This window comes from Sphaeramia orbicularis, chromosome 13, assembly GCF_902148855.1.
Source record: "Sphaeramia orbicularis chromosome 13, fSphaOr1.1, whole genome shotgun sequence".
Classification (NCBI taxonomy): Eukaryota; Metazoa; Chordata; class Actinopteri; order Kurtiformes; family Apogonidae; genus Sphaeramia; species Sphaeramia orbicularis.
This window is the reverse complement of record NC_043969.1, coordinates 35,443,135-35,565,030: the sequence shown is the minus strand read 5'-3', so window position 1 is coordinate 35,565,030 and position 121,896 is coordinate 35,443,135. Positions and strand designations below refer to the sequence as shown.

At 39.2% G+C, this 121,896-nt stretch overlaps 1 protein-coding gene and 1 non-coding gene across 2 annotated transcripts; one reads left to right on the top strand and one right to left on the bottom strand.

Annotated features, from left to right (window-relative positions):
* Positions 1-542: 542 nt before the first annotated feature.
* LOC115432007 (protocadherin-16-like) lies at positions 543-107,813 on the top strand. Its single transcript, XM_030152765.1, has 21 exons — positions 543-958; positions 9,523-11,343; positions 85,009-85,197; positions 85,883-86,114; positions 87,134-87,370; positions 88,209-89,237; positions 90,148-90,335; positions 92,093-92,189; positions 92,333-92,490; positions 94,094-94,940; positions 97,807-98,046; positions 98,618-98,743; positions 98,840-99,049; positions 99,200-100,066; positions 100,160-100,273; positions 100,354-100,565; positions 100,865-101,016; positions 101,557-101,687; positions 102,393-102,679; positions 102,793-102,934; positions 103,504-107,813. The coding sequence occupies exons 2-21, from the start codon at positions 9,544-9,546 to the stop codon at positions 106,098-106,100; spliced, it is 9,855 nt and encodes a 3,284-aa protein (XP_030008625.1). The 5' UTR covers positions 543-958; positions 9,523-9,543; the 3' UTR covers positions 106,101-107,813.
* On the bottom strand, positions 49,150-49,222 carry trnaa-agc (transfer RNA alanine (anticodon AGC)). Its single transcript has one exon. It is a non-coding gene; the product is annotated as a tRNA-Ala (tRNA).
* Positions 107,814-121,896: the final 14,083 nt, after the last annotated feature.

Here is a 121,896-nt window from a genome sequence, read left to right as displayed (position 1 = left end):
ACGTCAAAATTATGAGATTAAATAGTTGAAATTATGAGATAAAAAGCCATTTTGCTTCATCCTGCTCCTTTTCGAATGGTTTACTTAGTTTTTTTTTTTTTTTAATCTTTTGTTGTTTGATTTTATTGCAATATTTGAATCAAACAAACAAACAAACACTGTTATGAGATAAAAAGTCATAATTAAAGTCAAAATTATGAGATAAATAGTCGAAATTATGCTCACGTGGCCAGGGGCAACAATTCTGATCTGGGATCTGTACCTTGGCACAACACCGGCGACCCACTGAAAACAGCTTCGCGACCCATTATTGGGTTGCGACCCACCGGTTGAGAAGCACTGCTTTACAGGTGTAATTATTCCGCGAACATGTCCCTGATTTTCAGTTCCCCTTTGCATAGGATGGTGGCACCAAAGTTCAGCAATAACCTGCGTGCATGTCCGCAGTCAGTGTGTCTCCTTGTGGCAGCCACAGCAGCAGCAGCTCTCACAGAGAAGCAGGAGGTTTGCGCTCCGTCACGTGTTAAATAAATTAGATTTGCAGAGGGAGGCCCCTTGCGCGGCTCCACACTGTTTGGTTTCAGTCAGCGTGCTGCAGCAGTGTGTGTCCGCCACCAGATAGACAGACAGGGGATGCCGAGAAGTTGATAACGACCACTGAAGGAAAGGCAGCAGCAAAGTTTACACAAGATCTAGTTTTCAATTCTGCTCCAAGAAATAAAAAAGAAGCCAAAAAAACAAAAAAAAAACAAGATAAAGACAGGAGTTTACCACAAGACTATCCGTGCGTAACGGAGCGGACGTCTACAACCACTGGCAGAGGATCAAGTTGTTGAATTCCTGACATGGAATTAACTTCCACTTTGGACTTTATCTTCATAGAGGAATACTGAGAGGAATCTGGATATCTGGAAACTAAATCTGTCTTCTCGGAAACACAGGAGAGAAACGGATGAATGTAAGTAAACGCATCATCACAGCATCTTACGCACGGATCTCCTCCACATGAAAGAAGTAACTAATGCAACAAACAGCCTCTCAGCGCACTTTATCACACTTCTGTTTCCAATCCGCGTTACGTCGGGAACATTTCACAACTTTACGAAGTGTCTACAAACACACACACGGAATACTTCTTACTTTCAGGATTGGATTCATGTAACGCGTGGACTGAAGACGTTTGGTTCCGTTTTTCCCGGTTTCCAGCTGTTTGATGCTGAGATTTACAAGTAGTATTACCGAGCACATTTGCGCATCTTTCACTTCAAACACTCATTCATTGTAAATTCAACAAGTATCCATATAGAAAAACACATCTCCAGATTATCTCCACACCCTTTTGTTTATCTTTATCTTGAACTAAACGCAGTGCGCTTTGACATGTTGGCATTACGCATCTGTGTTGTTACAAACTCTGAATACCTTTCCCAGGGAGTACTGCAGAACACCCCCAGGTTGCGCGCAATTCTTGAAAAGCAGCCAAATATTTTAACAACATGTCATGTAGCACTTTTTTTTTCTTTTTCTTTTTTAATCCCTCTCCAAGACATTCCTTGCGCACTGGTCAGTCTATAGAGTTATTGTACTGTCCTTCTAGTGCCACGGACGCCACTGCGCTTTTGTTGCCTACCGTTTTGCCCCCACTTGGACACACATACCAAATGATTACCCACATGTCGGCACAGTTATTGTGTTGGCTGACTTGTGTTCATTGACCGTGAATAGGTGTTCCTTTTTCCTCAATTAATAAATTAATTAAGCCTCGACTGGGTTCCATCACCGCGCACTTCAGTCTGTGAGTGTGATGGTTGCCATGGCGCAAGGAGTAATTATGCAGTTTAACTACCCCCCCCTCCCCTTCCCCAGTCTGAACACACTCCACACACTCACACACAAAAAGACGTCTGCAGACTCCTCCCTTCTTTTATTTTTCAACAGTCATCACTATGAGAAGTACTCTGGTTTCATTTTTTTTTTTTTTTTTTTTTTTTTTTTTAGGAGTTGTCATTCTGTGCCAAAGATAAGACTGTTATGATAACATGATGCAGAAAACTGACCAAACTATGAGGTTGCTCGAAATGTTTTTTTTTTTTTTTTTTTTTTTTTATTTCCTCTTATCCACACATCCATTCATCCACCCACCTGATCATCAACTTTGTAGACTTTTTTTTTCCATTTAGAATGTACTTTTAACCCATAAAGACCCAAGCGACCAAAAGCATCTACTGTTCTAAACTGTTTAATACCTGTTGATCCACTAATCCTATCGATACATGTAAATTACTAGTGTAAAATACAGTTTATCGTCTTTTCATGGTCATCAGATATATCCCATTTGGACGTTCAGATGCTCCGTAGTTACCATGGAAACACCATCATCTTCTACAACACTGACCCACCAGTAAAACCCATGGAGTTGCATCAATGACAGTGGATGGACAAACTTGGTTTATTTTCTTCAGATTTCCTTGTTTTTGATGTGAGAAATCTCAAGTGTAATCTAGGCTTTTATGAAGATTTTCATCAACAAGTTAAATAATGGAAAATACCTGATTTTAACTGAGAAAATTCAAAATATAGAGGGTAATACAGTCTACTCTCGTTATACCGCCAACTTCCGTTCACTGCCAAATTGGCGGTATAGCGAAAATGGCGTTACAATGGGTTGCATCCATAATGTGCATGTCTTTACTATATGATGTCTATGCTGCCTCCGTTAACCCGTTCTAATTGCGTTTCTAAATAAATCTTGATTCTGTTATGTTGTAAGGGATCATTTAAAGTGGGGGAAAATTTTAAGCATTATTATACCGTGTCGGGAAATGACACCCCATCATCTTGAGGCTTTGGCTTAATCCCACGTCCTCTTCCCGACATCCTGACCTACTGAGTGTTCTGCGATAAATGAACGGTGGCCGTTCCGTAGACCTACTCGTAGTTTATCGCGATCAGCATCTGGCGCGTTTGTTTCAGTGCATTGTTAAAATTTATGTGTACTCGATGGCAATCACGCTGGCGGTATAACGGTCGGGAAATCAATGGTATAAGTGTTGTTTGTGCATGGAACTGGGCTGGCGGATGGCGATAGGCGGAAATGGCGGTAGCTAATGGAATAATGCATTGGGGATTTTTGTGCAATGGTTTTGGTCGGCGGTGAGTGAAAATGGCGGTATAACGGCGGGCGGTTTAACGAGAGTAGACTGTATTGCAATAACTGGTGATAAATGATTTAAGAAAGTTTAAACAGAGAGAAAAATTCATTTGGGAACTGACACAAAAGTAGCTCTAGGTCTATATGAGTTAAATTAGGTACATTTTAACCGAAACCAAAGAAGTGTGCTCAGTTAAAAATTGTGCATTCAGTCACTTATTCAAGTATTAATAATAAAGCTGACAAAACAATGGCAACATTTGGACCATTTGGACGTTCAGAGGCTCCGTAGTGAATGTGGAAACACCGTCATCTTCTACAACATTGATTCACCTGTAAAACCCATGGAGTTGGATCAATGACAGTGGATGGACACACTTGGTTTATGTTGTTAAAAAGTCACTTCTTCTTCAGTTTTCCTTGTTTTTGATGTAAGAAACCTCAATTGTAATCTAAGCTTTTATGAAGATTTTCATCAACAAGTTAAATAATGGAAAATACCTGATTTTAACTGAAAAAAATCAAAATATACAGGGTAATATTGCAATAACTGGTGATAAATGATTTAAGAAAGTTTAAATAGAGAGAAAAATTCATTTGGGAACTGACACAAAAGTTGCTCTAGGTCTATATGAGTTAAATTAGGTACATTTTAACTGAAACCAAAGAAGTGTGCTCAGTTAAAAATTGTGCATTCAGTCACTTATTCAAGTATTAATAATAAAGCTGACCAAACAGTCAGAACATTTGAACCATTTGGACGTTCAGAGGCTCCATAGTGAATGTGGAAACACCGTCATCTTCTACAACATTGATTCACCAGTAAAACCCATGGAGTTGGATCAATGACAGTGGATGGAAACACTTGTTTTATGTTTAGTTATTGATATCTTCGCTGAAGAAGTCACTTTGTCCTCACCTTTTCTCTGTTTTGATCTAATAACCTTTGAATTTTCCGTGAGTTTTCATAATCCGTGTATCATTCGTTCTTTTCATATTCAATTAAGAATCTACAATCGGAAAACGAAAAAGTGACTCTGTATTTCATTATTCATGTACAAATTAAAAATCAAAAATCAAAAAAGGAGTTGTTGTCATTGTTTCAACTGAATACACAAATTAAAAATTGGAAATAAGCAAATGAACCAAATGTCGGGTTTCATGTTGACATTTTTGATATCTGATTTGATGTGACCCGGAAGTTACCAACTTCGTATGATCATAAAAATACTAACGTGACACCCCCGTCCCCCACACTTTCTTTCTTTCTTTATTATTCTTTTTTATTCTTTTTTTTTTCAGTTGTCACGTTGTCCTCCACTTTTTCTACCAAACTGGTTCCAGGGCTGGTTCGGAGCCAGTGCCTGACTTAGCACTGGTTTTTTGTGTTTCCACCGCCTGAGCACCCACCAAACCAGTTCCAAAGTGGTTCCAAACAGATTCCAGGCAAGCAACTTCGAGCTGGGCTAAACCGGGGCCAGACTAAGAACCGATGACACGACCCCCCCCCCCCCCCCGTGTCGTCTATGACTGTAGAATACTAGCAAACTCATGATTATCTAGCTCAACACAAAAAGACGGCAATAACTTCCGGGTCATACCAAATCGGATATCAAAAATGTCAACATTAAACCCGACATTTGGTCCATTTGCTTATTTCCAATTTTTAATTTGTGCGTGCAATCGAAATAATGAAAAACAACTCATTTTTTGATTTTTGATTTGTACATTAATAATGAAATAAGGAGTAATTTTTTTGTTTTCCGATTGTGGATTCTCAATTGAGTATGAAAAGAACGAATGATACATGGATTTTTCATGAATATCTTAATTAAATATAGGCCATTAAGTGAAAAATGCAAATTACAGATGATAATATTATAATAAATGATGATAAATCACTTAAGAAAGGTTGAATAAAGACAAAAATTCATTTGGGAACTGCCAGAAAAGTAATACTGGGTCTTTAAGGGTTAATTTGCACCATATTATGTTCAAATGTATATCTTAGTGACAAACATGAATGAACATAAAGGCAGCACTGATGGCTAAAACTATTGTTTGGACCTCCACGGCTTTTATAACAGTCCAAGGATTAGCTCATAAACCCCTGGTGCAGTGCATGAAGTAATCATTTCACTGGTCGTGTCTTTGTAACTTGCATATGCTGTTGATGAAGCAGGAATTGCAGACCCCTAAAAAAAGGAGTGAAAAACACAGGACATGTTTCTCCCAGGACAGCCACAACAACAACACCACCACTACACAGAAATGTTTTTAAACTCTTGCATTTGTGAAAATCGTCGTGCGGTTTTACTCATCTCCTCGCAGTGTCGTCATCAGTAAAATAAGTCAAGCGTACACATCAGTCGTGTCTATTGAGAATGTCGTGCCAGCGTTCTGTCACCTCAGGGGGGGTTGTTTTCTCATTTTGGGCCCAGACGCTGTCACTTAAAACAAATCATCTACAAAACATTGATTTTTCTGAAGTCTCCTTGAAAAGATTTGCAAATCTCAATCCGTCTGTCTCAGAATCGTGCACATGCAACGTCTCACATGCAAAATGAACTTTAACCTCGGTTGTGGTAATACTGTAAAAACAGTCCTCGCACCCCTGCTACTGTAACCTGATGCACATGTGTTTTTAATGATGCAACCACTAGTACTCCAAATGCAATATCAGATGGTGTCATCTTCAAAGACATAAGGTGTTTTTTTAAAATCTAGAACATCTTACACAAACAGCTGAACTAAGTCATGCTGCTCTTGCTATGGGAAAGAGATGATCCCTCTTGTTATGGACTCCAAAAACCTTCATCACATCGGGAAAAAAAAAAAAAAAAAAAAAGAGACAGTGTGTTTTCCCTATATTGTGTTTGTTACGATCAGGAAGTGCATGTGTGCCTGAGGCCTGTGATAGCTTTTCCTGGCCGTTTTTTTTTTTTTTTTTTCGTGTGTTCCACTGAAGTTTCAAAGGATAATGCAGGGCGCAGAAATGCAGCACTTGTGAGAGGCATGTCTGGCAAACATTCAGAGCTTTTCAGTTTGCTTTGTGCTAAGCCTGTCATCTTGATGTCCAGTCAATCTGAAGTTCTGTCTGTGGTTTCCTTTATGGCCCCTGTGAGCCTCAGTCAGCCTGGCGTGTTCTCAAAAACCACATAATTTTTCTCGAAGTTAACTGGAATCATGACACGGAATTAGAAACCTATTTTATGTTGTCTGTCTCTAAAGTCGTCCCTCTTGGCTTTTTAGGTGGTGAGAGTCATTTAGTTGTCTTAATTAAACTGCTGCAGCTGAAGCACTGCAATTCTGCATTTGGGAGCATTTTGTGTACGATTTGGGATATGTTTCAGCCAATATTTGGGCTCTATTTCTGCAGGGATCAGGTTAGATTATGAAAACAATGAATCACATCACTGGAGGGTATCTAATATAATCCTAAATCTATACCTTAAGTGATGAAATTGATGATGACTTGGCCAGTATCAGCGTGACTTTCAGGAGAATCTCTTGCTATACACATTTATAAATAATATTCACATTTCATGAAGCGTTTGGTACCTTTTATGATGTGTAGGGAGGGAGGCAGTAGTATTTGCTCAAATGCATTCTCTTTAATAGACTTTGCCAAATGCCTCCCTGTCTTGTAGTGAAGTACATAAAACAGAAAAAAAATCACAGAAAGAGGAAAAGAGAAAAATAAATAAGATAATGTATTTTTTTTAGTCATTATGAAAAATGAGTATCTGAGGTATCCTGGCAAGCATAATCTAGACCACAGAGCAGAAGTAGAAATGCTGCCCATGTCTTCCAAGCATTCACTGCTGGCAGGAATATGATGCTTGCACCAATGTTCGCAGAATGAGGCTGATATTCACTGTATTCAAACCCAGTTTTCATTCTGCATGGAAATCCAAGAAACCTTGGATTTAGTTGGTTGGTTTAGTTTAGAGGATTCAAAAGAAACTGGGTCAACGCTATTGTTATTGCTAACAGTCAGGTGTTCATGATTTGCTAGACACACATGCCAGAGGGAAAAAAAAAAAAAAAACCTGTTGTTGAAAGTACATAGGGGTTAATCCCTCAGTTGTTATATAATTTTAACAAAACTTCTTACAAAGGTTCAATGCATAGACAGAGCCACTCACCATGATCTAGGACACTGATGCAAGGAAAACATCTGAATCCAAGCCACAATGGGATTGGCGTACTAAATGCAATAGCTTTCAAGAATCAGCAGCTATTCTGAACTGTTTTTTCCGGATTGCTTTGCCTAAGGCTATAAGTACGAAAATGAACTTGTTACCTTTTTTATCCTGACTGCTAACTGGCTGCTAACTTTGAGTTAAAACAGGCACGGAACAGGCCTACAAGGGTGGGTTTTGGCTTTAAACTGCAGAAATACTTCTTAAACTTCATAGAGATTCTTTTTTTAACCGTATGCCTTTCTTAACCTGGTATTGTGCAATTAGCCTACCCGACTGCATCTGCTATATCCATTAGCCCGCTCTGCTCTGCAGAGGTCCTCAACTGTAGCTCAACCAGAGAGTGCATTATTTCAGTTGTGGCATTTGGACAAAGATTCTGGCCTTGAAAAGTTATCCTTTGTGCTTTGGAGAAGGCTTTGTAAAAGTGCATCCCCAGTGTTACAGTGTAAATCAATAGTGAGACTTAAAAGTTCAAGTGCTGTCAAGATTTTCAGACTGTCACGGATGTGCTGTTGTTTTTGCCAAGAAAAGCACACACACAGAGTAACCCCGAATATGGTATTTAATAGTGAATTTGTAATGCTTGCCTTTAGGATCATGTCAGTTGGAATTAATATGATCCCTCTGCAAGTAAAAGAAATTAGGAGTAAATGCAGCAAATTGAGCTGGAGTTTATTTTAATCTTTAAAGCTATTAAATCATCTTGTACTAGTTACACCCATTTGCTCTATTAACAACACTATCATTCATTTCATATCTCAGACTAAGTGATTCTCAGAGTGGCTAACTTCAAATGAAACCAATTCATGATGTTAGCGTTTTTAGTGTTACAGGCTCTGAATCACAGCAGACTGAAATTAGCCCCAGAATCCTATGTGCTTATGGCCATCTTCCAACAGACCTCAATTACAATGCTGCAGAGCCAAAAAAAGGGAACGAGGTAGACTGCATGGAGCCCTTCAACTCTGCTGTACTACTCTGTCACTCAAACACACTGTCACCACCACGGCTGAGACGGACCACCACACCGTGTTCAGGGACAAACGGGAAGCATTCAGCGCACATACACTCGTGCTCGCACGCATTTACAGATGTTTTGGGAAAGCCTCTTTGCAGGTATTAGTTAAACCACTGGAGGGAGCCTTGAGAAGCTACAGTAGATTCACTAGAAACTCAACCCCACAGATTATAACACAGGGTAGGATACATTTCCTTAACTAAATTTACTCTGCGAACAAGTCATAATAGTTGTGAATTACACGCAGTGAGACAGGACCACAGATAATTGGAAGTCGTTCTCTTTTTGTAATAAAAAAGACACAATAATTTCCTGTGTGCCAGACATTTGGTGGTTTTGGATTATTCAGCAGATGGTGACAAGTCTTGTTGAACAATTTCCACATTGCTTCACAATGTCTCTCATTCTCAATTACAGATCATTTTCAGCGGTGCGGGTACACTGCCAGAGTGTGCATATTGTTAATGCAGGAATTTTAACACTCACGCCTCTTGAACATTTCCATATTTAAATTTTTTTCCCTTTGATTTTAATGTTCTAGTTCTTAATTCTCGTAGTTTCTGAAAGATAGATATGATTGCTTGGGGAGAATTCAATATTTTACTGCTTTTTTTTTTTTTTTCCCTCTTTTTTTTTTCCAGAAAGTGTTTTAAAAATGATCACCCCACGAAAGCCGAAAGTGGTAACCCATAAATATTAAATCCAAGAACTGCGACTCCCGCTCAGACATGAGAGTGTTCCGCTGTGGTTAACACACTGGGTAGCCTGGCAAAAGCGAGACTGGCACCTTTTTAATTAAGGTTGAGTAGTGACAGCCAAAGACTCCCCATCTGAGGCACTATACTGTGGACTGTGGTTTTGATGTTTCTTTTGCAAAGGGGAACTTTTTGGTATGTAGGTGGAACAAGGTGTTGACTTATTTGGTGAGGTAAAAACTGTAGGAAAATGTCCCATTCAGGACATATTGTATGTGCTGTGGTTGGGAACAGAGCCCATAATACATACGGGAAAGTGTTTTTAGGCATTTACTTATTTTTCTTGTAGTAAGTTACTCTGTTTTTCAATGCAGAAATAATACACCTTTTTAGTTTCTGCTGTTGTCAGGTTTTGATATTGCTCAACTTTTCCTCTTTCTGCCTCTCCAGGTTTAAAGTAAAAGAGCCAAAATGAAGACAGCTGCCAAGGGTTTTGGGAAGTCTATAATGGACCCTTTGCATCGTGATGGTTGGTGGAGCAGAGGGATCATGCTGATGGTGTACGTGGCCTTGGAGCTTGTCGCTGTCCATTCGCCGATGGTCTTGGGAACCCTTGAGCTACAGCTAGATGAAGAACAACCCGCGGGTACAATTGTTGGGGACATCAGTGCGGGACTTCCTCCTGGCATCACGGCGTCCTTATACTTTATCTCAGACCATGAGGGTACAGGAGTAGGCAGCGATTTGGACATAGATGAGAGTACAGGCATTATTAAAACCGCCAAAGTCCTGGACAGGGAAGTTAGGGATCGCTATAACTTCATCGCAGTCACAATGACAGGCGTGACGGTGGAGGTGACCATCAAGGTGAATGATATAAATGACCACGCCCCTACTTTCCAGAGAAGACGGACAACCTTTAAAATCCCAGAACAGACAGCCATCGGCACCAGGTTTCCTATTGAGCCAGCTGTTGATGCTGATAAAGGCCAGCTTACGACACAGGGGTACCTTATCAAGGATGGAAATGTTGGTCAGGCTTTCACCTTGGAGACAAGGAGGGGAAGCAATGAGGTTCTCTATCTGGACTTGGTAGTCAATGCCATTCTAGACAGAGAGAAAAGGTCCACCTATACTTTATCTTTGGAGGCCTTCGATGGTGGTTCTCCTAAAAGGACCGATCAGATGACTTTAGATATTACAATACAAGACATTAACGACAACGCTCCTGTGTTTAACCAGAGCCGCTACCATGCGATAATATCTGAAAACCTCCAGCCTGGAAGCAACATTCTACAGGTTTTTGCCACAGATGCTGATGAAGGCGATAATGGTGTGGTGTTGTACGAGATCAACAGGAGACAAAGTGACCCGGACCGGTATTTTGTCGTCGACTCTCGCACTGGTATCATCACCCTCAACAAGCCTCTGGACTTTGAAATGAGAAGAGTTCATGAGCTGGTGGTCCAGGCACAAGACAACGCAACCCAACCAGAGGTGACCAACGCCTTCGTCACCATCCATGTCCGAGACTACAATGACAATCAGCCCACCATGACCATCATCTTCCTTAGCGAGGACGGATCTCCCAGAATATCAGAGGGGGCGCAGCCAGGCCAGTATGTTGCAAGAATCTCCGTCACTGACCCAGACTATGGAGAGTACGCCAATGTTAATGTGTCACTCGAGGGAGGAGATGGGAAGTTTGCCTTGACAACTAAAGACAGTATCATCTATCTAATCTGTGTGGACCAGATTCTGGACAGGGAGGAGAGAGACACCTATGAGCTTAGGGTGATGGCGACAGATTCAGGTACACCGCCTCTCAGAGCCGAGTCTTCCTTCGTCATCCAAGTTACAGACGTCAATGATAATCCTCCTCTGTTCGATCAGCCAGTTTATAGACAAGTCATTCCTGAAGTTGTGTTTCCGGGGAGCTTTGTGTTACAGGTGACAGCTCGAGACAAAGACCAGGGCCCCAATGGAGACATTAACTACAGCATCCTGCAAGACAAAGGTGCTTACTCCAGCTGGTTCAGTATAGACTCAGTAACGGGGATTATCACCACTCTTTCTCAGCTGGATTATGAAAAGAACCCCTATCCTAGTATAACTGTTGTGGCCGCAGATAGAGGAAAACCACCGCTATCGTCAACGGCGGTGGTGAATATTGTACTTCAGGATATAAATGACAATGAACCTGTTTTTGAGAAGAACTTCTACAATGTATCCATCAAGGAGAATACTGCTCCAGGAACATGCATCTTGGAGGTAGGATGTTTTTTTTTCCCTCTGGTAAACAAACTCCCACACTTGGCCACTGGACTCTTTATTTCTGTGTCAAACTCACCTTGGGGCAATAGAGAATAGCGCAGCAAATGGAAATTTATTAGATATGGAAGAAATATTGTTAGACTGATTCCTTTCATTCCGCTATGAAGCATTATTTTTTAACAGTAAAGCTGTTTAAATTGGACAGCTTTAGTAAGGATTTACCTGTGGTTTCAGGCCAAGATGATTGTCTCTTTGGCTGTCCTCCCCTTCACCTCTCAAAAGGTTTCCAGGGTAACAGAGGCGGTGTTAAGTCCTCCGTCAGCCCAGGCACAAAGGGGTTTTTCACATATTCACAGGCAGAGACAAATTCAGGGCTTTATCCAAAGAAATAGATGTCACTTCACTCTCAAAAGGCACCTTAATTAGGCTAGTTGAGCGTGAGAAAAAATGGCCATAGACAACAAGATGAATTAAAGTTCAGACAAATTACAGCACCCCCAGTGACTGCAGACCAGTTTCATTAAAACATATTGTTTTCTTAAGTTGTTTTTGGCCCTCATACTAAGAAGGCAGAACTTACAAAAAGACATCTCATCTCTTGTTTGAGTTATCTAAGCTATTTCTCAAATCAACAGGTATACAGACTAGTACAAAGTCTATTTCACAAGGGTCTGCAGTCGTGTTGCATGGCTTAAGAACTTGGATACAGTGTATATTTCAGATTGAGGGCCTAGCAGACGGGATCTTGGCCCAGGATTTGGCCTTGGGAGAGGGAGGGGTGAAGGCGGCCTCACTGCGACTCCTGGCTTGAATGCAGAAATAGAAGCTATGAGGGTTTCTTGTGGGAGGTCCCCTAATTATAAATCACACTAACCACAAGGATAAGGAGAAAGTGGAATGTATTTAAATTGATTATTGAATTTCAAAAGCGGACCAAAAAATAATTTTAAAAATGTATTTTTTGGACAACTTAAAGGTCTAAGATCACTCTTTCCAGTATAAGTAAGAGCTGGTTTGAAGTTCTCCGAAAATGTCTGAGAATTCTATTTTGTTTTCTCTCTCACGATGAGAGAAAACAAAAAAACAAAACTTTCGACATCAGAGTCAAGAGCTTTACTACCTGCTCTCAGACAGCTCTCAGACTACAACATGTTTGATCAGTGGTCTCGCATAGTCCAAGTGTGAAGTAGTTCTTCAAAGACCCTGTTCTTTGGTCTCTCCTGGGCTGGGCTGGATGCTGCAGACATGAGCTTGGCGGGCCATGTGAGAACAGACTGCTCTTACTCAGGGTGCCAGTTCTACATCCAAACATCTCAGCAAGATATCTGATGGCGGCCTTTTTTCTCTGCATATTAAATTCCCTATGTCCCCTTTTTCCATACACAATTCTGTCCAAAAAACATAACAATAATGGTATTGTGATCATTAATTCAGATGTTTGAAGTGGCTGAGTATTTTTCCCCTGCAGGTCACCAGCACAGCGGTCCTTGATTATTCTAATGTAGTCTGGCTCCGCAGTGCTGTGACAATGATATTGTGTCATGTTTCTCTTATACATCATTTGGTTTATGGGGGATTTTATAAGTAGACGTGTAGAGAGAAATGCATAACTAAAAATAAGCATTTAAGCCTATTAACAGCAATCAGTCTTGCAAGATCTACTGCACAGAAAATAGGCCATCCTTAAGAAGGGAAATCAAATATGACATGAAAAACAGCATTTAAGAAACCACAACCCTAAGTCTGTTCCACGTTATTAGTCTTCAAACAGTGCCCAGTGCTGCAGTATTTCTGGATAGTGTAGAAGTCAAATACAACTGTTAGACCAAGGATCCGTAAAGAAAGAACCACAACACCGTTAAAATACACATATCTGATACATAATGGATTCAAGTTATGTTCACTTACACCATTATCCAGCAGTTTATACTGTGCATCTACTCAAGACTTAATTTTAAACTGTATGCCGTAAGTGTAAGTTTTATAACAAATGTGTGAAGTTAGTTCATAATGATAGGGAACAAGATGCAAAAATCATTATTCATGCCATAAGGGATAAACATCACCAATTTTTGCACTTCTTGTCCATGCTTCCATAGTTATTTTGGCCTTCTTTTTCCCCTCTATGTTTTTTCACTTACAAAGTAATGACGCTCTCCAGTAGGTTATGTCAGAATCTTGCTTTGGGGAATAATTTACACCTCATATCACAGTGGTTTTCTTTTGGTTCTAAGTGTGTCTCGGCCGAGAATTGTCCCTGTGTCTGTTTTTGGGGGGTCATTCTGGCTCCAGTAGAAAGGGGAGAGGGGGTCTCCAGGCAGCTAAGGGGGAAATGAGGCCTGACAAGTGCTGGCATGAGTGGCGGAGGTGACACAAGCAGGGGGGCTTCCTCGTCTGTCCGTTGGTCGGTCCCTCTCCAAATTCTTATCTGATCTCACTTCATTTCCCATTAACTGGGTGTGAGGATAGGCCAGACATAATTTTCAAACCCGACACCCTTGTGTTCATGACAGAAAATACGTCTTGTCATCGTCGCGCCCTAACCCCCCACCCCCCCCCCCCCCACCCCCTTAGCAACACGAGACCAACACTGATTACTGTGAGAGAAGAAGCAAACATTTTAACTGTTTTTGAAGCTGAAACTCAAACCTTTGACTCTTTAGCTGCCCAAAGTGCTTCCTGCGATGTGAGGGATATTTATTTTGAAAGAACATTGCTGATATTGTGTCGAAGTGTTATGCTTTGTGTAAGGTTTCTATTCACTACATACTTTATTATTAGCCAAAAAAAAAAATGTTGTTTGGATAACTATAGTTGCAGAGTAATTTTAAAGGCAGTATAATATAAAAGACCACTCAAACATGTTCATTATTTCACTGAAATTTTTAAAAGCAGACCTAGTTGAAAGAGGTACCTCTGTGAAGTGGCAGTGTGAATTATTTCTCCATTCCTTGCCAACATAAAAGCAGCCTGCCCATTGGGAAAAAGAGTACTCATAATTGCCCTGGAGAGAATGGATGTAAGAATGTGTGTCTTTCATACAAGTGTCTTATAGTTTACACTGTGTTTTTGTACTGGCTACCCTATTGTAAGCATCACAATAGCACTAAAAAACTGAATACAACGCCTTAAGCCACATTAATGATGTCTGAATCAGGTTTTACTGAAATATAGGTACGGGAGTAGTGTAAAATAATCATAATGCTTGCTGTAGATATGGTACGGCTAAATCATCTGTTGTTTGCTTAATAAAAAATGCTGCTTTTGTTTAGTCTTCGGTAGGACTGTAGAAATCCTGGATTACTGAAATACATCTTCTCACAAACAATACCTACTGTAGATTCCCTGTAGAATAAACTCTCTATTACAAATATCCTCCAACAGTACATCGGATCAACACAAGTGGCATGTGGGATTTGGAGCAGAAATGAATTTTTCATCTTTAGATAGTGTTGTGGATAGGTGCCTATCTTAGACGCAGAAAACACACAGTAACAATTGCAGTTTGGTAAAATAATATGTTGTGCTATATTGAGCCAGCAGTTTGTCTAGAGGAAGAAACACAAGGTTGCAATTTTTAAGATTGCAGCACGGTCTGATTTTATCTTTTAACATTTTGTTGCACTCTGCTCTTAGCTCAAACATTTCTCTTTTCAACGCTTCAGCTGCAGTACTTATATGTAGATCACATTTCACATAACCACAGCAATTCTCAGTGAGATGCATAAAATTGCTCATTTGACTTCCATGCAGAACTTCTGCAAGACGGTTAAACAAAATGCACTGAAGTAGAAATAAAAGGACACCTGATTGCTCACTCATTCTTGTCACCACTTTTCTTTTTATCCATGTAACTACAGAATATCCAGATGTGTCATGTACTTTTCGGGTAGAAACATGACTATGGAGAAGAGCAAAATTGCAGTTTTGAACTGGTATTTTGGTACACAAGCCATGTAATCAATTCTCACCAGACATTTTTCTGGGGAAGGTTTGTGACAAACGAAATGTTCACTTGTCTGTTTTAATACCAGACTGGTTTGTCTCCCCGTGAGATCGGTTTAGCCCGAGGAGAGCTGACTCTGCCTTTGGTCTCTGTTTCTTTTTCCCCTCTGCTAACTACCGAGCTTCGCTGTGGCCCTTGCGGTATAACAGTATTTTCAGGCACTGGTAAAATTGCAGGAAACTGGATGTGCTACTTAATGTGTTCGTGAATGTAAAACTTCCTTGAACACTTACTCCTGGGCCTAGCAGTGGCATTGAAGCGAACATAAACACTGATGTACATCTGGATGGAGCGTGGGTGTTCAGGTCAGAGTTGCTGTGCTTGAGACAGCTGAGTGCATTTTATTGTACTCAGACGTCCATCAGCAAATCCACTGCCTCTGTCTTTCCACCAGCACAGAGGAGCAAGTTGTGGTGAAAAGTTTATGGTTGAATACAGAAGCTGGGAGGAAATACTGTTCATTAGAGGAAACCGAAGCTGTGGGTGTCTTGACACTTATAAAGGAAAAATGCTAAAATTTGCACCCATAAAGTAAATATTGTGGTTATTTTTGGTTATTCTAATGTTGCACTAAATTAATTGTTTAGAATGTAGCTTGCAAAGACAGTTAATAGATTTTACAGCCATTGCCTGATCAAGATTTTTCAAACATGTGTTAAAGGAAGAACCACAAGTCAGTTATATTTGGCACAGAATATATTGTGGGTGGTTGTCTGATGGTTGGCTGCTGAGTGGTAAAGACCTAAAGATGACTGTAAAGGGTCAGTGCACACTCTGGATTGTGCTGAGTGTTTGGCCGTGAAGCAAAAGTTGTGAAAGATACAAGTCTGCTGTAAGGGTTTCCTGCCCACATCTGGCAAGGAAGGAAGATGGGGCTTATAAGGCTCTCTTGCGAGACACGAAATTTCATTAGTGCAGTCTGTCTGCCAGACTGTCTGCTGCAGGTGAGCTGGACTTTTCTGCAGTGCTTCAAAAGCTTCTATGGAAGGGTGTGAGTAGAATGAAAGAAGGTAAAGGGAGAGAATGAAAACAGTTGCGATCTCTCCAGAGGGACAGTCAGCCTCTGGGCAGCTGTGACAGAACTCCGACTCAGCAGCTGGATCCAGCTGTTGATTCCTCTATAATCTATCCTCTCACTCTGAGGGGTGGGAGCTCCCTCTTTCTTCCTGTCTCTTTATGTCTGTTTGCCTGTCTTTCTTTAGTCTTTCTCCTCGTCTACCCAGACTTCCTATCTCTTCCTGCTTCCTTTTCCCACAGTGCGGTGTCCCTCTGTGATCTAATTACACCTCTTCACTTCCCCCTGTTTCCCTCTGGGGTGGTGACATGTGGACAAAAGCAGGTGAGAGCCGCACATCTGCTCGCTCGTGGATGCTCAGGGCTCCCTGGAGTGATATGAACACAGTGCCTTGTAGGTCCCAGCCAGATCAGGCCGAGGCTTATCCAATTTGATGATGCATGAAAGAATTGGGTGTAAATTACCAGCAGAGTGAAGTCAGTCTGCAGGTGTGTGTGCCTTCACAGTCGTCACATTCTCAGAAAATTGCATTTGGGCTCAACATGAGAACTTTTGTCTGACCCTAGTAAATAGAGATAATTATTCACTTTGCTTTGCTCCTCCTTGGAGACAACTGAATGGGGAACAGAGTAAGCTGAGGGACTCGCTGTGACGTGGGCTGCCAGACCTTCTGTCATCACAGCCCGTGGTCCCCTTGCACATGTGCAGAGCACTTGGCATTTCTGAACAAGCTGGGCATCAGGAGGCATCATCTGCTCGTGATATTCATTCTGTTCCAAAGCAAATCTGTGCTAAATCATCCATCTATTCCCCTGCTGTCCATCAGACACCAGACTGCAAAGCAGACGCTGTGTGACAGATTGCCAGGTAGCAAAAATCAGTCACCAGGAAATAAGATCCCAAACATACAGCAATAATATTTCTTGATGTGATTATGAGGTGAATGTACATATATATTTATATGTAATGGTATTGTAGGCACTTCTGCCAACATGTTGTATTTTACATTCATGACAAAACTACGTTTTCCTAGAAAAGCACACTCTATATATACACAGCCCCAAAATATCTTAACCACTGAGCAAATTGTCTCCACATCCAGAAGTTGACTGTTACAAAGAATGCATCGCTTTCTACTGCCAGCAACCTCAGCCCCCTTTTGCTCCAGCCTCTGTGCTGCACCGAGTGCCAGTTGAAATAACGACTAAAAAGAATGTTACCAATCCCAAAAAACTCATTTTGGAGAAGTGGAGAATTCAGTTAGAGGGCATGTGGTCAGCTCATCCTATTTCTGCTCTCAATTAAGTGAGTTTGACCAGGTCTGATTAGAGCTGGGAATGTGTTTGAGCACGAAGGAATTAGCTGATGTCTCAACTCCGTGTGTGAGGTAGAAGTGAAAGTAGTGTCTCAGGAAAGGGGGAAAATCCTAAACTACAAACATAGCCAGAAAAAAAGGTTCCAGAGCCAAGGCTATCTCTCTGTGTGGTCAGGAACATGTCGGACCTTTGCTGACACTGTTAAAGAAAGGATGTTTTGCAGATGCTTGTTAACAGTAGTGACTCTGAAAACTCTGAGCTCCTGTTTGCACCTCAGTCGGTGCTTTGAGTTGGGATCTGAAACCTTTTCCGTGCTGTGCTGAAAATGAACTCATAATTGGTAGAACTAATGCTACCTGTATTCCCCCTATCTTTGTTGAAGTAGATTAAAATTTTTCTTCCTTGTTCTTGCTAATATACACTTGTGTTGTTTTATATATTGTGAGAAATGTAACAGACTAGATGAAGAAAAGTTTTTTCCTCGAAGCAAGATTTCATACCAATTGATATTTTGATTCTGGAAGCCAAGATTTTATTAATGAAGTTGATCATTTTAAAAAACCAACACCAATTTTGATCATTAGTGGGAGTAACTGAAGAAGTAGAAGTGCCAGATACTTGCTGAGTTATCCTTTTCAATCCTTGTAAGACAGGGAAAAACATAGCAGGAGGGAGAGAGCGACAAACCACACAGAGAAGAAGGATTGTGGGGAGAGATGCTCCACTTTTACATTGTGGTTAGCAGACATTGTCTGTCTCGACTTCAGACAGAAAGGCACCCAGGCCTGCTCTAACCAGACTGCCAGTCTGTGTGTACTGGTGCTCCATGGTGGTCCACCCTCACACTGCTGGTTGCATATCTTGAAGCCTAAGCCACATCGACCAGAATGTGTGTTGACATCTGTTATGCCTTATCTGTTCTAAGGTAATGCATCCACCCTGCACATTTGTCGTAATAAGAAGACAACTGCTCAGCTTAACACTGGCTTCTCGTTAGTGCTAGGATGTGATTTGAAGATTTAGCCAGGGAACTAATTACCATAAGGCCGTCTACTTCATCAATAAGGCTAATTTGGTCTGGTGCTGCAAAGTTTATATTGAGAGTGGTGTGCTGCTTCTTTTAACCGGGCCTGTTGAAAGGCCAAATCTTTGTTTAGATTGTTGTGTATAGCCTGGTGCTGTGAGGAGCCAGAGGCAGCTTGGGGAGCAGTGGGACTCTGCTGTAATTAGGGAGTGCTGGTATGCAGGAGTGCAGGACTCAGGATGTGTGATGTGGTATCAGAGTAGGCGAACAAAACCCAATGATTGGGGAGTGTGTATGTGCATATCTTAGACAAGGTTTTAGAGTGGAAGAACTGGTCTTGTCATTGCCCTGAGTTCTTCCCAAATTGATTTGTAATACAATTTGTCCTGCTCTGGGACACAAAGCAAGGACAAAGAAGTTTGAGGAGAAGTTAACTTTTTATTGCAGATATCATTTTGGTCGCCCATGCTTAAATTTGTACTGTATCAGTGCATTATACCACTATTTCCATTGTAGCGTATGCTGATGGATAGACATGAATTCAATCTAGTTCAGTCGAGAGAAAACCAAATATTGAGGTGCAGCACCTTGGAATGTCAAATAAAAAGGACTGACCTTACATTTCTGTGTTTTTACTGTGAGTATCCTGTGTGCACTGTACAGAGTCTCGCTTTAAGGCTTTCAGACTGGGCTGATCACCCTCAGAGGATCTAGAGAAAAATACTTCACGGTTAAGTGCCCAGAAAAAGTGCTTATTGTCTGCAGTGGACTCTGCAAAGTCAACTCACAACTTAAATCAATGTTGACAACAAGCTGGTCAGAGCAGCAGCCAGGATGATGGAGAAACAAGTTGTTGATGCTTTCAACAAGCCAATGCATCATTGCTAGGGCTAAGAGCATCCAGACATCTGGTTTCAGAAGTGTAGAAGCTGCCTCTAGTCAAACACGACTCTGTCTTTATTAAATGTACCGGATATAGAGTGTTATTTCAATAGATCCTTAATGGAACTACAAATGTATGAAATCTCAGGTGCATTTCTGTTTGGTGTAAAATGCTGTATCATTTCCTTTTCAAACATCTGTTCCATTGGTCAATCTTTTCTCTACCCTTTAACCCAGTTGTTCCCAACCTTTTTTGGCTCATGACCCCATTTTAACATCCCAAATTTCTGGTGACCCCAGACATTCAAAATGGAGACATTTTTTTTTTACGCTAAAATTAATTTGTTTCTGATCATGTAGTAGTTTGCTATCCTATGTTGCAAACAAATGTTAATTTTAGACGACATTTAGTCAATATAATGTATATTATTATGGACGGAGGCAGAAAAGCCAGGTGTAGATTACTGCTCAAAGTGAGAATTTTATTTTCCTTGGTCAGGATATGTACAGTCAGTCCAGCTTGGATTTGCAAGGCTGACAATTAATACTGAACAAACAATAACTCAAACTCTGAATTATGAAAGAGCTGCAGCATCTGAAACTGACCACAATGAACATTTGAAAGATAAACATAAAATATAAACACAGTGCTTCAGTTTCAGCTTCACAGTTTGTCATGTCTTTTATGGATTGGGATTGTCTAGATTAGAAAGTTGTTTTTTTTTTTTCAATCAATTAGCCTACTAGAAATTCTAGGTGACCCCACATAGGGTCCTGACCCCAAGGTTGAAAAACCCTGCTTTAACCTATGTGTTCATCAGTGCTACTAACATAATCTTATAAATTTGCACACTTGAACTGAATTCTGGGAGTTTTGGGCATGTGTAGTGTACATTAAGTCAGACATTATGCTTCTTACACTCTTGTACAGTATGAAGACAATGTCGATTCAGGTATAAAAAAGTGCAGGGAAATGACAGCATGCAAGGCAGGTAAGTTACCTGTGTTTCTTCATGTCTCTTTTTATTGCCTGAAGGACTTCAGTCATTTGTAGCTGTTGTGAAACTGACTTCTGCATTGTATGTTCAGTCCTCCGCTACATGTATGTATAACATGTATGGGAGTTAATTTTTCAGAAAGTGTCTGGAGTATAAGTGATGTCCCGATCTGGATTTTTTTGCGTCTCCGATCTGATTTTTTGGGGGATTAGTTTTGCTGATACTGATCCAATACCGATCCAATACAGACTTTTGACAGTGAAATTTTGATATAAATTTGGAGTCATTATTTATAGATTATAGTGCTATTATTTTACTGTAGATCACAGTTGGGCTGAATGTGGAACCGGAACTAAAATAAAAATGGCACCTTTGACTTTTAATAACTTTAGTGTAGTTTTTGCACTTTACAAATTCATACTGCGGGACAAATTAGAACCTTATGTTGGCCACTGCTGTAGCACGTCTATGGACAGGTCCGTCCAGGTATTATGGGGGGTGTGTTTGGTTCTGTGTGTTAGTGATGTCAAGCGGGTTACTTTTGGGTCAGGTTGGGTCGTGTCAAATAATTCCACAAAAGCCCCGTGGGTTGAAAAAAACCCAACTCGCGCATCACAACTGGACCTCATAATGAGTACAAGCGCAGAGTTTCTCGAAGCCTCCTGATGTTGTGCAGCTTTTCCCTACCTTCGGATACTTTAATTTGAGGGAGCAGGACGTGTGTTTACTCCCGCCCCAGAACTGGGTCCGGATTGGCCCGATCTCGTGACTAAATCCAATCCGATTAGATCTTCTAAAAAATGCCAGATCGGCAGCCAAAACCGATCTATTGATTGGATCGGGACATCCCTATGGAGTACATGTTTGAAAAGAACCTTACTCAATTTTTAGGGTTCTACACAATGATGGTTTGGTTTAATCCATGACAAGCATGTCAGGGTCGCCTACTACCAGTGATGATAAACCTTTGCAGCAGTAATGACACATGTAGGACTTGTATCATCATCGTCATGCATGTCTCTTGTAAGTTATACAGGAACGTAAGTAGCTCAGAGTCAGTAGTGTTGAAAAGTCAGTGAAAGTAACTGAGGGCAGATTTTACTTACTTTGAATGTTTCTGATGGACACTATTTTAACAGACCACACTTCTCTCACTAGTCCCATCCACTGGGAACCAGAACTGTCACACTTTCAATCACAGCTCTAATGACAAGTGCAAATATATGGACAGTTATAGTCTCCTGACTGTCATCGGCCAGCACTGGGAATACAGGATGGTGGCAGTTTCATCATCAACAATAGCTTTGATTAAAAATAAATGCTCTTTTGCATTTGGGAGAAGCCACTCAGTGACATTTAAAGTTGATTTTGACAGCATCTGAAACGCCTCCTGGGCAACATCCAAAAGATGTGTGGTCTTCAAAGCAAATGGAATGTTTGAATAAGACAGTTGGGATACAGTGTCTTATTTAACTTATTGTGCTTCAGGCTAGACAGAAACCATATGATCAGTTTATGGTAGTGCTTCGATGTAAAAATTACTAAAGTATTTGAAGGCATTTCAGATTTTACATTAGGATTCAGATGAATTCCACAAATGTGACCTTCAGTGCTGTGCATACCACAGAGAAAGCACACTCATTACTATGCCTGAAATAATGGCAAGAAAATGCAACAAAAAGCATTGCGAGGTGCAATTAGAATTTTTTAATATTTAGCACTTCTACAACAGGGAGTAATATTTAAGTGAAAAATCATCCACAACGTGTTAGGAAAAGACCAGAAAATAACCAGGCTTATTTTCTGGCTTTAAATCTCATTTTCAGTCAGCGCTCTTCCCTTGTCACTATTCCTGTCATCACTGCTGCTGCAGCATTTTTTATTTATGGACTCTTCTTCCATGTTTTCATTACCTCAAGCATACTAATTCTACACTATAACAGGATTTTGATGCATTTTTCTTCTTTATCACCTCTTGAGATTATCATCCTCTTCAAACTAAAATGAAATGCCTATAAAATGTTTGGTATAGTAACCAGAAGAATATTTTCTTCAGAACAAAACTTATATTCTTTTTTTTCCTCTGCTTGCATATTTCTGAATGGAGGTCTTTCTCTGGGCCTCTTTCCCTCCTGCAGTTCTGTAAATGACTTGTAAACAGGCTGTTTAAGTGTGAAGTCACCCTATGCCCTGTTGCTTCCGCTCTTTATTCATCACACATACACATTAGAAAGAAGTATGGAGAATGTTTTTTCTGAAGAGCTGGGGGAAGGGTTCTACTGCTATTATGGGCCTATAGGCTGAATTTCTTCAGAAATAAAAGGGAAACAGTTTGGAAAGTAATTCTTCGATGAAAACTTTGTGGTTCAAGGCCTATTTGTTTTTTTTTAAAACTACTCATTATGCAAATTTTGTAGCTTGTTAAAGAAGTAAGAAACAAATCTATAAAGATGCTGCATGGAAAGCTGAGATGAAAAAGAAAAAAACAACAACAAGAGGATGGACCGATATTCCTCTGAAAACTCACTGAACAAAGTGGAAAATGATTGAAACAAATGGGGAAAGCAGAGCAGGAAGAGTGAGAAAGAAAGCAGATGCTGAGGAGGGAAAAGGAGGCGATTTACCTCATGCAGTGTGCGTGCAAAAGTGGTGTATAGATGAAACTGAAGTGGTTGTTTGTTACCATGGCGATACTGGGAAACGAGGGAGGGTGAAGAGGATAAACAAGAAACCCCATCGATTTCATGGGCCAATCATCACCCGAAGTACCTGTTTTTTCGTTGTAAGAGGGTTGGAGTATTTATGTGCTAGGACAGTCCCTAAATGAACTGTGAAGGAGGTGAAGTCATGAAACACTGGACATTCAGCTTCTCCTCAGCTCACAGTTCTTTGACTTTTGTTTTTTTTTTTTTGTTTCTGGAAGGCAATGCTGAGAGTTGAGTTTGTCCTTTTTCCAGAGTTCATCACTGTTTCTTTTTGGACAGGCTCACTGTCTCAGCTATCACACAACATTATCAACACATCCTAGAGGCCTGGGGAACATGTAGCAGGGTCTGAGGATGTTTGTTTGGAGATAGAAACATCATGATCTCTTGGCTGGAGAAGGTACATTTATCCTGATGTATAAACACTGAATATAAACCGAGCTATCAGATGAATCTATACTGTATATCAACTGAGGTTTTCATTTGGAGGGGAGAATGGAAGGGGGTTAGTGGAGAGCTGAATATGTTTATTCAACATGTTCACCCTTCTAAACCCCCCACCACCACCACCACTATTGCATGTTGTGAGTGGCTGGGCCTCTGCATCTGTCATGAAGGACAGACAAGGGGGAGAGTTCACAAGGCCTCCTCTCTCTCAAACTCCAGCTTCACTCAGACGTCTTTGTCCCTGCTTTTTGTCTCGCTGCAGGGACTTCCTTCGCCCCCCCCGTCCCTCCGAGCTCTCCTGGGCTCCAATAACAGATCGGGGGCATCCTAATGAAGTGCCAGCGTGATTAGATTCAATTTGCCCAGCGTTTTCCACATGGGAGGCAAACGCTATCAGTCTTGAAAACACTTCCCTCCAGAAACAGACTTATCCCACACCTACATCCCTCTTTTTGCCTAAAGCGTCCAGACTCTTTCGAACATTCTGCATTTATCTCCCACTATTTAGCCGTCAGGAGAAACCAAAACAAACCTGTTATCTCTTAGAGTAAGTCAGTGTGGGCACTGCTGACCACAGTGGGAATACAAAAGCTGTTTTAATTTCAGTGATGGGAGAAATCTACATTTTATTGAAATAGAAAAAAAAGTAAAAAAAAAAAGAAAACTCCCATCTGGACATTATAATTGATGGCATGTAGTTGCATAACAGAGGTATAAAGTTGTTGTAAGATACCGAAGCTTCACCTTATTTGTCAAAATTAAGTTCTGGTGTTGGGTCGGGTTTCTGACATGAAATCTCTAGGAGATGATAATTTAAAACATACTACAGTGTAGGAAACGGTTTCCCTTTACTAAGCACATTTTAACCACATTTACTTTTGGTGGGAGCACTGAAATGTTTGCTAACGTCACATGCATGAGTGAAAAATAGGGTTGCACCGATAGACTTTTTCAGTTCAGATGCCGATACCGATGCTGCGGCCTTGTGTATTGGTGGGGACTCTCTCTGGGGGGTGGGGGGGTGGGCAGTGACTGCTGTTGTACATCAATCACAACAGTATAAATCAGTCAGCACATACCCCTAGGGGTGGGGGGGCATATCATCCGCCCCCCCCCGCCCCCGCTGGTTGCAAATCTGTGGATGTGGGCGTGAGTCGGGGGGGCAGGTAGTTAGTGATAAGGTGAGGGGAGCTCACTTTCACTTTCTTCAGAGCCACGTCCTCCACATACAGGGGTTGGACAAAATAATGGAAACACCTTAAAAAATCAACAAAATATAATTTAATATGGTGTAGGTCCGCCTTTTGCGGCAATTACAGCCTCAATTCTCCGAGGTATTGATTCATACAACTTGTGAATTGTTTCCAAAGGAATTTTAAGCCATTCTTCAGTTAGAATACCCTCCAACTCTTGTAGAGACGATGGCGGTGGAAATCGACGTCTTACTTGAATCTCTAAAACTGACCATAAATGCTCAATAATGTTGAGGTCTGGGGACTGTGCCGGCCATACGAGATGCTCAACTTCATTAGAATGTTCCTCATGCCATTCTTTAACAATTCTAGCTGTATGGATTAGGGCATTATCATCTTGAGGTGAAGGTGTTTCCATTATTTTGTCCAACCCCTGTACAGGTTTGACATGTTGCTTTTAGAATTACATTTGGCATGCATGACGTAGCCTGTGTTGCAAAAATTTAAAGGGGAAGGATCGGTCTTACGGATCGGTTGCTTTTACCGCTCCCTGATCCAGCTAAAATGTTGATATCAGGGCCGATATTTGATCCCAATATCCGATCGGTGCAACCATAGTGAAAAAGGTTAAAAGTAATTTTTTTTTACAACAGTTACATTAACCCTTTCATGCATACTGTTCACTCCAGTGGACAGCTATTCTACAGCTGTCCACTTGTATATTCATGGGTTTTATTGTTTTAGTTCCATATCAGCCAACACAGTGGACACTTATGCATCATTCCTTATAATGCAATTCATACCATTACTGTAAATATGCTTTTTCTTAATAAACCTGATCTGCTGGAATATGTTTCAGTGTAAATCAATTGCTAATTATTATTAGACTGTAATTAACAGTTTTCTTAATGAAAAAGGTTTGTTTTTTGCATATTATCTCCATGAAGTGAGTAATAACTAGTATTAGAGTATGTTAAAATGTGAGAAAACATCAGATTAGCTGCATGAAAAATGTTTTTCATAGTTTTCACACAGTATATCACTTTCTGATGATGGGTCTTTTACTTCAAAAACTAAACGCATGGTATCCAGCTGAGTGAACATTTTTGCAACTCCATGAAAAATAGGGTCATAAAAAATGTTCTATTGCAATGTTTTTTTCATACCTAAAGAGGAATAAACACACTCAGAAAAAAAATCTCGACTAAGGTTCTCATAATTAATGCATGAAAGGGTTAACCCCTAAAGACCCAGGGCTACTTTTATGTCAGTTCCCAAATGACATTTTCTCTATAGCTAACCTTTTTAAGTGATTTATCACCATTTATTTATAATATTATCTTTTGTATTTTGTATTTTATCTGTATAAATCAGGTATTTTCCAATATTTAATTCACTGATCATGTAGATATATCATCATAAAAGCTCAGATTAAAGTTGAGGGTTATTTTATAATAAACAGAAAACTGCAGAAAAAAATGACTTTTTCAGTAAAATATATAATTAACTAAACATAAAACAAGTGTGTCCATCCACTGTCACTTATTAAAACTACATGGGTTTTACTAGTGAATCAGTGTTGTAGATGATGACGGTGTTTCCACATTCATCAAATGGGTCATGTCTGATGACCATAAAAAGATGACAAACTGTATTTTACGCCAATTATTTACATGTATTGATTAGTGGATCAGAAGTTATTAAACATTTTAGATCAGTAGACGCTTTTGCTCGTTGATGGATGTTTGGGTCTTTATGGGTTAAACTGAAACAATTACATTAAAATGTTTTGTACTTTGTCATTCAGTTGGACCTAAGTCGGAAGAACCCGGCTCATATGCATGTTCCTTTTTACAACAATGATAAAATGTAAAGAAAAATTGTGTTTGTGGGATGGGTTGAAAGAGATGAACAGTTTGCTTGCCAATGCGTTCTTTTCCCAGTTAGAAAAGGTGGGAAAAAGCTGCAGGATTTGGCCAGTGACTCTGCAGCAGGGGAACAGTTCATCAGGATGAAGCCAAAACACACAAGCTGAAAAGAGTTTTTACCATATAGGAGAAGAGGCTTCCGTTATAGCAAATCTATACCCAGTGGGATGTGAACACATCCCTTGGCTTAATTGACCCAATTCTTCTGTGTGTGTTTCTGATTAAGATGAAGTCATAAATTGGCCTGCTAATGATATTAAATTACTAGGCAACTACTTAAAGATGGAGGCATGCTGAAAGAAATTAGGTTATGTCGAAGGAAGGTAACAGAACAGTTGGAGCTAATTGGGTTGTTCATGCACATTCTTGTGTCTGTTAGCAGCCATGAAAGGAAGGGTGACCATAAACTTTACATGTAATATTTCATTTTTATGTAGTTTTTTTTTTTTTTTTAATGTATGACTTTTGATTGTTCTGTCACTATCGATTGTAAGTTTTTTTTATTAGGTGTTGATAATGTCTTGTCTTGTCAGAAACTGTATGTTATGCTGCTTTTCTTGGCCAGGTCACTCTTGAAAAGGAGATTTGCAATCACAATGAGACTTTTTTTTTTTTTAAGCTGGTTAAATAAAGGAAATATATAGTCTTTTCTCTATAGCACTTTGAGATTCTGTTGAATGAAAAATGCTTCATAAATGCAACTTATTATTATTACAGGGTGGGGAAGCAAAATTTACAATGAACATTTAGTTGTTTTTTCTCAGCAGGCACTACGTCAATTGTTTTGAAACCAAACATATATTGATGTCATAATCATACCTAACACTATTATCCATACCTTTTCAGAAACTTTTGCCCATATGAGTAATCAGGAAAGCAAACGTCAAAGAGTGTGTGATTTGCTGAATGCACTCGTCACACCAAAGGAGATTTCAAAAATAGTTGGAGTGTCCATAAAGACTGTTTATAATGGAAAGAAGAGAATGACTATGAGCAAAACTATTACGAGAAAGTCTGGAAGATACTATTAAAGAAGAATGGGAGAAGTTGTCACCCGAATATTTGAGGAACACTTGCGCAAGTTTCAGGAAGTGTGTGAAGGCAGTTATTGAGAAAGAAGGAGGACACATAGAATAAAAACATTTTCTATTATGTCAATTTTCTTGTGGCAAATAAATTCTCATGACTTTCAATAAACTAATTGGTCATACACTGTCTTTCAATCCCTGCCTCAAAATATTGTAAATTTTGCTTCCCCACCCTGTATTATTATGTTTTTTTTTAATTAACTTTCTTTTTTGGATGCAATTTCACAGGCAACAGCATGACAGTGCAATGCAATAAAGAGGACTTCCATTCTTTAATTTTTTCTTTTTATCCCTTGCACAATCCCACTCTTCCCAAAAGAAGATAATTCTTTCATCCAATATTGATATGTGAACAGTACAGAATACAGATGACAATTACCTAAATAAGAAAAATAAGTAAATAAAATAAAATATTCATTCATGCATTCATTTTCTGAACCAGTTTTATCCTCACTAGGGTCAGGGGGGTCACCAGTTGGTTTACAGGTTTACTCATCACTACAAGATGTATAATACAACGGTTTGCATTTTGCATATATCTAAAATAAAATAGAATTTAAAAATTAGAAAAAAAAAAGGGGGGGGGGGGGGGCTCAATCATCACAACATGATTATTATTATTACTATAAACTGTGTGTTTCTTTTAATTTTACTTTTACATGTATTCCTCAAATGCCACTCACCCATCAATTGTTCTTGTCCACTCCCCATTAGTTTGTATAGTACAGACCTTAGAGTAAACTTTTCTTGCAAAAACAAAACAAAAAAACTTTAGAAAACTGGATTGAATAAAGCGTGTAGTAAGATGACGCCTCAGTGAATAAATGCATGACATACAGTATCACATAGATCTTATAGATGAGGAGATTTGCAAGAAAAAGAGATGAATGATGAGCTTGAGAAATGAGATTCAGTTATACTCTGCGTTCCAGATTTATCACTGAAACATTATCTCATGTCACTCAGCTCCAGTGGCTTTTTTAGAGACTGGGGTTAGTGCTGTGAATCTGCAGGAATTTGATCAGTCATCATCCTAATGTTGGTTGTGCTCTGTGTGAATGTGGAATGATCTTTACGTCACACACCATGATTATGGGAATAATTAAATGAGGGAATTTTAAAGCAAGTACTCCCAAAACTTGTCCCAGTTGGTGATTTGTGTAGCCATGACAGCTGCTGCAGCCCAGATCTTGATTCAACTCTTACATCATTTTTTATTTCCTAAAGAGCCTGTTCATATCTAAAAAAAAAAAAAAAAAAAAAAAAGTTTCTCCAGTTGAAGCAGTAGAGCTCTGCTAATGCCCTTTTGAAGCTTTTGCCTTTAAAAGCCTCATCTGACATATTATAAACCAAATTAAAGTGGGTAAGTCTTTTGCTTTAAGTGAATTAACATCTCTGAAAGTGATTTACGAAACTATACAGTGCATTTGTAAGTTTTTGTTATCGTTATAAGCGGCCAGTCTTTCCCTTTCATTTATATGCAATGCTTAAATCAATTTGCACCCTCTTGAAGCTTTCTTAAGTTGTACAATCCATCACAGTTTGCATGAAGTTGGCTGCAATTATTGTTAAAATCACACTACTGCAATGCTTTTTAAGTGCTGGACCGTGTTACCTCAATAGCGAAATTTATGCAGACTTTCATGAGCTCTCCTAAGTGGTAAAAACCTGTATTAATTTTGATACAATCTCTGCTTTTCTGCAACTTTTATTGCTTCCCCTTCTGTAAAGTTCATCACTTGCTTTACAGTATATAATAAGCCTCATTAAAATGATCCCAGTGGTGCTCGCTCTTCTGTTCAAAGGGGTGAATGCAGAACTTGGTGTGGTCTCCCTGAGGCTTGGGTGGTATGGTGAAATGGATTAACAGTGTGACGTCAGAGTGCTCTGACTGGAAAGAGCAGCATTATAAGCTCACATAATTGTGTTCACGCTGGACAGTAGGTTAGTTTCCAGTCCGTACTTAAGCCTGCGAATCTTCAGATGTGGGCACTGAAGAAGCCAGTGGAAATGAACACCGTGGCAGTGGTGTGTGTTATGGATGACAGAAAGGAAATTGCGTGCTCATATAGCACCAGATTAAATCACGGTTTTCGAATCGCTTCCAGTTTTACAAAGAGGGGGTTTATTATGTAAGTCGCTAACCTTGTTTTCCTCTTTTTTTTGTTTTTACCTCTTTAGATTTGCAACAACAAAGAAAAGAGGGGAAACCGTATGTTCCAAAGCAGTGTCAGACTAGATTGATGGATCAACTATTTCCCCATATTCGAGCTATTCTGCTAAGTAAATTATTCAAATGAATTCAAGTCAGTAAGGACAGCTCACAGAATACTGGCTTTCTGAGGTACAGAGCTCATTTAGTTATGGTTGTTACCAGAGTAATGGGTAAGTAGTGGAAATGAGTGGAAAGTAGGTTGGATTCATAAAAAATGGTCTTTGGTCTTTATCTTTTGCCAAAGACCTTCTTGACTGTGTTATTAAAGAGAAAAAAGAAAACTTCGTCTTAAGTGTTTAAGTAATATGACCAGTTTGAGACCTTAATAATTGTGGTCATGCCCTCATTTCTGTTCCTGCAAAGACCATGAGACAAAAAGGTTTTATCTGCCTTCCAGAGCTTATAGTCAGTGTTTGTCCCAATCAAAAGTTGTGCTGGTGACCGGCCACGATCTCAGTTTCATTTACAACCTCTCCATAAAGTGGTGTTAATCCTCACTGCAATGTTTCTTTTAACCCAGAGTGCTAATGTGAAGCGAGAGTCTGTTTAGGAGACCGGTCTAGACCCTTTTGACTCTGTGAGCTTGCTGTTGCCAGGCTATAAAAAATGGCGGAGGAGTTGCTACAATGTGCTTGTATAGAATGGCTTATGGCACAAACACGGCACTGTCGCGGGACAGCTGCTTTATGATGGTAAACTCCTTTCCTGAAAGTTGCGGACCTCCTGCTTACTCTCCAGGATAACCACATTGTACGTGAATTGACTTGACATGTTGGATTAGCTGGTTAAATTCAGTGATCCTTTACCTCAAAAGTACAATCCTGACATTTAGGGCATTCGAATACCAACAAAGACTGTTCAATCTTTCTCAGGCTTTCTTTTCTTGTTTTTTCTTGGCACAGCGCGAGGAAGATAGCAACCCGCATGTTAATTATGTCCCACATGGTTGGAAAAGGTTACATGCAGAGATTAAGTCAAGAGTTGATGGATACAAACATGAAAAACTAGACAGTTATTTTGGCTAACAATAGCGTTGTTGTAAATATAGAAACTGTGAATAGCTTTTGTGCATAAGGGTTAAAACACTTACTCTATATTCCACATAGATGCTGCCAAACCATTGACAGGGAGTTCTTGCCATCTTGGCAAAGGTCTACGCAAATATGGCAGAAAAAGGAAGGGGGGGAAAGCAAGTGAAAATCAAAATCCAAACCAGAAACCAAGTCATGTAGGTTTGTTTTTTCATTTTCCTCTGTCATGCATACTGACTGAAACACATCTCAGCACCATGGAAGAATAAGACAGTGGTAGAGAGATAGACAGAGACGGCAAAAGTGGAGGGTTAAAAAAAGAGAAAGAAATGTTTGAGTAGGGGAGAAGAAAAAAAAGAGAAAGCGAGAAAATGGAATAAAAATAGGCTCATGATGGAGCTGGTGTCTCGATGAGGCAGCCCACTAACCTCAGAGGCGCCACACTCCCTGGCTTATCCCAACCCAGTGAAAAGGAGGGGCCACACCACAGAGCCTTTTGACTGCCAAGGCTCCAGCAGCAGGCAGACTCCGCTTCTTTCTGTCTGGTTGTTTGAGGTGGGAGGGGGGCAGGCATCTACAGACTGGATGAGAGGTAACCCCTCGTGCCTCAGTACAGGAGAAATGATGAGCTCCCAGCTAGATATCGCATCAGACCTGCAGGTTTTTTTCTCTCATGTGTGTGACTTCAGTGACGCTTCTGTTGATCTAGAGAAGTTACTGACCCAGTGTGGGAGCCGGTTGCTACTGAGTCAGAAGCCTGACATTTGAACTGCCCAGGCGAAATGACTGTGCTCCAGTGTAGGTCACATCAATCGCAACAAGTTGGGGGCCAGTAGAGCAGACGTGAACCTGGCAGGAGGTCAGTGGTCTGAGAATGAGATTCCACGTTTGTACTACCACTTCCTGTCGTCCTCTTCTGCTGTTTTGTAGGATGCTGCTCCGTAGCACGCAATTTGAGAAATCATAAGAAATTCTGAAGCAGCAAGGACATTTTGTAGTCCTTTTTTGATTTCTCTCTCTTTGGACTCGGTGCTGCATTTGAAAACATGCAAATCTCATCTATCAGGAAGTCTACGCTGTCATCTGGGAAATATTGACAGATAAGGAGAGGAAGGGAACTAGACAGCTGAACATGCTCATTCATCTAGAGAATACTCACTGAGAAAAAAGTATTTTCATATATCATAAATTTTACATATTAAGAGGATTAGGGGCCCGGACACATATTTTTCCACTCTTATTTTAACAAAGTAACATCTGGATTGTATTAGGTGTTTTTTCCAGAAATGCATTGTGCTTCTTTCGATTTGTTACTTCACCGTCAGATCCAGTCTACTGTACATACATGTGAACAAAAAGCTGTTTTGTTTTCTTTTTGCACCTCCCCTGCATAAAACAAGTACAAGCTGTGTAATTAGAGGGCCAAGAATTGTAACCTATATTTTTCGAGACCACAAAGGTTTGTAATTTGCTGAATGGTCACATTGCTTAGTTATTCTATATCAGTGATTTGTAAGCTGAGTCTTCCTCTTGTTGCCGAAGTATTGCAAGATTACAGACTGATTTCATGGGAATAGTGTTTTTTTTTATTCCTCTGGAAATATTAAAGTCAAGTGGATAATATTATGTTGATATATACGATGAGTCTGCGATAGGGTCAAAACATGGTATTCGAAATCTCTGACGGGACATTTTAGAGACAATTTGACAGATTAGAGTTACTAAATGACCCACATTTTTACTTTTAAATTCATTTTTGCTTTAGTTGGACCATAAGGGATTATCCAAAACAAGGAGCTACTTTATATTGAAATAAATGTTGGAATGGCAATCAATTAAACTTAGCTCTCTGATGGGACATTACTGTGTTTTGACCCAACAGGGTGTCTTCTACTTTGGCTTTGGCAGAACAATTCATCCAGGTCCACACTTGTTCATATGTAACTAGGGGTGTGTATTGGCAAGAATCTGGCGATACGATACACATCACAATACTAGGATCACGATACGATATATCAAGATATAGCATGATAGTGTTAAAAAGGTGATTTTTTATTGGTTTTGTTTCTATTTAAAAAGATTATTTCCTGGAAGAATTGAATTACACCAGAAATATGCACAAATACTAAACACATTTTTATTTGATCAGAACAGGATCTAATGCTATATCACAAAATATTCCTGTGTTAAAACTTAAATTGTGTTTTACAGACATTACAGACTAAGATCCTGCTCAAATGTTCATATTCTATTAGTTCATAACTAATATCATAACATTATTTTTGTGCAATCCCAACAAAGGAACTAACATCATTTAATAAAAGAGTGTTAAATAATAATAAATAAAATATAAACAAACAAGAAAACCAAAAAACTAAATTGAACCTCCACAATATCTGCATTTGAAAAAATACCTAAAAATATCGATACAGTACTTTTTAATATCGATACAGTATTGTAAAATGAAATATCGCGATATATCGCAGAGCCGATATTTTCTTACACTCCTATATGTAACCCAATAAAAAAGACCGAAACAGTGCTTCAAATAATCTCCGCAATGCTTCAACTATATTGAGTTTTTTATTTGTCTCTGAAAAAGTATAATCTCTAAAAGCTTTAAATGCCATTTTTCAACATTAATTGTTTTTTCTATTAAACGTGTCATTACGGAACCATTTGGAGCAAATTAAGTTTCTTTTCTGCCCTTGTCTCACCAGAGTTTTTTTTTTTTTTTTTTAATTTATTGTGGTCCTTGATAACACTCCTGGGAGAGTGTAGAGTTATAGCTTTATTCAAAACCGCCTGCTTTGCACTCTAAGACCTTTTCATCTGGTAGCAATCTCTCTGTGCACGGTGTCAGCCACCAAAAAGCCCAATCCATCAGCCAATGTCATGTGTGGCAACAAAATGTGAAAAGGAGTGTAAACGCAAAGAGCCATAATGTTCTTTTAACATGGAAAATACCAGTTTAATAAACTTAATCTATGTGTAATTGCTTTTTGGAAGCAAGAAAAATAAGGAAATTCTCCTTATTTATTTTAAGATGAACACTTAGCATTAAACAAAACACATTTTCTCTTTTTAAAGTTGCTGCCTGCTCATTGCTCTTAAAATAACAGTGAGATTACAGTTAAATGTGATGATTTCATTCACACACAACAGATTGGTTTTAATTTATGTTGCTTTCATGTTTCATGAGACTGTCACCGCAGTGCGTTTGGGTTTTGATGTGGAAAATGAGCTGCAGATTGCATAAAGTCCAACACAAACACAGAAAATAGGTGCTGTGTGCATGCAATGTAAGTGATTGTTGCCAGATTATACGCACCATATGTATTCCTTCAGGAGTGTAGACCGCATTTCCTTTTTTATGAATTCCTCCCAAAGTCATCACATTGCAGAGTGATATTCACCTACACCGGCTAACTAGTTCCATACTTCTCAGTTCAGATTGTCTTGAGCCTGTTGAGACAGCAGGTCAAAGAAGGACAGGCCAGCCTTTAGCTTTCTCCTACACATAAAACAAATCATATCCGCTCAACTTTAAGGAATAAGACCTGGGATAAATGGTAATATTAACTGTCTGTCTAAACAGATGAAAAGCCGTTCAGGAGCTTGCAGCCTTCTTACTCCTGCCTAGAGCATCGGGCACATGGTCAACGCTGCCGTTTGTCCCTTTATGAAGGTCAATGAAGGGCTGCGTTACGGGATTACGGGGTTGCAGGATGTCTGCCCTCACTAGACTCAGGAAAGGAAATGAGAGGTGTCTAAATAAAGCCAGTTAAAATGAGTCAGGCAAAAAAAGTGAATGGGCCTATCACTCCATTCACTTATGGCAAGAGAACAGATGGAATTGCATATGTAAAAGATAATGTTGGGATACAAAGTGAAAGAGAAGATTGAAGACAACAAGAAGGAAAAAGACAGAGGGAGACAAGAAGAAAATCTTGAATATCCCCGCTGTTGGAAACTGAAGCCGGCTCACAGTTTCTGGGTATTATTGAGTATCTCCTGTGGAGTACTGAAGGCTGCAGGGCGAAAGTGAACCTCTCATAAAGATAATACTAAAGACAAACCTTTAGCAAAACAGACAAATGGAAATTATTCTAATTTTTTTCATATTACTTTGTGGAACTTGCATTGATTAAGGTTAAATAAATCTTTTAACCAGTTTCAGTTACAGTCCAGTTTCATTAATGCTTGAAAAGTCAAGCAATGAACATAAAAAAATCTAAAGTAAAACACACTTCCTATGTAAAATATGATAGAGGATGATCATTTTTTGTAGGACACTTTTTTTAAATCTTATTTTTCAGTTTCCTGTCTCTGTGTATTGACACAGAAAACTCAGAAGAAGTTAAGTTGACTGCACTTTAAGCCAATAAAACTTATTGACCCCACAGTCCTTTTTGTTTTGCCATTTACATAACTGTGAGTCGTTTTACCAGGGTGAAGTGAGGCCCAGCAAGTAGCCAGCAGTAAGCAGCTGCTTCTCATCTTTCTCTACAAGCATGTGTGTTATGGCTTCGCTCTGATTGGGTATCACATAACCCCCTTGTATCTCCTGAGCCCTTTGAGACTGCGCTATAGGCGCTGCCGCTTTCATTATTGCACCGTAGAGATCTCAGTGTTTTCAGAAAAAGGATAGGATACTTGTTAATTATATGTAACATGTTGTTCTATAAAATAGGCTTGTGTATTAGGTGACATTTATACAACTGAATGGTGCATACCCTTTTTAAGTAAGGCGCATACTTGTTGCAGGAAGAAAAACCTTCATGGAACAGCAGGTACAATGTCTGCACATGGCTGCTCTTTGGCAGTCATTTGTTTACTGTTCAGAGTCAAGTAATAATAAAACTGTGTTTGTATAATTTACTTTATCCATGGCTGAATTTAAGAAAAATTGTCCATGAAATTCAAATTTAATTGAAGAGCCTGGGGGAGATAAAGGTTTGTGAACTCTGTTAAGTGCACCCTAACTACACAGCAAATGTTCAACCACCATTCAGCATTACAACTCCATTTTCAGTGATCCAAACGCACTTAGAGATTTTCTCGCTCTTTCCCTGTAGTCAGGGGTCACTTGGTCAGATTCAGACATAAGCCTGGTCTCCTGCCAGACTCGAGCTTATGTGTTCTTCTGTTGAGCAAGCTTGCCTTCTCCACGGCTCCTCCACTTCCCGCATCCTGCCTGACGATCCTTAGGTTGTTTGTGAAATGGAAGGAGAGCAGGACTCCTCTGGGAGGTAACAGAGAGGGGAAGGTCTGTCACCCCCTCACCTCTGTGTTCCTGCAGAGTCCCATGTGACTCCGTCAACACTGGGCTTGCTCTCCTGCTCTTTAGGTTTCTTGTGTGCATTTGTCTGAGAGAGAGAGAGAGTTCTTTGCATTTGTGTGTTAAGGGTGGGCCTTTCTGCTTTTTGGCATTAGCAGTGCATGTCACATTGAGTTAGTCCAGCAGTCTGCTGAAGCCTGGCTAGACTGGAGAACAATATTTTTTCAAGATTGCCCCGCAGTGCCAGTAGCCAAAAACGGAGGGATGCTGCTGTCTGAGCTTCTGCACATTCCTGTCTTTATTCTGCTCAGTCATTGTACTGTATCCTCGTAGAAGGTTAAAATCTACATTTTATCCCATTTGTAATTACACATCATCTATGCCAGACTGGTAGTATCATTCCTCTTTATGCAGTGAGCAGCAGTGAGGTATGCATACAGTTATTCTTATCTGCAGGATGCACAAAGCAGAGCGCAGGAATACTGTGGAGTCTGATTCAAGGGCGGGTGGGAGGGTGTCTTGGTAAGATATGATATTTTTTTCAACACTAAATTTCTGTGGTATTAATTGTAATTGGTTTCAGTTGTGTTTTGTGCAGTTTCTCATATTCCATGCCACTAGAGTTTACCTCCCTATCCTGAAGCTCAATTACCTTTCCTTGTTCCTTGAGCTCATCAGATAGAGAGGCAGATTTTCTTTTCTGGGAAAAATTAAGGATCCATTTATAACAATAAACTAAACATTTTCTTGGACAAGGCATGAGGCAATGCTTCACTAGAGGGAAATTAGACTCCCTAATTTGTTCTCAGCAAAGATCGGGGACGACCCAAATTTCTTGCCAAGGCATCGAATCCATAGCACGGAAACTAAGGACTACAATTTTAGTTGCTGGCATGAATGAGTGCTTGTTTTTTTCTGAGGTGAAGGTATACCCAATCCCTTTTCCCATAATATGAAATCTAATCCACACCCAATTTTTTTCCCTTTTATTTTCAAAGTAGTAAGAAAGAAAATGTTGTGGGCAATCATGTACACCTCTAGTGGCCTACTGATTCGTGTTGGCTGTGTGGTTTCTCTAGGCAGCTGTCTGAGGCCAGAATTGCACAATACCCAGGTGGGGGTATCCATGACCAGGACCAAGCGAGAGTGGTACCCTTCAGTTGCCAGCTTTAGCACGAATTCCATCAACACCGGCATGTCTTCTGTCAGCTGCACTAATCTGAAGCTGACAGTTGTATAAATAGGGCAGTTAAATGGTAGATCTCCCTTTTGTTGACAACGTCCGTGGGACCCCCAGTTAGTCGTGCAGTTGTTCCTCTGATTGAGAACAAATGCATCCTTCATCACTGCTGTCATCGAAATCAAGATTCCACATGAATGATGGACTCACAGAAAACATTATTACAAATGTTAAATCAATTGATTTCATTAGAAATGTTCATTTTCATGCTGAACTTATTATAACACTGCTGTATAAACAGAATTCGGCGCAGGAGCTCGTCTCTTGCAGCTGTTTTTAATTGATTTTTGAGAACAGTGAGTTGTATGACTTCAACTTCAGTAAGGGTGACAGGAGAAGCTTGACCGGCAAAAGAAATACACCTAATGTGAAAGACTTGGACATGAAATAACCCTGGAATAGCCAGTGTAAAAGTCAAATGTGGTGTTCTTTTCATGTGTCGTCTTAGATCATCAGGGTGGGCTGGGACAGAGTTTAGGGTTCATACAATGGTCAAAACAGGCTTTGCGATCTCACACTGTCTGGAATATTGGTAAATCAAAAGACTTGCTAACTCTCCAAAAATGTTTTTTAGGAGTCTTAATTGATTTAGTATAAATACAACACTGAAAAGGACTTTCTCCAAGTGTTCTGCCTCAGCTGCTCTTAACCACGTCTGGTCTGATCTGTTTTATCCATTAGTCCAGAAGGAGGCCCACAGCTTTCCGTCTGAAGGGATATGTAGTGTATGGTCTATTGGCACATAACATCACACAGAACTGAAGCGTAGGTTTCAAAACATAAACCACTAAAAGCCTGACAGACTGAGGCTATATATTCTGTAAGTCAGAGGAAATAAAGAACACAGGTGCACCTAAATGTCACTGTTATACCACCTTGTCTGGCAAAGCTTACAACACAAACCGCAGTAATCAGTAAGCCAAAAAGAAAAAAAAACAAAAAAAAACAACAACCTAATATTAATAATGAAAAAAATATGTTGCTTAAAAAGGTATTAAACTATATGAGCATCTTTTAAAAATATGAATTCTCAAATGGGTGATGAACATCTTCTAAAATGTGAATTTTCAGCCGGGTGACCATTTGGGAACTCCATTGACATACGGCTGTGGTTTTAAGCAAGGCCATGCAGAGCATTTGTTCAGAGCAGAGGAAGTCACTGTGCTGTAAGAGAGGATGGCAAACATATTGACTGACCCAAAGGGATGCCTGGATGTCCAAATGACTCTACCAGAAAAATGGGGGTAGACAGAGGTCAAAAAAGCTGGAGTAAAACTGATTAGATCTTTGAAACAAGCTTGGATCTGTGAATTTATTGACTTTTCGCAGCTGCACTACTGGCGACGATACAGTGGCTATTTAGAGAGCGGGTTTTTGTTCTTTCGTCCTTTTGTCCGGAGTCGGTGCCATGAAGCATGACGCTTGCTGCAGTGTATTTATGCGACTGTTGATTGTTGGCTTTGTTGGTTTGTGTATGGGTGGTTTGTTATTTCCGTTGCCTCCTCCATTCTTTCCAGAACTCCGTCCTCTGTCCTTGCTCTGGCAGTGCACATTGTTGTGTCGCTTGTGGTGTCAAGTAGCAGGTCCACCAGAGTCATCCAGAAGCCAGGCCTGGAACCGTGAGAAAAGACTGCTGTGTGATTGGATTAGCTTTTGAGCGCCACGTTGGTTAATTAATGAAAATGACCCGGGAACAGAGAGTGAAGCCATTGTCTGCACAGTGACAGAGTCCTTGCCCATCAACAGTATCCTTAACAGGATTTCACAAAGTACGCCAGGCGTTCTTAATTTGTTGGCTTAGACAACTACAGAAGTGCCTTGGCAGCTGAGGTGTTGTTTCACTTTGCTTTGCAGTTGAAGAAATTCTAACAGTAGTGTTTCAGTTCAGATTCATGTAATGAATGACTGAATTAACCTGATTTATATTAATATTAGCAAATCACTCCTTTATTTTCTTGTCATTCACGTTTGTTTTTTTTGTTTTTTTTACCACCACATCCGAAGTTCTGTCCAGTGATTTAACCCTCATTTCCATTTAGTCAGCCAGCAGCTCACACCTGTGGATTATGGCACTGTTTCATGCATTCATTGCACATGTGAACAGTAGCTATGGTTCACTTGATGATGTGTGAGTCCTTCCCTCTTTCCATCATCCTTTCACTCCTCTTTCTTTAACTTTCTATTGAAGGGGGGATGTAAATGTGGGCTGGTATTATGAGGGTGATGACCCCGCGGGGTCTTCTGAGAGGTTCAGCAGAACCAATGTGACCAGATTACTTTGCATTCCACACTGCTGAATGGCTCTCTCTGGAAACTATTACCTGGAATTACCTCAAATCAAAGACTTCTTCCTATTATCTCAGCAGGATCAGTCAAAGCAGACGGCTCCGTGGGCTGCCAATGAAGATGTTAAAATAACATTGCGTATCAGTTCCCTTGACAACCACATTATGTTTGCACCCAAATTAGTCAACCTGCTGCTGTTTGATTCATTTTGATTAGAATTAATTTGAGGCAGTAAATTCAACACAGTAAATTCCTAAGCATACGTTTCTGAACAGTGTTCCTCCACATACAGGCTCTCTGTCACCCACACTTGTTCTTTCCCCTCAGCCTCTTATTTCAATCAATGCTAACACCTACTAACACTAACTAAATGCTTCCAATGGCACATGTCAATGAAGATGCACCTGAGACAGTGGTGTGCTTTGTATCTGCAGCTTGTGCACGCCATGGTGAGTCTTGTGCACCCAATGGACTTAACAAAAGTACTATTATATGACTGGAAAGTTTATTTTAGTCCTCAGGCACTAGACCAAACACTGCTTTGACTGGTATAATGGCTTGGGAATAGCAAGAAGATCCTTATGCTGTATCTTTGTGGTCACTAACTTAACAAATGCATATTAATTTAACCCTAAAAGGACCTAAACAGTCACCAGCGACCAAAAGCATCTACTGATCTAAAACGTTTAATTGCTTTTGAACCACTATTCATTCATTCATTTTCTGAACCCGCTTTATCCTCACTAGGGTCACGGGGGTCGCTTGGAGCCTATCCCAGCTACATAGGGGCGAAGGCGGGGTACACCCTGGACAAGTCGCCAGTTCATCGCAGGGCTGAACATATAGAGACAAACAATCACTCTCACATTCACACCTATGGGCAATTTAGATTAACCAATTAACCTATTAGTGCATGTCTTTGGATGGTGGGAGGAAGCCGGAGTACCCGGAGAGAACCCACGCAGACACGGGGAGAACACACAGAAAGGTCCCACCCCCCGTCGACTGGTGTTGGAATCGAACCCAGGACCTTCTTGCTGTGAGGCATGAGTGCTAACCACTACACCACCGTGTCGCCCTTTAAAAAGATAGCTCAGTGTAATTTACCAGAACAGGAAGTGTTTTTATTTTGGTGAGGCGTAATGATTTTCTTTAAACCTTTGAACCACTAATCATATTGATATGTTTAAATAATTTGGGTAAAATGTAGATGATCTATTTTTTAGAGGCATCACATGTTTGTTTTTTGGATGTTCAGAGGCTCAGTAGTGAACATGGAAATGGCGCAACAATAGCCCCTTTCACACAGCACTTCTGTTACAGGAATATTTCACCTTTATTGCGGAACAACGTTTGTGTAAACAAAATGGTGGGATCATTTGGTCCTACCTCTGTCACGGCTCCGTAACACCTCTAGAGGTAGTAACAGAAAGGTGGAATCATGATTCCCGGAAAACTATGTAAAAGGAACACCTTTTGTTCCGCAACCAAGGTGTGATGTTTTGATGACGTATCCCCCCGCGCTGAAGGGATTTAAAAATGAGCATGGTAAGCAAGCATATCAACGTGAACAGAAAGATGCCGAACTGGGTTTTCACTTTGGGTGGAGGACTCTATCCATGCTAACATTTTTGGAATGGTGAAAGGCCGACTCTGGAGAGGTTAGCAACACTGCTATGCTCGAGGTATTTCCGACGCACAATTCATACATCACACTATACACTGCGTTGCATCCCCGCCCCTTTGATTCCAGAACGCAGGTCCGCTGTGAAAAAATTCAGCCTGTCTCACCTCTGTTACTCCTTTGGCTTGGCTGTGGAAATCGTCAATGATGGCAAAAAGGTGGAAGCACTACCTCAGCTTTTTTCCAGGATCTCTGTGTTAAAGTGGCTAGTGTTTCACAAATAACAGCCATGCCATTTGACAAATGACAGTGGTTGTAGATGGTCATTTATGTTCAGTTAACAATATATTTTGCCTTCTTTCTTTCAGTTTTTCCTTTTTTGATGTAAAAACCTTTGAATTTACTCTAAGCCTTTATGAACGTGTATATATAAAGGGTGGGGAAGCAAAATTTACAATCAACATTTAGTTGTTTTTCTCAGCAGGCACTACGTCAATTGTTTTGAAACCAAACATATATTGATATCGTAATCATACCTAACACTATTATCCATACCTTTTCAGAAACTTTTGCCCATATGAGTAATCAGGAAAGCAAACGTCAAAGAGTGTGTGATTTGCTGAATGCACTCGTCACACCAAAGGAGATTTCAAAAATAGTTGGAGTGTCCATAAAGACTGTTTATAATGGAAAGAAGAGAATGACTATGAGCAAAACTATTACGAGAAAGTCTGGAAGATACTATTAAAGAAGAATGGGAGAAGATGTCACCTGAGGAACACTTGCGCAAGTTTCAGGAAGTGTGTGAAGGCAGTTATTGAGAAGGAAGGAGGACACATAGAATAAAAACATTTTCTATTATGTAAATTTTCTTGTGGCAAATAAATTCTCATGACTTTCAGTAAACTAATTGGTCATACACTGTCTTTCAATCCCTGCCTCAAAATATTGTAAATTTTGCTTCCCCACCCTGTATATAATCAGCAAAGTAAATACAGGAAAATACCTAAATTTCACTGAAAAATGCAAAATGCAGGGGAAAATATATGATAAATGGTGATAAATCACCTATGAAAGGTTAAACATGGAGGTTGGTATAAAAATAGTTCTAGATCTTTAAGGCTTAACCATGTACTATAAACTGGCAGAAGTAAGAATTCAGAGTACATAGTGAAAATGACATAAACTCTCTTTCCTTAAGCTTCTTGAATCAATAGACTTCATACCGGAAAGCCTTACATAAGGGGTTTACTCCTAAATGTTAGCATGGTCTCTGTGTATAAGACTTCTAATGGCTCTAAATTTGTATTCATGTATTTCATGTTCCTCTTTGATGTTTCTAAATCTCATCTAAAATTTGGTAAAGCATGAAAAGCACCTCTTTCTTCTCCATGCTTTTCCACCAAGGCCTTTTGTTATTCTTCTCCCCCCACAAGTGGCCATGGTTTCAAGTTTCTCAATGGCTTTAAGAGATTTAGAATCACAGGGTTTTCAAAGCATTCACGGCAATAAACTGCACGTGTTTTTTGCATATGGGATTTGGTTTGGTCATTTCATTGGCTGTGGCCTCAAAATTAATTCACTTCAATTTCTAGAAATCGATGCATTTGTTTGCTTTTTGCTGTTGGGAACAAAAATGAAAACTTAAGTAGGGGAACTGCAAGCGGATAGAGGAACGGCTTTACTGTGTTGTGATCACGGAGCAGTGCAATTTACACAATGACAAATAAAAGTAATTAGTTCCCCTTCTTGATTTAATTTGGGCTACTCTGGGGGCCTTTCACTGCATTTGCTTTGGGCTTGGTGTCGAGTCCACAGCTACATATAGTTGTGCTTCTCGCTTTAGGAAAGTGAAGAACAGGCCAAAGACAAATGATCTACTCGCTCTATACAAACGTGGATCCTGGGAAGCCTGCCCATACAAGTGCATTTTTTGTTCTCTGGGTGCAAAAAGGTTTTTATACGATGTTTGCGTGTGTGTGAAGGATTTAAATTTGATGGCGGGGTGTGTGTGTTTCCAATCGTAAAACCTAAATTTTACCTTTTGAGAGAAAATTCTAACAATATGTGGGAAAATCAGCATCTTGCTTCCATTGTTTGGTCCTCTTTATCTGACTTTACAATAAGTCTGCATAAAAACAGGACTAGTCTTTAATTTCCCCTTTGATTAGATTGGCAAGGAGTTCTATTCCTTTTCTGGTTTCCCTCCAGTAGACTTCTGTGATAGAAAAAGTCCTAATCCCCAAAGTAAAGGGGTCTGTTGTGGGGAAACTCTTATGAGAACATATGGTCCCAAAGTGTGTGGTTCCAGGGTTGTGCCTGGGGCCTTTTAACCGGATCACCAGAGCACAGCGGACTTTCTTACATGCGTCATAATTTGCATAAGTTCATAGTTAAAGTAGAGTTGAGTTTGATGAGATCAGCACTTTGGTTGTTTCCATGACACAGGACAGTGGAAAGGAGTTTCTCTTCCCATACGCTTCGGTATGAATATTAAACTTAGACAAGGTGTGAAAACATTCATTTTTTACTACAGGATCTCTGCTGTCTGTGTCCAACACTATCAAGATGGAAGTAGTAAATAGGTTTATTCCCCTGTTGGCCATTCTTAACTCACACCACACTTTGGGTGGGAATAACATACAGAGCTCAGCGATGACCCATCATTGAAAAATGTTTGACATAAAAATGTGAAAGAAAGAAACGACCCTAGAGTCCAGAGGATTGTGGCTTTACATTTAAGGGCATGAACTTGACATTCAGAGATAGTACAAGGAAAACTAGATGTGGATTAAAAGCGGTAATATAGCTGTTAGGGTCTGTGCATAATCAAACGTCTAATGTAAGAATTGTGGGTAATTAGTGACTCATGCTCCTCCACATTCACAGAGGTGCATTAGTATAGACAGATTTGCTTTTAAAGCACCTACGCAGATTGTGTCAGCATTAAAAGGTGTGAATGAAGGGTGAAATTGACGAGTTGGATTGTGCTGCTCTATGAAAAACCTTCAAAAAGCTGAAAACGTACCCATAAGAAAATTATAAGGGCTACAATGAGGGTGTATAGCCATTGACCTGTGTCAGCGGCGTTTTGTATTACTGTGGCACATAGTCTTTGTGATAATAATACAGGTTACAGCAGTAACACTTTGGTCACCATGTCAATTTCTTTTCTTTACCCATGGCAGTAGGTTTGATTTTGACATTGATGGGGACGCAAAAGTGCTCCAAGGCAGCACTCCTGAAAGTTGATATTTCTTTGCATTTGCAATCATAATTTCACGTCATGTGGAGCTGATCAAACAAGCAAACAATCATAGTCAGAAAAAAAATTCAGTAATTGACATGTTCATAATGCATATCTGAATATCCAAGGACAATACAAGAATATAATGCAATGTTATTCTCATGATTAACATGTCCATTATTATTTAACCGCACCTGTGAATTTACAGCTTCTCCTCCTCTACCTCCTCTTGCCTCTCTACTGTCTGTCACCTGACAAAAATATGTTGATGCATGACATATGAACAGATTATGGGATACAGTGATCATAGAGTTTGATGGTACAGTTATTGTCTAAGCAAAAAAAGGTTTTTAGTTTCAATTATTACATGTAATTTATTCCCCAAAATATGGATAAAATCATATCTAGAATCACATTTAGAATCTGAGGTTTTGTTGTATTTTCTCCACAAATTTTCTTTATGTGTGTTTTTTAAACAGTAGCTCTTCCATAGAAATGCATTAAAATAATAAGTAAAGGAACTTTTAAAAAGTGTTTGGTATTAAGTAGTGTCTTTTATTCAATATCTGTGTTGAGCCTCTACAGTTCTGTACCCTTGAACTAACTTACACTTTGACTCCTAAAGAAGTGTCTGAAGTCCAGTCTTCTTTTCTTTGACATCCTTTACATCCTAATTACTGAGCACACACGCACGGGCATGCGCACGCATGCAAACAGACACATGTACAAATGTACATGTAAATGACACCACTAATATTAAAATCCGTCTTGCTGATGCGACCCAGGTAGAACAAATCCAAACATATTGAAAACTTACATTGGCGGTCCAACTAGCAGGTTCCTTTTACAAGTAGATGGAGTGATAGTGGGGACGGCCAATCACATGTATGGTAGCAAAACCAAAGAGCCAATCGGAGAGTGACATTTACGTTAGAGGCGGGACTTGTAGCAGAGACCGACTATTAACCCTTTGAGTGCCATAATCATTGGCTAAACACTACGGACAGCAGTTGGATTGATAGTGACTACACAGTGGTGGATGGATATTGGTAGGGACGTGTCCCTAGCCTCCCTACGAAATTCTACGCCCTTGCCTAACCCTAACCCTAACTTGTCCTGTCCTCCGTGACATTTTCAGGCCTAAACAAGTTGAATTCACTTTGAAAGGCAGGAACAGCTGCCATGGGTAAAGAAATGAAATTGACATGGTGGCTAAAGTGTTAATGCTGTAACCTGGCAATTTTGTGGAAAACAAGAATGGATGCCCATTGTCCCCTCCCATGACCTTTGATTGGATTTAAATCCCACCACTACTTTGCACAAACCAGTTTTAACTTGGATGGCACAATTGGCCCCTGCTCACTCATGCATGACAACCTGGGTCTGTAAATTTGGACAAATATCCACCAATCCCCTACCTACCGACGTCCATAAAAGAAAATTCCAAAAATTATCAAATCCAATACTGGGGGTCATTTTCCAAAATGTATAGTTTTTTTTTTTTTTTATACAGCCTGTATATTAGAAGTGTCACAGTCTAAAATATGAATATGGGAAACATCTTTGAAATATGTATAATGTAGATGCCAAGTAAGCATAAAAGGACCTTAAATAGTGCAACTATACACAATTCAATACTTGTAGAAAGAAGGATATAGTTATAGTAGGCTTAATAATGACAAAATAATTTTATCTCAGTTTGTTTTTGTTTGATTTGTGCAGGAACTAAATCATAGATATGCACTGCAATGATTATGTTATTCCCCTGCTTCTGTTTATGTAAAGAAAAACACTTCTCAGCAGGGCTTAAGAGTCTGAGCTATGAATCTGAAGGATCAAAGTGAATTTGATGCCGTTTGTTCCCACTGATGTGTCAAAGTCACTCCAGGATAAACAATTGTCGCAGTTAATGTGCCTTGTTCACTGAATTCTAAATAGAGCAAACCTAAATATTGCCGGTGAATGTAAACTATATCTATGTATGATCACTGACTTGGTACCCTCCATGCTGTCTGATGTAGAAAATCCTAAAATAAATACATGTACCCACTGTGTATCTGCTGTATATCCAACATGTGCCGTGCTGTGCTGTTATAGATGTGACAGATACTACATGTTCTAGACTGAGGTCACTTTTCTTAGCGTGGCCTCGGGGTTACCTCCTCCATTTGCTATTTTAACATCAACTATTAGCGAGACGAAACATCAGCCCACACCTAAATTATGACCTGGTGAAACATTTCGTACTCTGTTTTTCTTATTGAATCCAGGGTAAACATAGATCTGAGTCACTACGTATGCAGTTTTGTGCTTTTACTGGAGTGAAAGGTAAACTCTCACCAAATGAAATATTACATCATAGATACAAGAGGCAAATAGTGTGTCTTTGCCGAGTTCACTCAACAATAAATTGACAAATTCGAGCATATAATAGTCTTAGCGCATGAATTTAGTTGGTGCTGTGTGGCTGTACACATTTTTAAGTTGCAGCAGCTTTCTTTTTTATCAAATGTGATCTTTTCTAATTGAAATAACTTTTTTTTTCTGCAAATATAGTTATTTTCTTCCTGTGATGAAGTGGGTCTTATAAAAATCCTCAATCTTTTGGTAGAAAAGTGAAATTTTCCAGTTTTTCATCCAAGGTTACAAGATATTTCTTTAATCCTTTGATTACATCCAGATCCTTGAATGAATGAATGAATGAATAAGCAAAAAATGTAAAAGTTTCTTTTCCTTCTGGTTACTTAAAAGTATTCAGTGAAGATGTGCAAAATACATCAGTGGGGATAACACATTCGATTAATGTAGAAATTAACTTAAGAGTCGCTTTTCAGAAGTTCTGAAGTTTCTCAAGGTCACATATACTAACTAGAAAAGCACTCAGAGAGCGCACACCTCCGCCAAGGCAGATCAGCCCCCCGATCACCACTAAAATTTAATCATTTGTTCCTTGTGCCAGTATCAACATTTCCTGAAAATTTCATCAAAATCCGTCCATAGCTTTTTTGAGTTACCTTGCTAACAGACAGATGGATAAACAGACAAACCCAGATGAAAACATTACCTCCGCTGTTCCTTGGTGGAGGTATTTAATAATAATGGATTACATTTCTATAGCGCTTTCTAAGGCACTCAAAGCGCTTTACATTATTGATCAATATTCATTCACTCTTACACTCTGGTGGTGATAAACAGCCCCTCCGACTACCACCACCAAACATTCATACACCAGTGTGAGTGACACTGGAGGCAAGGTGGGTGAAGTGTCTTGCCCAATGACACATGACTAGGACAAAGAGGGATTTGAACTGCCAACCCTTTGGTTAGTGGACAACCCACTCTACCTCCTGAGCCATGGCTGCCCAATTAAATACAGGGTGGGGAAGCAAAATTTACAATATTTTGAGGCAGGGATTGAAAGACAGTGTATGACCAATTAGTTTATTGAAAGTCATGAGAATTTATTTGCCACAAGAAAATTTACATAATAGAAAATGTTTTTATTCTATGTGTCCTCCTTCCTTCTCAATAACTGCCTTCACACGCTTCCTGAAACTTGCGCAAGTGTTCCTCAAATATTCAGGTGACAGCTTCTCCCATTCTTCTTTAATAGTATCTTCCAGACTTTCTCATAATAGTTTTGCTCATAGTCATTCTCTTCTTTACATTATAAAGAGTCTTTATGGACACTCCAACTATTTTTGAAATCTCCTTTGGTGTGACGAGTGCATTCAGCAAATCACACACTCTTTGACGTTTGCTTTCCTGATTACTCATATGGGCAAAAGTTTCTGAAAAGGTATGGATAATAGTGTTAGGTATGATTATGACATCAATATATGTTTGGTTTCAAAACAATTGACGTAGGGCCTGCTGAGAAAAAACAACTAAATGTTCATTGTAAATTTTGCTTCCCCACCCTGTAAAACATCCATTTCTCTGTTTAATACAAATATTAAGAATGTTAGGATTAACTTGTGTAATTTTACATTGATGACATGTTCTAAATAAGTAGGTTTGATTTATTACATGTAGTAATACTTTAAAGCACGGGTGTCAAACTCCGGTCCTCGAGGGCCGGTATCCTGCATGTTTTAGATATTTCCCTCTTCCATCACACCTGGTTCAATTAATAATCAGCTCATCATCATGCTCTGCAGAAGCCTGATAATGATAGAATGGCTTCCTGGTGTGATGGAAGAGGGAAATATCTAAAACATGCAGGATACCAACCCTTGAGGACCAGAGTTTGACACCCCCTGCTTTAAAGGATTCACTGGAGAATGCGGGCATCGATCCCACTACCTCTCGCATGCTAAGCGAGCGCTCTACCATTTGAGCTAATTCCCCTCTGTGTATACAGGAAATTTGCCTAAGTAAAATTTACTCAAATTGAAGAAAATTTTACTCTACTCAAATAACATTTGGTCCCTCTGTAAAAGGAGTAAAAGTTACTCTTTGGGTGGAAATCTCCAAACTCAATATAGAGACCAATTTATTCGTTTTGAGGAAAATACTTTTGACTCTGGAAAAAATGCTCTAATTTTTCCTATGCACAGTAACAGTCTGAACCTGCTGTTAATAGTTTGCGTTCCGTTTGGCGCATAGTCATCGTCTGACATGTTTGCATACTGTTTTCATGCGCTGTGTTTCTTGTGCAGTCCATCTTCGATACACTAGTGATAAAAGGCCACACACTCAGATCCACACTGCTTTGCTTCTTCAGCACAGTTCCTCAACTCCTCCATGTCCGTTGCTAATATTCTCATTAGGGTCAATGAAATGGCCGTCTCACATGTTTTCACAGCCGGTGTGTGACATCATCACATCTCAAAAGCACCTCATAAACACATAGTCCTCGTCTGAGCTCGGGTCTGGGAAAGCTTATAGCCACCTCTCCGCCCTCCCGGTCATTGTCTGTGGGGTGACAGTGATCTAAGAGACCGTGAATGACGAACAGAAAAAAAAAAAAAAACATTTGAGAAGATTAGAAAATTTGCATGTATATAACTCCTTTGATGTTTCTGTTCTTTGCTAACATCAGCATGAATTGCCTATCAGCTCTGAGGTGATCAGACTGGACACTGTGAATGTGGAGAAGTTACATTAATACTGCGATTTCTGGAATGTCTACAAACACTACAAGAGGTGTTTTACTGTAGTTCTAATCAGGTGCAAGATCTTAGGTCAATTTGAAATAATCAGACTGAGGATTTCAAGTGTGTGAAGTGTGTTTCCTAACATTATTGTCCTTTAAACCTTTACGCATGGGCCACACAAGGTGCAGAACAAAAAATAAAATACCTCTAAAGCTGAGGCTTTGATCATTAAGGTGAATGTTTGGCAAGAAATAACAGTTTCACCACCACAAAGCTGTACAGTGGAGCTCAGAGGCAGTCATCCACCAGCCTTTGACAGCTTGTTGGCACGCTGAATTATTGTGTGGACATGCTGCAAAGGAGTACTGATATCGCCTATTAATTATTGAGAACTAATTCAAGCTTTTTCACAGAGTTGAGATTTTTGGGTCAGAATGAGCACATGTAAAAGTAGAAAAGCACTCTAAGAATGCAGACCTCCGCCAAGGCAGATCAGTCTCTCAGTCTCCCCACCCACCCACCCCCAGCCTGATCACCACCAAAATTTAATCATTTGTTCCTTGTGCCAGTATCAACATTTCCAAAAAATTTCATCAAAATCCTTCCATAACCTTTTGAGTTATCTTGCTAGCAGACAAACAAACAACCCCCCCCATCACTTTTTGAGTTATCTTGCTAACAGACAGACAAAAAACCACCCCCCCATCACTACGAAAATTGTATCATTTGTTCCTTGTGCCAGTATCAACATTTCCTAAAAAAAAAAATTAATCAAAATCCTTCCAAAACTTTTTGACTTATCTTGCTAACAAACAAACAAGCAAAAACTTCCCACCCCCCCATCACTTTTTGAGTGATCTTGCGAACAGATACACAAAAAAACAACCCCCCCAATCACCACCAAAATTTTATCAGTTGTTCCTTGTGCCAGTATCAACATTTCCTAAAAATTTCATCAAAATCCTTCCATAACTTTTTGAGTTGTCTTGCTAACAAACAAACAAACAAACAAACAAAAACTTCCCACCCCCTCATCACTTTTTGAGTTATCTTGCAAACAGATACACAAAAAACACCCCTCCACCCCGATCACCACCAAAATTCAATCAGTTGTTCCTTGTGCCAGTATCAATATTTCCAAAAAATCTCATCAAAATCCTTCCAGAACTTTTTGAGTTATCTTGCTAACAGACAAACAAACAAAAAATCTGCCCCTGTCCCCCCCGATCACTTTTTGAATGATCTTGCTAACAGACAAACAGACATACTCTGATGAAAACATAACCTGCACTGTTCCTTGGCGGATGAAATGAACAAATGAATAGACAGACACAGACTACTATAGAACTAGAAAAGCACTCGGAGAGCTCAGACAACCGCCAAGATAGATCAGTCCCCCCCCCCCCAATCACAACCAAAATTTAATCATTTATTACTTGTGCCAGTATCAACATTTCCTGAAAATTTCATCCAAATCCATTCATAACTTTTTGAGTTATCTTGCTAACAGACAGATAGACAAACACCGATGAAAACATAACCTCCGCCGTTACACTTGGCAGAGGTAATAAAGTTGGTTTCTTTATCACCTCATCTTAAACCTATTGCCTCTGATGGATTTCAGAAGACTGCAGCAACAGATACTGTAATGTGCAGGAAAAGATCATCCAGTTCAACCTCGACTATGTAACTCGTATTCGCACTTTGACTAGTTACAAGCCTTTGCCCCCTGAAATTAGATGTAATCCCTTTAAGGAGTGGTTGATCTGCTTATCGTTTCGCTACACTCAGAGCCAGTTTCTCCCCCAAAGAATCTATCATGTGACATCTGAATTTTTAACCCATCAAATGAGCTTAAGTTATACTAGTGCTGCAAAGTTTCAGGAGATCCCATGATTTACCAATAATCCACAGTCCCTATTTGCCATTGGCTTTCTAGATTACAATATGTTTTCTTTGTGCCATTTTCCTTTTCTGCTATTAACACTGAAGCAGCCTCCGTAGCCTTTGCTTTGCTTTATGAAAGCCACATCTAATCCCTCATTACCCCACATTCAGGCGTTTATTGAAATGTTTTCAAGCCTTGTATGTGGTCCTTCTGGATTAGTGGATTCAGCATAACACAAATGAGAAATTCCAATGCATCCGTACAACAATACATGCAAATGGATAATTCCTCTTTTAGTATGGCTTTTCAATGACCTGTGTTATCTCAGGTTTTTTTTTTTTTTTTGTGGTCTGCCATGTGTCATCATGCTGATCTATGAAAGCCAGAGCTCCTTGCAGCAGCTCCGGTTTAAGATACTTTTGTTAGATGCTGCAACTGTTTGCAGTTGAAGGGAATAGGCGCTAGTGTGCTGATGTAATCTGTTAAAGGGAAGGAAAACATTGTATAGTTGTTGCTGAATGAGCCGTGGAAGGCCTCAGCCGAGGAGGAAACAGAGAACTGGGGTTAGGAGGATTAGTGTTTTTTTTTTTTTCAGTCTTCAGCTTTACTTTTCCACACCTTCTACTCACAGTTTTTGCCCTTTATCTTTATCTTTTTTTTTTTTTTTATATAAAATGGTGCTAAATTTGTTTCTGGCCTCATTGCACAAAGCTCCCCTCTTAACACCTTTCAGATATATATTCTTGAGGCACATTAAAAAGTGAATGTAAAGGTAAAAAATAAGTACATAAGATCAAAAGTAGATCCATTTGCAGTGTATTTTTATGGCCAACAGAAAGACACATTTGAATGGTGAAAGAAGAACCTCAGACTTAAGCTATAAGCATGTGGTCACATAATGATTATGGATTGTCTTGAGTGGTGTTGGAGTTTTTTAATGTGGTTTTTTATTCCGATCGTGCTTTCAATAAAGAGAGGACATCAGCAGTTTTTCAAACCATAATACAGTTCAAACCATAATTTTTCTACGCTGCCAGTAAAGCAGTACAAATACAATATGACCTGCAGAGTCTGGGTGAATTGTTGTGGTTTTCTTTGTCACATACCAAATGTGACGAATTTTTACTGAAAACTAAAACGGGGAGGGAGAATCATGAAAGAAGACTCGAGACTATAGTTTTCAGAGGGTGTTCTACAACATGTGATCTTTCACATGGGATTAACTGTAATGTTTTCATGAAGACTGTTGTGTCATAAGGCAGGGTTAATCAGCACTGCGGGGGTGCCATGTACTCCATCTGCACATTTGATCTCCTACTGTTATGCTCAACTGGGCCACATTTATCTTCTCCTGCAAATCAGCGCTTCGCTTCTAGAGAAATTCTCACTTTCATTTCACAGTACTGAAGGCATCAATACTAAAATAATACTCCCTAAAGATTTTTTTTCATTTTTTTTCCCACAAACCAGGGGTTTGACTATTTAATGGCACAGGAAAAATCATTAAAATTCTAAGCCAGAACAATTTTGCATCAAAACTTCAATAAAAGATCTGAATACTTTTGCAAAGGCTCATTCTAAAGAAATAATAATGGGTTCAACATCATTTGGAGCCTGCTGCTTCGATCTCTCCCTTTGGATAGTCTATCGTACAGCGTTCAAGTACAAAGGTGCCAAAGGGTTTATATCCTTGTAATTCAAAGATTAAAAAAAAAGAAAAAAAAAATCAACAAATTTTTGTAGATGTAAGTGTATTACTGACAAAAGCAGTAATAGCCCACTCATGGAGAAACATCGGAACACCAAGAGTAGGTAGAAGGTTGTCTGAGCTATGTACAACTCAGCCTTTAGAGAAAAATACTTATACAATAAAACATCAACAATATAATTTTCATCAGATCTGGGTTCCTTTCATTGCGTACATAATAAGAACAGACACGACACATATGACGGAAGTATAACATGTAAACAGTAGCCGTCTGCAGTATTCAAGTCAACAGAAATGTCCTTTTTTAATGAGTTATTTTATTTATCTAAAATAAAATAGAATATGACTTACTAGCCTGATCACCAACCAAGAAATTAAACAAATACAGGTGGGGGTGGAAATGGGATTGTTTTGATTTAAAGAATATAATATAATATAATATAATATAATAGAATAGAATAGAATAGAATAGAATAGAATAGAATAGAATAGAATAGAATAGAATTGAATTGAGTAGACAATACACACATATACAATGAAACTGGGTAGAGCTAACCTTCATAAGTGCCACAAAATAAAAGGATGAATAGCAATAAATAAGACATCTGATAAAAACAAACAATCAATAAAAACGAACATCCAAGAAAATCAGCGAGTCACTAAACACATTCATTAAAATCCACAGTTCAGACTCTTTGCACACACATACTTATATTGCACAGTATTACAGTGTTTGTTCAACACATGTAATTGTGCTTTCTTGTTATGTGTGAAAATAATAAAAAGAATGTTGGTAAAAAAAAAAAAGGTACAAATGGTGCAAACGACTCATCTGGATTTAACAGAGCAAATAGGTAAGAGCCTTCCACAGGATAATACCTCCAGTGATGAATATATTTCAGATGGAGATAAATTCTTTAACCCTAACTGATGCTAGGTGTAGCTTCTCATTTCTTGAAAAGCTGTAAATTTGTTGAGAACATAAACATTAGACTTTCAGTGGAAAAAGTAATGTACTCTAATGAGTCCAGATTGAACCTGTTCCAGCCTAATGGATGCATCATGGTGAGCAGAGAAGTGGATGAAGTGATTACCCATCATGCCTAGTGCTTATAATACAAGCCTGTTTTGATCTTAGGTTGATTCAGTTGATCAGGTGCAGGTTGAGCAACGCTATGTGTCCATGAAATGATGCCAGCTGCTACCTGAATATATCGAATGACCAGGTTTCTCTATTAATGGATCATAGCTGTGTGGTTCAGGCAACATGAGACATCATTTTCACACATGGGTCGGCCACCACAAAGTCCAGACCTAACCATCGCAAAGACCACTTTACACAGCGGTCTGACTTTCCCATCATCACAACAAAATCTTGGTAAAAAACAATGCGACTCTGGATGAAAATAAGTGTTGTGACACTTATTGTGACATTGCATAAGTACTATGTGGCATAAACAATGCCACAGCGAGTGCATCCTATAATCAAATCTAAAGGTGGTCCAACGAAATGCGGTGTGTGATTTATTCATTTATTTACTTGTTTTTTTGGATGGAACAGTTGATTCATATGATGTTAACATTACAGACACTCATCCCCATCCGAGGTGTTTGGTTGGTGCTGTTACTCATGGTACAAAAGTGGAGATGAAAAGTCACAAATAAAATGATATAGAGGCTTTAATGCTAGTAAAAAAAAAAGAAGAAAAGAAAGAATAACCTACATTCAGAAAGCCAAACAGCAAGTATATGAAAAAATTTGGAGACCCTTCATTAACTACGTCAAAGAGTTAGACCTAATAGGCAATTCAGTCACCTGTTAGCATTATAGCAGTGGTTTCCAACCTTTTTTGGCTTGTGACCCCATTATAACATCACAAATCTCTGGTGACCCCAGACATTCAAAACTGAGACATTTTTCTCTTGGAGATGTCTTAGCGGGGCCAGGTGGGTGAAGAAATCGTTCCATTCTCTGTTTGGTCCGGTTTCGTCTGTGTTCGGGCAGGTTGAAGTGTAGTAACGCATGTGGTCATATGATCGGGTCAATCAAGATATGCCCTCTCAGGTATTATATCCTGCATTTTATTTGAACTTGACTTTCATTAGGAAAAGTGCATGGTGTTTTAATTAGAATGAAATATATATTGAATAAAATTAAAAAATATATTTTTATTAGTAATTTACTTGCTTTTTTTTTTTTTTATCAATTACTAGAAATGACAGGCAACCCCATATGAATTCCAGGTGACCCCACATGGGGTCCCAACCCCAAGGTTGAAAAACACTGCATGATATGCATTGCAGTTCCTGGTTTTATATGGACAAGTACACTTGTATACCCTGGACTCGGAGGATTCCAGTGGATTCTGATTTTTGTTTAGTTGAACTACCACTGTCAAAAAAGAGAAGCTCTGTTTGATGTTTTGTATGCTGTTATTATTATAATTTTTAATTAATTTATTTGTTTTGTTTTTGTTTTTAATTAAATGGTATGGTAAAGGAGGGTAAATTGTGACTGAAGTGAATGCTGTGCTTTCATGATTATAAACCTCAATAAAAATATTCTGGAAAAAAAAAAAATAAATCAGACACTTTTTTCTTGCATCACAGATAAAAAAAAAAACATATTTTATTTCATCTAAACAAAATCTCCCTCTGCTGTTTATTTTCATTGGGTTGTTTATTTAGTTAATTTTTCAGCACTTCTTTCGTCTGGTGTCTTAGAGCTGCTCTAGCAGTCACACCAGTACATACAGACCCTGAAACCAGTGACCCCTGGGCAACCTTGCTGTGTTCATCTTTTCTCCTCTCCCATTTCAGAAACAGAAACTTAAGACACAGGTCCATGTGCTTTTCCAGACAGCATATCCTCCCTATGGTAATTCTTGAGTTGCTTCGTATCTTGCATCATTTAACAGCATATACTGTACCTGTCTTTGATCTGGTCAAGGTCTATGTCATTCCTCCCACTTAGTTCTATATATACTGAAGTATTACTGTTCTTATCTCTAAATGAGGATACACCTCAGCTTCGACACACTTGAAATATACTGACAGTTTTATGCTGAAGAGCAGGCTTCTCAGAAGTACAAAGCAGCTTCTTCCATGCTCAGGCCGTTTTTCATCTAACAGGTGTCTGAATCTGTTCACATTTATGCCTTTAATAGAAATACCACATATATATGAGGGCTAATCTGCAGGCGAAAGAGCGCACACCTGTACCAGGGAAATAAATTTGATCATATTTAGCTCCGGGGTGTGTTATAGGAACTAAAGGAGGAACACAAAGTCCATGAATGTCAGGGAGAATGTTTTCAAGCTGTAAAAATAACTATCACAGAAGCTGCAAGAGAGAAGCCACATCCTCTTTCTTCACAATCCCATGTTTGCTCAAATGGAAGTCTGGTTTGTGTATGGAGAGAGTCTGCTGTCTCAGTAAATAGCAGCAAGCGGGTTCTCTATCAGGAGAGATCTGAAAAAGTGTTTTTAATGTTCTTAGTAAGTTCTTTGCACATTGTGGTGGAATAAATTGATATAACATGGGGCTGTAAAAGTAAACATTAGCTTTTTTTTTGTTAAAGATAAAAATAACACTTACTGTTGGATGTAACTTCAATTCATTTAAAGAAATGAAAGGTCTTTTCCTCTTCTTTTCTGTGCTTCCTTTCACAGACACTGACACTTTTACCATCTTCTTCTCTTTTTTAGCCAGACAGATGAAGAAGAATCACGACCTTTGACAGTTGGTGTGTCTGTCAGGTCGAGCAAGCTTTACACCCTGCAAAGCATTCCAAAGTTATCCATAAATCTCCCCTAAGAAATCAAACTTTGATTTATTTTCTGCCATTGTCACAGGGGTCTGGAGTCAAAGCGCTCAACAGAGAGTCACAAAGGTTACCACTCCAGGTCTCCCAGCAGGATATGATACATTAACCCATTCAGTTCCTGTGTAATGTCATCTAACGCTGCTATAATGGGATCATTTGTTTAACGATTATGTTCGTGTTTGAAAGACTAATATGCAAGACTTTGAAAAGTTTGGTCAGCTGAACAATAGAATTTGCCAAACACCAGACCTGATGCAGAGTAATAGGTTTCTTAACGGCACATTAAGAAGAAGAATCTTTATTATTTGAAGTCAAAAAAAACTACATTAACATGCAAGATTTCAAAAAAAGTTCATTAAAGTGATTGTGTGACGGTGTATAACTCACTGGTGAAAAAAGCCCTGATGAAGACCAGAGGTAGCAATGCGCTGGCTGTATTTTAAATGATTGCCATGGAGTAATAAAGGCATTTTATTTTTACACAAATCCTTGGAATATTTTTTGAAATCTTGCATGTTAATGTGGATTTTTTTTTTTTTTTTTTTTTTTACTCCAAATAGTAAGACACACCACAAGTTTCAAAACAGCACCTGTGGATAATCACCAAGAAGACCCAGCAGCACTTCCACTTTGTTGGTTAAGAATCTTTATTTGTTAGTATATACAGTCGCGGAAAGAATTATTAGACCACCCTTTGTTCTTTAATTTCTTGTTCATTTTAATGTCTGGTACAACTAAAGGTGCATTTGTTTGGACAAATATACAGGGTGGGGAAGCAAAATTTACAATATTTTGAGGCAGGGATTGAAAGACAGTGTATGACCAATTAGTTTATTGGAAGTCATGAGAATTTAAATCTTCAAATCATATTTTACTGCATTTCTAACAGTCTTTTTGTCTACCTCAAGTTCAATTGCCATTTTTCTCATGGATTTGGTTGGATCCTTTAGGATTTTGGATTTGAGAACTTTAATTAAAGCTTTGGTACGTTTTTTGTTGCTTCCTCCACTTCCAGACTTTCTCGTAATAGTTTTGCTCATAGTCATTCTCTTCTTTACATTATAAACAGTCTTTATGGACACTCCAACTATTTTTGAAATCTCCTTTGGTGTGACGAGTGCATTCAGCAAATCACACACTCTTTGACGTTTGCTTTCCTGATTACTCATATGGGCAAAAGTTTCTGAAAAGGTATGGATAATAGTGTTAGGTATGATTATGACATCATTATATGTTTGGTTTCAAAACAATTGACGTAGTGCCTGCTGAGAAACAACAACTAAATGTTCATTGTAAATTTTGCTTCCCCACCCTGTAATGATAACAAAAATAGCTCATAATAGTTTAATTTCAGAACTGATATCAATCCATTTTTCATGGTTTTCTTGATAATAACCAAAATCACCTCAGTTCTTACATCAATATCTATGGCATTGTACTGACAAAAACAGTGCTTTTAGGCATTCCATGTTTTCTTTTCTGTCTGTTTTAGTTACATGATTCACACAGGAGTAAGTACTTGATTGCATAACCATTGTTTTTGATGACTTTTGTTGGTCTAATCGTTTTTTTTTTTCCCGTGACTGGATTTTACATGTGGATGCACAACACGCACTGACACTGACCCTCTGCTTTTAGCCACTCATACCACACACTGCAGACTAGAAGCAGTGGCAGCAAGGTAAGTCACCTGGGGATTAAGAGAACATCAGCTTACAATTTCTGTGGTGGTGTGGGGAAATGAACTTGCGACCTTTTGGTCAGAAAAGTTTCTCCAACTCTATAGGTCTCCGCTGCACATAAAACCGTAAGAGAGTAGTCTGGGTTGTCTATAATAAGATGCGTATCAGAGACAAAATGAATTATAGTTTTTCAGATTTCTGAGTTAATAAATTATTCATTCGAATCACAGCAGAGCTTTGTAGTGCGCAACCCTAATTACTACAGTATGTTGTATTTCTTTTATGAGTTAATTGGACATGCTCCTGTGTAGAGCACGGAATACAAATGCAGCTTGTGATATTAACACTGTAAATAATGAAAACAGAACATTCTTAAACAGTTACTCATGAATAAAATATGATGTAAGTTCATTCTGTTCAATTCATTTTATAACCCGGCATTGATTTTTGAATAACTAATGCATCTTTGGTCATATCTCTGCATGTTTGTTATTTAAGGCTAAACCGACTTCTACCAATTTAGTTCCACAAGCAGCGCTGTGTCGTAGCGTATAATTTGTATCGGAAAATGTCACACACCTTGCTGTACGAGACTCGTTTCTTACTTGTTAAGAAAAAGATCTTTTGAGTCTTTTAGAGTTTACGTGGATCAGCATGAATGTAGATGAGAAGCGTTCAGAATGTGCCTATGGATCATGTAAGCGAGACGTTGACATCAGCAGGCAGAAATCTTTTGGCTTTACAGCTGAAGGTATGTCTGATTAAAAGAGATTCTCCAGAGAATGGTATCCGCACAAAAACTGATTATGATGAATATGTGCTGGCAGCTTATTATCTGTTCTCACACAAGAAAGGATTTGAGATTAACCATAGCACGGCTGGACGCAGTATGTTTTGATGGAGCGACGTCCTACCAAAACCGAACTCACAAAAGTTCACGCTGAGCTCGTTAAATGTGTCTGCAGATAAGGCGATGATAGATGGTGACCCATTCACCTCCTATGCGTATGATGTATGCGTTCAATTATAATGATGATGTTTCTCTGCTGTGTTCCTGAGGTCAGTTTAGCCTAGTGCAGTGTGTTCGGTTTATACTTGTGTTTTCATCACTCATAGAGCAACCGGCCACAAATTGAGACAAAATGAAACGCTCAGAACGACTGGAAATGGGATTTTCAGTATAGCCAATGAAGCGTCGACTCCAACTTTTAAATGACAGAGTGTGAACGCAGCAGAATTGTAGCTTAACGTATTAAAGCATTAGACAAAATCCTGTCTTTTGGCTAAACTTGCTTGTTTAATGAGTGGGTTACTGCTTGTGGCTTATTTGAAGATCATTTGCTGGTCTGCGAGACCCTGTAATATCATACCTCAAAACATCAGAGAAGTCTTTAATTACAAAGTCAGAGCAACATTTCCTCGGATCATGGAAGAACACAAAAGACTCCGTTGAGATGTTAGGTGCCAATTTATCTGTGATTTATATTACCCTTCCTTTTTCCTGCACCGTAATTCACTTGTTGGCCTCACAGTCGCTGTTATTGATGAAGGCAGAAGAACCTCATACGCTGCCTTAGCACACAACTGGCGGGTGGCTGGATACCAGATGAAAGACAGAATAGATGGTTGACAGGTCGGGGGTCACAGGGGGCAGCTGGACATTTGGCTGACCTTTGACCTAGGACCTCACATGTTAGTCAGAGCATTGGCGCTTGATTGGATTCCATTAGATATACCACATAACTCATTCTCTGTAAATCACACACCTATGAACAATCACAAACATGATCTAGTATTTTCTGTTTTAATGAGTTTGTGTTGGCATTCGCTTTTAAACCACAATTAAAAAAAAGCTCATCCAATTGCCTAAAATGTAGCTGAGCAAGGTTTTATTTCCTGCAGGCATCAGAGATGTAGCTCAGGCTAAAGTTCAGGGGAATGTTTAATGAAAGGATGTTTTGCTGTCGTTTCATGTTTACTCGTTCACATTAGCTGCAAAGAAAAAAAATCATTTAATTCACTCTACTGCTCAGATATTTAGGGTGGAATGTTTTCTCGCCTTTTTAGTCAGTGAATGAGTTGATGGTGAGCTGACTTTCATTCATGCTGAGTAGGAGGCTCCAAAATATGGTCTAGGATGCAGATATGTGAACACATGGTCCAGACCTCCTCGGAATGTGGTCTGAGTGATGGGATCTCCATGCATCCTTGTTGTGTCTTGGGTGCTATCACACTTAGCATCACAGCTGTCCACTTGTGATCGGCTTGAACATTTGCCTTTGGTGACAAAACTTGCATCTTAATGCCAGGTCCAGACTCAAATTTGTATTAAAGGGGTTATATTTTGCTAGACCCACTTTTATTAGTCTTTGGTTCATTTATTTGTGTATTTGGATCCTAATAGTTCATAAAGTTTGAATTTGAACCCTCCAGGTGCTGCAAAGCTATCTTTATATTCATTTTGGCAGAAATTGAGTGGATTTCTCCAACCCATTTTAATTCTTGCTTAATTTGTTACATCTACAGGGTGGGGAAGCAAAAATTTACAATGAACATTTAGTTGTTTTTTCTCAGCAGGCACTACGTCAATTGTTTTGAAACCAAACATATATTGATGTCATAATCATACCTAACACTATTATCCAAACCTTTTCAGAAACTTTTGCCCATATGAGTAATCAGGAAAGCAAACGTCAAAGAGTGTGTGATTTGCTGAATGCACTCGTCACACCAAAGGAGATTTCAAAAATAGTTGGAGTGTCCATAAAGACTGTTTATAATGGAAAGAAGAGAATGACTATGAGCAAAACTATTACGAGAAAGTCTGAAAGATACTATTAAAGAAGAATGGGAGAAGTTGTCACCCGAATATTTGAGGAACACTTGCGCAAGTTTCAGGAAGCGTGTGAAGGCAGTTATTGAGAAAGAAGGAGGACACATAGAATAAAAACATTTTCTATTATGTCAATTTTCTTGTGGCAAATAAATTCTCATGACTTTCAATAAACTAATTGGTCATACACTGTCTTTCAATCCCTGCCTCAAAATATTGTAAATTTTGCTTCCCCACCCTGTATAAGTAGTTACGTTACAACCAGGGTTCAATTTGTCAAAATAAAACAGGAAGGGGGGGGGTTAGCAATGGGGGTGTGGTCCATAACTAACGTAACTAATGCTGGTGTGAAACAAAAGCGAAACTTTACATACTTTCAGCGTTGAACTCCTGGGTTCTATTCCTCTATTAAACAGCGGATCTTACATGAAATTTTCACAACTTCTAACCTGTATCCACTGAACCTCCTCCACTGCTCTATGGGCTCCATGAATTTGTCACATTTATCCCCCTTTACGGCACCCCAGTGCATGGGGACGTTCGCAAATTCTGAGACTGTTGACAGTTCGGCTCAGGTGAATGTTAGTGCCAGTAATGTAGGATATAGGTGTAAGAAAAACTCTGTCACAACCTGCCTGTTATTTCAGTTGGTTGGTTGTCCCCCCGAGAATGAAATTCATTGAGCAGAAGGAGGGATGTAAAAACCAGAGGGGGGTTGATTCCCCCATCCCCCCCAACAAATCACACCCTGGTCACAACATTTGCACATATAAGGTCAAGACTTCCAATGAACGTTTCTCAGAATACGCCATAATTGTTTATTAGCAGCAGTGGTTGTAGTCCATACTGAAAATATGTCCAAACTTCAAGTGGATTACCTAAAATGTTCGGTTGTTGGTTGAACAGGACAGAGCAGCACAGCCAACAACCTGGAGGGGGTGGGGCGTGAAGTGGCTCATTTCCATTTAAAGGGCCAGCGCTCAAAACAACCTTTCTGGTGTTATTACTCAGAAATAGGGTTGAAGATGGACCTGTGGAATTGAATTAATGAAGAATTCAGACCCAAGCATAGCATTTACAGTTTATGTAGACCACAGGGATGTTTTAAAATGCATAATTCCATTTAAAAAAGCAAGATATCGCTCCTTTAAAAGAATGTTTAGGGCTAAATACGAGGTCAGATTTCTATCGAAAGGCTAGAGAACAGAAAACACCATGTTGAAAGGGGCTAATCTTTAAAAAAAAACTGGTGCTTCCTTTGGGTTCTACCTCAAACTGGGAAAAGTACGATCATTCCAGCAAGTAGAATTTAGCCGAGCAGAGAGCAAGGGTGCATTTTCTACAACACTAGGGGAAAAATACTCTCACTTGAACTTGGTAGCTGTTTAGTGCACTGAGTCGTGCATGTGCAGATGGTCTTCTTTGCCCTTTCTGTGTCTTTTATTTCTTGCTCACAGTGGCTCATACAGCTCTAAGGCTACATTCACACTGGAGGTCTCAATGCTCAATTCACACTTTGTGCTGAAATCTTTTTTTGCGTGGTTGTTCACATTATAATTTAAATGTAATGCCACCAGATTCATGTGTGAACAGTCTATGGCCCTGAAGTGACCCCCACAGGCAGAAGAAGACATGATGTCACACATAACACACCATGTTTATGGGAGTAAATATGGATGTTGCCTGGTCTCACCTCCTCCAGCGCAGCATTATGACATCTGTAGCATTTCAATAATGTGACAAAATGCAACATGATCATTCAGACTGAAGTCATTTTGCAAAATATCAAATATGTGTCTGACATAGGCAGAGGTCGGTAATCCCAGCTTCATAAAGTAAAAGTCCAGCCATTTATTGGTTCTACCTGTTCACTTAACACTGATGATTCCACTAATTATCCCATCTACCTGGATCAGGAGTTGTGCTACTCAAAATGGACTGGTTCAGTGAACGGTTGGAACAAATGTGGGTCTTCTGGGACTTCTACTCTCTGGAGCAGACTTACCCACCTTTCTTGAATCTTTTTACAGAGAGTCCTACCCACATTTGTTCCAACCATTCACTGAACCAGCCTACTTTGATAAGCACAACTCCAAATCCAGGTAGATGGGATTATTAGTACAGGGTGACACAAAAAAACAGGAACTTTTTAACAATCCAATAAAACCAAGAGTGATGGAAGTAAAATATTTTATTCATAATAATTGAAACCTTAAACCATGCCATTTAAGAAACAATGATAGAATTTTCATTTTTAAAAAATTACTTCGTGTAGATGGCGTCCTCCTATACGAGTGCATTCTTGAAATCTGCTGTTGAGATTCCTCATTGACCGCTGCAACATCTCAGCTGGGATACTGTGAATTTCATCCTGAATTCTCTGTTTTAACTCATCCAGAGTTCTTGGTCGAGTCGTGTACACTTTACTCTTGAGATAGCCCCACAATCACAAACGGACAAATCTGGCGATCTAGGGGGCCAGGGAACGTTACCGAATCTTGAGATCACACAGTTACCGAGCAATTCTCGCACAGCCGCCAATGGTTGCTAAAATGGGGGTGTGTTTACTTGCTCAAGGTCACTGTCTCGCAGTGCTGCCACTTGCTCATGTCTGCCAATACGCACTTCAAAAATTCCCGTTTTTTTGGGTCACCCTGTAATTTTAAAAAAAATGAAAATTCCATCATTGTTTCTTAAATGGCATGTTTTAAGGTTTCAATTACTATGAATAAAACATTTTTCTTCCATCACTCTTGGTTTTATTGGATTGTTAAAAAGTTCCCGTTTTTTTGTGTCACCCTGTAGAATCACCTTTGTTAAGTGAACAGGTAGAACCAATACATAGCAAGACTTTTACTCTATGAAGCTGGGATTATCCACCTCTGGATATAGGACAACATATTAAAGAGTCTGAACTGAAAAAATCTCATTTGTATTCTTTAGACTGTCATAGAAAAATCTGATTATGACCATTTTTGCCTGCAGTGTGAACGTAGCCTTAGGGCGTTTTCACACAGCGTCCTTGAGTCCATACCGTACTCGGATACAATCACACCTTTCCCGCAGATGTTGCATTCACATACACATACCACAGCCTGTGCCCGAGCATGAATGGGTGTTACAGGGCTGAAACAGTAGGCGGCGGTGTAGAAGAATTCTGTCACCATCCTACAAACGCAGAAGTCAGAAGAAGACAAACCCTTACCTATCTGTTGACCTGTTTGAGGCAAAGAGAAGTAGAGCGACCTTCGTTGTCTCTGATATATCACAGAGTGGTTTGGTTGATAAGGCGATCCTGTGCTGCGCGGTTCCAAGGGTTTTTCAGGTGACATCAGGAGCGCCGTCTATAGTCTCATGGTGCTTAGCCCACTTCTGTTGTCGGAATGGTGATTAGGTCACTTCCGGACTCGGGCACGGATTGCATTCACATGGCAACGTACCATGCTGGACTACCCTCTGAACTGGATTTGGGCATGGTACTTGAGCACGGAATGTTTGCATTCACATGGATATAATTAAGCGGACTATGGAGTCAAGGTCAACGTCAATGTTACTTTATTTGTACCCGTAGCTAGATTTGTTTTGCAGTCTAGGTGATTGCTTTGATATTACAACAATACATACGTTGAACATGTAGGACAGGTACTTGATCACGCTTACAGACAGGACAAAAAGACAGGACAAGAAGTGCTCAGGGTTCCACTGTTCATCAGTATAGCAGCATGGATAAGTAAAAGAATAAAATAAATAAATAAGATCAAATAAATAAAAACAAGATGCAACAGAATACAATAAAAACCAGAAGAGATAAAAACAATCTGGGATAAAAACCAGGATAAGAACATAAAATTTAAAAATTTGAAGTCACAATAATAATAAATAGAGCAAAGAAATGGAATAAATAACTAAAATAAGTTAGTAAACTGCAATGTCACTATTTCTTATTGAGCTCAGTGACGGCGACAGGAACAAAGCTGTTTTTATAACGCTGTGTCCTGCATCTTGGGACTAAGAACCTCCGTCCAGAGGAAAGGAGCTGAGGGGTCCAGCGTACTCGGATACGGACTGGAGTACGCCATGTGAAAACGCCTTTAGACGTCAAATTTGCTGACGGCAGTTAACATATGCCCACATGAAATCTTGTGACTTGTGATACAAATCTGATGGCATAATTACTCAGCAGGGTTCCCATTTTCACAATTTTACATTAGGTAGAATTGGTTAATAACTCTACTGCACAGCAAAAAAAATGATTTAAAGTCATTTTGCAGAACCAAAAACAACAAATATATACTCTAACCTTTTGACTTGCTAATCCTGAAACACCTGAAAGCTTGTAAAGTTACATCAATAAATGTCTTTCCAACAAACGGCACATAAAGGACATTTTCTTGCACAGCTGGGCAAGCGCTTAATACTGAAGCATCTTCCAGATCCAGACGCTACAAGATAACATCCCTAGACTATGAAGGTCTCATTGCTTTGCAGAAAGCAGGAAATGTAATCACCGAACAGACTAGGGCTCGGGGGTAAGTGCTCTCGGGTGTATTTGAGGTGTGTATGAGTATACCGTGGGGATCATCAGGGGGAAATCCTGGCCGAAGCTTTTGCATAACCCAAACAGGTTTTTTTTCTTTCGAATGGATTAGATATGTTTGATTCAGACTTTTGTGTGTTCCTTTTAAGAGCTTGCGTGAGTGTAATCTTGCGGAGAACATGTTTACTGTGGAAATCCCTTTTGCTCTGAAAAACAACTAAAGTGTTCACTGACTACCTTATGTATACTCAGAAGGGATTGTTTGAAATGAATCACATGAAGGAGGAGACTCGACATGTATACAAGATAAAATATAATTACCCTATCACCTAAATATTTTGCTGAGAACTAAATAAATACCCTAGTGAGGAAATGAAACCCGCATATGACTTCGGAGGCTCAAAAGAATTTATGTGGAAAAAAAAAAGCTACTCATGAATCAGAGCAAACATCTGAAACGGTAAATATCACATAGTAACCGTACTGAACGTGTCGAATTGGAACCTGACTCTGATGTAGCGCCGCACGCATGTGGAAAACCTGCTTGTGGAAATGTAGAAAATGTCATTATCACATTTTCCAACAAGTTTGAAAACAAGATAAAAGGTGTAACATCGACGGCGTGCCAATATCTCTATCCATCTTTACGTGACGGAGCCAGAGTTTATGTGAGGAACAGCTGTTGTTTGTTGTTGGCAGGGAACTGTTTGGAAAGTTCCAGTACATGTGTGTCTGCGTGCGCTCATTTGTCTATCTGCGCATGATGCTCTGTGTGATCGGGATGGATCTATGTTGACTTAAAATTATGTGACTCGGTGAAACAAAAGAAAGAGATCCAAACAGACACTCAGTTCTGACGACTCTCTCCGTTGCCAGAGCGTGTTGTCTTTATACGTCGAACCTGTTTCTGAGCTTAGAGTGGCTTACCGACGACGACTTCCTGCGGGACTAACAGTTAAACAGACTTCTCTGCAGAGACCGTGTGCACACCAGAACCCTGCCTGGGTAGTCTTCATTTGTTTGCAGTGTTTATCAGTCAGTGACAGGTTGTGTTTATATGTGTGGTTCCAGTAAGACTTTATGACCCTGGCGACCTGGATTTCCCCCCCATACCCACTTGCACCCTTCTTTCATGCCTTGAAGAGAGCGACAGAAGAGAGTAATTCAGTTCACTTCCCTCAGGACTGATTACACGGCTACAGGAGTAGTGGATTAAAGCTTTGGCTGCAGGCTTCTAACACTTGTTGGGTTCAAAGTTGGACAACTCTTGGACAATCTTTACTCCTAACATATTTTGATTTATCTCCAACTTCCATGCTTTTATGTTTTGTGTGTGTTTTGTATGCACTTCAAAGCACTTCATTATTCATTCAGTAGGGTCATTAGTTGCTCGCTCATTTGTAGTTATAAAGCTCCTATACTATTTTCTCTTTATGTCTTCAAACATTAGACCTCAGAAGGGTTACAGGGAAATATTTAATACCCAAAGAGACAGTTAAAGGGTTATTTTGGATTACTTCTGTTGAGTTCTTATCCAAAGTTAGTGCATCTGGTATTCTGCAGTAGATCTCAGCACAGCCTCGGTTTAGAAAAAAGACAAAAGCAGCAACCCAGAAGCTATGGATGGATATTTTAGCCTCTGAAAATAAAATGCCCACCTAAAAATCTTTGTTAAATCTCACTTAGACGGCTCTGTTTGACAGTGAGCTAAAACAGTTATATCACTCTCATCGAAGCCACCGCCCTTCTTGGACAAAAACATCAGTTTTACTTTTCAGAAAAACAGTTTGCTTAGCTACCAGTGCATCGGTCATTTTGTTTTTTGCTTTTATTATTATGTGACTTTGATCACACACCTATCAAGACAATAGAAGATAGTTAACTCCTGTGTTGTGCAAGGTCAAACTGCAGTTTAAGCCAGGAAATCTGAAGGCCTCAAGGAGGTCTATAGGTACACTAGAACTACTGTTTTTGCCGCTGCTTGTCCGACAGTCGCGGAAAAAAAATATTAGACCATCAAAAGTCATCAGAAACAATGGTTATGCAATCAAGTACTAACTCCTATGTGTATCATGTGACTGTCAATTTGTCACCAATAGAGAGATGAGAGTTGATAGTCGTGGAAAAAATTATTAGACCATCAAAAGTCATCAAATACAATGGTTACGCAATCAAGTACTTACTCCTGTGTGTATCATGTGACTAAAACAGACAGAAAAGAAAACATGGAATGCCTAAAAGCACTGTTTTTGTCAGTACAATGCCGTAGATATTGATGTAAGAACTGAAGTGATTTTAGTCATTATCAAGAAAACATGGAAAATGCCTAGATACCAGCTCTGAAATTAACTCTTTCATGCATGAATTATGAAAACCTTAGTCAAGATATTTTTCCTGAGTGTATTTATTCCTCTTTAGGCATGAAAAAACAATGCAATTGATTTTTTTTAATAAACCTGTTTTTTTTATAAAGGTAGTTTTGTTTCTTTATTGCTTTAACAAAAAAAAAATCACTAAAAAAAGGGTTTGAATGAAAAAAAAATTACGATCCAAAAAATTGCATTTGAACACTTTTTTTCCTTGATTGAAGTGATTTTTTTTTAATTGATTTTTTTTTTTTTTTTTTTTGATGAAAATATTTTTTTTTGGTTAAAGCAATAAAGAAACAAATCTACCTCCATAATCTTTTGTGGAGTTCCAAAAATGTCCACTCCGCTGGACACCATGTGTTTAACCCTTTCATGCATGAATTATGAGAACCTAAATGAGTGAGAGGGGTTGTATTTCTCTTTAGGCATGAAAAAAACAATGTGATGGATTTTTTTTTTTTTTTTTTTTTTCCCAATCGAACCTATTTTTTTAATGGAGTTACAAAAATGTCCACTCATCTGGACACTGTGTTTAATTTTTGAAGCAAAGAAACATAAATTTAAAACACAATATCAGAAAGTGATATACTGTGTGAAAACTACGAAATAAAAACATTTTTGATGCAGCTAATTTGATGTTTTCTCACATGTTATCATACTCCAATACTAGTTATTACTCACTTTATGGAGATACTATGCAAAAAAACAAAAACAAAAAACCATTTTTGTTTAAGAAAACTGTTCATTACAGCTTAATAACAAGTGGCAATTGGTTTACACTCAATCATGTTACTGCAGATCAGGTTTACTAAGAACATAAAGCTACAGTAATGATATGAATTACAGTTTATGGGATGGTGCATAAGCGTCCACTGTGTTGGCTGATATGGAACTATAACAACAAAACCCATGAATATACATGAGAACAGCTGGAGAATAACTGTCCACTGTAGTGACCACTGTGCATGAAAGGGTTAATTTTTGAATATCAGAAAGTAATATACAAAATCAAAGCATTTTTAATGCAGCTAATCTGACGTTTTTTTTTTCACATTTTATCATATTCCCAATTTTTATTCGCAATTGATTTACACTCAAACATGTTACTGCAGATCAGGTTTATCAAGAACATCAAAGTTACAGTAATGGTATAAATGTCAGTGTATGGGGTGGTGCATAAGCGTCCACTGTGTTGGCTGATATGGAACTAAAACAACAAAACCCATGAAAATACAAGAGAACAGCTGTAGAATAACTGTCCACTGGAGTCACCAATATGCATGAAAGGGTTAAACTCTTATGAGCTAGTTTTGTTGTTATCATTATATTTGTACAAACAAATGTACCTTTAGTTGTACCAGGCATTAAAATGAACATGAAATGAAAGAAAACAAGGGTGGTCTAATAATTTTTTTTACTGTATTCATATCCAGTATGGTGTCCTAGTGCATCCACCACACAGCTATAAGGACCCATGTTCTATTTCAACTCTAATTAGGTTTCTATGTTGAGTTTGCGAGTTCTGTGTAGATTTCCTCTGGGTTTTACAGCTTCCCCTGTTATCTAAAACACGTATACATATAATAATTATCCTGTCAGTGCCTTCAATGGCTGCTCGCTGCTTCATAAATGCTGATACTAAGTGCTGTGTTTATCAGGATGGGTAAATGCAGAGACCAAATTTCCCTACAGAGATAATAAAATGAGTTAAATTTACCCTTAATCTTATTGATTTACTTGTGTTTGTGCTGATATGGCCCATCACGGGACATTACTTATCACATTTATTTGATACACTGACTGGATAAGTCATTCAACCCTGTGTCAGAAAATCAGAATTAAAACTTTAAGACCAATATGTTACTAGATTTCTTGAGTACGGCATTAAATAAATAGTTTTACATGGTATTTTTCTATTATTTAGTTTAATTGTCTCTTGGCAGTATCACAATAGGAAAGGTTATCAGCTTAAATGTAATGTAAAACAGTCTTGAGTAATAATATAAACTGTCACATTAGACATGCAGCTCATGTACTTACAGTAAATGTAAGTGCAGTGCTGGTGAGCTATTGATGTATTTACATAGTTCATCATTGCATAAGTGGTTTTGTCAAGCATGGTCAAGTACCAATCGTAATGGCACCGGCTATACTGTGAATAATTACCATAGAGACCATGTAAAACATACAGTGCGTTGAATCTAAAACGCATCTCCAACAAGACAAATAATGTGTTCCTAAGTGTTGTCATCAGCGTAAAAAACAATGTCATTTAAATACCTTATTCATGTGGTAAAAACAAAATTCTTATGCACTTTGCAAAAAAAAAAAGATTTTCCCGTCAGCAGTTGTTTGTGTAATCCTCCCATGAGACTGGACGACTACACAGTGACACTCTGTTTCTGCTTTCCAGACTGTCTATTTTAATTACTGTTTTTAACCAAGCTCAAACTAAATTACAATGGCAGTACAGTTGTCAATAAACATATCTTTTGCTTGGGGTGACTCCCAAAGCTCAATCAACTATCCAAAAATCTCAGTGTTTTTCTGGAAGCGTACTCTTGTGTAATACCCTTCTTATTCTTTGCCCACTGAAAAATGAAATTAAGCGGCTCAGAGATGAAGTTTTTAGTTTTTCATTAAATCTAGAGCTGTGTTGTAAGAGTTTACAAAGGCTTGGAAAGGGTCGAATCCCTGCCACACCACAGATCTGGCTCCCTCTGCTGCACTGGGAAACTCAACCGACCCATTCTAGTCTTACTTTTACTGCTGACCTCAGCAAGGCCTCAGGGAACGAACTGTAAAAGCAGTTGCAACAAAGTGGATACTGCTTGTATATTTGTGTCTTCATTGATGTACATGTGTGTCATATAATCACCATCTGTATGCGATTCGGTGAGGAGAGTTTTAATGTAAATTTAAATCCTCCTTGAAAGAATATTAAAGCAAAGTACAAAAAAAAAAAAAAAACCTTCAAGAAAATCCAAACCTGGTGTGTCCAATGTGTTATTCATTATTACTGATTGTATGTGGTGATATGAGTTAATGACTAAATGATCACATTAAAATGTAGATAGTGGTTGGATGGTTCTTGGTTGGAATGTCTGTGCTAGAAAAGATGAAGACGTGTCATGTCAGATGCAAAGTTTGCCGACTCTTGCAGAGTTTGTGTAAATTTGACTACTGTGATCAGAAATTTACTGAGAAACCGCTACATCTCAGTGGCGTAGCTGCTTGTAGTCTAGCCTTGTTTCGCAGAGAGACAAGAGGAAAGGCTCGCTGAATCCTAGTAGCATCGAATACTGTCCATCCACTTCATCAAATGAGCTTTTTCTTGGATCTTTGCGAATCAGGATCATTCTGTATCTGCATCTGCATTGTGTTTGTGCATGCCATGCTCAGTGGGCATTCTCCCACCCGCTGCAGGCAGCTGTAGCACAAACCTAACCCACATCACTACATTTTGCACCCCCACACACTGTATGGTTCATATTAGCTCCCCTCCTTTCCACCTACTCAGACCGTGGGTTCCACCAGCCTTGCCTCAGCAGCTATTGGACGGCTGTGAGGAGTATAAGTGACTGAAACCGAGCCAAAGTAGAGGTTAACAGGACTGGCTATAAGGGGGGTCTAAGGCAAGGTCGCCTCCCTTGGCCGTCAGCTTGTGAGAGCCAAACTACTCAGCAAGCTTCTAACATCAATTCACCTCCCACACTAGACGGCAAATGGACCTCAGAGGCTCGTGTGCTGTGACCCCTGCATTGATGTAAGGCTAGGGTCAGTACCACACGTTTGAAAATCCTGCATTTATACTTCACTATGGTACATTTGCATACATTATTGATGCTGAAAAAAAAAAAAGGTTGTGGATAATATGTGCCCGTTGATAGGAAAAGTCAAGTATGTCTGTGCTCTGTTTGATCTACACTTTTATTCTTCTGCATGAGGTTGATCTGAATAGAGTATGAGTTAAAAAAAAAAAAAAATCAACAACATCCAAATTAACCCTGTCATGCATAGTGGTCACTACAGTGGACAGCTATTCTACAGCTGTTCTCTTGTATATTCATGGATTTTGTTGTTTTAGTTCCATATCAACCAACACAATGGACGCTTATGCATCATCCCATACACTGCAATTCATACCATTACTGTAACTGTTCTTGATAAACCTGATCTGCAGTAATATGACTGAGTGTAAATCAATTGCTTGTTATTGTTATATAGATATTAGATTTTTCAAAAATTTAAGGCATGGTGTCCAGCTGAGTGGACATTTTTGCAACTCCATGAAAAATAGGTTCATAAGAAAATTTTCTTTAGACATGTTTTTTTCATGCCTAAAGAGGAATAAAAACACTCAAGAAAAAAATCTTGATAAACCTGATCTGCAGTAATATGATTAAGTGTAAATCAATTGCTTGTTATTGTTATTAGATTGTAATTAACAGGGTTTTTTTTAAACAAAAGTTTGTTTGTTTGTTTGTTTTTTTGTATTATTATCTCCATGAATTGAGTAATGACTGATATTAGAGTATGCTAAAATGTGAGAAAACATCAGATTAGCTGCATTAAAAATGTTTTTATTTCATAGTTTTCACAGAATATATCACTAAATACATGTTTCTTTGCTTCAAAAAATTAAAGGCATGGTGTCCAGCTGAGTGGACATTTTTGCAACTCCATGAAAAAATAGGTTCATAAGAAAATTTTCTTTAGACATGTTTTTTTCATGCCTAAAGAGGAATAAAAACACTCAAGAAAAAATTCTTGATAAACCTGATCTGCAGTAATATGACTGAGTGTAAATCAATTAATTGTTATTGTTATTAGATTGTAATTAACAGGTTTTTTTAAACAAAAGGTTGTTTTTTTTTTGCATATTATCTCCATGAATTGAGTAATGACTGATATTATAGTATGCTAAAATGTGAGAAAACATCAGATTAGCTGCATTAAAAATGTTTTTATTTCATAGTTTTCACAGAATATATCACTAAATATATGTTTCTTTGCTTCAAAAATTAAAGGCATGGTGTCCAGCTGAGTGGACATTTTTGCAACTCCATGAAAGATAGGTTCATAAGAAAATTTTCTTTAGGCATGTTTTTTTCATGCCTAAAGAGGAATAAAAACACTCAGGAAAAAAATCTTGATTATAGTTCTCATAATTCATGCATGAAAGGGTTAACTAATGGCAAATGATGACATATTAAACCAAAGTATGAAGCAGTGCTCACCAACACATTTATTTATTTTCAATCCTAACCTCCACATCTGAGATTATCATTCGGAGTAATTATTCTTTAAAGCAAATAACTAACCACCAATTTTCTCTTTGTTTTCTTTCCACTGACTTAACCAATGATCAGCATGCATAAGAAAATAGCGACAGGTTTGTTTCTCCCATTTGACCTTTGGAAAATAAACAGGCTAATGTCTGGCGCAGGAGCCTCTCTGATGGGCTTCTGAGCTGCCTCTGTCATTTCAGGTGGTCGGGGGTTAACGCCACACACACCAGAGTGCTTATGTTTCCAGAAGAGTTTTTGTCATATTTATTTTTCTACCCAAAGTAAAACCTTCCTTGAGAATGATCCCCAATATTGTGTGCGAAGAGTTTGCCAATGGCGGTCAATGCTGCGAAATGGCAAAATCATCCCCAGCTGTGAGAATACACCAAGGTCAACAGTGTGTCTGGTTTGCAGTGCCACCCCCCATGTGCTTCCAAAAGTAAATCACCAAAGTTCTTTTTTCTTGTTCTCACTTTGCCTCGTGAATTATGGTTCACACCAAATACTGATATATTAGAGTGTTTTCACACCTGAGGTTTTTAGTCCGCTCTAATTGGACTCATTTGCCAAACAAATCATTTTGTGATTCATTTTGGCCGTCTGAACACAGTAGTCGCACTTGGTTGTGGACCAAAACAACCAAGACCCTTTAGTGAGAGTGGTCTTAGTCTGGTCCAGATGAACTCAGGAGCGGTTAGTTTGTGGTGGGAATGAGAGCCAACCTTAATCGGACCTAACAACCAGGTATAGTCCACAAAGTTTGAGCGGAATGGTTCCTGTAGCCAACAATGTGGTGCATTCTGGGACGTGGCAGAGCATACACACTATAACAACTTGAATAGAAGTAATAACTGCTAATCAGACAATGAACTGAGGACCCTAATCACAGAAGTATGCCCTAAACCAGAACATAAAATGTTCTTACTCTATATACTTTCTTGCTAATATCCCAGACACATCTCCCTATTCTGCGGAGTTAACATTTTTAGACATTACTTTTCTTGGATATTCTCACTAAACCAAAGGGAAGCACCCATAAAACCAGAGTGAACAAGCTAAAGGTGTAAAAAAAAAAAAACTGCTAGAACTTGTTTGCAGATTTACATCCTTTTATACAGCACCTACACATGTACCACTCTACCCCCTTCCAACGTTGTTATCACAGTCATCAGCATACCGACGATAAAACACCTTAAAAGTCAAAAAGCACTATTTCGTATCTGTTCTTTAATGTATCTTCAATTCTATTCTGGCTCTATTACCTCTACCTTTTAACATTAGCTGCAAAATATCTCTCCTCTGCGCTCATTTGGCCTTTTCTGGGACCCTGTTTTCTCCTTAAACAGTCTGATGCCTAATCACTTCCAGATGCAAAGACCAGATGAAAGACAGACGCTTCAGTCACAGAAGAAAGTCTAATGAATGTTTAAAAAAAAAAAAAACTGCAGGCCACCTAACTTCAGCAACTGAAGTTTGTCACAAACTCTTAAAATTTTAACTACAAAGAAGGTCTGTATATATTCTACTAGTGCTTAGAAGCATCTTACAGTGTGGTGTTTTTTTTTAACTTTAGGATCACATACACCTTAAGGCAAGTTGAAACTCCTACTGAAAATGTAAAGATAGTTTTTTATCCTGAAGACTTGACAATTCCCATGATGTTACATTTTCTATCTTTATTTACATATACAGTGGACCCGCTGACAGGATGTTTGTTTACTGGTAGTTCATTAGGGCAAATTTATGTTAATGAATGTGCCAAGCTGTGACTTCATGAAAAGGCTGATTTCTGAAACTGCACTCACTCTTGTGTTGGAAATTTTAACGATAATGCCATTTAACAGGTGGAATTCTTGACATTATTAGAAAACAGAGGTGCCATTGTTGAGGGCTAGCAACATGAACTGCTCTTTTGAAGTATTTTTTCTTCTTTTCTTACACAAAGTTAATTTTACAGACATTTGCCGGTTGTGTGGATTTCAGGTAATAACAAGTGAGCAATAGCAACAGTCAGGAAGGCACTGCACTTTTACATTGAAAGGTAGTAATTAACCAAATAAAGTAAAGATTTATTTCTTGCCAAATTTGGGATCCAGCTGTACTGACATTACATCCTAAAATAAGAAAACAAATGTGGAAAGTAGATGTTCAAACTAGCAATCTTCGGAAGCACCGTAAGCACTATTCTTACTGCATTATATCACATTTAACTCTTTACCGTCCTAACCGTCTACTGTCTCTAAATGCCGAAATGTTTTGACTCACTTTTTTTTTCCAGCGGTGTAGTAGTTACGGTGAGTGATGTGTGAGAGGAAAGAAAAGAGACAGAAACCTTATCCGGTCCCATTTCTGTACTCCAGCACTGGGTGTCATTATATCCATGTCTGCTATATTACCTCCCCTCTGTTCCTCTGCCAGATATTTGGACCTTACACCACGGTAACCTGCTGCCCTTAACTCAAGTCCTTTACATTTATGTCAGTGCACAGCCTGTGAACAGACTAAGATGAAACACCACAGTTCTTGGAAGCACTGTTGATTTAGAAATCAATACTTCTTTGTCTCCTCATGTCAGAAGGTAGTTGATTTTGGGCTTTTAAGGAACTAAGACAATCCTGTTTGAAGAGTCGAGGGTATTATGACCTATCGGGGCTATACATTTTGTAGAATTTAGTTTTCCTTATACAGACCTTGTTAAGCACCAGTTTTTGTTTTTTTTTGCTTTTGTGGTGAAAAGTTACTTAGACTGAAACCATGTTATTCAGCAAATTTACTGTAAAGTATTATCTGTTGTCATGTTTCTCCTTTAGCACGTGTATAATGGATTTTTTAGTGTTCCGTATTTCTTGTCTGGTGAAATCATTAGACATACTCAGACAGTTGGAATTGATTCCCACATTGAAAAGACAGTTCTGGATGATATAATTTGGCAACTGGCACATTTTTAAAGAAACCATTGTGATTGAGATGGATACTGACCTCGACAGTTATATGGTGTTTCACAGGGATACCCCAATACAACAGACGAATTTTAATGGACATCTGGTCAGAAAAAGTACGCAACAGGTCTGGAATTGATTGTTCATGTGAAGTCATGCAAGGATACCAAAGGAGGTTTTAGAAATTTATACTACTTATTTTCTTCTTTGATTATAAATAATATGTGGTTGTGCCAAATTGCCAACACTAGTGCATTACCATAAAATATTTAGATGAGTTCCACTTAAAACATTGTTTTGGAGTGTTTCCTAAGAATACACTTTACCGACTAGCGGGCTAACCCAAACAATGATCCCAAAGGTCGTCCATATTTCCAACACTTTGGTTCAGATTTGTACATTTTAAAAACTAATAGAATGATTCACCTGATTAAGTGAATGTAGACATAATCCTTAGAAAATGTAGATACTTTATGACTTCACTCCATGACTAGACAAATTTGTAGAGCAACTTAATAGAGTAATAAAGCATATGGGAAAAATCTTGTATTCTTGTTTTCAAATCTGCGAAACCTGAAGAGTCACTTCAGATTTCATTACTTTTATCACACTTGGAATTCGCACACAAAGCAGCCAGACATCACAGGCTGAAGATTGTGTCACCATTTCATAGACCTTACCCATGACCTAAACTATGCAGTGAAGATTTAAGCTTTTTGTCTCGCAAGTAACCACCGAAATCTTTCACATATGCTTGGTTAGCGTCCAGACAATACTGTCTGTGCGGCAAATGTTTGGAGTTTTGATATTCGTCAACACTGTGTGGGCCTCTTCCTTCCACCGGACTAGTGTGGTCTCTGTCTACAGCTTTCGTGTGGTGGTGGACATGTCACAAAGTCTCCGACCTTCATATCAGCTACTTTAGCAATAAGTGAAAGAGGCCCTCAAGAGGTCTCCGCCTCTCTCTCCTCATCTCTCTTCTCCTCAGAAGTGATGCCAGGACAATAGAGGGAAAGGAGTGTGCAGTGCTTCACACCAGCTGTGAAAGCTCAAAGCAACTCAGCGTCCACATTTCTGCAACTCGCCCACTCATTTAATTTCATTGAGCCTACGCTTTCCTTTTTGCCTGTACTGTGTTTAAATGAGCTCCATGTCACTCCATCAATCTATCACATACTGCATCTAATGGCTTTTGTGCGAGTCCTACTATTATAGGATTGAATAGTTCTCTCTGAAGCTCTTATTTAACATTTTTTGCTGTTAATAAGAACTGAACTGGAAGAATGGACTAAATATCTGGTAAGATATTGCAGCTATTACATTATAGCTGAGGGTATACCTGTCATTAATATGGTAGCTAGTATGCATTATATTCAGCTCCTTTACCTTTTCTCCAAAGTCCCCTTTATTTTACATTACAAGGCATTGGGATTTATGTGTGATCAACAACGACACTGCTCTCTGTAATTTAGGCAAGTCATTAAGTCAATTAGTACTGCACTTTCATCTGCCTGGTTTGCAGTTTTGGAGAGTATTGATACACTTTCAGTTAAACTAGTAGTGAAATTACACTTATACCCTAGTGGTAGTTCATGTACATTCTTATTTTCATAGTGATTCAAGTAGCTGAATTACTTTTTGACATTTTTTTTGTTGAAGCTACGACTTTTGGACCATAATAGCAAAGGTAAAACTTTCATTTTTATTTTGCCACTTCTTCTTCACTATAATTAAATCCCCTTTGACCACCTCACCCCATTTTTTTTTTATCCTAATATTGCTGTATCATCATGGCCTGAGGAAGAATCAAATTATACTTGCAAAAATTTTTACAATAAACTAAACTAAGTGGCAAGCTGGCATAAGACTTCTTGTATGTCACATCTACAGTATCAATTTGATTTTTATACAAAACAGTAGCAACTCTTTCCAAATAAGATTTAAAAAGTAGGCTGAGCCATTCAAGTGAAGCCTAAGAGTTTTAAAATGTAATGAACCGTGATGAGACAATGAGCATTTCTTATTGCCGGAGTGTTCCAGAGAGTAACCTGGGCCTCAAGCACAGTAGCCAGTGCTGCTGAGTTGTCCTTGGTTTGTTTACAAAGACTTCCTGGTGTCCAAAGGGATGACTGTGTTGTGATTGGAAAGCAGAATTAACTTGGTCTTGCTTTTTTTTTTTTTTTTTTTCCTTCAAAAGACTGCGATGAGCAATGATTTTAACCCCAGTGTTTTTGGTGTGTGTCTTTGCTTATGCATCTAAGGTAAACTCTAAGGACATGGTGCATGCAAAGTTTGATTGATGTGTGTGATAATTTCCCAGCTGGCAAACATTTACATGTGCGCTCCATCATTTGTGGCCTATTTGGATTGGCAGAGGTGAGGTCCTGATTGGCTGGTTCCATTGAGGACTACGTGAGACAGATTTGTTTGACTGGGCAGTCTAAAATACGGGGAGCATGATTAAAAACTACATCGCCTTCATTTCTCCCCTTGTTGGCCTCAGTGGTTTTCGGCTCTACATCACTCATTTACTCACAGGTTTTTGCGCTGGTTCTTTCCACAGTGAAGTTGTTTTGCGTGGCTGCGCAAGGAAAATGGAAAGAGGAGCAGTAGCATGGGCAAATAAGGTCATGCTAACATATATGTCTTTGCATTATTCACCAAAATCCGAGAACAAGAACTGGAAAACCACAGTATTTAATTGTATACTAGAATTCTAACTGGCCCTTTGGGAACTAGAGATCTAAGAATAGACACCACCCAAATCCTGGTCTTGTTCTTTTCCAGGCCTGGCTCCTGCTCAGACCACAGGACATTAGAGGACATTAGATGGGCCAGAACATTTTAGAGCATCCAAAATCTTCAGGCTCATTACTGCTTTTGAACGTGTTATTCAAAAACATACCAAGGCATGTTCTCGTCTGTGAATCCTTTTTCTCCGGATTGGACTCTCAGACAGTCTGAATGGCTCCTTTGGAAGTGCTCCTGGAATCTGTTGGGAGAACCAAAAAGAACTCTGGTTATCTTTGGATTCCCCAAGCTTGTTTTACTGAGGGCTCGGCCAAACGTTGCCTTTCTCCTGCTGATAAGACAGCTCCCATCATGCCTCACTCACACACAGAGAGTGTAGGGAGAATGCTGCTGGCTGCCGATGATCTAAGATTACTCCTGCTTTTGAACTTTTAATCCAATAAACATAGAGAGTTTGCGTAATACCCATACGTGGCATTGGATAGAGTTAAAAAGTCAGCGGGACAGAGAAAGGGAGGCCCCTCAGATCCATGCCAAGATGGACACAACAAAGTGGTGAGTGGTATTTTTCTCCCCCCTGCAGGACAGAAAATGACTTCTTATGTCTGGAAGAGCTTTCTTGCATACAAATAATTCTTCTAAAAAGGATGATGGAGCCTTAACCTTAACCACAGGTAGAATTTACACTCTTTATCATAGTATTCACACAACAATTAAACAAATACCATTGAAATACAAGTGTTCAAAGAACGCAAACCTCCGCCAAGCACCCCGAACAGTGTGCATGTGTGGATCTACTATTTCTTTTAAATTAAACATTTTCAAGGTTGTTCCATACAGCAGAAAAACTTGAACCTTGGTACCAGTCATGTGTATGTCAAATTATATTAAATTCCAATCAATATATGTTGAGTTATAATGAAAAATGTGTCGTGAAAGGGATTTTCAATGTTAAATTGAAATGTCCACAGAGTCCACATTCCACAGTGGATGTGGACAATTTTGTGCCAGATACAAGATACTGTTATAAGCTACGGGTGGATGAAATTGGAGGCTAATCGGACTCGTTTTGAATTTTTTATGAATTTTCGAATATTACTCAATGATGAGAGATAGGAAAATTTGAGATTTTGTGACTTTTCTGTGACCTTGAACTTTGGCCTACTTGGCCAAAATTTAATGGGTTGGTCCCAGGGCCTAGGCCTATCTGTGGGTAAAATTTGGTCAAGATGGTTGTAATAGTTTTCCCGTAAAGTTGCTAACAAACAAACACACAAACACACAAAGCAAAGTGATCACAATACCCCCTGGTGGAGGTAATAATACAGTGCTGACTCTGTTATGCATGATTATTTTACTATGAAACATCAGCTGCAGGTCCTGAAAGTTCAAACCAAGGTTCAACTTTTCTTATATTGTTTTTTTAGGAGGTATTTCGTTTACTTTTTTGAAACTGAATAATCAGGTTAGTTAAAGGAGATGAATAACTTTTGGAATTGGAATGTCATTGGTAACACCCTCCACTCAAACTGAAATAATAAGAGTAAAATAAGCCCTGACCAACAAGACATGGGTGAACCACAAGTATCACATTTTCCAATTTTCCTTAATACGTAGCATTTGGGCAGAAACAGCACTATAAATATTAGTTCTGTATCTCTATGAAGTAAAACATAATTCTTGTCCTCCACTCCAAGTAAACATTTGTTGACCCTTAAAAAAGTTGATTACTTACTGTTTTTGACTAATTCATTGTTCATTTGTGACTTGGATTCGTGACGTATTATACCTGGATGTCATTATCATCTCTTACAGTTGCGGAAAAAAATTCTTAGACCATCAAAAGTCATCAAAAACAATGGTTATGCAATCAGTTACTAACTCCCGTGTGTATCATGTGACTAAAACAGACAGAAAAGAAAACATGGAATGCCTAAAAGCACTGTTTTTGTCAGTACAATGCCATAGATATTGATGTAAGAACTGAAGTGATTTTGGTTATTATCAAAAAAACCATGGAAAATGGATAGATATCAGCTCTGAAATTAAACTCTTGTAATTGACCCTTAAAAAGTCGATTGCTTACCGTTTTTGGCTGATTCATAGTTCATTTGTAATTTGCATTCGTGACATATTATACTGGGATGTCATTCTCAGCTCTTATAGTTGCGGAAAAAATTATTAGACCATCAAAAGTCATCAGAAACAATGGTTATACAGTCAGTTACAAACCCCTGTGTGTCTCATGTGACTAAAACAGACAGAAAAGAAAACATGGAATGCCTAAAAGCACTGTTTTTGTCAGTACAATGCCATAGCTATTGATGTGACAACTGAAGTGATTTTGGTTATTACCAAGAAAACATGGAAAATGGATAGATATCAGCTCTGAAATTAAACTACTATGAGCTATTTTTGTTGTTATCATTATATTTGTCCAAAGAAATGTACCTGTAGTTGTACCAGGCATTAAAATGAACAAGAAATTGAAGAAAACAAGGGTGGTCTAATAATTTTTTCCACAACTGTATACAGGCTTCATTTCACGATATTTGACATTGATCAGTTTATAGACAGATTTCACGTGTCTGACAACAGAAAAAGGAATGAACAGATTTATTTGCTTGGCTCTATAACCTTCCATCCTTTCATATCCTTTATCTCACCCTCTCTCAAAATACAAAAAAAAAGTTTGGACATTCCTCACTGCTCTGTCAAATTGACTTGGTATTAATTTGTTAGACATCTTTGTCAACTTGTCTCTGCATATGCTGCTCCAGCTCATTTTTGCTTCTTTGCCTTAATGGCCTGCTATAACTTTTCTGTAATTGGCCTGAAAGTCTAGACAAGTTAGGTGTGAAAGTGTCCTTTGGGTATTTGTAGTATTTTTTAGATTTACTCTTGATGTGTCCCTAATTTATTGTAGTCTTTCATATCTGACTTTATGACAGTCATTTTAATGCCAGAGGCCACATTTTAATAACTTGTCTTCATCTTTTATGGTTCATAGCTTGCGGTTTGACTGACTGTCCTGCTCTTTTTTTTTTTTTTTTTCCTCATCTGCATATGGTATCATGACATTTAAGAATATTGTCTCACAAATGATAACCTTCTGGACAGACGAGGTTTTGTGTTTCTGCAAAATGACACTGATATGCTGCAATTCTACTTACATGTAATTTTACATTATATGGAATAAGGGGACTGAAATAACCATCTTCGCAGACAAAATACGTTGATTGCTTCGGGCAATCTTCTCTCAGTGGTCAAGATTTATGTTAATGTGTTTGTGTGGTTTATTATCTTACAGTACATTTCCTCCTCCGTATGCTTAACTCATGGAACATATTGTTCTCAGGTTTTTCCTCCACCAATTTAAGCAGCACTGGGAGAAGCGTAATTATTAAGCACAGGATCCGGCTCATTTAAATTAACTTCACGGCAGACGCATCACTCAAATCCCTGTCTCTAGTGAACTTGGTCTTAAAAGGAAGGCTCCGTATTACTTCCTCAAGATGAAACTTTTTTTAAATTCGCACAGAACTTTCAATGTGACCAAGTTTTTTTTTATGCATTATAGAGTGGCAGAATGAAAAAATAGTCCCCAAGTCTCAACCAAAAGTTTGATTTCTTTCATTTTTTTTTGTTACATCTTACATAAATGTAGGCTCTCTTTATATGTTTTAAGTAGTGCACTGCATATAGTAATGCGCTGAAAATAAGTAGACCACTTGGAAAGCTTGTCCATGCAGTGCTTGTCATGAATAGGTTAATATTAGAAGAGAAAATATTTTCCACCAATAGGGAGATGTTTGCAGCATATCATGTTTTTATTTAGTTCTTTTCTAAACCAGTTATTTATGCTTCAGGAGCTTTCTCCACCGCTGACATTTAACACCAAACTGGCGAATACAAGCATATACTTATGAACAACTTGTCCCCTGCAAAATTATAAAATATTATAGTGAGTTGTAGCTTTCATGGGTTAAAAGATGGAGTAGCTCCCTTGTATTGCTCTTGGTTTCCCCTTTCCTCATGTGGTTTATTATTCTCTTTGGCTTGCGTCTCTGCCAGCTTTACAACTCCCCACTCCTACACACTACTCACCCTCTGTTAGGAGTTACAGTCAAGAGTGTGGGGCATGCTCACTGCTGAGTCCCCCCGTCTGCCATCTGCTCAGGCAAAAGATGGAGATTGTACCACCGCAGCTAAACCTTCCTCACCTCATATGAATGATTTCCATCTCCTCACACTCATACAATGCCATCTTTAAAAAAAAAAAAAATCTGCCATTGATAAGCGTAGTTTGTCTTATTTCTCTTGGCAGAGCTCCTGATCACTCCTCTGTATGAACAGTGGAGGCTCCCCGCTGCTGTGTGTGGCTTGAGCTTCTATTTTCTTTCAATTAGTGTTTTCCTTAAAAGATCCTTTTTATATAAGATGGAAGTTCGGAAAATTCTAATCAACTTGTGAGGTTTAACCCTACTGTAATCTCACACAAGCTCCACTCTTAAGCCAACACTTGCAAACAATTATACTGCTGGTACCAAGGGGCCGATGTGATTGGTCTGTTTGCCTTGTGCTGTCTTGGGAGATCCTATAGTAATTGAGTCTGCTCACTGGCTGACGGCTTGAGAGCTGCTTTTATAGCTCCATCGGTTTCCAGCTCTCTATAGATATGCGGCATTATTAAAAGCAGACCACAAGTGGGACATTACATTAGGGTATAACGTGCTGCACTGAAGCATACTGTGTGGTATCCCACTGTTCCCCAGCCATCCCTGTCACTGTCCTTTGCAGACAGACGCCACTCCTGAAGCAGGCAGTTTTCCCTGCTGGCAGCACTCCCAGAGCCTGTAGAAGTCATCCTCTATCCCAACACCCCCTTCATTCCCTCAGAGTCACTTTCTGCCAAACAGCCTGTTTGGCTCATGCTCTGGCTCAGATAAACAACAAAGAATGGTTCCAAAGATGCTTTCAAAAAGCACCTGGTATGGTGCTCTTGTTTCATTTTGTGGATTGCCATGACTCTTCAATCCCTCTAATAGAATTTAGATGTGATCTGCGGTGGCTTTATAATATTATTAATGAGCATGGAAACTACTTAGTTTATCCAGTAACATACTTTGCTTCCAACTTCAGAAATCTTCATCTAATGCACAATGTTGGGGAACATTTTACCCATGGCATGTTTTTTTGTTTTTCTCTGTAGGTAACTGCAACAGATGCAGATGGAGGATCCTTTGGCACCATTACCTACACCCTTGGCTCCGGCATTAGTAGTGCAGCTCCCTCTCAGTTCACCATCAGCAAAGAGACCGGCCAGATCTGCACAAGTGCTACAGTAGATAGAGACCAAGGCCCGGCCAGCTACGACTTCACTGTTACAGCAGTGGACGGGGTGAGCCACAGTATTTTGAGTTCACGCTTAATATGAATCCATTTAGCCACAAAGTAATCCTATAACGCAACAGCCACGCTTTTCATACAGACAGGAGAACATATTAGCCATGGCCAACTGAGCAGAAAAACTTTGATTTGAGCAGCCAAGTGAAAAAAAAAAAAGCTGGTACGGCTGTCTGTAGCTAGCTTAGTCAAATGTTGGAATTGCATCTTGTTCACTTTCTAATAGTAAAAGAATAAAAGGTTAAGATTACTGCAGCCATGTTAAAGCAATCAGATGGAGAAATGTCTTAACTGTCAGGCAGTAATATTTTAACAAGTTGGACTGCCGCCTCCCTCCCTTTTTGCCACCTGGTCCAAATGAAAAGCCTGCACTGTATTCTTTGCAAATAAAAGCCTATGAAACAGATTGTTCGGCTGTGGCGGGACCTCTCGCATTTGACCGGTCATGACATATAGTTCTTTCTCAGGGGAAACTATCAATCTGTATCCCTCCATGAACCTACAGGGACTATATTTTAGAGGCTATGCTATACATTGAATTTTAACAAGGTTTATTGCTGCTTTTTACTTGCACCATTAATGTGGCCTGAACTCTGCTTTCAGGTGTGTTTTCTTTTTGTTCATGATTTAATGTATGTGTAGGTGTAATATAACAAAAGAGCTTTTTGTTTCCTTTGCAGGGTGGACTCAGCTCAGTAGCCTATGTGAGGGTGGATCTGGTTGACATTAATGACAACAGACCTGCCTTCTATCCAGTGAACTACGCTGTCAGTTTGAGTACGCAGAGCGCCCCGGGCACATCTGTAGTGAGAGTCACAGCGTATGACGCCGACTCGGGCGACAATGGCAAAATTACATACAAAACAATACCTGGGGGGGCCTCTCCTTATTTCACTCTCAACAAAGACACAGGTTAGTAAAAGTCTTTTTTTTTTTTACCTGCTTACCCTCTACAGTCTAATCTGAGTTCATAGAAACAAAAAATGTGAAGCCGGATTAATAAGTGCAATATAATACAGGGTATCCCAAAAAAAGTACATCATTTGAGATGTCCATATCGGAGTGACTACATGGTCAGGAGAAATGATACTTAATAAGATTTATTTTGGACATAAAATGTTTCATTCTACAAATTTCAAACAAAACATTCTGGGGGTTGGTAATTTTATAAAGATCCAAAGTTATTACAAATGTTCAATGTGTGTGCCACTTGTGACGTGGCTCTCATCAAGTTGGTAGTGGACTCCTTTTTTTTCCGACACAAACAGCCTTCCTCTTGAAACTTCTTATACCACGTCCAAATCTGCTTTCCTTATTTATGAAATTTTCTAACAAATTCACGTGGTGCATTCACTTTTTTTGTTTGTTTTCATGTGGAAACATTGTGTTAATTGTAAATAGGGTTAAGCAAAATAAGTCTTAACTTCAGCGTAAACCCTTTCGGTCACATCATATATGGAACAATGAATATGTTTTTTTTTGTTTATTGCTTAAAGTAATTAACGACCAAATAAACTACTACTACTACTACTACTACTACCACTACGTACAATGTAACTGTATGTTGTAACTATGTGTTGTGCTGCCTCTTGGCCAGGACTCCCTTGGAAAAGAGGTTCTTAATCTCAATGGGATTTTCTTCCTGGTTCAATAAAGGTTAAATAAATAAATAAAAAATACTACTACTACTACTACTACTACTACTACTACTACTACTACATTTGACTGAGTTTGGGTGTACTCGAATACACAGAACGCCTTTTCTGTCGCAGTAAACGGCATGTCTATTCCTGAAAGTAGAATAATAAAAAAGATTACACTTTTCTGAGCAAAAAGAGCAAACAAATTTTAAACAAGTTGTTAGGTGATGAAATAATGTCAAATTTTTTGGGACACCCTGTATAACCCAGCCTGTCTGACTTTCTCCATAGGTGTAATCTCGCTGTCTCGGTCTGTCTACGGGAAGGCTAATTCTGTCATTCCCATGGTGATCTCAGCCCAGGATGGGGGTGGACTCGTTGCCCTGGTCAATGCCAAGGTCAACATCAGCGTGGTTGCCGGCCTGGTGGCACCGCCTGTATTCGAACAAACTCAGTACTACTTCACTGTGTTAGAGGATGTCCTCAGGGGGACAACGGTAGGCACTGTCCAAGCCAACACTAAGACAGGTAAGCACTAACAAACAGATACATATTACTCACTGACACAATAAATATGAACCTGTGTTTGCATGAATCTGTCAGGTGGATCTGAAGCAGTCTTTTGAAATGTCACACGTACCTGAGCTTAATGTGAATCTGTTTTGACACAAGAAAAAAACTTCTTCTTTTTCTTCTTCAGCTTAGATAACTTAGAATAATTTACATAAAAGCATTAAAACTTGCCTTTTGTTTATAGATAAAAGTGTTGTTAGGAGCAACAATTTCATTTCTTTTCGAGATGGAAAAACTAGGTTTACCCTGTTTTCCCTCATGAATATAAAGTGTACAACGACAACGACATTAATAACAAAACGCTTGCATTAACTCCCTCAAAAGAAGCAAAAATATTTCCAACTGAGGGGAAACTAAAGGGGTTTTTTTTCCAGTTAAAACTTATACTTCAGTACTTTGAAATACATGTAAAAAGATATTGATCGAAACATGGCTACTGATTCAGTGACTCTCCTTCACTCACTCACTCAAAAACACCCACATCTGACTCCTGCAGCCAGTATAAAATAGTTCAGTACACATTTATCAGTCACACTGGATCATACTAAAATTGTTGTTTTTTTTGCTCCTAGCACCACTTGTGCAAATAGGCATTGGGCCACTATACACACCTAACTTGAAATTCACATCAATCAAAAAATCCATTCCTCAGCCTTGTTTATATATTCATTCTACGAGATTCAAGAAATCCATACATGAATTATTTTCATGACTCAGAGACATTACATCTTAAAAGTCTAAGCTTTTAGCACAGGCTCATTCCTGTGGTGACATGTTTCTGGTTTTCGTCCAGGCACCTCTAGAGACATCTCCTACACCATCAGCTCCGGGGACCCTTCAGGGTACTTTACAGTGGATCCCGACACCGGAGCCCTGAGGACAAGCCGTTCCTTGGATCACGAAGCCCAGTCGGCCCTTGATTTGGAGGTTCAGGCCCGTAGCGGCAACCCTCCCGCTTTCGGCCAGACACGTGTTCACATCACGATTGCAGACGTCAACGATAACCCGCCTGTTTTTCTGCCGTCATCCTCAGAGTCTCTGCTTCTGCCAGAGCACACAGAAATAGGTACAGTGGTGTATCGTGTCCAGGCTGAGGACAGCGACTCTGGAGCTAATGGACAGTTAACTTTTGACCTGTCTTCCCCGAGTGGAATTCAGAGGGCCTTCAGTATAGAACGCACTACCGGAGACATTCGACTGGTGGGGACCCTGAACTTTGAGAGTACACCTCGATATGATCTCCAAGTAATTGCCAAGGATAATGGAGTACCCCAGCTTAGTGCCACCTTGACACTCCTGGTTCATGTTCAAGCCGAGAATGATCACGGACCAGTTTTTGATACCCTTACGTACCGTGTGGAACTCAAAGAAGGGACTCAGATAAATACGCGCTTTCTGCAAGTCAGGGCTCTCAACAGAGAATCACCTGGCTCAGCTCACTTCAGTCCACTGGCGTATCACCTCCGTCCAGACGGTGATGCCGCTGGGTTTGGTATCGCTGCAGACAGTGGCTGGCTGTTTGTGAAGAGCGCTGTAGATAGGGAAGTCAAGGACATGTATCTTCTAACGGTGCTGGCTAGTGCAGGTCATGGACAGATGAAGAAGACGGGTAGCGCCACAGTGCGAATTTCTGTGACTGATGAGAATGACAACGCTCCGAAGCTTACACAGGAGCGGGTCTTCATGGCTGTGAGAGAAAACCTACCTGCAGGAACAGGCTTTGGTCATGTGACCGCCACGGATCGAGACAGCGGTCCCAACGGACGTCTTAGCTATCGACTCCTACACCCAGATCGGCACTTCCAGATAAACTCCCAAACAGGTTTATAAAACTTTTCATTTGCTAAATTGAATTATCTGATGGGATAGAATGGAAAATAATGGAACACTTATTTAACTTAGTTTTGTAAGAAAACCTAAGAAAGATGTCGGAGAGAGATATTTCTTCAAGTCCAGATGAAGTATAAGAAAGAAAAAAGTTAAACACAGAGTCTGTTACCTTGTGTCAGTTTTTTCTACCTGTTGTTCACAGGGGAGCAAAAGTAGTCTACTGCTTTAGTCTACTGTAGTTTCACTTTGCCTTCTCTGTTTCACTGCAATGATTTATTGTGTAAGCCCGATACCTGTTGGGCCAAAGTATGTGAGGCAGAGTATTTCCAAGCATAAGTCTATCAAGGGTTTTCTTCCTCCACAACTGAACAAGTCTCTCTTTTCTGCTACAGTTTAATAAAATAGCACGTTTCTCCAAAGTGTGAAAAACAAAATCCTGCATTAAACATTTAATACTATTTGTCTTTGAAGACTTTCTGCAAAAACTCGATCAAAGTTTAGTACAATTAGTAAATCTTCAGTTAATGTTGAGAGACTGCAGTTCCTCTTCCCCGCGATCATAAATTAATCAGATGATGGTGACACCAGCGCTAAGCATCTTACTGGGCTCTAATTGGCCTTCTGAGCCCGTTAGTCTGTGGGTGGAGACACAGACTCTGATTTGTGATCAGTTTCTGGCTGTGTTGTTATTCTCAACAGCATCTGTTTAGCTTCCAAAATTCTTCAGTGTGCAAATGTACATGTGCTTGTATGCCTGCATCTGCACAGTGTGCATGTATTCTACTTGTGTGTCATTGATCAAAGCCTGCCAGTGTGCTGCCTCTTGTGTTTGTCATCATTATTTCAGTGTTTTTCGACGAGTGCCTCAGCATTAAAGTCCTCTCACACTCCTGTTCTTTCAGGTGAGATAAGCACAAGGACGACTCTGGATAGAGAGCAGCAGTCTAGTTTCCAGCTCCTGGTGTTGGTACAAGATGGAGGTTCACCATCCCGTAGCGCCACTGGCACAGCTTTCATTACCGTCCTGGATGACAATGACAATGACCCCACATTCACCCACAGCTCACTGGGAAAAAACCTCATCATACAGGTGGGACCAATAACAGAAACAGAAAGGAAACACTGGGAGGAAATTAGAATTTATGCGTCTAATATCCAGTGTTGGGAAGGTTACCTCTGAAATGTATTCATTACAGATCACTTTTTTTAATCACTTTATCAAAGTTATTCACACTACTTTTAAAATAAGTGGTTTTAACTGGGCAATAAATCTGAAAAATCCCTTAAAAACACACATAAATCAGGATGTGCAAATCTCACAGGAGCACTCAATACTGACAATCAAACTTTTATTATGGTTTTTCAAGAACAGTCTGCCCTACCTGAACTTCATTTTACACTTGATTGTGTTGTACGCTGTCACAACAAAGGCAATTTCTAGGCCATGTTATTCAGAAATGTGACAAAAGTCAGAATTCCTACAAGGAGAAGAGAAATATAAAAATTATGTTGTATTCACCGACATTTTAATTTTTGTTACTGTAACTTAACATGTTTTTTCTCACTAATTTTAATAGAAAACAGTTGTATTCATTGTTTAATTTAATGAAGTAGGTATTGACAGTACTGTGGCACAAAATATCGGTTTGTCTTTTACCACAGAGCCAATCAGCGCCCTCATTATATCATGTCTAGACCATCATGTACACCCCGAGAAGTACCAAGGCAATCATATGGCAAATATGTCAATCTGAGGTTCAGCAGATGTTTAGCTCACTTGGTGACGAATTGGACTGCAATGCGGAAAATTTGGGTTAAATTCCCGGATAGAGTAGTTTTTGTTTTGTTTGTTTTAATTTTTCCTTTTTTTCCCTAAAGATTTTCAAACAACCTCTCCAGCCTCCAGAGCAAAGAACAGCATAAAACAACACAGAGTATTTAGAACAATAATTCCTATTCTATATTATCACTAATTTGTCATTTCTTCCATCAATGGCCACAGTACTGTGGTAGCAAAATGCACAAAAGAGTGCACTGAAGTATACGCCATATACAGGGTGGGGAAGCAAAATTTACAATATTTTGAGGCAGGGATTGAAAGACAGTGTATGACCAATTAGTTTATTGAAAGTCATGAGAATTTATTTGCCACAAGAAAATTGACATAATAGAAAATGTTTTTATTCTATGTGTCCTCCTTCTTTCTCAATAACTGCCTTCACACGCTTCCTGAAACTTGCGCAAGTGTTTCTCAAATATTGGGGTGACAACTTCTCCCATTCTTCTTTAATAGTATCTTCCAGACTTTCTCGTAATAGTTTTGCTCATAGTCATTCTCTTCTTTACATTATAAACAGTCTTTATGGACACTCCAACTATTTTTGAAATCTCCTTTGGTGTGACGAGTGCATTGAGCAAATCACACACTCTTTGACGTTTGCTTTCCTGATTACTCATATGGGCAAAAGTTTCTGAAAAGGTATGGAGAATAGTGTTAGGTATGATTATGACATCAATATATGTTTGGTTTCAAAACAAATGACGTAGTGCCTGCTGAGAAAAAACAACTAAATGTTCATTGTAAATTTTGCTTCCCCACCCTGTATCACCACAGTACTGTGGCAACAAGAGGCTAATGAGTACAAAAAAAAAAAAAAAGATGTGAATGAGTTCATGTAACAGTATCCCTGATTGGCTCTAGTACAAACTCTAACATTTGATTGGTCTGTGGCAATAGACAAACCCATATTTTGTGCCAGTACTGTGGCAGTAGCCACTGCCTTAATTTAAATACATAATGCCATTACACCTAAACAATGTTGCTAGTAACATGTCTTATCTCCATAGGTAATGGAGGGTCAGTCATCTGGAGCTCTCTTGAGCACACTCCACGCCAAAGACCCTGATGAAGGAGAAAATGGCACTGTATTCTATTCTCTGTCAGGTACAACTACAGGAAGAAAAACCTGCACCAGAGTGTAAACTGCAAAAAATTAGAGTTGAAGCGAAGGGTCAAAATGGCTGTGATTTGTTGCTCACATTAGCGCTCCCAGCACATATGAATTTATATCATCCCTGTTTCTCCAGGTCCCAGAGCTGAGCGTTTCTCTCTCAACCCAAACACTGGCGAGCTGCGTTCATCATCCCCTCTCAGCCACTCGGAGAGGGCCGAGTACACTCTGACTGTGACAGCCACTGACAGAGGACTGCCCCCTCGTAGCACCTCATGCTCCCTCACCATTCAGGTTAGACCTCATTGGAACTGGGCCAGCACAAACACCCTCACCGCTCACCTATTTAATATCAAAGCGTACACATAAGACCGAGAGGATCCGTGTTTCGGGGGCCTCTCAGACTAGCTACAGACATATCAGCCTCACTTCTGACAAGCTTCCCTCCCATACCCTCCCTTTTCTTCCCCTGTGACTTTTCAAAAGGGAAATTTCTATCTGAAATGGAAAAGTGGGTCTGAATCAAATACTCCCAGCTGGCTTGTGATGAGGGCCAGCTGTAGACTGCTCTGATCAAGGTCATACGCAATGACTTCAACACTTTTTTTATACAGTAGCCCTTTTTCGCAATGAGCAACAGGACTACACACTCACGTAAAACACAACAGCGAAGGTAATTCAGTTAATATTTAATATAGAACAGAAAATGGACACAATGGAAGAACTCTGGAAATAACTTCGATTTATAGGTTCCAGGAAAATAGAGTTCCCATATAAACAGCACCGGCAAGTTCCAGTTTTTTCCTCCTTTCCACCAAAAAGAAAGAAAGTCATAAGTATTAGTTAATTGGATTAAACAGTCGAGTGTTGTTCTTGCCCACTGACGCATTTCTGTAATTTCCTTTAATCATCTTTTCAGGCTGATTTTCTAAATCCATCAATGATAGGATGGGACTATACCAATTTATTTCTGGAACACTCACTTTTCCATTTAATGTGGAACCAATTTACAGCTTGTCATGTAAGATTTCACAACAAACATGGCATATTTTTTTATTCAAGTGTGGGAACTGTGCTGTAGGATGCAACGCTCAATGTCCTGATTATCCCATCAGCTTGGAAAACGCTGTTAGTGATACTGCTGAAAATGTGATCAACACTACTACCCCCCCTTCTTTTTAATAGCTGCTTTTACATTTTCTCACTGTCTGCCTGTCTCAAAGAAAAAACACTTTATTAAACCAATGTGTCCGGGGTTATTTATGGTGTTTTTTTTTTCCTCATATGAAGGAGAATAATCATGTTGTGATCTTAGAAGACACGAGAAAGCGATACACATTACATTTCCCACCACCAGATTGAACTCTCATATCATTTTCATCTCTAATTGTGTTATGTTTTACCATCTTCTTTCTTCTTTCATAACTTTCAGACATGCCAGTTACAAGTGACAAGACTTGCAAAGAAATATACAATATAATCGCAGAAAAGGACAAATACGTTGTGCAACATATCAAGTTGAAAGGGATCACAGATCTGGTTTGCCTTAAGCCATTGTTTGAGAAAGTGGGGTTTTTGTAAAGCTCTCCCTTACTGCCAGTGTAGTCGTTTCCAATATTTACTTCCCTTTACTGAAAGCACATTTTTATTACACACTAATATTTTCCCTTGCCACAAAATGTCAGTTTAATTGTGATAAAGGTTACCAATAGTGTTATTCAAGTCTATAAAAACCTCATATAAGTTTCATTTATCCCCAGTATAAGTGAGGGGATATTGTTCTTTTGTGCCTGAAATCCATAAAGATTTTTACTTAATGTTGCCATTGGTTATCTAATAAGGAGCATTACTTTCCTTTATATGCAAATAAAAGTGTTTTTTTTTCTTCCCCTCACAGGTTCTGAGTATTAACAGACCAACAACAAAGACAAACTCACACTCTTTATCTTTTAACTCTGTGGAAGAAGCAAAGCCCGGTTCAATTATTGGCTCAGTTCGTCTTCATAACAAAGAACCGCCAGAGCAGGGGGAGGTGACGTACACCGTGGTCGGGGGTACCGACCGATACGGGACCTTCGTGGTGGACCGCCTGACCGGAGATGTGTACCTAGCTCGTCCTCTCGACTACGAACGGGATGCACGCTACACACTGCAGATCGAGGTGGATGATTTCTCCCAGACGCCCCCTAGCAGCACGCTGGTCCACCTGGATATAGACGTAGAGGACAGCAATGACCATGCCCCTGAGTTCCCAGAAGACCCCATCACTATTGTCATCTCTGAGAGCATGGAACCTGGATCTTCTATCTATGCGTTCCAGGCGATTGACAAGGACGGCAGCGGGCCCAACAGCGAGCTGAGTTACTCCATTCTCAACCAGTGGCCGAGCACCCCGGACCTCCTAAGCCTTGACCCGTCCACTGGCGTCCTCTCTTTGGACCAGGAGTTGGACCATGAAGTCACCTCTAATCTGATCTTGGTTGTCAAAGCAACAGACTCTGCTCTTGATCCGGCCCAGAGGCGCTGGGGTTCGGTCACAGTGCGGATCTATGTAACCGACGAGAACGACAATCCGCCGGTGTTCAGCTCTCCAACAGCTGTCAGCGTGATGGAGGACCAGCCCGTGGGTTTTGTGGCATTGTACGTCATGGCCAGAGATGCAGACCAAGGGGAAAACGGCCGTGTGACCTACAGCATCCAATCAGGAAACACAGCGGGAACTTTCAGCCTCAACCCTAACACTGGTGAGTACACCCTAGGTCAGCGAAAGAAACTTAAAAACTCTTATATGATAGTTTTCTTCAACTCTCACATTAGGCTACATGTTATTTTCCAGTTTTATTGTTAGTGGGAAAGTCATACTTTACTTCTTGTAGGCCTAAGAGGATTCTGTTTATGGAAACTGGGCTATTTTCAGTTCTGCAGGAAGATGCACAGTACATACAGTAGATCTTTATAATGATTGGTATCAACTTCAACAACGATGTAAATAGCAGTATCAATCAATTACTTTGCAGTTGCTAGTAAAGTTTTCTTAAGTTTTACCAGGGCATTAAGTTCCTGCACTTATTTTCCTGATTCTGTATATTAACTCTAAAATCTCCAACTGACAGTCTTTACATTGAATCAACCTTTATTTACCTCAGAATATTCTTGAGTAGAGGCCTCCTTTGCTAAAAACACAAACAAGGGTAATAAAAAAAAGAAAATGGATTCTTCTTCTTATTATTATTATTATTATTATAACCTTTATTTAACCAGGAAAAAAAAAAAGCTAATTCAGATTAAAAATCTCTTTTTCAAGAGTGTCATGGCCAAGACAGCAACAGCAGCAGAAGTTACACAAAATGGAAATCACAGCCATACATCCACACTAAAAATACACATAAACACAATGAAAGTCAGTACTAAAAACAAACTTGAAAGTGATAAGAACATACATATAAAATGCCACCATTTTAAAAGGTACTAAAAGTATGACATTGTTCCTTAAAAGCATCAGTTCTTATATTCTCATTTAGGAAATAATAAAATCTGGAGAATAAATAGAGGAACTCCAACAACAAACTTGAAAGCCATATTTATCCCATATTTATATGTTTTGTTGAGAAATAAAATCAAATCTCATGCTCAAGTTGAAAAATTTAATTGCTGGTGAAAATGCGAATGTGTCAGCACTTTAATCTGTTTTGTTTTTTTCATGAATATTTTTACTGTGAGCATCTGTGCCACCCATAAGTTACATTTTTCACTGCATGTATACTAACATTTTTATATTTCCTTGAACACATATCCCCCCAACTAGGATCACAACACTCCCCCCCACCATAAACACACAAACTCTTGTAATACTCTACTTACAGCTGAGTACAGCACAACTCTTGCTTCACCTTTCATGACTTATTTCTCTCAGTTGGAGGCCAGACAGACAAAGCTGCCTGCCAAATATTAAACACACACATACACACGCAAGCCTACGCAAGCACATACACAACCCATCATCTGTTATTGTGGACCTATTCCCATGAAAGACCAAAGAACCTCCTGCTCAGGCTTCTGGGAACCATTAGAGAGGGGATCAGTTACGCGTGTTTCTGTGTGTGCATGTGTGTGTGTCGGGGGCATGCACATATGTGTTTGTGTGCTTGCATGAGACTCTGTCACTTAGTCGGTGCTGACCTTGGGCTATTTGGTCCTCTGGGCTTTGTTGTGGTGTTTGAGACACGTGTCAACATTGGCTCCTCCTACGCCTTGGAGTCGCCAATAAGGATGCCCCCCGGAGCAGCTTCGGGATGGAAATATTCAGGCTCTGTCATGCATGTCACTTCTTCTTCATCCCACTGTGTGCACTCATCTTGAAGTATTTTCATGCACACTGCTTTTTTGTTAGAATGATGACAGAGTTAATCCTTTGAGCACCTGGTCTGCTCCTGTTTTGGGGTCATTGACAGAAGACCCGGGACCATCTCCATACAATCTGTTTTCATTACGTTTGCATTACAGTCAACCACAATAGAGAAAAACCCATAAAGCTAATATTAGGGACCTATAAAGTAATAGAATCAGACACGTTCCCATCATTTACTGTGAGAAGGGAGGTGATTGATTTTTCTTTGGGAACACAGGGAGAGTACACTGGTGATATGGCGAATTTATTTTCCGCAAAAGACAACATCATTCACAGATTAACACATCAAATATTGATAAACGACTTCTGCATACGAGAACAAAAAAGATGTGTTTGTTGTCTGTGCAACCTCAGCTAACCCTCTCTTCACTGCAGCCCAAAGTGTTGGCGCCACAAACTCCACATAGGCTTAAGATGTTGGAATTGGAAACATCCAAAATAAAAACTTTCCCCTGGTTCCCACTGTTTTTTTTTTTTTTCTGCCCATGTGTTATCAGTGACAAGGGATATGGTAGGATCACAGGAGGAGTCAAATTTGGTGAAAATATTCCAGCCTGTAACTCCTACCAGATTAAAAGCTTAGGGGCAAGTTATCTCAGTCCTAGAAAGATACAAAGGGAAAACACTCGTGAAAAAAGTTCAAAACAAAACAGTCTTCTCCCTGTCTTTCTTTAACAGTTGCAGCTCATTTTAAAGCATGAAATTGAAATTGAATCAATGCGAGCTCTACCCTCTTAGGGCAGGATAATGAAAAGGCAAGGGTGCCCCTAATTTCTACAGTGCACGGCAGGCCTGGCTGTTGCGTGTCTAGAGCGTGTGTTTACTGCTTCTTTCTCGATGGCTGTGGCGTTCACCAATGGAAAATCTCGTAAACTGTGGCCAGACCGTTGGGCTGTTACAGCAGTGGTGGTGGTAGCTCTCAGGTAGGCAAAACTGTGTGTGGAGGAGATTAGTTTTGATTTAGCCCTCACACGGCAACTTTTCACACTTGCTTTTTAAACCACTAGATTACATGCAACTGTGGAAAAGTGGCATGTTTTATTGGGTTTGATACCATGCTTCTCATACTGTAGTTGTAATATTTAACTGCCTTCATGAAACACATTTTAATTAAGTACAGCAGCTGCACTTTGGCTTACGCACACGTACACACATAGAGGAAATGTCTTCTCACATTTCAGCCCTGATTCATCTCTTCACAGGCTCTCTGTCTATTTTCAAACCTCTGGACCGTGAGGAGCAGGACATCTTTAACCTCACAATAATCGCTGAGGATCATGGGATACCCCAGCACTCCTCCAGCCAGATGCTGTGTGTTCATGTGATTGATGTTAACGATGAGGTGCCCTGGTTTGAGGATAACCAATACGAAGCCCAGATTCTGGAAAACCTGCCTCCGGGATCCAGTGTATTAACAGTGTCTGCTTCAGATCTGGACCAAGGTAAGACTTGACTTATTCATGACAGTTTTTGCAATAAAATGGATTTTATTTTTTTCAATCAATTATGTATTGCCAGTAAATATTTAATAGCTCATCCTGGATACATTTGTGGAGTTCATGTTTTGCACAGTAAGGGAAAACTAAATGCTGAAATATCATCAGTCATCAAGTATCATCCTAGAAATGCTGATTCACATGACATGAGCAGTTGTTTTTAATTGAGGACTACACCAGAGGCTGGGGTGGTACAGAAAGGGTGCATTCCCCTGGACTTAGTCAGAAGCGCATAAAACAGAAGGATTATAAACTTTCCCTCCAAAAGCAATTAGAGAAGTAAACAGGTGAGGTTGCCAGGCTGCTTTATGTTAGCACGCAATCTGGCACCCAGACATCTGTAGGAGGGCCAAGTGCTTCGACAGCAAAACTTATGACAAACAAATAAATATTTATAGCGACCTATGGGAAGAAGAATCACACACCTTGCATTCATTCTGTATGCATGGCTGGCTTTTATTTTTGGTTTTAAGTACCAGATTGAACTAAAGCTTTGTTGTTGTGTGCTTATCTGTAGGAACCAATGGGCAGGTGACATACGGTGGTGTTTCAGAAGAATATTTCAGCATCAACCCAGCAACAGGTGTCATAACCACCACTAAATCACTGGACAGAGAACTCCAGGAGCATTACACTGTTACAGGTAATGCCACCAAAGATAATATTCTCCAAGATGACTGCTTTTTTCAAATAAGTACATTGAAGAAATTAAGCCTTTTTTTTTTTTTTTTTTTCACAGTTTATGCAAAAGATGGAGGCCTCCCCCCTAACTATGCTAAAGCCACAGTAAGGATTAGAATACTTGATGAGAATGACAACGCCCCCGTTTTTGGACGTCTTTACTACACTATAGACGTCCCTGAAAACCTAGAGGCAATGCCTCTTCTCACCCTCAGAGCCACTGACCAGGATGTGGGAGAGAGTGGAGCTATTACATATAAAATTACAGGTGAAAATTTACTTGACTTACCATGAACTTTCTGTCTATTATGCACTGAATTGCACAACGGAGTGTTCATTCTTTGAGTAACTGTTTGACTGCTGTGTTGTTGTTTTTGTTGTGCAACTGGAATGCCATCTGCTATTGTTGTAATTGCAGCTGGAGACCCATCACGAGACTTCCGTGTAGACAAACAGACAGGCGTGTTGTCCACATCAAGGCCTCTGGACCGAGAGAAGAGGGCTGGATATACAATAACGGTCACAGCAGAGGACCAGGGCCAGCCTCCCCTCAGCACCACCACCACAGTGGAGGTTATTGTACTGGACATCAACGACCACAGCCCACAGTTTGAGAGCAGCACTTACACTGCAGACATCTCAGAAGATGTTCCCATTGGCTCATTGGTTGTGGAAGTGAAAGCCATTGATTTGGACCAAGGCCCCAACAGTCAGGTGGTCTACTTTTTAGGCCATGGCACCCAGAGCATGTTTATCATAGATCAGAACACAGGCCGCATTATCACAGCAGCACCCCTCGACAGAGAGAGAACTGCCTCGTACACCTTTGAGGTGTGTGCCATTGACTCTTCTCCTGCAAACCCACGGAACTCTACAGCTCAGATCACCGTCTATGTTCAGGATGTGAACGACAACGCACCCTTCTTCATTCTGGACCCTCTTATTGTGAACATCTCTGCCAACAGTGTATCTAGCCGCCGAGTGCTGGCCACAATGAGGGCAGAGGACAAAGACTTCGGGGCAAATGGCTCTGTGTTTTACCGCTTCGCCAACCCTGTGAGGGGTTTCACCATTAACTCTCTGACAGGAGACATCCAAGCCACAGAAAAGCTGCAGACTCTGACCCAAAGTCAGAGGACTTTGATAGTACAGGCCATGGACCAGGGCAACCCAGCTCAGTCATCTCTTGGGGTGGTAATAATTTATATCAGAGAACAGAACTACAGAGGAATTCGCTTCTCTCGCACTGCCCGAGATGTCAGTCTGCAGGAGAATGCTGCCAAAGGTTTGAAAGTTATCTTATCTTTTTATGTGGAAAATGTGCACGGAGAATTAATGGCAAACTTTGGAAGCAATGCATATTTTTTTCATCTTACAGGTACAGTAGTAACCCAGACTCAGGCCCAGTACCCCGACGGATCCCAATCTGGCATCAGCTACAGTATTTTCAGTGGAAACAGAATACAGTCTTTTGGAATCAACGCCATCACTGGTAAGTACAGAGAAAGCAACATGTACAACAACCTCACATGTTCTAAATCTTCAGTTGCTCATATTATATTTGTCATTTAGGCGAAATATGGGTTCAAAAATCTGAAGGACTTGACTTTGAGGAGACCCCGAAACTCCGCCTTGTGGTGAAAGCTGAGACGGCATCCTCCAGCTCCTACATGGCTGTCAACTTAATCCTGCAGGATGTCAATGACAACTTGCCACGCTTCCAGCTCCAAAACTATGTAGCCTACATCAGAGAGGCACAAGGCTATGATTTTCCCATTATCCAGGTGCAGTAGCCTATCCCACACATATTAATTATGGTTGGCTATACTGTCGAGTGGTTCTAAGTGTGAAGTTGTCGAATAAAAGAAACACCCAAGCATGAAAATCTGGATTGTTTTAGCAATGTGGGGAAAACAGATTTTTTATTTGACTGTTTTTTTTTTAATCAGTTGCATCATAGTATGAGATCTATACAGTCATTTTTTTATGAACTCTGTTTCCAAGTTTAATATTGCTCACCAGTTCTTATTACACAGGAACAGCTGTTTATTTTAATTTTACAATGGGGTGGGTATTTTCTCAGGTTTCAGCAGATGACCTGGACCAGGGTCAAAACGGTCAGGTGACCTACTCCATCAGGTCATCATCTATGAGTGGCTTGTTCAAGATAGACCCACTGACTGGCAGCATCAGCACTGCAGCCATAATGGACAGAGAGATCTGGACGCAAACAAAGTAAGTATTGGGATTTTTTCACATCACTATAAAATCCAGCCTGCTGTAGCGTAGCTTGGCCTTTATCATATCATGTTTTATGGTTTTGTGGTACTCCTCAGTTACTCCCAAAAAGGAGTCGCCTTGTTTATCAGTAAGACTTTTTAGATTTGTACTTGTAAGTGTAACTGATTTGTATGACCAAAATTTGTAGTGTTTCCAGTTGCAGGAGAGTATTGCTACCTGAGTTTTAAATGATGTCTTGTTAAATGTTAATGATAATCGTGCATGAGACCCAAAGTAAAAGTTTGCATTTATTTTTTAGTTTCCTCAACCCATCTAAAATCTTGATGTTATTAACTTTTTAAATCTGATTTCACTTACTTTTTAAAACTGATAATTGCCACTGATGAACTCCAGACTTGTATAAACAAAAACAGATAGGCCTATTTATCATGAAAAGTAACTTCATGTTCTCAACCTAACCTTAGTGGGAGGCAAAACATTTATGAACGTGATTCATAAAAGTTCAGACTCTGACAATGCGTTTTGCCGTATTAGACTTGTTGTAACAGCAACAGACCGGGGAACCCCACGACTGGCTGGATCTGCCACCCTTACTGTGATTATCATTGACCTCAACGACAACAGTCCAATGATTCCCCTGCCTCGAGAGATCCGAGTGCCCGAAGGTAAGTCAGCTTCAAAGTGGAAGTTAGTCTAGTGATCCTATCACAAAGCCTCACATCACACTCTTTGGCAGCTCTCACCGCAGAGCTCAGTGAGAAAAGGCTGACCCCATTATGAAGAAAGCTATTGTCAAGTTCTTCTATTCATTTCCTGTCTGTTAGATACCAGCTTTCCAGAACTGGATATTTCCTAAATAATAATCTAAGTGGTGAAACTCACATTTGCTTTGAGACTAAAACATGACAAATTTGAGGAATGCTGGAAACCATGGATGGAATTTATGAGCACTCAAAAGGAACAAATCGTGACACCCACTCTTGTTTAGCTACTATTACTGTCATTTATATTATTATTATTATTATTATTTTTTTAATGTTTTGTTGTTTAAAAAAAAAAGGGGGGGGGGGGTCAAGAAGTGAAAACACTGGAGATATACATAGAAAAACAACTGTATAGATAGATTGTTTTGTTCTTTTCTGAAAAGAAAAGAAATGAAATATAGAAAACACTGTAAAATGTTATATGTGCATGTGAATGTACAACATGTAAATTCTTCATTACAAAATGAAATAAAAACTTGTATTATAAATAATAATCAAAGATTTTTTTAAAAACTCCCTTCTGAAGTTTCGGTGCTTGATCTCAGCAGAAGTCTAATTTTCTACTCTTCTTCTCTTTTCTCCTGTTCTCCCTATTGTTACACACAGATACTCTGATTGGCACCATTATCACCCAGGTAACAGGAAATGATGTGGATTCAGGACCCGCCCTGTCCTACACTCTACATCTGGATATGGCCAGCGAGGGCATGTTTGGGATTCATCGCTATGGTGGAGGGGTGTCTCTGACAGGCCCGTTGGATTATGAAAAAAGAACATGGTACACTTTGACTATCCATTCTTCAGATTCTAGACATCAAAGTGAAGCTAACCTGACTGTGCTTGTGGATGATGTGAATGACAATACCCCTACCTTCACCCAGGACCTGTATCAGGTACGACTCCTTTCATACACAGCAGTAGTTTTTAGGGCATTAACACCATTGTTTCTTTGTTGAACTACCTGTAATGATGACATGCTAATATATTTTGGATGATTCATTCTCAGGTGACTGTGTCAGAGCATCTTCCAGCTGGCAGTGTTGTAGTCACGGTAACAGCTACTGACAATGACTCTGGAGAGAATGGGAAGATTACCTACAGAATAATGTCAGCAACAAGGGGTGTCTTCCACATTGACCCAAACAACGGTAAGGTCACTGTGTGCTCATTTGTGCTAGTTTGTAACCATTTGCTAACCAGAGCTTAATTACCCTTCATAAAAATATTGTCCCCAGAGGCTCTTTTAGATGCATATTTGGGGTTTGGATATGCAATATGCATCCTAAAATATCGAATCATTTTGTTCAGTGAGAGCCGTTGAAGGCAAGATTTAACATTATTTGGTTCAGATGTTTTGTTTTAGATAACATCTAGAAATAAGTGTGTTATAAAAAGGACTTTTTCCCCTCCAGCTGCTCTGTCTGCTCTCTCTTCACCTCTTTCCAAGATGATATTCTGAAGCCTGGAATATGTTCTTTCCATCCAACATGTGTGCTTAATCCAGCTCCAGTGTTTGAAACATGTAATTACAATTTAATGAGCACTCATTTCATTAATTAGTGTTTTCTTTTTTTTTTTTTTTTAAATAATACACAACCCTATATTGTGAACACCACTGAGAATTAATATAATGAGCTCTGCATTTTATATTGTTCTAAAGCTTCTCTTTTTATGACCATATTCAAGTCTTTGACAGTTCTTCCTTTTTCCCTCACAGGTACCATATTCGTCAAACAAAATATAGAGTTTGATTTTGAGAATCCCTCCATCCTGGTCTTAATTGAGGCCCGAGACCATGGCACGCCATCTCTTTCTTCCATCGCTACGGTCCAGGTGCAGGTTTCTGACATCAACGACAATGCCCCCATCTTCCACCAGTCAGAGTACAGAGCCACTGTGTCTGAAGACGGCCTTCCTGGATCTACTGTTCTAACCTTGGAGGCCATGGATGGAGACCTGTCCCGGGACAACTGTGGTTTTGATTTCGCCATTGCTAGTGGCAACTCAGGAAATGCCTTCCAGATTGAGAGCAGTGTGCGCTTCTTGGAAGGAAGGGGTTTCCAGACAGTCGGCAGTCTAATCCTTGTGGAGGAGTTGGACTTTGAAGCCGTGCCCCGTTATAATCTGACTGTTGTGGTATCAGATCGTGGGATCCCTCAACGGAGCTCCAGCGTACCTATCCTGATCAGCATTACAGACGCCAACGATAACCCTCCAGCTTTCAGCCGAGCAGAGTATAGTGTTGTATTGAATGAGGGTGCAGCAGCTGGGACCGAGATCTTGCATCTATCTGCCACAGATCCAGACTCAGCTCCCAATGGAGAGGTGCAGTATTCCATAAGCTCAGGGGATGAGAAAAGCCTTTTTCAGGTGGATCGGTGGACTGGAGCCTTGAGACTGCAGAGACCTCTGGACAGCGAGACCCAGTCGTCACATCTGATTGTTGTCCAGGCTACTGATGGTCAAGGGCACTATGCTTTCGCCCCAGTCAGTGTAGAAGTAAAGGACATCAACGATAACCGACCATTCTTTCCCCTCAAACAAGTTACTGCAAGCATCAGGGAAAACCAACCCAAGAATGCCTTAGTCACCATTCTGCATGCAATCGACCGTGATAGAGGTGTTTTCGGACAGTTAAAATACTTCATGTTAGACAACCCTAAAGAAGGAAAGGATGTTTTCCTTGTTAACCAAACTTCTGGAGAAGTGCGGACACGCTCAGTTTTTGACTTTGAAAAAATAAACTCCTTCTACTTTGCTGTTGTTGCCATGGATGCTGGCAATTACTCAGCAACTGTCACAGTACAGGTTTATGTAACAGGGGAGGATGAATATGATCCTGTATTCACCTCATCAGAGTTCTCATTCGAAGTGCCTGAAGGAGCAAAGAAAGGTCAGATTATTGGCAAAGTACAAGCCAAAGACGAGGATGGAGGTGTGGATGGTGTTGTCCTCTACTCACTGTTAGAGAGTTCACCTTATTTTGAAGTTCACAAATCAACAGGAGAAATTTCCTTAAAGATGGACAGCCATAGCAGACATGTGAGCCGCTCGAAAAGAGAGGTGCGTCAAATGACACTAGACGTGACTGCCCACAGTCCACTCGAGACATCCCGCATAGCAGTGGCCAAAGTTGTACTTGACGTGACCCATACAAATTTTGGTCTCAACACAGACATGAACATGCTGCTTGTCAGTGTTATTGCTGTTTCACTTGGGACCATAGTCATACTGATTATAATTGCTGTGGCACTATTTTTTATCAAATTAAGACGGCGGAAGAAAGACCAAAAGAAGCATGGACGAACTCCAACGTCAGGCACCATGATGCATAGGTTTGAGGAAACAAAAATAGCAGCAAATGAAATCATTTACCATCAAGCCCTACCTGGATATACCACTGATCAGAGTGGCAACAATGCAGGTCCATATACCCGCGGAGGATCTCTAGATCCTTCACACTCTAGTGGCCGTGGCTCTGCAGAGGCAGAAGCAGCAGAGGATGATGAGATCAGAATGATAAACGAATATCCTCGAGTATCCAGCATCTCCTCCTCCATGCAGGAGCGAATCTCAGCTCGAGGTCCGGACTCCGGAATCCAACAAGATGCAGACCAGCTATCAGATGTGTCTTGTGAGCCTTCAATAGATGCCAGTCAGTGGTTCAAGGGGAAGAAAATGGGCAGCTTAAATGGCACCCTATTATCTGGTCAGGTACCAGTTTACAGGGATGAAGGAGGTGGCTACGTGGGTGTGGGACGAGGACTCAGCATCTCACACCCTAAGGACTACACTTTCCCAGAGGATGGAAAACCTGCTGTCGATGGCTCCTTGACAGCCATCGTGGCCAGTGACGAGGAGCTGAGGGGCAGCTACAACTGGGACTATCTTCTAAACTGGTGTCCCCAGTTTCAACCCTTAGCTAACGTTTTCACAGAAATAGCACGCTTAAAGGATGAAACAGCTCCTCCTCATCCTCGAAGGTCATTTCACAAGGCAAAGGCTGAGTCAAGAATTGACCCCCCACCTCTTATAACCTCTGTGGCCCACCCTGGGGCCAAAACTGTACCTCCAAAGCCTGCAGTTGGGAGGACATTCCCACATCTGGCATCTTTACGGAGGTCTCCCATCAGTGGAGAGGGGTCTATATCCTCAGTTGCCATGTCTCCAAGTTTCTCCCCTTCTCTGTCTCCGCTGGCAGCACGTTCTCCAGCAATCACACCCTTCAGTGTTTCTCAAGGCCCCTCAGCCTCCATAATCAGCACAACGGAACACAATCTTGAACACAGTGAGGAGGCAGAGCTAAGAATTTAAATTATAGAGTTGAACTGAACTACAGCCGAGTCATTTCTGCCCCATATTTGTTCTACTGTATGACCACAGGAGCTGCAACATCCACTGAGTCAATGCTGTTCTCATTTTTTTGGTCCAAATAGCCAAACATGTGGTGCTTAATGAAAGCTGGCATTCATCATTAACAGGCCAAATGGACTATGCCTTTTTTTTTTTTTTTTTTTGAGAAACTCCTCTCCTGTTGATCAGTGTTAATTTGCACATTCAAATGGGGATTCACTTATGATGTCAATATTTTGTACAAAATCATTGTCTTTATTTTTATACTCACATGTGGCTCCTGAAAAGAAGTGGCATTAAATTGTCAAAAGGTTGTTAAAACCTCAGAATATATTTCTATATTTGTATATTTGTAGCTTGTACTGTATACTTGTTTGTACTATATGTTGGTTTTATCTCATGTTATTCTTAACCTCGGTTTTAAATGAAGCTCTGCATTAATGCTTTATGAAGTGGGATTTTTCTAACAGATTATTGTAAATATTTATAGTAGGGGAGACATTCTTGCTCAAACAAATGAAACATCAGTCGGAATAGACTATTGTATGATCAGTTTATCTAGGGCCCAGTGTTTGATCTCACATCAAAAGGTGATCATGAATGTGAAATACTGAAAACTTGTCTTAGTCCTCAACACACGTTCCTTCATTTTCTGCAAAAGAAAATGAAACTTGACATCCAATGATCCTGTCCTTCAGGTACCCTGGCTTTAATTTATCACTGCAAGCCTTACTGGTTCTCATTTTTCATTGTGGAACAAAAACTCCTGTGTCGGAAACCGCAGCATAGCTATGTGGTACAGTAAATTGTTTGCTCCATCAGCAACCTAATCATTCCAGAGAATGTAAGCAGTTCTTGGTCATTTTTCTTTTCAGTAAAGCTATAAAGTAACATCTTTACCCACTTTCTGTCGATATACATTTTGTTGTAAAAAAAAGAAAAAGAAAAAAAAACAAAAGAAACTTGTTTGAAAGTGTTATAATTGTTGCTTTGAAGCACTATAAATAATAGTGATTTAAGAAAAAGCCAACAAATGTTACATAAAAATGATAGACATGAAAAATGTGTATTTATGAATGTTCAACCCCACCAGAGAATGTTTCCTCAGCTAATGAAAAGAAATATACAGGACATGTTCAGCCATAATTTACATAATGCTTTGACAGTGATTCTTGTGCCATGAATGCGTTTTTGATCATAATTGTGTTTTGGCAGCCTTTACAAAGTTAAATAATTCGTCAGGCATTAGGTATTTGCAAAAGTAACTGCTCTGCCAAGACAAGAACTAAGTACATCCTTCCATTTATTTAGAAGGAATCGTTTTACACCTGTGATAACATTATGTTAAACAATACTAATATTCTTTAGTATTCTAATTTATTATAAGGTAGATATCAGAAGTTGAGGGGTTTTGTTAAATTATTTACAGGGATGTAATTTTGACCATGGCCAAATATATATGAACACTACCTACGTGATAGACTGAAGGTACCTTATTGTATGTATTATTTTCTATTGAACAGTGTTACCTGCCTCTTATGTTTCATTGCCATCTGTGCATATAATGGTGCCATAGAAAAGAGGACGTTCTCCATGTGTTCACACGTTTCATTAGTCCTGTCCAGAGAAATGTTTTGAGCAAAGTGCCTGATTAAAGTACTTCTGTGAACACAGTTCCACCTTTGTCGCCTTTTGTCTCAGTACTTCTTGATGCTAATGCGTGAAAATGAATCAGTAAGTAATTAAGTAAAAATGTACCATTAAGCAGCCAGAGGAAAATGTGCTGCTTCAAACAAAACTTTCATTATTTCAGGCTAATTTTAGTCTCTATTTTGTGTGATATGTTTCTGACTTTTTTTTTTTTTCTGCTAAAATTTATCAGGAAAAATAGGTGAGTTAGGACCCTTGTTTGACCTCTAAAGGGGAAACCTTAACACAGAGTAAACACAGGATTATTACCCCACCCCGGTTTGTTTGTTAACACTCTAGCAGCAAAACTATTGGTTGAATTCATACCAAATAGGGTTAATAGATTGCCAGTGACCCAGAATAGATCTCAATACATTTTGGGAAAAGTAGGTCAAAGTTTAAATTTTTTAGGAATTATTAAACCTTTTTTCTTCTCCCATTTACTTAAAATGGCCAAAATGTCACATCTATAAAAACATCAATTTTGTTTCAGTTTACTTCAAACTTGGCACATACAGTTGCAGAAAAAAATATTAGACTAGTCCACCCCTTGTTTTCTTCAGTTTCTTGTTCATTTTAATGCCTGGTACAACTAAAGGTACATTTGTTTGGACAAATATTATGATAACAACAAAAGTAGCTCATAAGAGTTTAATTTCAGAGCTGATATCTAGTCATTTTCCATGGTTTTCTTGATAATAACGAAAATCACTTCAGTTCTGACATCTGATGGTCTAATAATTTTTTACACAACTGTATTTGGAGGCAGTTGATACACTGACATCACCACACGCATAGACATGATGACATCAGCTGGATCGATGCCAAAATAAGCTACAATACGTTCAACGGGCAGGGTTTGTTGTGCCTGGCACCACTTGTTACTTAAACAGTATATCATCACTGCCCCCACAGACTTGTACTGTAGGCATAAGGCATGATGGGTAATCACTTCATTTGCCCTTCTTCTCACCTCAATGTGCTCATCACTCTGGGACAGGGTCAATCTGGACTCATCAGATCACATGACCTTTTTCCATTGAAACACAGTCTGATCTTTTATTCTCTTTAGTAAATTTACAGTTGCATAAGAAATGAGAAGATACTCACAGCTGAAACAATATTGATCACTGCAGGGATAATCCAGTTGAAGGATATGACCTATTTGTATAGTTCTATCTAGGTGGGGAGCTTTTTATGCACTGACCAGTATACAGTCGCGGAAAAAATTATTAGACCACCAAAAGTAATCAAAAACAATGGTTATGCAATCAAGTACTAACTCCTGTGTATATCATGTGACTAAAACAGACAGAAAAGAAAACACGGAATGCCTAAAAACACTGTTTTTGTCAGTACAATGCCATAAATATTGATGTAAGAACTGAAGTGATTTTGGTTATTATCAAGAAAACCATGGAAAATGGATAGATATCAGCTCTGAAATTAAACTACTATGAGCTATTTTTGTTGTTATTGTAACGTGAGGATTCGTTGGTGGTTAATGGTTCATTCTTTATAAAATGAGACAGCAGGATGGAGACGAATTTCTTCTTAAACAGTGCTTTACTTCTTCTCACATGAAAATTACCACCACAACACTTCCTGACACATAACCTCACATGACCAAACTAACCAATCAGGAGCTAGCAGTACTTACATCGATACATGTAAGTAATTTAGATAGGCAGATTCAACAGACTATTTTAGCTGCTTGGATACAACAAATGAGAATAATTAAATGTGTAAATAATAATTCTGCAAACATAAATGTAAATAGTTATTTTGGTAAACACTGTCAGTATATTTGTAACAAATACATGAATGAACTTATTCCCTGTAATTTATTTAATTGTTAAACCTTACATTTCTTCAACATAAATTACTTTAACTTCTGAGTCCTACATTATCATTATATTTATCCAAATAAATGTACCTTTAGTTGTACCAGGCATTAAAAGGAACAAGAAATTGAAAAAAACAAGGGTGGTCTAATAATTTTTTCCACAATCTGTTAATATTTAGTAAAATATAAAGAGTTAATTTTAATATTCACATGCATCACTTTGTTTTGCAAGGAGAAAAAAGAAGCCATTAGCGACACTGTGTTGAGTTACTGAAGTATCTTCTTCAAGTCTCAAGTATAACTCCTGACTCATCTATTTTTACCAGTGAACGTTGCTAGGCGAAAAATACTTGAAACACATCAGGAAAAAAAGACAGTCTACATACGGATGAAACGAGAATCACAGTTTTGTTTCCCAAGCTGCGCAAGTGTGAATTTTGAGGAGTAAATCTTTCCCCTGAGTCATGAGTCTAATTTATTCTGTAAATAAAAAGAGCTGTATGATGCACTGAAACATCCCCAAAATAAGCAACGCAGGAACTATATATATATAAAAAAAATAAAATAAAATAAAATAAATCACAAACTCTGTCTTTCATTAACTGAGATAATTAAAAGGTCACCTTCCCCTGATGGTTTCAGCATCTAGCAGTTTCATAGTGTTTTATCTTCCTCATGCAATATTCAAAGATGTTATGTTTAGAACACAAGGACCCAATGAATATTTGAGGAAGATTTAGTGTTTTCCTTTTAAACTGTCACAATGTTTTGAACAACATTTTGTAGAAAATAATTGATGCTCTGCCACTCACTGATCTCTTTGACTTCGACGTCTTCAAAAGAAATGTACTGCCAACAAAACCTTTACCTTGAATGAACTGTGCAACACAAACACCCCGAAGAAAAAAGATAAATGGATAAATACGACCTCAAAAAGCCTTTATCCTGTCAATAGAGATGTGGACCTCGCTCCTTTTATGTAAAGTATTATTTCATGAGAGGTGTTTGGTTATGTGGGACTGATAATAAGAGTTAGCATCAAAACATGAATTAAACTAGATTTTAAAGTGTACTGTATTTGAGCATGTGGTACTAATAGTGGGACCTAACCTTAGAAGTGTGGGATTTATTCTTCTTCTTCTTCTTCTTCTTCTTCTTATTATTATTATTTTATTTTATTTTTTATCTTTTTTTTTTTTTTTTTATTACTCCACCAAGGAGGTTATGTTTTTGCTGGCATTGGTTTGTCTGTCTGTGTGCAAGATAACTCAAAAAGTTCTGGATGGATTTAGATGAAAATTTCAGGAAATGTTGATACTGGCACAAGGAACAAATGATTACATTTTGGTGATGATCGACGGGGGGGACTGATTGGCCTTGGCGGAGGTCTGCGCTCTCCGAGTGCTTCTAGTTATTATATATATATATATATATATATATATATATATATATATATATATATTTTTTTTTTTTTTTTTTTTTCTCCTTTCAATTATTATTTTATTATTATTATTATTATTATTATTTTTTTTTATTTTTTTTTTTTTAATATTTATTTTTCTATCTTTTATTCCCCCCCTCCCCCTCCCACGCACACACACCTCCCTCCTTCAATCATTAAAGTGATTGTGTGAAGGTGTGCAACTGGTCAAAAAAACCCTGATGAAGACCATAGATCGCAACACTTTGGCTGTATTTTAAATGATTGCCATGGAGTAATAAAGACATTTTACTTTTACTTGGAATATTTTTTGAAATCTTGCACATTAATGCAGATTTTTTTTTTTTTTTTGACTCCAAATAGCCTTTATCCTGTTGTCTTAGTCATCTGAAAAAAATGTCTTAAATAAATGTGATTAATGGCAGCCATTAAGTGTCATTTAGAACTTGATGGACATATATGAAGCAACACACTCATAAATATAGTAATCTGATGGTTTCATAGATGCCCTTAACTGTACTGAATACAAATATGAACAAAAAAAAAGACAGTTGTCTTGCAGAATAAATAGTCATACTCCAGCTTTCAGATAAATGAAGACAGAGCATAAGTCTTTAAAAAAACATGCAAATGAGACGAAACCTTAAATGGTTGCACATGCAATCCCCTAATCGGCATTATTCTATTGTGTTATTGTTTCGTTTAAATAATGTCACATAAATCCTACTCTTGCATTCTATTGCTCAACCAATTATTCTGTCAAAATATCCTTTTACGTTATGTTTTTGCAGCTTAGTAATCATTTATCACTGACCACACCAAACCCCAGGTCAAACCTTTGTGCAAATAATTTTCTCCCAATAATTTTAACCTCAACTTATCAACTCTGCCGCTTTCATAATGTTAGTCTTGTTTCATTCTTTTTGCTTACCACCGTCAATTTCTGTTCCCCAGATCATACATACAGTAACAACAGCTTAGTGAGAGTGAGGCAATGCAAGAATGAGAAATTTATGTATTTGCAATCACATTTAGAAACATCTGGCAACCCACAAGTTTTAGAATGACAGTTGTTTTTGTTAAAATATCAAAAGGAAATCAAGATGTAAATGAAGTACAATAACATGAGTGATAGTTGGGGGGTTTTCAGTCTAAAAATGCATTGTCAGAGCTTATCTAAACATTAATGAGGCATTGCTTTTTAGCATCTACGTAATTCCATCATCATGGGAATTTGTTGCATCACCCTCATGTTTGCCCGAGGCTGGACAAGACTCCTGCTGCCTGATGAAACTGAGTTGAAACTGTACCGGGGTGTTTTGTCCGCTCCAAGTCCTGCCTCTGACTGGTTTACGGAGCTGAAACCTAAACCCTGCGGTATTCAGAGCAATTACACACATGCTCACGCACACAAACAGAGGTGAATTCATGTGTATTTTGTCTCGATGCTGGAAAGATGGGAGGAGCTGGCTGACTTTGACAACCTATTGATAATACAGTCAGCCCTGGTGTCATAGCGAACTCAGACTACGAGATGAATGCCGGGATCCAAACCGAGCACCTTGGATCTGAGGCCAGTATATACACAACAGGACTCAGATGATATGAGTAAGAGTTCAAAAGCCAAGTCATTACTCAAAACTTAAATTAAAGGCTGTGGGTAAACCAAACGAAATATATAATTTTCCCTTCAACACAGAGTGGATACACAGGAGGCTTTTCTGTTAACATGCAATCTTCAGTCTCAGGCTGCCCTTTCACTGACATATTGTGTCTGTGTCTCTTACAAAGTTGTCAGTGGTGTTATAGATATATGACAAAAAATATTACTGGATTCATTTCGCAGTGGGGTAACTAAGTAAATATCTCCTCGCATAAAGCCACAGTCTCCCTCTGAGGCAAATAAATCAAAAAATGTGCTCATAATACCAACAGATATTATTAAAAAAAAAAAAAAGAATACACAGTTGTAGTTTTTGTGTTGTTTACCCTTACTAGGATTCAAAGACTAGACTGTTTTTTGTTTTTTTTTAGTTTTATAGAAATCTTTTTTTTTTTAACTTAAACTTTGATTAGTTTTTCAACAAACAAAAAAAAAGAGGCCAATGCTTTGACTTACATATCGATTTAGATACCTGTACAAAGTGTGCAGAAAAAAAATAATGGTAATAAAACAAGAGAAGAAAAAATAAGTAAACTAGAAAAGCACTCGGAAAGCGCAGACCCCCCTATCACCACCAAAATTTAATCATTTGTTTTTTGAGCCAGTATCAACATTTCCTGAAAATTTCATGAAAATCAATCCATAACTTTTTGAGTTATCCTACTATAATGGACGTTTCTGTGTCCGGCGTGTGTTTGTCTGACATGTCTCGGACGGGAGGGCGTATGGGTGCAATGCCGCTGTTGCACCACGGAAGGGTGCTATCGTACAATGGCACCACGGGTACAATGCTGCTAGTCCTACTATGATGAACGTTCTGTGTCCGGCACGTCTTCGTTTAATGCGTGTCCTGATGTTGCAGCATGGGAGGGCATACGGGTGCAATGCCGCTGTTGCACCACAGGAGGGCGCTATCGTACAATGGCACCACGGGTACAATGCTGCTAGTCCTACTATAATGGACATTCTGTGTCCGGCACATCTTTGTCCGACGCATGTCCCGATGTTGCAGCATGGGAGGGCGTATGGGTGCAATGCCGCTGTTGCACCACGGAAGGGTGCTATCATACAATGGCACCACGGGTACAATGCCGTTAGTCTTGCTAACAGACAAATAGACAGACAAACAAACCCTGATGAAAACACAACCTCCGCCATTTCACTTGGCAGAGGTAATAAATAAAGAGAAAAATAAATAAAGAGAAAAAATAAATGAAGAGAAAAAGGGATTCATGTAGCTCCGTGAGGTGAGTGTACAAAGGATAAAATCAACAAAAAAATCAAGTAGTTTTATAGAAATCTGCCTCTTGCCCCCTTTTCTAAATATCTTTACTGTCATTTCTTCAAAGTGGATGGTTAGCAGAAAGTCTTCTTAAAGGTAATAATAATGAAGGTGACCAAAAAAAATAAAACCAATGTTGAGAATTCTCCTTGAAATCCCAATCTTTTCCTATTATTTTTCACTAAATTTGCTCATAGTGTTCATTCACAAAGGAAACATTCAGTTTTTGAAATCCATAAACCCACGCAAGAACAAAGGTGTTGTTATTCATATTGATCAGTTCCACAGTCCGATCAAAGAAAATGCAAATAACTAATTTCATGCATTGTTGAATGATTTCCCTCTATTGCCAGTAGGAGCCTTGATATGTGCAATACTCTCTTTTTCTTACAACACAATAAAAGGTTGAGTTATTTCTGCTTCTCAAGCTCTGCACCAAAACCTGACAGTGGTACCTGTGAGGGATTTGTGAGGGATTTGGTTGAAGTATTTCCTGGAGATTCATTTTCCGCCTGGTTTGGTTGCATAACAGTAAATGGGCAAAAAGGTTATACTTGGATAAATAAAAGATTATCTTTACCGGCATTGCATTCATAAACATCTAGTAGTTTTATATTGTTTTCATCCCCTTCATGCAATATTCAAAGATATTACGTCTGAAACAAAGGCTGCCAATGTATTTCTGAAAAGGATATTAGTATTTTCCTTTTAAACGGTTCAGATTTTTTTTTTTTACATTTTGTAATTTGGCTTCCAGGGATTTGAGGGAATTGGGGGATTTTCATGGATTTTCATTGATGCCTATTTAAAGTGGTTTTATGTATGTAGTATTAATATTACAAACTCAACAGCAGGGGGAAGTCATGTACCAGAACACACTTCAGACTACCAAAACCACCAACTAATCAAATGTATCCTCAGATTCTATCATCATTAAATTAAGTATAAAGCTCATTGTTTAAACACGTGTATTATGGTATCATCAAGTTTTGTTCTACAAAATTAAAACTCATAGCCGCTTCTTTTGACAGTGAGTCAAAATAACACTGTGCCTTCTAATGTTCATGTGCTGCATTAGCTGATAGTTTACATTATTGGTCTGTTGGCTCTGTTTTTACAGTAAAACCACAAATCCCCTTTGTTTTCTGTATTATTTATGTTGTCATCACTGTTTCACTTTATATCACTGCCCTGAAATTGGAAATACAATCAGACGTCTTTATTTAGAGTATTGTACAGGAAGCTCTTTTAGAGGTAGTTCTTTAGCAATTGTCTTTTAGAGTATATATACTAACCTTAATGCAAAGCTGCTGAATACTTGAATTTCCCTCGGGATTAATATAGTATCTATCCATCTATCTATCTATCTATCTATCTATCTATCTATCTATCTATCTATCTATCTATCTATCATAGACTGCAAGGGCAGCTCAGCTTCCCCTAAAATTACGAAAATTAAATGGTCAAATATGTTCGGTTGTGTTGATATTTCATTGACTACAAATGTGTTAGAACAAGTTCCTCTCACAGACGAGTTCGTTCAGAATCAGCTTTATCACAAATCAACAGACGCATTGTTGTTCACTTCTCATACATTCCCGTTGCGCTGTTTTCTCATTCGATCTCTGCTCAGTGCATTTGCCCAAAGACACCAGGCGTTTATGGGCTTCAATTGGACTGAGTGGAACAGTTTTTTTCATTGCCTCAAAACTGGACGGTAATTGGGTAAATGCCATGATGTTTTCCCGCCCCTGGACACTCAGCATCTCTGGGGATGAATGGAGCTGTGGGCGGAGCTCGGCTGGGCTGGACGCTGGGCTTCCACGTGCTGATTGGAGGATCAGTCGAAAGGTTGAATCCCGTTTGATTGATAGCTATTTTGAGATCTACTCCTTCACTTGACAGAGTTCAGTTTAATACCGTTGCGCATTCTGCTGTGAAATCGAGAGAGAAACCACTACGAAATTACTTGTTCATTTCTTGCACTGTAAATAAAACACACTCATTGCACTTTCTTGTTTCAATTTAACACAATTTCAGCGTTTTCTTGTTTCAGTTACATAATTTAATCATTTCTTGCTCGAGTTTAACATCGTTTTGTAGATAGTTAAATCAGTCATACTGTTGGCTAGGTTGGAATGAACTGGCTGTCTAGCAAGGTGCATACAATGGCAGACAATGCTAATGGAATGGAGGGCCAAATTTATGTTTAAATAACTTGACAGTTTTTTTGATGTAAGCCAACAATGAGCTTCCCCTCTCTGCAAGACGAGCAGCCGCCACTGCTATCTATCTATCTATCTATCTATCTATCTATCTATCTATCTATCTATCTATCTATCTATCTATCTATCTATCTATCTATCTATCTATCTATCTATCTATCTATCTATCTAGTCAGTAGCTGTACTAAAGCTCCAATTGGAATCATCCAAACAAGGTCAGAACTATCAAAATTTAGTCTGACCCATAGCTCAACAAATGGCCAACTTAGCAAAGACAATAACATCACATAATAACTTTATACCTTCATGAGCCTCACAATCAAACTCACTCGTGTAGAAGAAAGGCTGTGATTTCAGTATCATACTCCATTCTTTTCATTTAGAGCTGTGTCCAGTGAAGAGCACAACTACAGCGCTTCTAACTTTTATCACTGAGTTGTTTTCTTTACCCCTTTTACACAGCACTTCTGTTCCAGGAATATTTCACCTTTACTCTGGAATGACGTCTGTGTAAACTTAATGGTGGGATCATAGCCATGGGAACTCATTTCAAATGGGGGGGGGGGGGGGGGGGGGTGCTGTGAGGATCATGCCAGCGGTGATGCAAAATCAATTAGTGCTTTTCAAATGATGAAAATACATTGTTTGACTATTAATGGCTCTGTAATGCCTCTGGAGGTAGTAACAGAGCTGTGATAAAGGTGGAATCATGATTCCGGAACGCTATGTGAAAGGAACACCTCTCGTTCTGTAACCGAGGTGTGACGTTTTGATGACATGTAACCCCAACGATTTAAAAATGAACATGGGTCTTGTACAGGAAAAAAACATATTGACGGAACCAGAAAGATGTCGAACTGGGGAGACGCCGAGATCTGCGAGCTGTTGTCACTTCAGGCGGAGGACTCTATCCATGCTAACGTTTGTGGAATGGTGAAAAACGGGCCGACTCTGGAGAGGTTAGCTAAGAAGCTATGCTCAAGGTTTTTCCAACGTGCAAGTTTTACATCACACTATACGCTGTGCTGCGTCACCGCTTCTTTGATTCTATAACGCAGGTCTGCTGTGTAAAAGTCCAGCCTGTCTCACCTCTGTTGCTCCTTTGGCTTGGCTGTGGAAATCAGTTAATGGTGGAAAAAAGGTGGGATCACCATCTAACCTTTTTTCCAGGATCTCTGTGTAAAAGTGGCTTATGACTCTAAAAGTTGTTTCTTAGTGATTCTCATCCGATCTGATCACTTTCTGACATTTTGGGCAAAGGCCCCAAGGTATTAGTTTTCTTCACCATAGGAGACCAAAAACGTGCCAGATTGTCTGTTAGAATAGATTCAGTTGATATCTCTACAATCCAATATGATGGCATCTTTGTCCTGACTCTAGCAGTACTTTACGTAATTTAAAAAAAAAAATTTGAAATACACATAAAAGTCATAGAACCCTGATTAATGAGCTAAGTCTAATTTTACATGGCTAGTCAGTGTGTCCTGCATAATGCCGTATTAAATAGAGGTCCAGGGTTGGTTTTAGCCAGTTTCAAGTCAAATTTTATGCCTACATTTCCCTCTGGACTTGGCATCACGTAAGCCTGCTAAATTGCACTTCATTAATCAAAAACTATTAGATGGGTGCAGTGATTCTGCAAAAACAACACTGCTTAAGCAGTAGAGTCCAGGGAAACCTCCAGTTTTTCTGTGTCTATCATTACAGATAGCCAAAAAATTAACTCTCAGTCAGATGTTCCAGATAACTCTCATTTACTTAGACTGCGAAGGGTTGTGTAGCTTTGAAGGCATAATGACTATAACGACTGGAGAAAATAATGGTTTTAACATGTCTTCTGCAAAAAAGCTTGTGCCATGGGCTCTTTGTACTGTCTTCTATTCAAAAGCACTTTCTATGGAAGCTACCAAACTAGGCAGATTTTCAAAAGCAGTTAACCTGTACTGAATAATGCCTCTCCTCTTTTTTTTTTATAACCTATATGATCTCATCTTGATGACATAGTATATGGTGTGACATAAAAAGATGAATAGCAGCTGCAGAGATCAGTCAGTTGTGAAGTGAATCACAGTGAGGGATATGGGTTTGTGGACATGGGGAATGTGAATCTTTGCATTGGGGTGTGAGCTGCTTTGTCTGCAGGCTCTATGGTAAGGATCACACCCTGGAGAAGCGCAGGCTACCATCCAGTTAAAATGAGGCCAGACCAGAGAGATGTGTCTCTGCTCATGCTTGGATTACCCATAAACCCCTCATACCTGCAGCTTGCACGGAAGTCTTTGCTCCTTGTTCCCTCAGCAGAGGGCCAGGCTCCAGGGATGCTCCATCCTCAGCTTACCACAATCCTTTCTCCAAACACTCCACAGAGACTTTTTTCCCCTCCGATCCTCTTGTCTCTTACGAGTTCTGTTTTTTCCCCTGCTCTCTCTTCAAGGTCTTGCCAGGCTACTTGCGTGACTAGAGGGAGTGGAAAAAAAAGGTTTCAAAACCCACTGGCACGCGAGCCCCAAATCTATTTTTGGAGAGCGTTCTTTTTTTCTTTGAAAACAAAAAAGCCACAGGGAGAAATAGGCAATACTGGGGTGAAGGGGGTCTGTTTCTCATTTGGCCAGGCCTGCCTCCTGTCCTGCCCCGCCAGCGTCAGAACCACAGCACTATGGGGAAAAAAGGGTGGCTCAGACTAGGGAGGAGAAGTGTTTTTCCTGCTACGCTGCAGCCAAACTACGGACCCTCATCTTAGCTCTTGTCACTTAGCAACCAACCCAACCTGCTTCCCATTACCGGACCATCTGCTTGTGTTTCAGGCTTTACTTTGTTTTGATTTGTTTCGCCCCTTTTTAACTTTTGTCTTAAATTCACCATGATTAAATTACTGCATTTAAATTCAGCCTTCATTGTTAATTCATTTGCATGAAGCATGGTTTTGTAGGCCTGCTGCAAAAGCATTTAGTCCAGTGTAACCCATGGCTTAAATACATTCTGTCGCTGATTTGTTGCAGAAATTGTGTACAGCGGTTTGTGGATGAGACAGCTGAGAATTCACTAAATGATGTATGAAGTATAGAGACAAATGTGAAAATATTCTTCACTGTTTTGGCTTGTGTATAAGCAAAACATGTATAACAGTACCTCTGAAGCCTGGGTATTTAACTAAGTCAACACTGAAATATATGACATTTTCTCTGATGAACAACTAAAATGATGATGATGCGTAAATGCCCTAAAAAAAAAAAATTAAAATCCTGCAACACATTAAATATATTTTGCATCATTTTCCAACTGGTGTATGATGTCCCATTTGACTGTTGATGAGAGTGTTTGCTGATGCCAGTTGACATTTGTTTTGTTCTGTTAAACATGGCTAGAAAAGACATAGGATCTTGCATGAAAAATAATAAACTAAAATTATGATGAGGTAATCATTTATAAGCCTTTTATGTGTGGCTATTAAGACTGACAACTAATCTGAGTTCATAATGACACCAGTTGTAATTATGCTAATTTGGGTAAAAGATGCTGCAGTCTGTCAGTCTGCAGGGCCAAAACATTATGGCATGAATGAAAACGGAGAGCTTTGTGGTTGTAGAGCATAATGACTCACAGCAGTATGCTCCTGCTCTGATGACGAAGTGTTTCCCATCACAGAATCAGTGATGGGAAATTTAGACTTAGGGAAACCACTATGCCCTCATCTGATTTTGTCAAAACAAAAGTCACTTTTCCTATTTCCATATACTGAAGCAGACTACATGGTCAAATGTATTCTTATTATCCACTTACAAAGAATCATTTGGAAATTTGTGACTTGTACAGAAACATCTTGATCGTGTCACCCTTTGTTCCTCTCTTTTGTACTGTTTTTTTCAAAAATTAGACGAGTCGTATAACATTCTGACCACTGACAGGAGAAGTGGTAATAGCAGCGATGATTTCATTACAATGGAACCTTTAATTGGGTTGGATATATTAGGCAGCAAGTGGACATTTAGTCTTCAAAAGTGATGTGTTGGAAGCAGCAAAATGAGCAACATAAGGAACCGAGTGACTTTGACCAGGTCCATATTGTAACGATGATGACTGGGTCAGAGAATCTCCACAACTGCAGGTTTTATTGGGATATTTCTGGTCTGCGGTGGTTAGTACCGACCAAAAATGGACTAAGGAAGGACATCCCAATTTGAGATTAATTGATCATCTGTGGGAGTTTGGACAAATAAATCCAATCCATGGGGACCCCACCTCTCTACTTTCAGGACTTCAGGGATCTGCTGCTAACATCTTGGTCCAGATACCACAGCACACCTTCAGAGGTCTTATGGAGTCTTGGCCTCGGGTCAGAGCTGTTTTTTGTGGAAAAAGGTGAACCTATACAATATTAGACAGGTGGTAAGAATGTTCTGCTCCCATTGATGCTTGATTGGGTGAGATTGCTGTTCTTTAGATACTTTGGTAGGTACTAACCAAGACCTGGAGATGCTCTAACCCTGTGATTTGGTCATCACAATTTCACTAGTCCAGTGGTTCCCACCTTTTTTTTGGCTCATGACCCCATTTTAACATCACAAATTTCAGGTGACCCCAGATATTCAAAATGGAGACTTTATTTTTTTTGCTAAAATTAATTTGTTTTTGATCATGTAATGGTTTGCTATACTATGTTGCAAATAAATGTTAATTCTAGATGACATTTCATCTATATAATGTATATTATTATGGACAGAGGCAGAAAAGCCAGGTGTAGATTACTGCACAAAGTGAGAATTTTATTTTCCTTGGTCAGGATATGTACAGTCAGTCCAGCTTGGATTTACAAGGCTGACAATTAATACTGAACAAACAAGAACTCAAACTATGAATTATGAAAGAGCTGCAGCATCTGAAACTGACCACAATGAACATTTGAAAGATAAACAGTACCACAGTGGTTCAGTTTCAGCTTCACAGTTTGTCATGTCTTTTATGGATTGGGATTGTCTCTCTAAACTCACCATATATTTTTTATTATTACGTTTTTTTGGGGGTTTTTTGTATTATTTTTTATCAATTACTTGTCATTCCAGGTGACCCCATTTGAATTCCAGGCGACCCCACGTGTGGTCCTGACCCCAAGGTTGAAAAACACTGATGTAGACATTCATAAAAGCTCTAATTAAAGTTTATCGTTATTATATCAGAAACAGAGAAAACTGAAGAAAAAGTGACTTTTCAGCAAATCTATCATTAACCCTTTATAGGGCACTCATTGAAATTCAAAATTTCAATCTTTGTATGTTATTGGACATCATCAACTCCCTCCTCTTGCCATAAAACATCTGTGCAGCACTTGCTAAAAAACAAAGACATGCAATAAAACAACTGTTTTAAGGTAATAAACTGACAAAAATCACTCATATTCACTATTTGCAGCTTCAAAATGTCTATAAAATCTCTCTGAATCACTGTATAACATGCTTGATAAACAGTACCACAGTGCTTCAGTTTCAGCTTCACAGTTTGTCATGTCTTTTATGGATTGTGACTGTCTCTGTCAACTCACCATATATTTTTTCTTAGTAAGTTTTTTTGTTTTGTTTTTATCAATTGCTGGAAATTTCAGGGGACCCCATTTGAA

Coding starts and splice junctions, on each gene's coding strand:
- LOC115432007 (XM_030152765.1), top strand. CDS start 9,544: ATGAAGACAGCTGCCAAGGGTTTTGGGAAGTCTATAATGGACCCTTTG. Junction 85,198..85,882: donor CTGTTACAGCAGTGGACGGG/GTGAGCCACAGT, acceptor TTTCCTTTGCAG/GGTGGACTCAGCTCAGTAGC. Junction 94,941..97,806: donor CAGCCTCAACCCTAACACTG/GTGAGTACACCC, acceptor ATCTCTTCACAG/GCTCTCTGTCTATTTTCAAA.